This window comes from Notothenia rossii (assembly GCF_949606895.1).
Source record: "Notothenia rossii genome assembly, chromosome: 6".
Lineage (NCBI taxonomy): Eukaryota > Metazoa > Chordata > Actinopteri > Perciformes > Nototheniidae > Notothenia > Notothenia rossii.
This window is the reverse complement of record NC_136909.1, coordinates 60,117,798-60,255,855: the sequence shown is the minus strand read 5'-3', so window position 1 is coordinate 60,255,855 and position 138,058 is coordinate 60,117,798. Positions and strand designations below refer to the sequence as shown.

Genomic DNA, 138,058 nt, shown 5'->3' with positions numbered 1-138,058 from the left:
GTCATCCGAGTACATAGAGACTTGTGCTTTTTCAAGAGCTAATGGAAAATCATTTGTAAAGATTGAGAAGAGTAAAGGACCTAGTGAACTTCCGTGTGGAATTCCACTTGCAACACATCTAGCACTAGAGATACTGCCATTAAAGTATACACTTTGAGTTCTGTTATATAGATAGCTTTCTAGCCATGATATCGCCTTTGGGGCAAAACCATAGCACTCCAATTTGTCAAGTAAAATTCTATGGTCTATCAAATCAAAGGCAGCGCTATAATCTAATAGTACTGCTGCCACCATTTTCTTCACATCAATCTCTTTCATCCATTGATCTGTCATTTGTGCTAGTGCTGTGGCTGTTGAGTGACCCTCTCTATACGCATGTTGATACTGACTCATCAGACTGTTAACAGGAAAATAGCATTGTATTTGATTGAATACAATTTTTTCTAGTAGTTTGTTTAGAACAGGTGACAGGCTTATTGGTCTGCTGTTAGAGCCAGTGAAGGCATTCTTTGCATTTTTAGGGAGTGGAATAACTTTAGCTACTTTCCAGATTTGCGGGCATGTACCTTCCAGACTCATGTTAAAAATATGACAGATGGGTGCAGCAATGAACTTGGCTATATTCTTTAATAGCTGACCGTTTAAGTTATCAATACCTGGTGGTTTATCATTATTGATTGCCAACAATAACTTTTCCACGTCTTCTGTCCTAACTTTACCCAGCTCAAAGGTGCAATTTTTATTTTTCATAATACGTTCTCTAATATTAACATAGGACGACTCACAGCTAGATTTTGGCATTCCCTGCCTTAGCTTCTCCACTTTATCAATGAAATAGTTATTAAAATAATTGGCAATATCTAGTGGTCTAGTGATGTATGCCCCCTCTGATTCTATAAAGGATGGTGTTGAGTTGCTTTTCCTACCCATGATGGTATTCAAGGTATCCCAGAGCTTTTTTCCATCATGTTTTATATCATTTATCATAATCTCATAATACATTTTCTTCTTCTTTCTGTTCAGTTTTGTCACATTATTTCTTATTTTGCAATATAACTGCCACTCAGAATGATTGCCGGAATTTATTGCTGCCCTTTTTGTTCTGTCTCTATCAGCCATACATTTCTTTAGCTCCTCGTCAATCCATGGTGCCTTTACTGTTTTAACAGTTACTTCTTAACAGGTGCATGTTTATCCATTACTGGTAACAACAATTTCATGAAAACATCCAGTGCCACATTTGGGTCACTCTCTTTAAAAACATTAGACCAACATACTCCCTTAACATCCTCCACATATGAATCACAGCAAAACCCTTTATATGATCTCTTCAGCAATATTTTCGGTCCTGCTTTTGGGACTTTGGCTTTCCTACATATTGCTACAAGGTTATGATCGCTGAAGCCAATTGGTACTGATACCGCTTTTGAGCACAGTTCACTTGCGTTTGTGTATATGTGATCAATGCATTTGGATGATGTTATTCCAGAGCTATTGGTAATAACCCTGGTTGGTTGGTTGATTGATTGTCTGATCTAGGTTACATGCACTTGTTACCGTCATCAATTTGTTTTTCAATGAACAGTCTGATGACAGAAAGTCAATATTCACGTCACCCAATAAATATATCTCCCTGTATCCACATGGCTTCTCAATCATTTCACACAATTTATCTAGATAATTACTATCAGAGCTTGGTGGTCTATAGCAACATCCCAGCAACATAGGTTTTAAATGGGGCAGGTGAACCTGCAGCCATACCATCTCTACCTCTTTTAACATCAAATCCTCCCTATACTTCACAGGAATGTGACTTTGTACATAAAAAGCCACTCCTCCCCCATTGCAGTTTCTATCCTTTCTGTAAAAATTGTACCCCTGTATTGATATTGCACCGTCCTCAAACGAGTCATCAAAGTGAGTTTCAGAGATGGCCAAAATATGAATATTATTTGATATCAACATATCCTGAACACACTGAACCTTATTTCTAAGGCTGCATATATTCAAGTGAGGATGGATGAACAATTAGTCTGTCGTACCTGTGACGACCCCTCCATACCACGTGGGGTGCCGTCTGGTTGTGTGTGTGTTTTGTGTGTGATTGCAGGTTCCAACTGCAGCTGTCTGACGAGCTGCAGCACCTGGGGAAAGGATATAGGAGGAGCCCAGCGGTTACCTCTCTCTCACTCCTTTGGGCACTGACCCCGGGCCAGCTTCAGGGACCTGTTGCTGGTACTGTTTGTTACATTGTTTATAAGAGAAATAAACAATTGTTATATTTCTTACCCTTCGTCTCGCCTCACTGCTTTTTGTTGCAGCCCAGGAACCGGGTTGTAACAGATTGGGGCTCGTTGCTTTGGACCTGGGAAGCATGTGCAAACTGGATGTCCGTTGTGGGGACGGATTTCGCGCAGCTGCTGTTGTCACTGTGTGCGGCTGGTTGTTTGGGAGTAGCGTTACGGGGGTGAGTGTTTTGCAGTTCTAATGCACAGAGATGGTGTGGCAGCGAGTACGAGCACAGTATCGTTAGTTACCGTGGTATCTGTCCCTGTTAGATCTAGTACGGTCTCCCTTGGAGGTCGTAGGGGGGGCTGTTAGTGCGGTTTGAAAGTGGTTAGAGCTATTAGCTCGGGAACACGCCGAGGCTGCGGGTGGAGCTGCCGGTTTGCTGGTCGCTTCGCCGAGCTTACGGTTTTAAGTGCATAAGTACCCGCCATAACTAGCACCTGAAGACTAGCGGGGAGTTTAGCTAGTTTCTGTAGGCTGTTAGAGGGACGGGCCACGGTAGCGTGTAGGCTGTGTAGTAGCGTGAGCGTGCACTCAGTGTTGTAGGGTGGAGGAGTTTGTGAGAGCGCCTACAGAGGAGCTACTGGAGGGCTTCTCACGTGAGCAGCTGATCTGTGTTGCTGAACATTTCCGCTTGGATGTTGGGGATAAGAGGATGAAGGAAAACATAATAGGGATTGTTAGAGCAAATCTGTTCGAGGTAGGTGTTTTCAAAGGGGGAACAATTACTGTTGATTCTGGCAGAGACAGTGTCAACGTGTCCGGCTGCCGTGATACAGACCTGACGTTTGAACAGAGAGAGAGACTGTTAATGTTGCAGGTAGAAATTAAAAGGCTTGAGTTAGAGGAGCGGAGGTTGGGTTTACCTGCTGGGGCTGCAGGTCAGGCCTATAATTTCCCTGGTAGAGCTACTCCATTTGACGTTGCCGGTAATCTGCGGGTTGTGCCTCAGTTTAATGAACGAGATCCAGATACATTTTTCTCCTTGTTTGAGCGGGTGGCTGAGAGCAGAGAGTGGTCAGAGGCTAATGGCACCTTATTGCTGCAGTGTGTGCTAACAGGTAGGGCCCAGGAAGCTTATTCTGCTTTTAACGGTGGCGGACAGCAAAGTGGATGGTTAAAACTGCTGTGTTGAAGGCTTACGAGTTGGTCCCTGAGGCCTATCGACAGAGGTTTCGGTCCTGGGAGATGTCTGACAGGCAGACACATGTTGAGTTTGCCAGGGATCTGGTTACCTCTTTCGGTAGGTGGTGTAACTCCTTGAAAGTGGATACGTATGTCGCATTATGTGAGTTGATGGTGTTGGAGTAATTTAAAAATGCTGTGCCCAGCCACATTGCGGTTTACATCAGCGAGCGTAAGGTGAAAACTGCTGCAGAGGCTGCTGCTCTGGCAGATGATTATGTGCTAACGCACAGGGGCGGTCAAGACGTCAGGGTCCAGGATGGAGCTGGTATGTATCGTGCAAGAGGTAGATGGGAAGAGAACGCTAATCCGCACTGGGGTGAGCGTGAGATGTGAGGTCAGCCACAGGGTGATTTGGAATTCTGTCATTTCTGCAGGGAGATAGGGCACTGGAAGGTTGACTGTCCAAAAGCTAAGGCTAAAAGGGGAAACTGTGTAGGCCAGTTTAACTCTGCTGCTTATGCTGTGTCTGTGGTGCCATTACCTGTCATCTCTCCCTGTCAGCAGTTGAATGAGCGATGCGGGTGGAAGGACCCACTGTTTTCTGCCTTTGTGTCAACCGGATACGTGTCATTGGTGGGAAGTGATATCAGCGTGCCGGTAAAGATTTTGAGACACTGCATCGTATGACTCATACATTCTGAGCTCTGTGTTACCATTTTCGGACCAATCTGGAACTGGGGATTTTGTCCGGATGCGAGGTATGGGAATGAATGTTGTGCCTGTTCCTCTGCATTCTGTTGTGCTTAACTCAGGTCTGGTGCAGGGTGAGGTCGCCATGGGGGTCAGTCCTGTAATGCCAATTGGTGGTGTGGATGTTATCCTGGGTAACGGCCTGGCTGGCAGCCGTGTGTGGGCTGAGGGTCCACCGGCTACTATGAAGTCATCTTCACCTACTGTGATTGTTAAGGCAGAGGAGAATGCCAAGTGCACTCCTGCAGTGTTTGTGGCTTGTTCTGTGACATGGGCTGTGAGCCGTGGACGGGAGGAATCTGAGCAGGCTGAAGAGGTCAGTGCGAGAGATTCTGTGGTTATTCCTGACTTGTTGTTGTCGGTATCCCACAGTAAGTTGGTGATGGAGCAGAAAGCGGATGTCTCCCTCAGTCCGTTTTTTGAGGCGGTTCTCTCCACCGAGGGTGGAAATGGTGTCACCAGGGGTTGTCAGCTGCAAGGGGGATTGCTGGTCAGAAAGTGGTGGTCACGTGGGAAAGGCTTCATTGGTGGGCCAGTGTATCAGACTGTGGTTCCTGTCAGGTTTCGTGAGGAGGTCCTCAGAAAAGCGCATGGGCAGTCAGGACATCTGGGTGTCGGTAAAACATGTGGTTACCTGTTGCGGTATTTCTTTTGGCCTGGCTTGAGGAGAGATGTGTCTTGGCATGTTGGATCATGTCACGCGTGTCAGACGGGTGGAGCAGTTCGGCAGCGACCTGGGGGTCAGGCCTTGGGTTTGTTGCCGAGGGCTAGGTTGCGGTTTCTGGAGGGACTTTCCGGGTTCTTCCAGGTGCACGGTCAAGGGACTGGCCAGAGTGGTCTTCTTTCCATGCCGGAATATCAGAGAAGAGCTCCTAGCTATTTGGGTACTTAACGGTGTTCCTAGGGGAACTCCTTTCTTATGGGGGGGAGTGTGACGACCCCTCCACACCACGTGGGGTGCCGTCTGGTTTTGTGTGTGATTGCAGGTTCCAACTGCAGCTGTCTGACGAGCTGGACCTGGGGAAAGGATATAGGAGGAGCCCAGCGGTTACGTCTCTCTCACTCCTTTGGGCACTGACCCCGGGCCAGCTTCAGGGACCTGTTGCTGGTTCTGTTCGTTACATTGTTTATAAGAGAAATAAACAATTGTTATATTTCTTACCCTTCGTCTCGCCTCCCTGCTTTTTGTTGCAGCCCAGGAGCCGGGTTGTAACAGTACCTAATGTAAGCAATGTTCTCTTTGCTCCTTTCGGCCTTCATGGCAGGGATGAGTTCCTTTCTCTTCTGGCGTACCGCTTCAGGATAATCCTCGTTGAGGAAGATGTTCGTTCCTTTCAACCTGTTTCGTCTCCCCATCACAGCCGTCTTGTCCTTGAAACGCAGGAACTTCACAACAATCTGCCTCGGCTTGTCTGCGCCCCTGCCGTTTCCCATTCGATGTGCCCTCTCCACCTCGATCCTCTCCTCATCCATCTGTAGTTATGTTCTGAGCAGCTCCTGGCCCTTGTACTCCGATTCCTCCCAACTCTCCCCTTGAGACTCTGGGATTCCATCAATAATTAAGTTATTGCGTTTCGATTGGCCCTCTAGATAGTCTGATTTTCCACTCATTGTCATAACAGATTCACGCACAGTACTAATGTCTGTGCGTGCTTCTTGGCTCTTCTTCTTCAACTCCTTACAAGTCTATTTTAGTTCATTCACTTCTTTTTGGGAGAACTGTAGACTGTTCTTAAGGTCCTGAGCCTCCCTATTCATATCATCCATTCTCTTGTTGGTGGAATCAACCAAGATTTGGATGAAACTCTTAAAATTGTTTTCTTGCTGCGTTAGTAGCTGCCCGTATACATATAAAGCAGTTTCATTTACCTGCAGCTCCCTCCTGATAACAGGAAATAACACTTAGCACTGCTTTTCTTTTACGCATCATGAAAGGCTTTCCCCAGCATAAGTATTAACTTGGCAATTATTATAATGTATTTAATGGCTTTTAGAATAATTAAACAATCAGATTTTGGATTGGTTTGCTAGAAGCCTGGCTTTCACTGCTTTCACTCAGCATTTCACAACAAAAGCCCTGGACATATACTGTACATGGGATCACTGCCTATCAGAGAGCACTTAGTGGCAAAAAAACTAAATAGCTAGAGGAGCTTATCCCCAAGTAGGCTTCGGATAGTAGCCAGGCAGCTAGCGGTAGCCATGTCGCAAACGATGATTTAGAGTGATCTTCTTGTTTAAATAGAATCAACAGACAGAAAGGATGTTGTTTCTCTTTTGGGCATTTTGTTGATAAAAAAAATGCAGAGCAATATAGATCTGAGGAAAACAGAAAGAAATTCTGAGATATACGAGTTAGGTATTTACTGACATATTTTATGTTGAAGATCAAATGTGAATATCTCTTCTGGCTGTGTTAATCACACAGATATTATTTCCGACATCTAACCACAAAAAAAAAAAAAAAAAATGTTGACTTTGAGAAAAGGGAAACGGAAGTGTTAATTGGCTCACCCATTAACGAGTGTTAGGACTCCTTCCTGCACCACTCTATACTAGCAGGTCAAAGGTATACATTTTGGCTTTCTGTCATAGTAAGTGGACCCTTGACCTGTAGTTTATACATGGAAACATTTTTTACGTATGGTTTGTCACTTTGGAAGTGTCAACACCACACTAGTACTCTAAATGCTGTGAGAGTTATCTCTGTATGGATTAATGTCTTTCCTTTATGAAACAAAGAACAGTAAAAGCTACATTATGGAAGATAAATTGCTACTAAAAGATCAAGCACTCATTGTGTCAATCTTAATGATTGCTCCGGTTAAATGGATGTAAAAGGGGAGACGGATGTTATCACTGGGTGAATCCCAAGGCATCTTTAATTGTCAGTCTGGAACAAAATGAGTCCCTGTCCTAATTTATCTGACTTAATTTATCAACACTCTGCCTTCCTATTCACACGGGAGCTCACTGCAGCAGCCGTTGTATTGCTTTCTGCCTACACACCACTTTTAATGCTAATGCGTATTGAAGTTTGACAAGTTGCTTTTCTCCTGCTACATTTCAGCACTGATCAGAGTAAACCATTATATTGTCCATTGACTTCCAAAAAGCAGATCTAAGGCACGCTGACAAGGGTGCAATCAAACAGTAAAGACGGACAGCGATCAGACAGCTGGCTGCTGTCTCCTACTCACTCTTTTCTACATTCTACCTCATATTTTTTCTTCCTGTCTGAGGCTCCTCTCATCCCATTGCTGCTATCAATTAGCGTAGCAGCCGGAGCTGATGATATTTCGTTTGATGGTGAGCAGTAATTTCATATTTGAAGGAATGCTGGGCTTTTCAAGAGGACAAAGTGAACATTTTCTAATGACAGTGTTTATGCATATCAGCAATGTTTCCATCCAACAACACAAAGTGCTCTCTGGAAATAGCAAAGTAAATGGCATGTTGAAAGTAACTTAATGTTTCAGCCTTACTTTTATGTTTTTTTTTATCTACATTGAATTCAACAGCTCAACCAACACATGAGTTATGCGACACAGATTCAGTATCTCAGTGTGATGACACTGGGCCTACACCCTCAGTATTCTTTTTTGATGAAATTCCCGGGAGGATGTAAAATAAGTCCCGCAAAAAGAATGGAAACCACCTCTCAGAGCTGCATTAAATAATACACACTCAATAAGAGGAAACAGACGTTCAATGGTTGGTTCACCAAAATAAAAAATAAATGTCCCCCCCAGGTGTTTAAGATATTTATCTGGGAGATTTCTGCCCTGTAGTCATTGGAAAATTGTTTTTCTTGAAGAAATGTTGGCATTGAACGTTTGTAAAGTGCTTTTAAATGATGACCATGAATGAAATCCCATTCTCATTCATTCTATAGGATATGTGATAGAATTCCCCTACAGGTACATCTTTTTCTTCATACAGCTGAACGTCCCCAAATTCCCACCCCTATGATAAAGCTAGGGTTTCTGCCCTTACTGGAATGAAGGATTTATTTTCTAGCTTGGTAGATACAGTGTCTTCAATATACACCCAGGAGACAGCAGATACTTTTAGGATGTCTATCTGAAGTTTGTAATTTGTTAAACTAAAATCCAGAAGCAACATTTACATTTTTACAAAGAATAATGAGTTTGACTTTAATTGTCGCATTAACAAACACTAAAGCAATCACTGTACACAACATAAATAAATAACCAAGAGATGTCCCTGCATTGCATACAGGTGATGAATGGTCATTAGCATTAATGCTAACTTAACATTCAAATCCATTATCATGGTATTTTTAGGCAATAGCATAGGTCTCAGATATAAAAAACATGTCTATGAAGTGTTTTGCTCAAAATGCCAAACATATCACCCATTCTAGCCATGCCTCATATCGCTCTATTTCACTTCCTGTTTCAAAAGTGCTGATTTTGGGTAAAAAGCTTTAAAAAAAGAGAAATTGATAAAAAAGAAAAAATGAGGGGGCTACTGTCTAAACTAAATACTGCGGTGATGAAACGCCATATCATGGATTATCAAGGATTATTTCTGAAACCGTATGGAGTTCAAAGGCTTTCTTTCTTGCCGGGAACTCACCACAAGGTGAGTTCTTTTTATTTCCTGCTTCTTCACACACATGCTCTCCAGTACAGGTTAGCAATGCTAATGTAAACACCGACCATGTTACATCCAAAACAGTAGGGCATTGTTTCTGATGGCAACTTTCTGATAGGGCCGTGGGTCCACATTTCTGATATTACGTCATATCGGACATCGTGAATCTGGATCAGCTCCGTTGTTCCCCCGTTTTTAGAGATTTGGGTACGGAGGGAAAGAGAGAGGGTTTCATTTTCTGACGCTGCATGAGTTCCCTGATAAACCGGGGGCACATATTTATGTATAAAATACATCAAAAGGTGCATTTTGCATGAAAAGTCCCATATGTTTTGAATGACTGTTACATCAATTACTCTTGTGCTCCGTAGACTTTTCTAGAAAAAAGGTAATGCAAACCTATATGGACAAACAGTGCCAAACGGTCAATACTTTGCTAACTATCTTAAAGGGGCAGCACATTAGTTGATTAAAAACCATAAACTAATGTGCTAGGTAAAATAGATAAACTTAATGTGCCATGGCAAATTGTTCCCAGGGGTGTTGCAAGACTTACAATTAATTTAAGACCCCAAATTAACCAATCAACAGAGAGCTACATCACCAATTGACCCTTACTGGACCTAGACCTGGGACAGGAACCCCAAACCTGGGGTCGCTTCTCAGTCGGAGGAAAAACCAAAGCACCAAACCACTGGAGTAGGGCTTAAGGATCCCCCAACATGACTTGGGACATGTTCCTGGGGAAGGTAAAAATAGGTACCACTTTTTTTAGCCTGCTTCCAAACATTTTACAGATTATACATAGCAAATTCTGTTGAGTGAAATAGTGTTAATTTTTCAGTGTTAATTATTTAGAGTTGATAGGGTTGATTTGGGCTCTTATTTAAAAAAAAAGTGAGGACTGAGTATATTTAATAATTTAGGCAGTTAATTGTTGTATTAAAAGTATGTGTAAACGTCAGGTAGGGTGAGACTCAAATGTGTTGAAGCTGGTGTGGATGCTAATGCTCATGACTTTGGCTACATCGTGCAAGGTGCTGTGTCATTTGCGTGCAGCAGTGTGACCATAAGCGGGACATCAGGTGGAGATTAGTTGCAGTCCTGTGTTAGCTAATGCTAGCGCAGTGATAACGCTAGCGCAGTGATAACGCTAGCTCTATGCCAATAGAGAGCCGAAGTACCTCACTTTCCGGTGAACCTCCATGGGGCCTTATTTCGGAAAAATTATGTATTGAAGTCAATGGCGAGAGAAAAGTTATCTTTCGATCCCGTTTGAATTGTTCCACGAATTACACATATGATTTTTGTCAATTGAAAAGATAATTTTGCAAGAAAAAAAAAAAGGATTGCCGTAAAACTGTGAAGGAACACTTTTTTTTTGTGAAACCGCTCAAGGAACTACATCTCTGGTCTCGCACAACACACGTGATGTCACCAAGATGGCCGTCACTACTGTCTTGCCAAAAAAAGGATTGACTCACCCTCAATATCACCGCAATGAAACTCGTCCAGAAGAAAGTCATGCAAAGCTGCCCGCCTGCCTGCCTTCCTTCCTTCGGTTCTCCCTGAACTGCCTGATCTTTTTAATGTTCAATGTTAACCATTTGTGCAGATAGCATGAAGTAGAAAAGATCGCCGATGCTAATGTAGCGTTAGCGTTAGCATGTCTCCCCCGGGGGCATTCGGGCTTAAATGGTGTATTAGAGAATGATCACACCGGTGTGACAAAGAGTTCACGAAATATGACTACTACTCTTACTGTTTAACATTTTGGGTTACTTAATGGTACTTCATGTTAAGGCTAATAAAAATAACAAGGCTAAGCCGGCTGTAATGCTAACTAATGTGCTTGCTACTAGCTAGGTAGCTAACTTGAGCCAGCCACTCCTGGTCCTTTCATCAGAAGGGAAGTGAAAGAACGAGCAAGACCCATTGCTGGTATGATTACAACCTGGTACTACAAAGCACACAGGCATCCTTTTAAAGTTATCTTATCTTAGCTATCGCTTATATTTAGTGGAAGAAAACAATTATGACATCAGTTATGACATCACTTACTCTGGGATTTGTAGTCTTTCTAGTTCTTTATTTCTCATAGTCTTATATTTCAACACTTTTACGACAAACTGTGACTTTTTTGACATGGAAATTATTTTTTAAGATTGACAAACATCATATGTGTAATTCATGGCACAATTCAACCAGGAACGAAAGATACGTTTTCTCTCGCCATTGACTTTAATACATAATTTTTCCGAAATAAGGTCCCATATGTTCCACCGGGAAGGGAAGGACTTCCCCTCTCTATGCCCAGTTTGTTAACTAAGGCTAGAGCTGCTGTAAGACTTTTAGAACTTTTAGAATTTTAAAAGCTTATGTAAAAAAGCGTTTAGGTAAGACAATATAGCAAAACTGAAAAAAGGGTAAATTGAGGCAAATGGATAAACTGGTAAATAAAAACACCATCCGTTATTTTAGAAATTACTGTATGTTCTGTATACAGCTTTCAACAATAGTGTAGGCGGTTATGGCACATATTCAAGGTCATTATGTCTGCACACTCGATACGGAAACCATACAACCTATTATATATTTCCTCTGTAACTTCTCAGTTGAAGCATTGAAAACCATTGCAGACACACAATAACGCGGTTTCTTGACTAAAGGCACAATGTGCTTTTCTCGACTTGGATATGTCATTATAAGCTTCGACAATGCTCTGAACATTACAGGCCCTTGACTCCCGGTCTGCAGGCTACACAGTGACAGCTGGAGGTAATTCACTTTGCTTAATTTGCTCGCTGTTAACGGCTCATAGGATGATAACGGCAGCGAGAAAGCTTTAATCATATTCCTCTGCCTTCTAGAGAGATATTGCTTTTTCTCGCAGTTTATAGAATGGTTAGGGGAGGGGGTGTGTGTGACAAAAGGAAAGAGCACAGGGCCTGGTTTAAAGGATGTGTGTGTGTTTGTGTGTGTTTGTGGCTGGTCGGTGTCATGGGCGGACATGTATCATCGATCCACTACTGGGGCTTCCTGTACACGAGGTGGCATTAAAATGATCCATGGCTTCTTTCCCGGGTTAATACCAGTGATATTGAGATATCAGATTGCTGTTTTCTGTTCCTGGCAGCAGGGGGGCACGCACCCACGCCAGCAGAGTTTACACACATACAGGTGGGAGGAGAGGGTTCTTCCACAGGGACTGAGGTGATGATCTAATAGGGACATTTGTTTTTGTCTCCCACTCATTCCTCGCCCAACTCCTCCTCTCTCCTCTTCAAGGCCCAAAACAAAAGCTTGCGTCTAGGGGGGCCCACTATTGCTGCCTGAGTGGCGTATAAATAACAGCCGCATGACAGCAAGACAAGTGAAACACACACCATCTGGCCTTGCACCGGTGTCTGCCTCACGCACAGAGATAGGCAGGAGAAGAGGGGGACAAGGTGGAGGTTAGACGATCAGAATATCCCCCTCTAGTCAAAAGGGACGCCACGTATAAGCCACATTTTTTGTTTGTGCTGTGTAAGGGGCTGAGAGGCAAGGTAGTCTGAAGCATCTACGTTCCTACCAGGTGGCTGGTGAGAGCCACACACCTGGAGCTGATATCCACTTCAAGGGAGCCAAAAGCAAACTGAGCAGTTCAGTGTAATTTTTTTGTTTGACTAAATAAAGCCCTTTTTGACTAGAACATTCACTACGTTTGATTGTTGCACCACCAGGTTTCTCTTTGGTCGGCCGGTTCTGTTAATCAATAAAAAAATGTGATCGCATCAATCACAGTAATAATCTTTGTTTAAATCTAAGTAGTATTTACTTGCTCCTACTGTGTACACTGTGGTGTTGTGATAAAGAAATGCCTGACAAACTGGTAAGAAACATCACGAACACCATCTGTTCCCACATGGTGACCCTTACCGCTAACTCCCACTCTGGTGCAATTTCAAGAAGCTGGAATGGTAAGAAAAAAAATTCTTTCCTCCTAAAGAACAAGTACAGTTGCCATGTGTCATGGATTAGGTGTGCTGTTATACTGAGGTGGTGATGGTTCTTCCTGATGTCCGGCGTTTCCAGTCAGTGCAACACATGAAGCTTGTTCAAATGTCCCCGCTTCCTTTCCCTTTTGAATGCCATGCAATTCATGGTAAACATAGGTAGAGTACCTGTAGGGAGTTTGGGTAAACCTTGTGAAGTTGATTAATTTGTGTTATGTTCTTTTAATCAATTAAAAGGCCCTATTATGCTCATGTTCAGGTTCATATCATTGACTGTAGTTCTTATTTGTATTTTGTGCCTCTGCTGTGACATGTTTACATGCTTCAATGTTAAGAAAGGTCTTTATTTTTCTCACACTGTGCTGCAGGTATGATTGGTCAACCTCTTAGAGAAGTCCTAACCCTTAAACTATCATGTACAATGTGTTGAAGCATTAGCCAATAGAAGCGCGAGTGTTCCATAGTGATGTCACAAGTAAACAAAGGAGTCCAATGGAGGCGTTTTTGGCACGGGAGAGAAACTCCCTCTGGAGGGAACACAGGGATTGTAGCCTTTGCAGACCATTTACATACATAAAAACCACTAGTACACACTACATCATAAGGAATCCAGTTTTCTAGATCATTTGCAAGAGTTTAGGCGTTAACAAATCGACAGACCTAGTTATCATGTACCTAAATATAACAATTTTCTTGAAATGTATCTGACACAAAGAAATATGTCTCACTTATGTGGTAGAGGGTTTGCAGAAGACACAGCATATTACATGCCATATGTATAATCACCTCTGGTTATATCAAATTAGTCACTATAAATTGGTGGGCTGGAAGCAAGCTGCTCACTTACAGTAGATTCCCGTAAATCAAGCGTCTCCGCAGGGTACAGTTGTGTAGATGAACTGCTGTTTAGGCTGAAAATAGCAACTGTTGATGCATGATTCTTTCTTGTCGTGTTATATTCATTACCCCCTTATGATTGCCCTCTAATACATTTCTCTGATATTTTTTCTTCACTTCCATGAACCCCGATCAATTTCTTTGAGCCGAGCATGTTCCATTACCAAGAATTACTCATCCACTGATAGGCGAGAAAGGATATTAATCAATGTAACCTTTGTAATTAACAACCTTGTTATTTTTCCGAAGCCAAACAGAATGAGAATGTGGCTGTGTTTAAAGCTCATTATTTAGAGCGGTGCAGAGTAGACATTATACATTGCTATTGATCATGTTTGAAGTCAGCCGTACACAGTCAATACCCAGAGCCAGTGAGAAATATTCTTTTTTTAAGGAGGCATACTGCAGGGAAAAGCAGTTTGCCTTTATCAGATGTACACAATTCTGGGAACATTTGATCAGAGGTGGAAAGTTACAATGTATATTTTACAAACATGTTTGTACTTTTCACTGTTGCTGGTGCTTTTTTATTTATATTTTTGGCAACTTTATTTTATTACAATGGAAGCCTGTTTGCGCCACAGGAAAATAAATAAAAAAATCCTGTAAGTCATTATAATGACTTAGCTATCTTCATATAGTAGATGGAGAAACGTTTCAAACAGGTCAGCTCAGCATTCTGTGGCGAGCAAAATAATGTGCATTGATACTGTGCTAGAGCAACCCAGTCTCACGGCATTTCGTGTTCACCAACACGATTTTTAATCTATTGATTCGTGTTCACCAACACGATTTCCCCCTTTTTTTCGTGTTGCACAGCACGATTTTAAAAGCAATGTATTTCTATTGGTAGTCTTTCCCCTTTTTTTTCGTGTTGCACAGCACGATTTTAAAAGCAATGTATTTCTGTTGGTAGTCTCACGGCATTACGTTTTATAGGAAGACCGGAAGCTGTGTGGTTCATAAAAACATGTTCTTACTCAATATCAAGCCACGATTATTGCTTTTATTTAAAATCGTATCATTTCCGACTTTTGTTGCTGTCTGTGAGGAAAATAAATAGGGCTAATTTTTCCTTCTAATTTGTTATTCTTTTCAAAATAACACACTGTTATTTAGTCAACAATAACACACAATTATCCTTGTTTTTATTTATTTGTTTAATTCTATAATCTCGGGCTTTTTTGCCGTCCTTCAGGAACTGAATTTCAAAATAAAAATAACCGGAAACAGACCTAGGCCTATAAGGGACATTTCGAGCATCATCGAGTTTAGGATGGCCGAAGACACTACACTACCCATAATCCCCAGCTATCGTTTAGGACTACAGTCCCCGTGATTAAACTTCAAGTCGGGATTGGATGTTGGAGTGGCAGTGCGCCAAGGTTACGGAATCGAAACTGGATCGAACGCCGCCCCCTCCCAACAATTAGAAGTTGCCAGTATTAAACACCAATTATTAACCAATTAAAATGAACCGATTAAACATCTCTCTGACACAGTTTAAACGCATTTCAAGTGGAAAAATTGTTTGTGTCTCCTCTTCGTGTCTCGGGAAGCTGGAAGCTGTATTATTTTCAGAAAAAAAAAATATATATATATATTTTTTAACTATAACGGGTACTTTACACAACATTGAGTCAAACTTATCCGTGTTTTAATCCTTGTTTTATTTATGTTAAATTGTTGTTGTCGGTTAATTTTCCATTTTATTTATTTTGGTTTAAGATATCATTATTTTTTATTTATTATTATCATGTTAGATGTTTAAACTTTTCTGCATTTTATAAGGCAATATATACTTTTTTGTTTTTGTCCGTAGGCTACTTAGGTTATTAAAGAGTTATCGTGTCAAAATATAGGAAATGTATTAATATTTTATTGTATAATCGGTACAGGAAATTACATCATTCAGAGCACCACCTATTGGCCAAAGACGCTGACACCGGCATTGCGATCCATCCTCTGACAAAGTAAATTGGGTCACTAAAGTCTGATACATGTTTTGCTTAGATTTAATAATTGGGGCTTTTTTTTAAGCCTTTACTCGCATGGTTCATCATACATACTGAACTGTTCAAAGTCTGAGAAATGCTTTCGCCATAATCAGCAAAGCAACATCAATGTGAAATTATTCTTGCGGGCGGCTAGCTAGCTAGCTCACGTTCAACATAAGCTTAAACTAGTTTAGCTCCATTTATATCAGCTCATAAGTGGTGTGTGAAAAATATTTGTCTTAATTACGGCTACATACGTCGGTGTTAAAGTGTGAGTTATACGTTATCTTAATCGCTTTTGTTTTACACATGACAGTACTAACGCTGGCCAACATTTTAATATATGTTTGGGGGGAGGGGCATAGTCCACGTCCATGTGCTTGTTACGCGTATGAAACAGGAAACACGTAAATGAAATCAGTCTGTCTAAAGTAGTTAAACCGTCACAATGTGCATTTAAAAAAGCTAGTTTCACTACATAATTCACTTTTTCTGTTCTCTCCTGCAGCTCCCGTACCCACACCACAAACCCATACACTGATCTACACCATCATAAAACCAACGGCACTTTTAAGAGCCAAACTCAACCTATCTCTCTGTCTATCTACCTACCTTTCTTATAGTTATTGTCTCTATCTTTTTCTATCATTCATTATCTATTTCTTCATCTATCCATCCCAATCTTACAATCTGTCTCTCTATCTCTGTTTGTCTCATACAGCAGCTGTTGCATATCTGTTGTGTCTGTCTGTTGTGTCTGTCTGGCTGGCTGGCTGTCTGGCTGGCTGTCTGGCTGGCTGGCTGGCTGGCTGTCTGTCTGTCTGGCTGGCTGGCTGGCTGGCTGGCTGGCTGGCTGGCTGGCTGGCTGGCTGGCTGGCTGGCTGGCTGTGTTGCAATGGCAACAAAACACAACCCAGACCCCAATAATCCCACATCCAATGAAGGGAAACGCATGGCTCTTGAGCTGAAGCATGAACACATGCTAGCTGAAGCTAAGGTTGGTGTTTTAACCCATATGACCTCATTCATTTCCCACTTGAATTTGGCACTATCTGTTATCCAAAAAATGCTGAACAGGCCAAGAGTAACTGGATTTTGGATCAATGTATAGGGCCTTTGCAAAACGGTTCATCATTACAACATGGGGGGCAGAGGCTTACTAAATAAAGCTTGTTCAACTTGTTTTACTTCATTATAGTTGGGTCTAGAACCTCAATTCCGTGACCATTCTTCTGCTAAGATGTTTTGACACTTGATTTGACATCATTGGACCTTTTATAAAAAATATAGACCCAAGGTCCCTCCCAAAAATCCCGGCAATTTTTGCTAGAGGGCCAAATCCAAGATGGCTGCTCGCGCCATCTTAAAAAATTAACTTTTGAACCAGAGCGCCTAGAGTCATGTGTAAATGCACTTTTTGGGGTAAGTCGGCCACAAGGATTCAATTTCTGACATCAGTTTGGTGCGATGACATCGTTCGGACCCACAAATCCAAGATGGCCACCATCCGGTCTAGAAAATATACACGTTTTGAACGGGAACATGCAGGATCACGAGGTACCGGTCACGGCAGTAGAACAAGCACTCACTGTTATAAACTGAAGTATATATATGTACTATATATGGGGGCGGAGCTTCCTACAGGCGATATAGGCGTTTGCCTAGAGCGCCCCCCAGAGGGGGGCGCCACAAATAAAAATGTTTTAAAAAAAAAGTTTGCTTGGCGCAGTTTTGGCTCTATATCTGCAACCATTATTTAAAAAAATAAATAAATAATCTAACATAAGAAATGAGCCAAAAATCTAAAATGGTCGGTCGGTCTAAGAGCCTCAGCTTTAAGTGTTCACAGTCAGAACATGCTAGAGCGCTGTGCATTGATGGGTATCTGTCAAGTGTTTTTAAAATTGAGCGTTGAGGAAAGAAAGACTAACGTTAGAGAACTGTGAAGAGGCAAAAGCCATCGGGGCGCAGTATAAAAACAGAAGAAAAGAAGAAGAAGAGAAACGTGCCAAGTTGAAAGGTAGGCTATGCCATCTAGTCTAGGGCTGATACACGATAAAAATAAATGTGTGTGGTGTTGTAAGACGGAGTCGGCAAAACATCCAGAATCAAAGTTGGTCCTGATTTCGTACGATCATGCATGGGCAGCGTTCAAGAGCCATACGGTGGCTCTGGAAGATGAACTAATGCGCGACAGAATCAACTGTCTGATCAATTATGCAGCTGATCAGCCGTATGCACTTGAGATCAGATATCATCACAAATGCTGGTTTAAATATGTTCGTAACTACCAGAGAATGAGTGAAGATGACAAACTTCCCCACATGCACAATGTCACTCTCCGTGAAGCTCAGACAATTTTCTTTGATAACATCAGAACAGTTATCTTTGATGAACATGAACTAAGGTCACTGCAGAGCCTCCTCAGAGATTACAGCTCTATCGTTTCTCGGTATGGATTCCCAACATCTGGAGTCAAGTCATCCTACATCAAAGATATCCTGACCCGGGAGTTTAAGGACAAGATCGGCTTCCACTCTCGCCCTCAGAGAAACCAGAGCGACCTAGTCTATGACACGTCTGGGAGCGGTTCATATGTCGAAGCAGCGATCTCCTCTATTGGTGTCAGCAGTGAGCAACTGGTGCAAAATGTGGCTGCGCGGCTCAGAGAGGATGTCAAGTCCATCAAACTCGTCCCATGGCCTCCACGAGTCGAGGAGCTAGAGGAGGAGGAGGAACTCCCGCCTCTCGTTTTGCAGTTGCTATCGGCTTTGCAGGGGAAGCATGGGGTAGATCTGTCTCCAAGCACACTTTCTCTCACCTCTCTCATCACACAGTACATTATAAAGCGACCCACCACTACCGCCATCAATGCCACCGTCACCCTTCACGGATTGACTCGTAGCAAGGAGCTTGTTGATTCGTACTACAAGCTGGGCATGGGGATCAGTTACCCGAACGTGCTTCTGCTACGTGATGTTTGGACAATGCATGACCTTGAGCGGTGCTCGGTCTGTCCGGCAGAGATCGCTGAAGGGAAACCAAGCATCAGTATCATCGACAATGACGATTTTCGGAACGATACATTGACAGGAAGAGGTACTTCACACCGCTGTAATTGGATGTTTCTGCAACGCGAAGAACGTCTTGTACATAAGCATGAGGCAAACACCCAGGATGAGCAACCGCGGATCAAACATGCCAAGACTGTCTCGGACGTGCTGACTGAGAAGGCCTCTGAGATGCAAACGGTTATGCCATATAGGACCGTCAAGCGTGGCGAGCCTCCGATCCGTCCTAAGCCTACTACTGTCTCATCGAGTACTGAGCCTCAGCGCCAGCGAAGCATTATTCATGCCCTTGCACGTGCTGATGTGAATGGTGACCGCCCTGTTGCAGCCGAACAGAATATCCCTTCGTACAACGGGTTTCACGCTGGATTGAATATGTGGCAGGACAAAAGCAAGGCTTATTTTCATACATCTTACAATCAACCGCCCGACAAGTCAGTTGTGAAGGACGTCATGGACAAGCTGGTTACCATCATCGCAACTAAGCACATGCCCTTTGCCTTCTTAGTTGGAGATCATCCCGTGTATGTCCTCATCACCCTGCTCAAGGCCGAAAACCCAAGCAAATTCAGTGCCATTGTACCTTTTCTTGGTCCCTTCCATACACAGTGTGTGATGATGAGTGCCATCTACAAGCGGTACAAAGGTAGTGAACTAGGTGAAGTACTTGTCGCGGCTGGAGTTATTGCCGATGGCTCCGTCGATCGTGCACTGAAAGGCAAACATTATAAGAGGGGGCTACGCTGCTTGCGACTCATGTACGAGGCCCTTATGTGTCAGCTGATGAAGGAGAACCTCGGGCCCGACCTGGCTGATGAGACGAGGGAGAACCTTGACATTCTGAGAGATACGAGTCAATCCGAGGAATCCCGCGCTGATGCTCATGTGGCACTAGAGAATGATGCTGACCTCAAGAGCCTTGTCACCAACATGTTCACCCACGTTGAGGCCAGTGACATGGCAAACTACTGGAGGGATTTCCTGTCCATGACAGACGCGCTCATGCAGAATGTACATGCGGTCCATATATGCAACTGGGATGAGTATGTGAGCTCTCTGCGTGCGATGCTGCCATGGATGGTAGCTTACGACAACAATAGATATGGGAAGTGGCTGCCAGACTTTTGGGCGATGTTGACAGCTCTCCCTGCAGATCAGGTTGCGTTCCTTCGTACTGACTTCACCCAGTCCATCACAGGCAACCCCTATTCCAACATGGCCTGGGACATGTGGATCGAATGCACCATGAACAAGGGTAGCAAAATGAAGTCTGGTTGGCTCTCTATCCTACAGAATGAGAAGCAGCTGCTGGTGCACTCCAGAAATGTGAACAATGTGGCCCAGATCCGGGCAGCTCACAATGCCCTTGCAAACCGAAAAAAGACAAAGAGGAAGCACACGGAATGCGGCCCCAAACGGATGTGAGAAGATGAGCAGTGTGTGCAAGACCTGGTTGAATGCATGCATGAGTTTGACACCTTCCCGTTCGATACGGCCTCAACCACCCTCCGTACCTTGCAGTCGGCCATGCCCGCCTCTGATGAGCTCGTTGCAGACTTCAACTCAGCCCATGCCGCAGGGGAGAAGAAATTGACCCACTTTTTGGAAGAACGGGTATTCAATAAGAATACCTCTCTTCATGCACCCGTCCCTCTGTGCAAACGATTGACGTTTGCGAAGGCGTTAAGCAAGGAGAAGCCATCAGATGAACTCAAGGCGAAAGCTGCAGAAATGGAGCGAAGCGCCCTCAAGGCAATGATAAACCTGGTTGAGGGCAGTCAACTTGTGAACCTCCCCGAGTTGCTCGAACATCGTATTGTCGAGGAGTGTGTGCCATTATTTAACTCCAACGGCACCTTCAGAAAGACACATCTGTAGATCTGCAGGAATCATACATCGCTCTTGTGGACATGGGCATGATCTGGAGGATGGCAACTCCATCAGCAGAGGATCGGCGGACGCAAGATGGCAACCCATACAAGTGGTCGGACTATGTCCACAAGCTATCATCTATTATCCTTGCACGCCATCATAATGCTCACCGTATCATATGTGTGAACGACCCGTACGACACAGCATACTCGACGAAGGATGACGAGCGAGACCTGAGGGTACAGGGAAACACACATGTGCCCAACACCTACATGAAATTGGGTGACGCATTCCCCACTGCCAGAATGTTCAAGACGCTGCTGTGTAGCTCCAGCAACAATGGGCGGCTGCAGAAAATGATATGCAGCTACCTGACCGATCTTGCACAGAGTGTTGATGTGGAGATTGTCTACTCTGTCGGCTCCCACTGTACCAACTTATCAACCCAACAACCGATGCAGAACTACAGCTTTGACCAGTCTGAGGCTGACACTATCCTGTTCTCCACCTATGTAGTTTTGCGCGAGTCAGGCTACAGTGGTCCAGTTGTCATCGATGCCACTGATACTGATGTATATGTTGCGGCAGCACTTATCTCACAGCAGCTGCCAGGTATGCTCTGTATCAAGAGGAAGCAGGAAACGTTACGCTGCTGTGACATGACAACTGACATGATGGCCGACTGTATTGTGCAGCTGCATTGTATGACAGGCTGTGATGCAAACTCAGGCTTTTACGGCAAAGGTAAGAAGTCTGTGTATGACCAGGTGGCGAAGAGCCCTGTTGCCCGACAACAGCTCTCGCGATGTGGAGATAACCTTGCCCTGACAGAGGAGGTGCTGGAGCAGCTCTTTGCCTTCACACGTAGCATCATCTACGGTGACAACAAGAGCAAAACCATGGCTGAGGCCCGTGCTGCTAAATGGAGGACTATCAAAAAGAAATCCTTCATCCGTCTCCCTCCGGATGCCGACAGCTTGCGTCAACATTGCCTCCGTGCCAACTACCTGGCGTATCTGGTGCGCCATCCATCGCTAAAGCACCATCCCTCACCAATCGGACATGGTTGGGAGCTGGTTGGTGGTTGCTGTCGCCCTGTACGTCACACGCGACCCGCACTCCCGATGCATCTACCTGCACCAAGGCCAACTGAAGAGGGACAGGAAGATGAGGAAGATGAGAGCGATGATGATGACGAAAATCGAGTTGCTGCTGTCCAGAGAGGCGATTCATCGGAATCGGAGGATTCAGAATGTAGCGAGGCAGGGTGCTCTGATTCAGACTGATACGGACTCTCAGTGTCATATTGATAAATAAAAAAAAAAGCAGAATTGTGTTTCATTTGTGTTATTGTTCAAAACTTGCCATTTCTCGAGGCAGCATTTTTGCGTTATTACATGTTGTTTGAAGTGTTCTCATTTGCTAACTAGTCAAGTTACAGCTAATAAAAGTATTTTATTTGAAGGTTAAGTAGTTGTATATCTTGTCATACATTCTTATTTCATGGTAAAATATTAATATGCAGATTATTTGCTTATAAGTCGATCAGTACTCAAAACGTGTGTAATTTCTCGACCGGGTGGCGGCCATCTTGGATTTGTGGGTCCGAACGATGTCATAGCGCCAAACTGATGTCAGAAATGGAATCCTTGTGGTCGACTTACCCCAAAAAGTGCATTTACACATGACTCTAGGCGCTCTGGTTCAAAAGTTAATTTTTTAAGATGGCGCGAGCAGCCATCTTGGATTTGGCCCTCTAGCAAAAATTGCCGGGATTTTTGGGAGGGACCTTGGGTCTATATTTTTTATAAAAGGTCCAATGATGTCAAATCAAGTGTCAAAACATCTTAGCAGAAGAATGGTCACGGAATTGAGGTTCTAGACCCAACTATTAGTTGTATATGGTAGGAAAAACTTGAAGCAAAAATGTTCTTCAAGTGAAAGAATTTACTTTTATTTGTCCACTGTCATATGGTATCAGTTTATCAGCAACATCAACCTTACATGAGTTGTTACTTGGTCACAGAAAGCAGCTGAGGAGAGGAAACGGGCACGCTCTGTAGGAGACACTTTACAGTCCCCTAAAAGGGGCTGTGTAGGACATGGCAAGCCGAGAGGGAGGCGTGGAGGGCAACGCCAAGGCTCAGCTACAGGTTGAAATCCCAATTATTTTACATTTTTATGAATTTACTAAGTAAATGGTTGGAAAATCGAATTAAAACACAGAAATTGCTTGTTGAGGGTCTACAATAATTGCAATATATAAACGCATAGTGACACTACAGTCGGAGACATTCCCACTGTGGTGTCATAAGAACTACGCTTTATTTAATTTCACAAGCTTTTAAACAATAGGTAGATAATACAAATCATCAGTTATCTGTTGTTAACCCTCTGTGTGATGTTTTACAGTCACATCCCCCCCGACTGAGGGCTTCCAGTCTTCCAGTGTGGAGGTTCTGCGTACTGAACCTTCAGCACAACACGAATTTGGTAAATCACAAAAATGGATTTAAGTTTAAAACTAAAATCAATTTTTAAATAAATTGTGTTAGTGAGAGAAAATAACCTTATACACAACTGACAGTTCAGGACTCGAACGAGGAATGTAATTCAGTAAAGATATTGGCCAGTTCCATACTGAGCAAAGAAATGATCCTTGATTGTTAGTGTTCATCTTAAATATAGTCATTTACAGTTAAAGTTTCCCATTCTGTTCACAGAAAAGAATATGGATAGACTCTCTGACATTCTTTCCTCATGTCCTCCTCCTGAGCCTCAAAAAAGCTCTGCCTCATCCTGGTCTTTTCGGCAGCAGAAAGCCTCAGAGCGCTGGAAAGGAGCGAGACCACACCACCTACAATGCCTTCTAGAAAAAGAGGCTGTTGGTCATCCCCTGTTTGGCCTCTGCCACGAGCCGGCTGTTATTAGGTGAGATAACATTTACCTTTATTTAAATTACTTTACCTAATTGTAATTTTTCAATATTAATGCTCAGTGCCCTGCTATTTCAGCTCACATGCATGACTTTTGGGATGTTAGAAAAATGGATACCTAGAGAAAACCCACATGAAAATGAAAGTAATTCTAGGATATTAGAATAATTTTGTATTTCCTCCCAAGGTGTAGAGAATGTCTCCCCGAGGAGTGGTTCTGTGGAGACTGTGATGTGCTTCATCACAATAACTAGCCACTCCACAACAGGGACAGTTTAATTAATGTTTTTTTAAAACCAATTAGTCCAACAACGTGTGTTGTTAGAGTGGAAGGTGGATATGACACCCATGACCAAGGTATGCTCTCTCAAACTTGCATTTTGATGTTCACATGTCTCTTCGGCCAGCATATAATGGTAATTAGTGCTTTTCTTTTTTTTTTGACAGCTTGCATATTGCCAACTGTGAAGGCACCCAACTGCTCCTGTAAAGGCACAAACTTCACTGTGGTACCAGGCAAACCAGTGATTTTAATTACCATAAATGGTAAACAAATATATATATATATATATATATATATATATATATATATTTCAATAGAAATCCAAATATATATATATATATATTTGGATTTCTATTGAATTGTTGTTATATGTTCACTGTTGTGGGCTGAGGCATTGTGCTTCCACTTGGAGTAAAACCTTCAGGTAATATCTGCATCTTTGACTATTTGTAGATGGAACTGTTGTAAAATGTGTCTTAATTATGTTTATTTACTTGTTCCAAGGGCGTCATGACTTGCATCTGCCACTATATGTCTGTCAAACTTGCCAGCAGCAGTGGACCCCCGACTTGAAAGTCCTCCTTAAGAGTGGATACTGGCCAGCTTCGGTCAGTATTTCCACACTTTACACCTTGGACCTCCTAAGCTCCTTTGAAGAGCTCAAGGTCATCTCTCCGGGATTCTCCAGACAGGCCTTTGCAAAGCTGCTGGAGCATCGCACAAAGTGTGGAGGAAGAGTAAGTGTAAATATTCTTTACCATATTATACATGATAACATTTCCGTAAATAGACAAAATCACAGCAATATATGTAATTATCTTCCAGTCTGGACCTGTCAACGGAGATGCACTGCAGCGCAGCTTTCTGGAGTTCTCCTATGCCTCGTATGAGGAAGACCAGCTCTGATGTGGTGCTCCTTTCATCTGCCCTGCCTGCACGCCGGAGATGTTGGCTGTTTCTGCCGATGGAAACAGGAAGCTGTATCGCTTTCGGCGAAGTGGAAGGTGCTGTTTTTACAATGTTGTTATTTAACTTTTTTGATTACTGTTTATATTTCATGGATATATTTGCTAATCTTTTTTTCCTCAGTTTTGATGGCAGCGCCTTTTTTAATGGGCTCTTTGTAGCAGAAGACAGCGCGGTGGCTGCATTTGTCGACAAAATACAGAGATCACGGAAAAATGCAAGTTTTTATTCGTCATTTTACCTTATAGGTATATCACAAAAATAGCCATGTATATCCGACCCTGACTTTCTTCAAATTCAGCTACTTCTCCTTACCATCTACTCCAAAATCAGATAATTAGAACAAATGGTGTAGATCGTGATTCCATTGCTTTTAACTGATTTGTCATGATGTAATGTGTGTCTTAGACCCAGGGAAGAGGCACATGTGGGGACTCCCAGTGGACAGCAGCGAGGGAGACGTCAAGGAGGGCTTCGAAGCTGGATGAAGAAGGGATGGAGGTGGCTGTATGTCGCCATGGGTTTCTTTTGAAGGCCTTAAATATGTACAGGGGGGAGATATTCGCCTACCCCCTGTATCTTCAAAAGGAACTCATGCCAGCCAAAGCCAAGTTCTTCGCCATGGATGTGGCTTGCAAGTACTGGCCGTACATGGAGAAAGCTGCAAGTGTCCTTCCTGCTCTCCAGGAGCTGACCACCATGAAGCCATTCCTCAGTGTTATGCATGCTCGAGCCCATGCTACCAAATGCGAGGTATGTGAAATATTTTTGTATCACGTACATTTATATTTTTTATATTTATAATACTGAAGTAGTAAATATCTAAGCTATAATGTTTAGTATAGTAGTATGTAGCCTCTTTGCACAACAATTCCAGCAACCTTTTACCATCAGATTATATGGAGTGGGAAGAACCAGGAGGTAGCAGGGATGACCGCTGGGGAAGAGGTGGAGCAGGTCAACAGCTGCTTGTCCCGTTGTGCCCTGACAACAAAATACATGTCCAAAGCAGGTGAGTGGAAGGTTTTGCCCTATTATTGCATACTTTTTTAGATGACACATCATAACCTCATTATTGCTTTCAAAAGCACGACTGGACATGCTCACAGTGCATGCAATGGGATGGAACAGGAAAAAAGGTGACTCCCTTCATCAGGCACTTTCCACAAGATATGTGAAGGTGAGCCTCCTATTAAAGGGGTTGTTGTGTCCTTTGTCATTTGCACATGGCTTGTTGTTAATCATAGCAAGTTTTAATCTTGACAAATGTCCATCGTCTACTGTTTATCAGACTAGTAAGAGGCTCCTGGAAGAGACTGCAAGTCTTGAGGAACTCAAGACGGAGCTACATTGTGTCTCAGATGACATGGTGTCGACGTGGATTTCCGACATGAAGGAATGGGCATCTGGTAAGCACGACGAGATAACACCAGCTACATATCATTGTCCATGACTGTTTGAATTTACAGATTTGATCCTAAAGAGCAGCCAATTTTAAGGCAATAAGGCTGATTTTTCATGCCACGTAATGGGACCCTCACTGGATTTCAGTAGACAGGGACATAATCTTCAAGCAATAGCAAGCCAACTATGTGTCCATGTTTATCTCTGATATGTTCCAGTTTCCATAGTTGTACCATCAATTTGTGTTAAAAGGTGTTAAATATGTTGCACAACTTTGTTTCTCAAAACCGTTACGTGTTGTGTAACAGTACATTTTACTGCCAATATTATTTCTACAGGAACATCAGAAACATCGGGTACTTCTGAAGACATCCTTCAAACAGCACTGCAGCAAAGCATTGAGGGGCTTTACCTAAGTGTGAGGCAGCGGAAGCAATCCCTTTACAGACAGAATGGTATAACAATATAATGTTTTAGTTTGCAGATTCAACCTACTGAATTATATATTTTTTTTGCACTTGCAAATATAGTTTGTCACATATCCCTATCCCACTACTTCATGTATTTTTCAGACATCAGCAAGCTCCGGCATCGACTTCGAAGGAAGCTTGCAGACGACAAAAAGCGCCTTAATCAGGAGGTACTGAAGTACAACCAGCTGGTACACGACTCTGCCAGAGGCATAGATGTTGCTGCGGTGGAGCATTCCCTCTTTGGAGGGAGCATCTTGTCCGTGCTGTGGCCGTGGGAAGTTCATGGCACGGGTCGGTTTTCAGATATTTCATAATAATTGATTTGAAGTTTTGTTATATGAAGGTATACCTTGCTGAGTTAAGCACATTTTCATGTAGAGCAGGGGTCTCAGACTCAATTTACCTGGGGGCCGCTGGACGTAGAGTCTGGGCAAGTCTGGGCCGCTTCAAGTATTCCGCAAAACATTTATTAAAAAATACAACATTAACAGTTCTTCAACATCTTCTTAACATGAACTGTTCTTCACAACATAACTATGTACAGTTGCTCTTTCTTGCCTACTTCTTGCTGGTAGAGACCTGGCAGCGCTTCCTCTCACACAGCTGAGCCACATTTGGTTTGAGGGAGGAAGCAGTTGAAACCCTCAGTATGGCTTGAAGATGTGCATCAGTAAGTCTGGACCTTTACTTTGACTTATTGAAGTTCATGGTGGAGAAGAGCTGTTCACACATATATGTGCTCCCAAAAAGGCACATGGTCCGCTTGAACATCTTGGAAATCTCAGGGAAGGAGGGGGGCAATTCTGTCATGAACTGTCCAAGCTGGTCTGCTTTCCCATTCACTTCCCTGAACTTGGCTTTGAGCTCAGAATTGCACTGCAGGTCGATGAGCTCCATTTGAAGCACACCAGGGGCATTTTCCACATCAAAGAAGAAGGGGTCTGCAAACATTTGGAAAGTGGCTCTGTGTGTCTTGAAGTCTGCAAACCGCTGATCAAATTCCTCCTGTAGCTTCACAATGGCATCAATATACTTCTCACCACTGAATGCTGTGCCCCTGTCCATGAGAGCCTTGCATGCTGGGAAATGGCAGAGGTTTTTCTGAGGGAGCTGGGCTTTCCATAACATCAGTTTTGTAGAGAATGCTCTGACATTGTCATATGCTGCACTAACAAGCTGGCCCTGGCCCTGCAACTTCTTATTCAGAGCATTCAGCTCCTGCGTGATGTCAACAAGAAAAGCTAAGTCCATGAGCCATTTGGGATCACTCATCTCAGGAACAGCCATCCCACCCTTCTCCAGCATGAATACTTTCAGTTCTGTTCTCAACTCAAAAAACCTCTTCAGGACGTTTCCCCTGCTGAGCCAATGTACCTCTGTGAAGTAGAGCACATCCTCATATTCTGACTCAATTTCCTCCAAAAAAGCACGGAACTGGCGGTGCTTTAAGCCCCTGGATCTGATATGGTTGATGCATTTCACAACGATAGACATCACATTGTCAAACTTCAAGCCTTTGCTGCAAAGGGCCTGCTGATGGATAATGCATTGCAGAGCAATAGCCTCTTCCACACCCTCCTCCTCCAGTTTTCTTTGAACAAGTGCCACCAGCCCGTTTTTTCTCCCTGTCATTGATGGCGCTCCGTCCGTCGTAATTCCAACATACCTCTTCCATGGCAGACCGATATCTGCAATGGCATCACACAGTTGCTGAAATATCTCCTGAGCGGTGGTCTGGCCATGCATTGGTTTCACTGTAAGCAACTCCTCTGTCACCTCAAAATTGTCATCAACACCACGGACATACATTGTGAGCTGAGCGGTGTCAGTGATGTCTGTGCTCTCATCAAGAGCCACAGAGTTTGCACGGAAAAGTTTGGCTTTGTCGCACAGCTGATCATATATGTCACTTGATAAGTCAGAAATGCGCTCTGCCACTGTGTTAGCTGACAGGCTGATGTTGTTGAACTGACCCTTCTTTTCCGGACAGACTATACTTGCAGCCTGCAACGTGCATTTTTTTACAAACTCGCCTTCCGTAAACGGCTTTCCCGCCCTAGCAATCATCTCACTCACCACATAGCTAGCTTCGACTGCTAAATCAGCCTCATTGCTTCCTTTCTTGAAGAGATTTTGTTGCTTCCATAGAATTTCTTTTTAGTTCTGTGACTTTTTTCTCTCTCTCATCTCCCAGGTATTTTGCATACTCTGTATGTTTAGTTGAGTAGTGACGTTTGACGTTATACTCCTTGTATACAGCAATTTTCTCTGTGCATATAAGGCACGTTGCATTTCCCCTGTACTCAACAAAAAAATATTCAGTCTCCCACTTCTCCTGAAATGTTCTGTGGTCATCATCGATTTTTCTTTTCCCTGAAAGTTTTGATGAAGACATGGCGATATATTTTGCTTCCACTCTGTGTCACTTTTGGATCACTCTGGATTGATTCCGCTGCGCGCATTTGATTGACGTGTGCCACGTTTGGTCCGCGGGCCTGGAGTCTGAGACACCTGATGTAGAGTGTTAGAACGTTCATTTAGTTTAAGGGTATATCTTAAGTTTTCTTATTGTGTATACATTTGATTATTTTGAAAGTACATGTTTGGAGTTTTAAACATATTGTTATGCTATAATCCCCAGAACTACAAATGTAGTAACTGTGTAGTAACTACACACTATTCTGTGTTTCGCAACATGTTCTATGGCACTTCTCTGCTGGGAATTGTAGTTTTAAAAGACGTTTTCATATTTCCCATAACAAGAAGTTGCCAGTATTAAACTGTGTACATCCCTGGAGGTTTAGGAGATAGGAAACTATAGGTTACTTACGTAACCCCAGTTCTCAGAGTAACATGAAGTGAGATGTCTCACTATGGGATGCGCCTCAACGCATATGCACCAGAAGCATCAATCTCATTACGCCAATCCTGATTGGCTGGTGATCTTGACGCCAACGTCAGGGAATCCACCAACCCTATAAGTAGCTTGCGCCACGACGCAGGCGTCATTCAAAATAAGCACCTCTTCTCGCTTCGCCTCAGCAAGAAGGGCCGTCAGGTGAGACATCTCACTTCATGTTACTCTGAGAACTGGGGTTACGTAAGTAACCTATAGTTCTCATTCATAACACTCCGTTCGATGTCTCACTATGGGATATTGAGACTCCCGCATTGCCAGACATGCTTATCTCGAAAATCACCAACACAAAAACAGAACTTAACAGGTAGAACCCTGTCCCAATACGGGGCCCAGCACTGCGCGGGCCACACTTGGAGCAGAAACATCTAGCCTGTAAAAGCGGACAAAAGTGAGCGGCGAGGACCAGCTCGCTGCTGCACAAATGTCTTGAATGGAAACACCCTTGAACAAAGCCCAGGATGTAGCCAATCCACGAGTAGAATGAGCGCGCAGGCCCGTTGGTGCCTGCAAACCCTGACTCGTATAAGCCAGAGCAATCGTCTCCACAATCCAGTGGGAGAGCCGTTGCCTGGTAACGGGCTTGCCCTTATGAGGGTTAGCCCAAGATACAAAGAGTTGGTCATTGCACCGAAACTCTTTCGACCTGTCCATATAAGTGCGCAAAGCACGAACCGGGCAAAGCAAATTCGGCCGCTGTTCCCCAGAGGAACCTAGCGGTGAAGGAAATGCCTCAAGGTCAATGGGAGTGCATGAGCCAACCACCTTAGGCACGAAGGCCGGGTTGGGCTTCAGCAATACTCTCGTTTGCCCCGGGGCAAACTGAGTACACGAAGGATGCACAGAGAGCGCGTGAATATCACTGACTCGTTTGGCAGATGCCAGAGCCAGTAACAACACTGTCTTCAGTGACAAGTGCTTCATGTCAGCGTCTTCCAGGGGTTCAAATGGAGCTCGAGCGAGCCCATCTAAAACCACCGTCAAGTCCCACAGGGGCACCAATGACCTGGAAACGGGGAGGAGCCGGCGAGCCCCTTTCATAAAACGGCAGACCAAGGGATGTTGACTAGCCGTCTTTCCCCCAAAGCCCACATGGCATGCGGCAATAGCAGCCAGGTACACTTTGATCGTGGAGAAAGCTCTGTGTTTATCAATCAGATCCTGTAGAAATGATAGAATCACACCGACAGGGCATTGAAAAGAGATGTGTTTCTTTTGAAGACACCACTCCTCAAACACCCTCCACTTACAGTCATAGAGAGACCTGGTGGAGGAAGCCCTTGCACTCTGAATAGTGTTTATCACTTTCTGAGGGAGCCCCACTGTACTCAGGTTATACCACTCACGGGCCAGGCCCATAGCGCCAGGTGCTCTGGGTGTGGGTGAAAAATCATTCCCCCCGCCTGAGATAGTATGTCCCTGTGTAGCGGGAGCTGCCACGGCTGTCCGCACAGCAGCTGATATATCTCCGCCAGCCAGTACATTGCAGGCCAGTGTGGAGCTATCAGGATCAGTGTGTGGCGTTGTTCTCTCACTCTGGCCAGAGTTGGAGGAATTAGAGCCAGGGGTGGGAACGCGTATAGAAGGACCGGGGGCCAAACGTGCGCGAGCGCGTCCACGCCTAACGGTGCATTTAGATCGCGCATTGAAAAGAACAGCTGACATTGAGCATTTTCTTTTGATGCGAACAGATCTACCGCGGCCCGGCCGTAACGCACCCACAGCTGACTCACAATCGTTGGATGTAGAGTCCAGTCTGCGTACAGTGGTGCACCTCTGGACAGCAGATCTGCCCCGAGGTTCATCACTCCCGGTACGTGTGTCGCTCTCAGAGAGAGGAGACGTCCGCAGCTCCATAAGATCAGTTTGCGTGCCAGCCTGTGTAACTGTAGAGAACGCAAACCCCCTTGGCGGTTTATATACGATATCGTGGTCGTGTTGTCTGTCCTCACGAGGACATGATGTCCCCTGAGAGAAGGCAGAAAGCGTCTTAGGGTGAGAAACACCGCTAAGAGCTCCAGATAATTTATGTGTGACCGTTGGAGGTCTCTGCTCCAGAGACCCCTCACAGGTCGACCTTCGTATATGCCCCCCCAGCCCGTCAGACATGCGTCCGTGGTGACCACCTTCCGCGATAAGACAGCACCCATAGGCACGCCTCGCACCAGGAAAGTCGGGTGCAGCCAGTGGCGTAGCGCCGTTACGCAGTGCACAGTGACCATCACTCTCCGCGCGCCATGACGCGTGGGGTTTAGTCTGAGGGCAGCTACCCAGCGCTGAAATTCCCTCATGTGTAAGCGGCCCAGACGTACTACTAGGATGGCTGACGCCATGAGCCCCAGTAACCGCAGACACGATCTGAAGAGAACATATTTGCGTGGCTGGAAACGAGCGAGGCAAGCCCTGAAGGCTCTCACTCTCTCCGCTGACAGGCGGGCTGTGAAGGGCACCGAGCTCAGGCGTAAGCCCAGGAAGAGCACCGACTGGGCTGGGGACAACATGCTCTTTTCTGTGTTTATTACAAAACCCAGGTCGAGCAGGTGTTTCATGAGGATATTCGTCTGCATAATAGCCTCCTGCTCCGACTGTGCCAGAAGGAGCCAGTCGTCTAAATAGGTTGCCAGGCGAATCCCCTGTTGTCTTAACGGGGCTATCGCTGCCTCCGTACATCGCACAAACACCCGTGGGCTGAGAGACAGACCGAAGGGAAGCACTCTGTACTCGTAACAGACACCCTGAAAAGCGAACCTCAGATATTTCCTGTGTGGATAATATACTGGGATGTGAAAATACGCGTCTTTCAGGTCGATTGATGTGAACCAATCGTCCTGACGCACGAGACGCAGTAGGGATGTGTGAGTGAGCATCCGGAATTTGTATTTTCTGAGATACCCGTTCAGAGCCCTTAAATCTAGGATGGGGCGAATTCCATTCCCTCCCCGTTTGGGAACGAGGAAATATTTGGAATAGAAGCCGCTCTGACTCCGTTTGGAGGGTACGATGGATATGGCTTTCTTTTCTAGTAGCGAGAGAATCTCCTGCTCTAGAATGTGAGCCGACGCTCCCCGGGCATGTGATTGCACAATGCCCGAGAAGCGAGGGGGGGTGACAGCGAATTGGAGTCTGTAGCCCCGTGATATCGTTTTGAAAACCCAAGCAGAGCATGTGAGCATTTTCCACCTTTCGCTCCTCAGAGCGAGCGGGGATGTCACCATATCTCTGTTGTCTGCACCCTGTGACCGCATTGGTTGTGTTATGGCGCCCTCTAGTGTCTGAACACGGTGGCGCTCTAGGGTGACAACCTCGGTTGACACTGCGCATGCGCGCGGTGATGGTGCGTTCACAGGCCCGGCCACCGTCCGCATTCCGAGAGAGGCGTTCATAGCCACTCTCAGAAGCGGGGCAGTCGCCTGACTGTTTATTGACATTATTATTTGTCTTTTTAATATTTTCGACTGTGCCCTTGGCTTTAAGCCTGGAAGCAACAGTGGCAAACATTTTATTTTTAGACCCTTGTGTGTGTTTGTGTGACTTGAACGACTGGCAGGAACTGTTGCCAGTGCTGTGAAGTCTGCTTCCCTCATGGCGCGAACTGGAGGATGACGTGCAGTCATCACCCGAGGCGGCGGGAAGGCGGGAGCGTGGTTGTCCCCCGGAAACACATGGGTGCTGGATACGTGTGGAACACGATCCAGGGCTGAAAGAGAACAGGAAACCTCCAGCCCTTTCCCCGAGGGGGGGAGGGAAGGCTGTCAGGCTGCCCTCTTCTTCTTCCTCGCCTGGTGACTGAAAGTCTGGGTCGGCGGTGCCTGTGTGGCTGCTGCCGGGACCGGGGACTTTCTTGGCCAATTCGTCCGCGCCTCGCGTCTCGGTGGGAGACCGGGGGCGGGCTGTGGCTTCTGCCATCTCGGGACCTTGAACAGGGCCGAGTGCGGGGTAGCCTGGGGGAAGGTCCGTCGCAGGACCGTTGGGGGCGGCGGCTGGGCTTTCCGAGGGAGGCAAAGCTGGAGAGCTTCATCCTCCTTCTTCTTGGCCTCACACCGCTGTTGCATGGAGGCAAGAGCTGAGCCGAATATGCCCTCAGGGACGATTGGCATGTCCAACACGTCCTCCTTTTCCCGGTCGGGGAGGTTTGTCAGGTTCAGCCATCTGGCTCTCTCCTGCACCACCATCATCCCTAGCGATTTTCCTGTGGCCTGTACTGCACAGCGCTGCACGCGGAGGCAAATATCCGTGATCGCCATGATCTCCTCCCACACGGCCGGTTCAGGCTTCACCGTCATGTCCGCGCACAGCTCCGCTTGGTACGCGGTTAGCATGGAGGAGACATTTAGCGCCCTGGCGGACAAAGCAGCCGCTTTGTAGGCCCGTTCAGTCATTGCGGACTGGAACCGGTCCGCCTTTGTCGGCAGTGTGGGGTTCCTGCTCGGGGCCGCCGACACCCGCGGTTGGAGGTGGGCTGCCACAAGCGGCTCCATAGGAGGCATGCGGAGTAACCCGAGCTTCTCCATGCCCTCACAGTCCAGAGAGGAGGCTCCCTGGATTGGGGCCTTGCTGCTGAAGGGGCGGTCTCTCCAGGAGACCGACACCTCGTCCAGCAGCTCCGGAAATACGGGGAGAAGTTGCCTGGTCAGCCTTGCGGCTTGGGGCAAGTTCTTTCCCTCGTATCTAGACCTGGAGGGCTCTCTGGCCGCTTCAGGCCAGGGGATGTCCAGCTTAGATGCAGCGCGTTGACACACGCCCTGCAGGTCCATGCTGAGGCGGGGGAGCGGTGGCTCGTCCTCGCCCGGGGAGGCAGACATGGCCCCAGGCTTGGCAGCCTGGGCAGACGAGACGAAGATGTCATCTTCGCCTTCGTCTGAGTCGGAAAGAAGAAACTCCGGGGCGTATTCTTCTTCCTCCTCCTCATAGTCCAGCTCCAGGACATCCTCCGCGGGTGAGGCCATGGTGAGGTCCAGTTGGGAGCCCCAGCTTGACACAGCACGGGGCCCCCTTCCCGCGGCTGTCGCCGCCACCGAGTCCCAGCTTGACACAGCGCGGGACCCGGCACCCGTGGTGGTCGCCACCATGCCCTGCTCGCCGGCCGGCGAGTTTACAGGCATGGGGAGGTCTCGGACCGGCATGCTAGCTTGGCGCGCTAGCCGCCGGCGGCGGCTTTTGGCGGTAAAACGGGAACAATGCCCGCACGCGCCGGGGGTGTCGATAGCCTCCTGGGCATGTTGCAGCCCGAGGCAAGACGAGCAGACCTGGTGTGAGTCAGTACTCGATATCTTTAGCCCGCAGCCGCAGAGCCGAGCCTCCGACACTCCGTCTCCTCTGGTGTGAGGGAGGGAAGAGTCCATCTTAGCTAGCCTTGGTGCGGCGTAGAAAGGACAAACGAGCAACAGGCGTGTTACCGTTTGCGGGAAAAAATCCAAAAACCTTACCGTTATCCGTTGGAAAAAAACGGCAGGGTAGATTCTGATATTAACTGGAGTGTTAATAAAGTAAATTCCCGTGCGAAGCAAAAGTAGCTGGCGAGCGCCCGTCGACCGAAGGTTAGCTTCGTATATCAGTCTGTGGACCGTTAAGCTAGCTAGCTACTGATCTTTCTCGAGATGTGCTCCGAAGCGAGAAGAGGTGTTTGAATGACGCCTGCGTCGTGGCGCAAGCTACTTATAGGGTTGGTGGATTCCCTGACGTTGGCGTCAAGATCACCAGCCAATCAGGATTGGCGTAATGAGATTGATGCTTCTGGTGCATATGCGTTGAGGCGCATCCCATAGTGAGACATCGAACGGAGTGTTATGAATGAGAACACTCACATTTAAAACATATAATGAATAAATGGGGGGAAATTGCTTGTGCCCATAATGGGCAGCATTAATAAATAATAAAATAATAAAAAAAAAATATATATATAAATAAATAAATAATAAAGCTCTTCTGACCTTAGCTATCATGTGGGTATGTATATATACCCATATGCCAGCTAGTGTCAGAAGAGCTTTATTTAACAGCTCGTCTTATGTCTGTGACCCCTCCTGTTGTAAATTGATAAGCCTGAAACATGCACTTGTCAAGGTTCAGAGGCAAATTTTGCAAATATGGCAGTAGCCATCGATCATCTTAAGATAAGATATACTTTATTGATCCCAAGTTGGAAACATTTGCGTTACATCAGCATGAGTAACAGTTGTAAATATGCAGTGGTGTTTATTTGTAAATCATTTAGTATAATCACACAAATTCTGTGTTTTATATTTAATAATTCTGTGTTCTTTATTTATTGAATGTTCAATACCTGACAAGGTCGGAGATGAACAACTTGGGTCGCAGGTTCCTCAACAGTGCATTACAAGACATCTATCAATATGTGTGTATACCTCCACCATTAAATTAAAGTCATATTCTGCACATTTCTTATACTATCTACATACATCTTATAAGAGTATAATACATATGTATAATATCAGTTAAAATAAGTGCTTAAACATACAGTAGTTAACATTGCAGGAAAGCAATATATTAGTACTTTGTCAGGCTTAATATTTATACCCCCAAAGCTTTTTTCTTATTCAAAATAAGACCTTAACCTAAAGTATTCTTTAATGTTTAAATAAAGCCTTATTAGTTTGTCTGTCTGTGTCTCCTATTAATATCTAATAATACAAATAATAAATTTCAATAACGTGCTTTAACCACTAGGTGTCCCTTTCTATCAGCTGTGCACCGTTATGGTGTAAATATACCAATATACCGATTGGATCAAATATAAAAGTCAGCCGAATTAGTATTGATACTGCGAGGAGTTGACCGTCCATCAACATGTGACCGGTTGGGAGTGAGAACGTGTTGTGTACAGAGTTATTGCAGTGGGCAGGAATGTTTTCCTGTATCGGTTCCTGTGACAGCGGAGCTGCAGCAGTCTGTTGGAGAAGGAGCTCCTGTCTGTCCAGCTGCAGGTGGAGAGGATGGGTGGGATTACCCATGGTGGAACCAGAATAAGGTTTTTTGGGTTTACACGCCTTTCATCGTAGTGGAAAATGTTGTCATATGCAATATGTTTGGATAGTTTCACCATTGAAATGCGTTTGATAACACTAGGTGCTCTAGTGCCAAAGTTGTGGCCCTAAAAAAATATCAACTATTCATTTGTATGGCATCCAGAGCTTCCACATTTTAGGGAATATGTTTTTTGATTTAAAATATCATCAATGTGATAAGCAATGGTTACATTAAAACCCTCCTATTGTATTCGTTTCCACCCCTTACTTTGGTGTTCGCGGTAAAATTTGAGCAGTCCTGTTTTAACTGCTATTACATTAACACAAAAACCATGAATCATCACCAAATTTCATTCATTTAATCAACATTGTATGTTGAGTTGGCACCTCAGCTCAAAACATACAAAAACACAGAAGAATAGAAAGTTAACCCATTGAAATGATATGAGAGCAATGCTACAAACTACAATTCCCGTTAGATACGCGCCCAACAATCGTTACGAAGTACACAGAGCTGACATATTTGTAGTTCTTCCAATCGGGCGCGTTCCGAAACCAAACCCTGTGTTTAAAAAATATAAAATACAAATTTGCACTTTTGCCTCCTTAGCAACGGCAGTATCGTTTGGGTGGCGGTCTGAGTTCGGGTACCGTATCTGTGACGTGACAAAGGGTCGCCGTGACAACGTGGTGATGAGATGTGGATAACTTTCCAGATAAAGACCATCCTGATACTCGAGTTGTGGTTTTCAATAAGTGAAAAAGAAAATTCAAAGTAATCACTACCATTTTAATATCTCAAGCATTTGTCCCCAAAACCTTTCAAATGTAGTAGCAAAACCAGTGATCCAGATCAGGATCATTTTAATTAGGCCTATAATTAAATGATATAATAATAATACATTTTATTTTTAGAGCGCTTTTCTGAAACCCAAAGACGCTTTATATGCAAGCCTACCTCCAAAGCGTTATACTTCGGAAGTTAAACAAATTAGATAAGGCAGTGGATGGCAAAGTACCAGATTTCACACATGAATTATGTTTAAAATAGGTTATGGTGTTCCTATCACTGACAATGAAATCATGTAGTATTTCAACTGTAATTTCCTAACAAGTCAAATGCATTTTGGTGGAGGTTTTCATCTTATTTCTAATAGAAACATATTAAATATGACTCAAATGGAGCATATAAACAAGAGAACAAACGTGTAAAAACAAAACTGGTGTTCAAATAACAGATTTTATTTTTATGCATTATCCCGGAGAATTCTTCGGCTGCCAGGAATGAGCCCACTCCTTGCCACTGAAAACAGAATGGAATAATGTTAGTTACAGTTACTGGTTTCGTCTTTCCGAAAAGCATAAACCATGTGTGAAGCAAACATCTTATAACTCAATTTATATAAGTAAATGTTTCATTTACCATTTAGAAAAAGTGAACATAGAAATGAAAACAAATGTTCTAACAAACAATAAAAACAAACAAAAACACATACATTAACAACAATGAAGTTAAACAATCATTTGTTCCTACACTACTTCAGCTGCTTCAGAATAACAGCAGTGAAATATATAAGAGGACTGGTGGTAGATTTGGATGTTTTGCATTTGTTAAATATCATGTGTTTGTTCTCCAACATCGGACTACATCAGATGACATGAAGCCAAGTAACTGGAAGATATATACCATACTGGACAGGGCTCCCACTCCACCAACATTTCTGCTTTTCTCTATCAAGAGAAGAAAACAAATCTCTAATTTCGGAAAGACCAAACGCATATTAGCTATTTAGCAAACAATTGTGTTGGAAGTTTGTAAATCATAAAGCACACCCTATGCATTACTTTTATTCCCGTCTAACCTTTCTCATTCTTTCTTTTATTACACTCCTGGGGCCGTATTCACAAAGCATTTTATCTTACCGCTAGGAGTGCTCCTAACTCGCGCTAAAACATTTTACGTAGGAGTTTTTTCTTAAAAGTTATTCACAAAGCCGCTGAGACCTACTCATACTAAGGATAAATCATTAAGAGTGAACTAAGAGTGACGCGCCGTTGCTATGGATTACGTCGATTCTCGTGCATGAGTTTAGAAGCGGTCAGTACGGTGATTGGTTGTTCAGAGCAGGCGGTCTCGGTGAAACTCATCCGCAACATCCCACAAACGAGCCCACTAAATCACCGAAAAACAGGGAAATAGCCTAGGCTAGAAATGTATTCCTATCAAATAGTTATGGACAGTGCAGTTAGCAGAATACACGCATGATGACAAGTTTGTGCAGACCACGATAATGTTGTTGTATATGCACGTTAAAGAGAGAGAGCAAACAATAAAAATACGTAAATTGCATTAAATCAAGGAGGCAATTAAAAGCACCCTGCAAACTATTATCCAATGAGCATATTTCCAGCACTTAAACACTTTCAATAACAGCCCATACCGCCGTTCAAGTCCCCCTATCATGATGAATGTAAACAATCTGCGTGTTGATGGAATGTACTTTCTTTCTATTGACGAACACGTCCTCATCTTTTGATGGCGCAATTATTTTTATGTGCGTCCCGTCAATAGCACCGACCACACCGGGCATACCTGCAATTGCCATGAAGTTGGCTTTGATCCTGTGTAGTTGTTGATTGTCCAAAGGAAACCTGATAAACTGTTGGATGATATGTGGTCTAGAGAGCGCGTTGACGGTTTGGTTTATGGCACGGCTGACTGATGGTTGCGATATTACTAAATCGTCGGCATTGCAAAGTTGCATTTTCCCTGTTGCTAAATATCGTAGTGTTGCCAAACATTTTATTTCCGGACTAATCGGGTTGTTCCTGTTAGTCGGGGATGTTATTGCATCCCGCACTAATTCCACAACAAGTTTGATACCCTCACGATTTAGCCTATATCTCTTGATCAATTCACAGTCTCCAATGGTCTCCAAAACATTTCGTCTCGCAGCCATTTTCAGATTCTTTGTGAATAGGTCTTACTGAGTTAGGAGTCCTCTCGAGGACTTTTAAGCTCTCCTAAGCTTAGGTGCTACTTTTAGGCCTAAAATACTTTGTGAATTGCTCTGAATTAGGAGTCCTAAATTTAAGACTGACACGCCCATTATGTTTAGGAGTTTCTCCTAAATTCGCCAGTTAGGAGCTACTTTTAGCCCTAAGATCCTTTGTGAATACGGCCCCTGATGGGGAAAGTTTCTAGGTGAGTGTGGTAGGAGCAATCTGTGAACATCAAAGCAGGTTCCACATACAGTATTAGTCATATTAGAAATAAAATAAATACAACTATGAACCAGACTTGCACGATGAAAAGTGACCACGCTGTTATCACTGGTCAAAAGTTACTGTATACATCATTGAAATGGAACCAAGCTGCTCTCAGTCCTAACATGGGATGCTTGTTTGAATGGCCATACCACTGCTGAGCCTGAGATGACCAAAGAAAATACTGCACTGCTGCTTCCTTTACTGCCTAGCATTCTCATCACCACCTTATCAACTATGACTGTATGTATTTTAGTCTAATTAGACAATTAAAGCCCTTTGGATATTTGGATAATGTATCAGTTATAGTTATTAGTCACAATATAGCATTGTTAACTAAACTGAAGAAGCATCAATCACTGCGTTTACATGCACTTTGCTAAAGTACATGTCGATAGATTTATTAGAAGACCAATCAATTCGACTCATGCAAATGTTTATAATCAGTCAAAATACTTAATACTGTTAATATACCTGACTTTTTCTTTTTGCGTCTAGGACCAAGTACTGTATCCCTCACGGACCCTGTCCTGACAGCTGTGGGATGAAGAAGAAATATTACTATATACATACAGTACACCAAGTTAAGCTTAAACTCAAGTTTCAAAATACATCCCACAAATGCAGCATCACATGATGCAATAGGTGTTAGGTACAGATATTTTTTTGTTATTGCGATTTAATTGAGGTTGATCTATGAAGTCTAGGTGTTTTGTTGTCTTGCCTATATAATTGACTCCATACTTTATGTGTAAGGAATAGTTTGATAAATATTAACATGTTGTGCTGTAACGTTAAATGAATTTAACTTTGATTCAAAAACCTAAGTTTATTCCTCGTATGTTCATTATGGGACAGTGTCGTATCTAAATGCAGTTCTTGAGTATAAAGTTTAAATATGCTGCATGACGTTGTTGCATGAGTTGCTTCGAAGTTTACCCCTATGGTCAGGGATTGCTTTAGGTAGACCACAATATTAATGATATCAACCTCTCGTACAATATATGGACATGAGCCAAATCATTTTGATGTAATCGACCTACTGCCCAACGCTACAATGTAAGACCCTTTCTGTGTGTAAACAAAATCACATAGGAGTTTTATTTTGTGATTTATCAAATGTAAAGTAAGCCTGCTGTTGCTTTGCATTTTTGTGTGAAAAAGGTATAACCATATAGTAACCACATGTCTGTTCAGGAATGAAAGACTGTATTTTTCTAAACGTTTAATATTTATTTATATCCGAGTACCTAAGGATATACACATACCCAAGTATCCCATTTTCCTTTCATATTTATGAAGTTGTAGGTGAAATTGTTATTTAGATTAAGCTATTGTTGTTATTATTATTTACCTATTGGAACAATCATTATTCCCAAAAATGCAAGAAGTGCAATTAGGTGTTTTGAGATATTGTAGAAGCATGACTTGTCAACAAGTTACCTACAATAATATTTTAGGAAAATACCGGAAAACACTCTTGACTTTTATAAATATAAAAGCTGCAAATCTCAGAGAACAAATGTCACTGTGTGTGCTGTGTGCTCTGCATGTGTGACCATTAAAGAGGGTTTCATCCCTCCGATTCTATCTATCTATTTTATTACCTGGACCCTCCGTGGTGGTAGCCTGTCTCACATCATCCCGCTGGGGCTGCTCCTCCTGCCCCACCTCTATGATGGTGCACTGCTTCACGGGGGGGGGGGTCTTCAGCACCTCCACCTGCACGCTGCTTGTCTCTGGCACCTGGCTCTCTGTGGTCCCTGCCTCCTGCCAGTTGTTTTCTGGTTCAGATGGGTCACAGGGTGTGAGGTTCAGCGTGACTGTCTCTTCCTCAGGATCTTCCGCAACCCCCTGGCCAGTGGAGTCCTGTGTCCAACCTGTGCAAGTTAAACAAATGTTGGTCTTGACTTGCTTAAGACAAAGAGGTTAACTCATATATCTAGAAATAAGAAATACAGCGTGCTTAAGGTATGCTCCCAGACAGGGTCAAAAATATACTCGTCATGTCATAGGACTGTGTGCAGTCAAAGTTAATAGCAGAGAAATAGTGGTATTTATCCAGTCAACCATTTATGGTTTTGTTTTTGCAATATTATTCTTCTGATTTGTGTATACATTCCATGTGATGTGACATGTCAATTTGTCGGTAGACAACATATAGACGTGTGCATGTATGTTCCCTTACATTATTTACATCCACACATTTTGTTCAGAATTTATGAGACTGACGCAAACGTGTTTTGCAAAAGTGCAATCAAATAAGTAGCAAGTCGCTTTGGATAAGAACATAAATGTAATGTAAAGGGACCTCTGGATGCACTGGATAACTGCTTTTGTTTACAACCCGAGAAACATGACCTTAATACAGAACTGCCAAACTGAATATGTGGTCAACTGGGATCGTCTTCATGTATTGTGCTCTTACCATTAACCTCAAAATATTTCTCCCTTTTGGGCTTTGATAAAGGAAACCGTTTAGGAACGGTTTGCTAAAAGGAAATTGCTTAAGGGATGGCTCAAGCCTAAACATACATTTCAGTCATCAAACCTAAATACCTTGACATTAACAACTTTACAACTTTGAATTTGTATACAATGAATGCGCAAGTGGTAGCACAATACCCCAAAATGGTTTTTCAAATTCACGTAAACTTGCCTAACTATTTCCTGATAAATAACAGTTAAATGTCCACAAGTCCCCTCTGCAGAGTAAGCCATGTCTCATTAGGCTACATACTAATGTGTTTAAAAATGTATTTATTGTATGTAGTTTGCTAAAATAATAAACAGTCAAACGTTGTCCATAACCCTAAATATTTTGCAATTACTTTCAACTTTTGTAATACTTCGCAGCTAAAAATAGTGACAGTTAACAGGTAGAAAGGATGTGTGTTAGTTGTCTCACAAAAATATAGTTTGCCAAACCCAAATAAATGGCTCGAATGAGAGCTTTCTGGCTGTATCAAAGGATAAATACTGGATCAAGTTGTTATCCCAAAAGATTTGGATGGATTGAAAACAGTCGTTGTAAGTTGTTGTTAACTTAACTGACTTTATTAAATGAGTTGATCCAAACTCATTCCATATAACTGTGTTGGTAATAAGGAAATGTTAAGCTCTACATTGATACAAACATTTTGTGTACACAATACTGTGAGCTGTGAAGATATAGTGCAAGCATCTCACCTTCACAAAGGTACTCATAAAAAGTGCCTATCTTGTCAAGGTAATCCTGGGCATAGGCGGTCAGTGTACAGCGAGGGGTTAGGATTTCACATTTGACGTCCTTCTTCCTGGTCTCCTTGCCATGAAGCAGCACTGGTTTAAAGCCAATGGCATGGAGTTTCTCAAGCTGTAATGACAAAATAATATATTTACTGTTAAAAGAAATGGAAAGGAAACATCATCAACAACAACAACAACTATATAACTACAACTATAACATTACTGATGACAGCATCTAGTTGTATGCCATTCATAAACCTAGATGCTGAGTTAAGCTTTTGCAGAATCATGTATTTACCAGGAAGGGTTACACAATAGAAGCAGAAAATATTTTATAGACAAACACAAAATACAAATAAATCAGTATCCTGAGTCCCAGTTCAAACCCTGATAATCTTAAAGTTAAAGTACAATAAGATACAAATGTGTGACCACTCAACAATTAACAGTTAACACTTACAATGACTATTGCATAATTAAAAATGTAACACAATCCAAGCATAGCTTGACACTGTTGAAATTGACATTGCGTGCTACGATGTAAAACGTTCCCGTATGTTGTGGCTGCAGTCGTAAGAGTAATATAGAGTAGTAACATACAATTATGTAGTCTTATTAAAGGTGGGGTAGGTAAGTTTGAAAAACCGGCTCGAGATACCCTTTTTGTTATATTCCATGGAATGCTCTTAACATCCCGATAGCAATGAATATCTTAAGTGCTTTGACAAAAAATCCATAAAAAAATGTCATCTGTGGAAGCCGTAATACTGTAAAAAGCACGACCAATCATCTGAGCCGGCCCGGCTAAAGTAACTGGATGGCCTACCTGCCTGTTCTGTTCTTTGGTGTCAGCTTGGTGTGTCCGGGCCTTAACATACAGTAAAAAGTGTACATACCAAGACAATGGCTTCATCCTTGATAGAAGCAATGTTGTGGTTCTTCTTCCGCCCTGACACCCAACCCCCTCGCTTCTCATCAAACCTCTTGAGCTTCTTCTCAAGGCGCGGCTTTTTTGGCTGCTCCTTAAGGCAATGTCCACAGATCTTCTGTGCACAAAATAAAATGTTCTGACAGAAGGGACATGTCTTTTTTGTAGACCCACCTGTCATGATTAACACAGGATTACAAACAAACAGACAGACAGACAGACAGACAGACTGACAAACACAGGAAAGTAGAGAAGTAAACAGCATAGATAGAAGGGTGAATAAAGAAATAGATGATAGATATAAGAGAGCTAGATAGGGAGATAGGGAGATAGGTTGAGTTTGGCTCTTAAAAGTGCCGTTGGTTTTATGATGGTGTAGATCAGTGTATGGGTTTGTGGTGTGGGTACGGGAGCTGCAGGAGAGAACAGAAAAAGTGAATTATGTAGTGAAACTAGCTTTTTTTAAATGCACATTGTGACGGTTTAACTACTTTAGACAGACTGAGTTCATTTACGTGTTTCCTGTTTCATACGCGTAACAAGCACATGGACGTGGACTATGCCCCTCCCCCCAAACATATATTAAAATGTCGGCCAGCGTTAGTACTGTCATGTGTAAAACAAAAGCGATTAAGATAACGTATAACTCACACTTTAACACCGACGTATGTAGCCGTAATTAAGACAAATATTTTTCACACACCACTTATGAGCTGATATAAATGGAGCTAAACTAGTTTAAGCTTATGTCGAACGTGAGCTAGCTAGCTAGCCGCCCGCAAGAATAATTTCACATTAATGTTGCTTTGCTGATTATGGCGAAAGCATTTCTCAGACTTAGAACAGTTCAGTATGTATGATGAACCATGTGAGTAAAGGCTTAAAAAAAAAGCCCCAATTATTAAATCTAAGCAAAACATGTATCAGACTTTAGTGACCCAACTTACTTTGTCAGAGGATGGATCGCAATGCCGGTGTCAGCGTCTTTGGCCAATAGGTGGTGCTCTGAATGATGTAATTTCCTGTACCGATTATACAATAAAATATTAATACATTTCCTATATTTTGACACGATAACTCTTTAATAACCTAAGTAGCCTACGGACAAAAACAAAAAAGTATATATTGCCTTATAAAATGCAGAAAAGTTTAAACATCTAACATGATAATAATAAATAAAAAATAATGATATCTTAAACCAAAATAAATAAAATGGAAAATTAACCGACAACAACAATTTAACATAAATAAAGGAAGGATTAAAACAAGGATAAGTTTGACTCAATGTTGTGTCAAACATTTTTATGGTTAAACATTTTTTTTAATTTTTTTTTTTTGTTGAAAATAATACAGCTTCCAGCTTCCCGAAACACGAAGAGGAGAAACGAACAATTTTTCCACTTGAAATGCGTTTAAACTGTGTCAGAGAGATGTTTAATCGGTTCATTTTAATTGGTTAATAATTGGTGTTTAATATTGGCAACTTCTAATTGTTGGGGGGGGGCGGCGTTCGATCCAGTTTCGATTCCGTAACCTTGGCGCACTGCCACTCCAACATCCAATCCCGACTTGAAGTTTAATCACGGGGACTGTAGTCCTAAACGATAGCTGGGGATTATGGGTAGTGTAGTGTCTTCGGCCATCCTAAACTCGATGATGCTCGAAATGTCCCTTATAGGCCTAGGTCTGTTTCCGGTTATTTTTATTTTGAAATTCAGTTCCTGAAGGACGGCAAAAAAGCCCGAGATTATAGAATTAAACAAATAAATAAAAACAAGGATAATTGTGTGTTATTGTTGACTAAATAACAGTGTGTTATTTTGAAAAGAATAACAAATTAGAAGGAAAAATGATATTATTATAATATTTATTTTCCTCACAGACAGCAACAAAAGTCCGAAATGATACGATTTTAAATAAAAGCAATAATCGTGGCTTGATATTGAGTAAGAACATGTATTTATGAACCACACAGCTTCCGGTCTTTCTATAACACGTAATGCCGTGAGACTACCAACAGAAATACATTGCTTTTAAAATCGTGCTGTGCAACACGAAAAAAAAGGGGAAAGACTACCAATAGAAATACATTGCTTTTAAAATCGTGCTGTGCAACACGAAAAAAAGGGGAAAATCGTGTTGGTGAACACGAATCAATAGATTAAAAATCGTGTTGGTGAACACGAAATGCCGTGAGACTGGGTTGGCTAGAGACATAGGGAGCTCCACCATGGTTATTTAAAACGTGTTCAAGCTTGCAAATGTCCGTTTACCTATCCATAAGCCATAGCCTACGTTAGGTTCTTACTCGTCAATTACATTTATATTATGAGTTCAGATTAAGGCGTTGTAGACTATAGCTATATATAAAGTTGTGAGTTTGTGACACAGCTGCTGCGGGCTCCTGCGTTTCCATGTGCAGTGCTGCCGGAGTGCACCGGGACGATACTACAGGAGATATATTTTCTGAGGAATAACGTTTTAAATTCACATAAACGACCGTACACCCAAGCGTTGTTTGCGTGTTCATTATGTCCACTGTGGATGTACTGTTGGAGATTTGGTGGATGTTTAAAACCAACCTCGTCTCCGCGTGTCGTTTGATAAGCTGGGTAAATTCGTAAAAAGGAAGGGATTAAGAAAACAACAGAATACAAGTTAAACAATAATCTTGCTTTAATGATACAAGGTAACAATACAAATACAAAGGAATCACGAAGCACTCTGCAGAGTACTCCAGGCTCAGGTTCTACCACGTGTGAGACAGGTCTCAGGAACGGCCGGTCAAAAACAAGAGCGCGAACCAAAGGAAAACACAGGCTTTCATACTAAAACACAGGAGGAGGTGTGTGCGTGCTTTCCCCCAGAGGTCATCTTATTGGCAGAGACCAACACATGGCCTGTCGCACTCAATCAGTGCGACACAGCAGAAGAAACCCGGAAACAAAAAGTCTCTTTCAGTTTGACGAAGACCAGACACCTTTTGGTGTCTGGTACGAACCTGCTCTAAACAACAAGTTTCCTTATCTTATTTCACATCTTGCAGCCAGCACACACACATCCCCTTTAGGGCCCTTTGTCCCTGAGTCCATCTTCCCGCCTCAGGCTGCCACACACAAGTTAAAAGTATGTTTTAAGATATAGTTGTTATAGTTGGCTAAATATACGTAATACATGTAAATCACTTTCATATCAATAATAACGAAGAACACATTACCTATGCTCTTAAGCAGTATTAGAGATGCTTTTCAAATAGTCAAACTTCACACAGGCCTAATATAGAGAACACACTCATTTGTCCTGCAGCCCTTCCATTTGTTTGAGCTATTGTTCACATCTTTACTTCAAATAAAAGGTTTCACATTGTATATTTCCAGCTTCCTTTACACATACTGTTATTATTAATACAAAGTAATTAACCACACACATCTATTGAAAACAAGTAGATTTCCCTGATAATTGACATGCTGAAAATGCTCTCTCGTCCCTATCATAAAAGCTGCTTCCATTTCATATAGAGTAATAAAACATGTTTAAGCTAATTTCTCCACAATGTTTGTAGCCATTTAGTACCCACACATGAAAGAATAAGAACAGAGGTCTAGTTGAACAGTAATCATGTAACACATATATTTACTGCAATGAAAACACACATATTTGCCCCAAGCATGTGTAACGCACCCTCTTCTTTTATGAGGGAAACATTCCAGAGTCTTGGAGCTATCCCCAAATTAGGATGTTCCCTGCTTGCATCCCTCTCTAAACACAAAGACTTCACCTCAATATATTGGGGAGGGAAAATATACTTTGTCCCTTCAAATTTAACACACATGAATATATATAAGGTGACATTAAAATGAATATACCAGATTTAACTTTCCTGCCATAACACGTTACTTTAATACTTCAAATAATTCAAATAATCCTTCAATTCCCCCTTTTTGGTCTCGCCTCACGAGACCAACACACATAAGACATTTGAAACAAAACTACTGTCATTCTTTGATACTGTGTCTGTCCCCCTTCATTAAACCTTTGGGAACAGAAAACAACCTCCAATGACAGTGAAGAAACTATCAGTGTGAGACATCGGCAGCCCACATCATGCCACTGTTCTTTGCACTGCTTTGCATTTCATCTCCTCCTTTACAGTCTCTCTGCTGCTTTATGGAGGGCGGATTCTGCTCTCATGTCCCCCACTCTGCTCTTGTGCCAAATCTCGTGGCTCAGCTTCATGCCCTGTCTGAGGGACTGATGAGAGTATTTCTGTATGTCAGCAAGCGGTTTGGTTCTGGATGCCTCAGGTGGAGACGGTTCAGCTCCGGTTCTCTGTCTGTTTGATGGAGAAGGAGGAGCCTCCTGTTGGGTTAGGTCTTTTGTCTGCTTGGAGGGTCGGGGTCGTAGCCTTTCTAACTCAGAGGGCGAGTCCAGGTCCCGGGACGCATTATCCATAAGAAGTCTAGCACACTGAGATTAAATCAATCCAACCCTTTCCACTCTGTCTCTGTCTAATCATACTATCTGTCTTAGTTGCTAAATGCCATCTAAACAACACCATTAATGTCTACTAATGATATTACAAAAACTCCCTCTATAAATTGTTTCATCCATTGTTACATATCTACCCAACCTGACTCTTTCAGGAAACCATTTTCTTCCATAAATTGAAATACCTGTTTCAAGCTTCACATATTTCACACACTACGAAAGAACATCTCCATACTTTCTCCAATATTTTAAATCCCACTGTTACTTAGAACAATAGTAAACCTGCAGAGCACACTGATCAGATCACAGTAATATAATTTGACTCAAGTGTAGGCCCATGTCTACTTTCCATTATACTTATTACTTTTGGTGAATATTTATTTATATTATCTAAATTCCTTGTCTATGATGTGCAAAAAGTTAGAGTATAAAAATGTGTTTTTCTCAATGTATTTACACTCCACGGATTCTTGAGTTTACTCATCTCCTAGTGTTGTCGTTCCTAAAAATGTTAGCAAACACAAAACTCCCAATACAACATTTATAGATAAATTGATCTAGCAAAATGAACTATTTTCTAATTCAAAATGTGACAAAAGAACAATGATTTGTCTTTCAGAAGATGGTGGTCTAACAGAATGACTCTTGACCTCATGGGGTCAACTAGATTTAGCCATGAGGCGGCTGACTTTAAAATGAACTGGGACAAAGAAACCACATGCATGTGGGTACATTATAGTTAAGACAAATACCATGAAATTCACAACGCAATGCAACGGTATCAATCAGTTCTCAAAGACTATATTTAAATAACAGCAAATCATTGTTTATTTATTTCAATATATCTACCACTTCAAATCACACCTTGATCTGTTAATTTTCTATGTATTTCCTTCCAACTTCAGATCACTAGAGAAAAAAGCAAGCAGACACACTCCGGGCTGCTGCTGCTGCTCTCGAGAGGAAAAAGGGTGGGGGGAACTCTCACAGACAAATACTGACACCCCCTTCTCTTTCCCCTGCTGTAGCTCTCAGCCTCCTTTGGAAAAGGGGGGCTTCTTTCAACAATTAACACTTCTGCTATCCTTTTATTCAATTTTTCTGCTTGAACCCACTGTCCTCGTAAGCTCTTAACTCACGCTCCTCTCGTTAAAATTCTCCCTTCATTATGACTTCGTATCTATTCATCTGACTTAGGCTGTTTCATGTTCAATAATATATTCTATTTATTTACAAGAAATATATCCTCCTTACTGTCTGTCCAGCTTTTATTGTCCGATGTTTATTTCAACAAGTTTAGCAAGCCTCTCAGCGCGCTTCAACACCGTCTTTCAACGATGTGACGCTGACATGGAGCCGTAACCCAGGCCTACAGAACTCTTTATCGTGACGTTTGGCTTTATAGATTCAACCCCAACACACCATAGGGAGGATAGGGACTGTTAGGGACTGTTTCTACACGGACCACTATTGCGGTAAGCATGTTGTAACTTCCGGTTGTTGTTGTCATCTCCGGGTATCCCGTGTGCCTGTTCTGTTGCTGATAGCTTGTTATCTTAACTTAATCGATCGTTTTAAAACTCTTGATCACGGCAACTGCCTGACGTTGTAATCACACGTTACTACAGCTTAAGCACTCACAAACTCTCCTTCTCTTAGCGACTGTAACTCCACAGTTGCCTACACTCTTTTCGGGTTTGCTAACGGTAGCTACTTTAGCTTGATAGCTAGCCATGGCTCTTTCCCCACCCTCGGGTGCTATTTCCTGCTCTAACTGTCTCATGTTTGGTTACTCCCCTACCTCCTTTACTGGTACCGATACATGTGTTAAATGTAGTATAGTTGTTAGGTTGGAGGCGGGAATCATAGCCATAGAAGCCCGGCTCCGCATCTTAGAAAATAACTCAGCTACAGTAAAGCCCATGTTAGCCGGTGCGGACCGGCAAAAGGTAGCTCCTCTTAGCCGTCCCCCGGCAACTCCCGAGCAGCAGGGAGAATGGGTGACTGTTCAGAAGGGGCATAACGCGAAACCCGCAGGTCCCCACCAACCCGTTCACGTATCTAACAGATATTCCCCACTCAGCGAGACACCCGCTGAGAAGCCAACTCTGGTTATTGGTAGCTCTATTATGAGACACGTGAATTTAGAGACCGAAGCTTCCACAGTCACATGCATTCCGGGGGCCAGAGCGGGCGACGTTGAGGCGCATCTTAGACTGCTGGCTAAAAATAAACGTAAATACAGTAGGATTGTTATTCACGTCGGTGGTAATGATGTTCGTTTACGCCAATCAGAATGCACCAAACTTAATGTGGCGTCGGTGTGTAGTTATGCTAAAACAATGTCGGACACCGTAATCTTCTCTGGTCCCCTCCCCAATCTGATCAATGATGACATGTATAGCCGCATGTCATCATTTCAGCGCTGGTTGTCTTGGTGGTGCCCAGCAAACAATGTGGGCTTCGTGAATAATTGGACAGCCTTCTGGGGAAAACCTGGTCTGATTAAGAGAGACGGCATTCATCCTACTTTGGAAGGTGCAAATCTCATTTCGGCAAACATTTCAGGGCTCTGTGGACTTAATCCATGACAAACTGGAGTTGAGACCAGGAGGCAGAGTCGCAGTCTTACACGCTTCTCTGCGCTCTCTCCTAGGCAGTCATCCATAGGAATCCCGACCCCAATAAAATACCCAATATTAACGGTGTGTGTGTCTGCCCAAGGACAATTTAAGGTAAAACCTAATAGAGGTGTCATACATAATAACCTAATAAAAGTAAATGTAACAACTACTACAGTGCAACAAAACAGGAAGATTAAATGTGGTCTCTTAAACATAAGATCTCTAGCATCTAAAGCAATACTGGTAAATGATTTAATATCAGATTATAATATTGATATATGCTGTCTCACTGAAACTTGGTTGAGACATGAAGAATATGTCAGCATAAATGAGGCCACTCCACCCAGCCATATCAATACTCATATTGCCCGAGGCACGGGCCGAGGAGGTGGAGTTGCAGCAATCTTTGACTCAAGTTTACTTATCAATACTAAACAAAAATTAAATTATACCTCCTTTGAAAGCCTCATTTTCAGTCTTACGCATCCGACCTGGAAAACTTTGCAGCCAATCTTATTTGTTACAGTGTACCGTGCACCAGGTCCTTATTCAGAATTCTTATCAGAATTCTCTGAGTTTTTATCAGCTTTGGTACTTAAAACAGATAAAGTAATTATCGTAGGTGACTTTAATATTCATGTTGACGATGATAAAAATAGCCTTACTGTTGCATTTAACTCTATATTAGATTCTGTTTGTTTCTGTCAGAGTGTAAATAAACCAACCCACTGCTATAATCACACTCTTGACCTTGTTCTGACTTATGGTATTGAAATTGAGCAACTATTAGTCGAACCGCATAATCCTGCTTTATCCGACCATTTCTTAGTAACTTTTGAAGTACTGTTACTAGACTACAAAGCATTAGCCAAAAGCTCCTGCAGCAGAAACCTATCTGTTAGTGCTATAGCCAAATTTAAGGAAGAGATTCCACCAATACTTAACTCGATAGCATGTCTGCATGTAGGGGAGGAAACTTATACAAAATGTACACCACCCCAAATTGATCATGTTGTTGATAGTGCTACAGATGCGCTGCGAATAAAATTAGACTCTGTTGCTCCTTTGAAAAAGAAGAAAATAAAACAACATAGATTAGCTCCATGGCATAATGCCGAAACCCGCAAAATAAAGCAAAAGTCGAGACAACTTGAAAGGATATGGCGTTCCACTAAACTTGAAGAATCTCGTTTAATTTGGCATATTACTCTCAATGAATATAAGAAAGCACTGCGTAAAGCGAGAGCAGCATACTACTCTTCATTAATAGATAAGAATAAGAATAATGCAAGATTTCTTTTCAGCACTGTAGCCAGGCTGACAGAGAGCCACAGCTCGACTGAGCCTTCTATTCCCATAGCACTCAGTAGTAATGATTTTATGTGCTTTTTTAACGATAAAATTGTTACTCTTAGAAACAAAATCAATGACCTCTTGCCTTTGACCAGTATAGTGTTATCAACAGCTCCCGGAAACGTAAGTTCTAATAATATTACACTAGATAGTAAACTAGAATGCTTTTCAGCCATAAACCTTGAACAATTAAATTCAATGATTCTCTCTTCTAAACCATCAACGTGTATCTTAGACCCGATTCCAACTAAGCTGTTAAAAGAAGTTTTTCCATTAATTAGCACTTCTTTATTAAATATTATGAATATGTCTTTATTATCAGGCTATGTTCCAAAATCATTCAAAGTAGCAGTGATAAAACCGCTTCTTAAAAAGCACAACCTCGATCCAGAGGTTTTAGCCAACTATAGACCTATTTCTAATCTTCCGTTCCTCTCAAAAATTCTTGAGAAAGCAGTCGCAAAACAGCTGTGTGATTACTTAAGAAACTATGATTTATTTGAAGATTTTCAGTCTGGCTTTAGAACACAACATAGCACAGAGACAGCTCTGGTTAAAGTCACAAATGACATTCTAATAGCCTCTGACAAGGGACTTGTCTCTATTCTTGTCTTGCTCGATCTTAGTGCTGCATTTGATACTATCGACCATGATATCCTATTGCAAAGACTAGAGCACTTAGTTGGCATACAGGGAACTGCTTTAGGCTGGTTTAGGTCTTATCTATCTGAACGCTCTCAGTTTGTACGTGTCAACGATGAATCTTCCATGCAAACCAAAGTTAGCCATGGAGTGCCACAGGGCTCAGTGCTTGGACCTATTTTGTTCACCCTATATATGCTTCCGTTAGGCAATATTATAAGGAATCATTCTGTAAACTTTCATTGTTATGCGGATGATACTCAACTATATTTATCAATCAAGCCTGATGAAATTAATCATCTAAATAAAATTCAAGACTGCCTCAAGGACTTAAAAACGTGGATGACCTTAAATTTTTTGATGTTAAACACGACCAAAACTGAAGTTATTGTACTTGGCCCGAAGAATCTACGAAACAAATTATCTAAAGATATATTAACTATGGATGGCATTAATTTGGCCTCCAGTGAGACTGTAAGGAATCTTGGTGTTATATTTGATCAGGATTTATCCTTTAACACCCACATAAAATCCATTTCAAGGACCGCCTACTTCCATCTACGTAACATTGCAAAAATCAGGCATATCTTGCCTCAAAACGATGCAGAGAAACTAGTCCATGCATTTGTTACTTCAAGGCTGGATTATTGTAACTCCTTATTATCAGGGTGTACCAAGAAGTCAGTCAAGTCGCTTCAGCTGATTCAAAATGCTGCAGCTCGTGTACTAACCAGAGTTAGGAAAAGGGACCACATTACTCCTGTTCTGGCTGCCTTACACTGGCTCCCTATAGAACACAGGATAGAATTTAAAATTCTTCTTCTTGCCTACAAAGCCCTTAATGGGCAGGCGCCATCTTACCTTAAAGAACTCATTATACCCTATTGTCCTACTAGGGGATTGCGTTCCAAGAATGCAGGGTTGTTGGTTGTTCCTAGAGTCTCTAAAAGTACAATGGGAGCCAGAGCCTTTTCTTATCAAGCTCCACTTTTGTGGAATCAGCTTCCAGTTTGTGTTCGGACGGCAGACACCCTATCCGTTTTTAAGAGTGCGCTTAAGACCTTCCTTTTTGATAAAGCTTATAGTTAGGGCTGATTAGATTCAGCCCCTAGTTTTGCTGATATAGGCTTAGTTTGTCGGGGGACATCTTACTTCTTCCTTCTCTCTGTCTATACCTGTGTACTCTCATGTTCCGATTAACCCAGCTTCCCCAAATTTCTTTCTTTTTGGTGTCTATATACGCCGGGATCCGGAGTCATGGATGATCCTGCGGTCCTGTGTCATGGATTGCGAGTCCTGGATCTTGAGTCGTGGCTGCGGTCCTGGATCATAAGTCCTGGATGGATATCCTCGTGGATTCATCTTCTTATTATACACACATGCATTTCAAAACATTTGGACTACCTATGTTGCAAATGTATTATCTTTTCAATTTACACACGGCATCTATTGCACGTCTGTCCGTCCTGGGAGAGGGATCCCTCCTCTGTTGCTCTCCCTGAGGTTTCTCCCATTTTTCCCTTTAAACTGTGGGGTTTTCTCTGGAAGTTTTTCCTTGTACGATGTGAGGGTCTAAGGACAGAGGGTGTCGTATTGTCATACTGATATTCTGTACAAACTGTGAAGTCCACTGAGACAAATGTAACATTTGTGATATTGGGCTATATAAATAAACATTGATTGATTGATTGACCAAAGGATATATTGAGGCCCGGTCACTTCAGAATGACTTTCTGAAGTTTGCGTTACTCTCCTTTGGATCACTTATAAAAAATAACTCATCTCCAGCCCCGTCGAGCTGTGGATTCGTTATTTTGAGTCAGTCTTATATGGAGACTTAATACTACCATTTGACTACTCCAGACAGGCTAACTGTGGGGACTCTCTACCTCCACTTTTTAAGCCAGGGACTCCAATACCCTTCCAGCTGTAAGAACTTAATATCCTACCTTTCAACTAAAACACGTATCCGTATTGTTACCAAAAAAACACTGTAAACTTCGTCTGACAACCCTAAAATTTGGAATATGGTCAAATCACAGGTTTCGAATTAAATTGTGTCTGCTCACCTGGTAGCCTATTGTACAGAGCTCTGTTTGTAGTTGTCAGAAGAGGCCGAGATGTTTAGCCCTGGACTATTCCGTCCGCTTGCTGCTGGTGGTCTCTTCCCCGAAAACACCCCACTCAGACACGTCGGGTCACCACTTGTTGGAGATTTGGAGGATGTTTAAAACCAACCTCGTCTCCGCGTGTCGTTTGATAAGCTGGGTAAATTCGTAAAAAGGAAGGGATTAAGAAAACACCAGAATACAAGTTAAACAATAATCTTGCTTTAATGATACAAGGTAACAATACAAATACAAAGGAATCACGAAGCACTCTGCAGAGTACTCCGGGCTCAGGTTCTACCACGTGTGAGACAGGTCTCAGGAACGGCCGGTCAAAAACAAGAGCGTGAACCAAAGGAAAACACAGGCTTTCATACTAAAACACAGGAGGAGGTGTGTGCGTGCTTTCCCCCAGAGGTCATCTTATTGGGAGAGACCAACACATGGCCTGTCGCACCCAATCAGTGCGACACAGCAGAAGAAACCCGGAAACAAAAAGTCTCTTTCAGTTTGACGAAGACCAGACACCTTTTGGTGTCTGGTACGAACCTGTTCTAAACAACAAGTTTCCTTATCTTATTTCACATCTTGCAGCCAGCACACACACATCCCCTTTATGGCCCTTTGTCCCTGAGTCCATCTTCCCGCCTCAGGCTGCCACACACAAGTTAAAAGTATGTTTTAAGATATAGTTGTTATAGTTGGCTAAATATACGTAATACATGTAAATCACTTTCATATCAATAATAACGAAGAACACATTACCTATGCTCTTAAGCAGTATTAGAGATGTTTTTCAAATAGTCAAACTTCACACAGGCCTAATATAGAGAACACACTCATTTGTCCTACAGCCCTTCCATTTGTTTGAGCTATTGTTCACATCTTTACTTCAAATAAAAGGTTTCACATTGTATATTTCCAGCTTCCTTTACACATACTGTTATTATTAATACAAAGTAATTAACCACACACATCTATTGAAAACAAGTAGATTTCCCTGATAATTGACATGCTGAAAATGCTCTCTCGTCCCTATCACAAAAGCTGCTTCCATTTCATATAGAGTAATAAAACATGTTTAAGCTAATTTCTCCACAATGTTTGTAGCCATTTAGTACCCACACATGAAAGAATAAGAACAGAGGTATAGTCAGTGGTGTAGACCAGGGTATACGCAGGTATACGGCGTATACCCACTTATTTTTCAGACAGCATGGCGTATACCCACTTCTCAATCACCGCTGGTGCGCATTATTTAGTAGTGGCTCAATGTCATTTCATAGTACTGTGAAGACTCATGACACAAACCTACTCTGCCTCATATTGGCTAACTCTATGCCTTCGCTGGTTAGATTGGTCAGGTTTTCAGCGCGAGAACTGATGAAAAACCAATCAGAGGCAGAGTAGGGCGGGTCTTAATAAGGGAAAAAAACTGCATATAGACAAATGTTAATTTACTTTCAACTATTTGCCATTACAAAAATGTTATGAACTGTTCAAATGAAGCGAGCCATTCAGACTAAAATGTCCTTTTACAATAAACGTCCTTGTGGAACTACATCGGCCAGCAGCTCAGCTACAGATAGTGAGGCTAGAACACCGGAGCTGTTAGCTGATAGCCCTGTTATCATCATCCCTGACATCAGCCCAACACCTGCGCTCCCTCCGTCCCCCTCATCCGTTGAAGAGGATGCTGACAGGGAAGGAGATGAAGACGACAATAACGGTGGGTCTCACTTCTATATTTTAAGATTTTTGTAACAAATCGTAGCTAGGTAGTCATATATACTAACATAAAAGTAGTAATAGCATTATTTTCGTTAATAGTTGGTTTCAACTTTTAAATTTAGTATTTCTGATTCTAGTGGCGCTAGTTAGCTATTATAGCTTCATGGCAATGAGCACAGCACACCTTAGTGAGACAGAAAGACATTTGGAAAATACATCCATTATTTGCTGCAATCCATATTTATTACTCTGAACTTTATTGTGTCCCTTATGCTAAGTGTCTGCCCCACATTTATTTTCCCGACATTTACATTTATCTTGTACACAAAATCCATCCCCATACACCAGAGATAGCCTGAAGGCTTTTCAAGAGCATAGCTAGGTACCACGCGATCTGAAGAACGTTAGCGCTTAGCTAACGTTAGCTAACATAAAGCTAAGATCATCGTGTGTTTGGTGACGTGACACAGCTATCTGCTTAATTGTAACATTAGCTGTGGCAACTGAAGATTAGTGTTTTGGATTGTCAGCGTTTTCCTGTCAAATGGAGATAAAAAATTAGCTAGCTAGCACTAGCAGCTACATAATTTGAGGTCAAATGTAGCTAGTGCTAATTTATAGGAGACTGCACAATCTGAGGGTAGATGTTGGCTGCCAGTGGTCTCTTCTAATTAAAGACAGCCATTTATCCCGCCGATCTACCTCTTTTAGGATTGAATAAAGTCTTATATCTGTGTTACTTTGGCGACTGTTGTTTCAGCCAACAGCTTAAAAATAGCAAGGGCATTTTGACCTTGTGCGACGCACAGCCAGATTCGGGCATAGCGACGCTACGTGGAATCCACAAATTTGGATACATTATGAAAACGGGTACTTTTATTTTGAAGGCAGGATGCGGTAGGAAGTAAAAGACGTATATGACGGTAAAAGTTTAAAAGTGCGTCTTCCTCACGAAAGGAAACGTGCTGTTGTTTACCAAGGACCTGGTTGAAAAGGGCACAAGGTTTGTCTGTGTTTAGGTCTAATTTGTGTGCAACATTGAGTCACGTCATAACGCCTTTTCTTAGAAGAGTTTTCACACTTTGTATTGACACAGCCATGGATAAAGCTACAGCTAGGCCCTGTGTAATTGACTATTTGACTATTTGGGGGCTAAAATGAAAAAATCTAATAATGCAGATTATGAAGGTGACAACTTTACACTTTTGAATAGGTTATGGTCATTGTTCCCCTTTTATAGCCTATAATTCAATCACTTTTGTTGTTCTTCCCTTAGACATCAATAATGACTGGCCTGACCTGTGGACTGTCAATCAAAAAGAGGATTTTAAATCCAAGAACCCCTGGTTGGGATCCAAAAACAAAAAACTTGGTAAGTTTAGGTATCTTGTTAGTTTAGGTAGCTTCTGAAACAGTGGACACACATTCATATTGTGTGCGCGTGTGTGTGTGTGTGTCCTTTTATGTATATGGGAAAAATAGACCATGCACACATACAGCTGTGGATACAGTAGTTACATTGTATGTTTATGCTTCACAGGATGTCTGGTTTGTAGCAGTGTGAACTCCATTGGGATCAACAAGGAGCAAGGTGTATCACTCTCAAGAGAATGGATGAACTTTGAAATTCAAGTGTCTTCTCAGGGAAGTAGAGAAACAAGTCTGTCAGTCTTGAGAAATAAGATCAGGAAACATGCTTTGTCCAAGGCACACTCTCAGGCTGTGAAGGTGGCAGAACAACAAAAAGAATCGGCCATTGAGAATGCAGTGGAGGTTATGACTGAGTCCTACAAGAAGGAAACTGATGCTGTGTTCCGAACAGCCTACCATTTGGCCAAAAAGAACAGACCCTTTTCTGACCATGAGAGCCTCATTGAGCTGCAGGAACTGAATGGTGTTAAGATGGGCTCAATACTTCATTCACGTTACAGTGCAACACAAATCATATAACATGTTGCCAGTGAGATGCAGAGCAAAATTGTGAGTAACATAATAGCATCATCCACGAAGTTAGCTGTCCTTATTGACGAGGCCTCTTCTTTAAGTCACAAACCTGTCATGACAGTTTCTGTAAAAGCGTCAATTGAAGGAGCAAGCCCTGAGTTCATATTCCTTGATCTAGTTGAATTAGACAATCAGAGAGCAGATGGCATAGAACACGCTTTACTCACCTGTTTAATGAAGGCTGGCTTTACAGAAGAGTGGCTTCTTGAAAACTGGGTAACATTTGTGTCTGATGGAGCCAGTGTCATGCTAGGAAAGAAGTCAGGAGTAGCAACCAGGTTGACCTCGAGATTCCCAAGGCTCTTTGTGTTGCACTGTATGAACCATAGGCTGGAACTAGCTGTGTCAAATGCTGTTGATGAGGTGACGGGTGTCAACCACTTTAAAATATTTATGCAGAAGCTATATTCACTTTATAGTATGTCGAACAAAAATGAGCGTGAACTCAAAGATGCAGCAGCTGAAGTAGGCTCACAACTTCTTCGCATTGGCAGAGTTTTAGATGTACGCTGGGTGGACAGTAGCTTTCGTACTGTTCGTGCTGTGTGGACATCCCTGGGAGGTCTTGTGCAGCACTTTAAGAATGCGTCTTCCGATGAGATGAGGTCCACCAAAGAGAAACAAATGTACAGAGGTTTATTATACCGTCTTCAAAGTCCTGAATTTATCTGTGACCTTGGGCTCATGTATGACACTCTCCATGAACTAAGTGTCCTGTCACTGGAGCTTCAAGCTCATTCTATAACTCTCCTCAGAGCAGAGCATCTGCTGAAACGCTCAATCAGAGTGATACAGTCTTTCAAAGAGAGTCCAGGTGAAAAATACTGTGAGGCTTTAGAGGCAAAAGAGGCTGGGGAGTATCGCTCTATAGCTCTAGTAGGAAATGCAAAACTGAAGTCAATCAATCCAGGCCAGTTCTTACAAAGCCTTGTGAACAATCTTGAGCAACGCTTGTCTTTCAAAGATGCGGTCATCAAGGACTTCAGCATCCTTGATCAGAGTAAATGGCCATCAAACCCCAGCATTCGCCATGGTGAAGACCAGGTTAAGCGACTGTGCAAGTGATTTCACTTGTGCACAGACCAAGCACTGAATGGGATGCGAGACCTACTGGAAGAGCCCAATAGTGAGCCCAAGGACCTAAAACCACTCATGAACTGTATGAAGACATTCCCTGTCAGCACAGCAGAGTGTGAGAGGAACTTTAGCCTTATGAACAATATAAGCTCAGACAAAAGGGCTGTACGACTGATCTCAAACATATCAAACTTGATGATGATTAATATCAGCCCCCCTACTTCTATGTTTGATCCTCAAAAGTATATGAGGACCTGGTTGAAGAGACACCGTGCTGCCACTTCTATGCGTTCAAGGCAATGCGGTGTGAAAACTCCTGCAGAAAGCAAGTCTGTCTGGAAAATACTGTAATATGAGCACTTACTTAGAAACCCAGCACTGGGTTGAGAGAGTCACTTTGGTTTTCATGGACATGTTGTAAAATGTATATATTTTTGTTCATTGTTAACTATATATTGTTGTTTTGTAACATATCGTTTTGAATTTATTGTTGAATTATTTGAATGATGATATTCAATATTTGTGGTGATATTTATTTATATATATATATATATATATATATATATATATACACTATATTGCCAAAAGTATTGGGTCACCTGCCTTGATGTGCATATGAACTTAAGTGACATCCCATTCTTAATCCATAGGGTTTCATATGACGTCGGTCCACCCTTTGCATCTATAACAGCTTCAACTCTTATGGGAAGGCTTTCCACCAGGTTTAGGAGTGTGTTTATGGAAATATTTGACCATTCTTCCAGAAGCGGCAACTGAAGTTGGATGAAGAGACTGGCTCTCAGGCTGTGCTCCTAATTCATCCCAAGGGTGTTCTATTGGTTTGAGGTCAGGACTCTGTGCAGGCCAGTCAAGTTCATCCACACCAAACTCTGTCATCCATGTCTTTATGGACCTTGCTTTGTGCACTGGTGCATGGTCATGTTGGAACATGAAGGGGCCATTCCCAAACTGTTTTCAAAGTTGGGAGTATGGAATTGTCCAAAATCTCTTGGTTAAATTACCTCACAAATGCGCTTCTGGAAGAATGGTCAAAAATTCCCATAAACACACTCCTAAACCTTGTGGAACGCTCTGCTTATTTATATAACAAATAATTCACTCATGAGAAGGAACGACAGATGTCCCGTAATGTAGTGGAGTAAAAGTAAGATATTTTACTTTGAAATGTAGTGGAGTAAAAGTAAAAAGTCCCCCAAAATGGAAATACTTAAGTAAAGTACAGATACTTCAAAAAAGTACTTAAGTACAGTAACGAATTACATTTACTTCGTTACTGTCCACCACTGTGTGTAAGTAATACTGAGTAACTATACTGGGTTCATATTTTTGGGGTGAACTAAATAGAGTATGTCACTATAAAACAGGGCGATAATCCTTTGCACTATGGGCTGCTTAAAAAAAATTGCAAAACTAAGAGTATACCCACTTCTCCAGGGACCACTACACCACTGGGTATAGTTGAACAGTAATCATGTAGCACATATATTTACTGCAATGAAAACACACATATTTGCCCCAAGCATGTGTAACGCACCCTCTTCTTTTATGAGGGAAACATTCCAGAGTCTTGGAGCTATCCCCAAATTAGGATGTCCCCTGCTTGCATCCCTCTCTAAACACAAAGACTTCACCTCAATATATTGGGGAGGGAAAATATACTTTGTCCCTTCAAATTTAACACACATGAATATATATAAGGTGACATTAAAATGAATATACCAGATTTAACTTTCCTGCCATAACACGTTACTTTAATACTTCAAATAATTCAAATAATCCTTCAGTACACACACGTACTACGCCTGTGCCAAGAGTAAAACATAACTTGTTTAAGTCGGAAAGAGGCTATAACTCGCCCTGATGACTGAACCTCTACATAATCATGAAAGCATAATATGAAGTATAACCAAGCATCTGATGTAGAGTTCGGACTGTAGCAGCAACTGTGGTATTTAACATATCTTATGAAGGTAAACAGTGTTTGGCTGTGCGCTCTGCGTCCGTGCGCTCTGCGCGCTGGCGACACTTCTCAGAGGCTGCAGGTTCATCATTGTTTCTGCCTTCAGTTCACATGCTGCAGAGAGTTCATAAAGACATATGAAACCGCTTCTAACACTAGAAAGCAGCCGTATGCACCTAATTATGTAAGAATCCCCCACATATATCAACTTAGACTGTTTACTCACTATCCTGCTGTGCCAATTCTGGTTAAAGAATTGTGTGTTAATTGACAGTTGTTAGGGCCGTTTTTCAAGTCTGTCCCGACTATAGGCCTAACGTGAACTTGTTTCTCATTAGGTCTAAATAAGACATGTCGTGTATATAGCTGTAGTTTCTGAATATAATTATAATGCCATGCCGTGCTCCATCTGCTCTGCTCGAGATAAAAACGTGTTTCGGCAGGAGACATGATGGAAAATGAATCCTATTGGAGAAGCTTTCTCCTTTGGCTTTCAGGTGCTCAAGATTTAGTTTCCCAGCCCATCTGCAATTAGATGGTTTGTGCCTATTGTCCTGTTTTCAGGATTAAAACAGGATGCCATATATGGCAAAGGGAGACTAAATTGTAAAATTAGCAGGTGATGTTTTAAATTGAGTGCTGAATTCCTCCATTCAAAACTATATTTACAGTATGCATACTTCATTAGTTCATTCAACACTATATGACTGCATTATCAAATGTCGGCCTGTACTATTGTTAAAATAGCAAAACCAAATTGGATATACAATGTACCTCATGATTTTACAATACAGAACAATGATGTCACTTGAATCTTTGTATACTTTTCGGTTTACAAAGTAAACACTGTTGGCCCATCCAGGCGCTGTCACAGATTGTAATGCAATAGAGCACTTCATAATAGGGTTTGACTGCAGTTATATACTCTAAAGTAAACATGCCCACTTCCCTTAAAAACTCACTCATTTGTAGCTCAAATGTCTTGTTGTGTATGGTTTATTTTTTATGATAACTACTAACTACTTGTAATGCATACTCACAGGATGGATGCCTTCAGTGACTTCTTGAGGCAGAGAAATGTTCCAGAGGAAACAATAAAGACCTTGGAGAATGAGAAGGTACTTAATTGCATATGCATAACCAGTATATCAGCCAAACTGTTGTCCCTTTCATTGCTTCTTCAAAATATAACATTTTTTAGGTCAAACTTTGTAAAAACCAATCATTCTGAAGTCGTAAAGAATGAGTTTGATAATGGTTCAATAATCAACAAAACATGTTGATATTTTTGTAAAATAATAAACAAAGCACAAAAAGTAAGGAAATGTGATGTTCCTCACAAATGTGGCACCATTTGAAAGGTAAATAAACAGGCTTTCCAACGGTATAAGATGTATTGCCAAGAAGCGTTGTTACAACAAAGAAATAATCTACCAAACACAAATGTCATTACCTTTTTTGCTATGTTTAATAAGTGCTTAACATAACAACAATGTTTTATAACACATCTAGTTACCTTTTGTCAAACATGAAATAATCATTATCAAATCATTTGTAAATGGTGAATAAGTAAGACATGTTATGACCTGTCAGTAAAGTTATTCACAGGCAGGTAAAAAGGAGGGGCCGGAACTCCTTCTTGGTAACTAATGTGGGTCAGAGAAGGCATACCATTGTAGCCTACTTTACTGTAGTACACAATATAAATGGACCATTTGCATATGGACCATATGAAATGAATATGAATATGAAATTGGTCATCAGTTTAGAAGAGGTTTATGTTATTTTTTGGGGAGAAGGTAAAGAAAAATAATCCACATTGCCCAGAAAATGCACATATTATTACCATTATTTATAATTGTATAGATGTGTACTAACACATGGAATAATTTAACAGAAGCTAATTTAAAGTATAAACTATTTTGCATGAACAAAGTCTTAAAGTTAACAATATGTTATGACTTCTGTACTCACATTTTGTAAATAATGTGTAAATGTATTACTGAATCATTTGGAAAGACAGCAAAAAAAAACGTTTAATAACACGTTAATGTGTTACTGTATATATCCTTTTATGTCTTTCTCACCTGTTTCAAACTGCCTACGCCCAATCTAAACTATGCACCATGTACACATACAAGTTTCACTGCTGTTACAAAGGAAAAGCAATTATTAAATGCATCATGCATTATATCATGAACCATGCTTTTGGTAGACCCTGAAAGTTACAAGACATACAAATGTAAACATCACTGATGTGAGCTGGCTTACTTTACAGTAATTGATGAAAAATAAGATAATTTATTCACATTGACAGTCTAGCAACAGGAATAATATGCCTTCCAATATATTCATTAATTTGTCAAATGTGACATACAATTATATTTCTATTTTAGATGGCTTTTTTATTTATTTACATTTAAAATAATGCACATATTCATCAGCTCTTTCAATTTCCCATGTTTTCATGTATTCATATTCATTTGTATATTTATTTACTTAGTTTAGGATTTATTCACGATCTCTTTTAAATGTAGTTCATGTATTTATTATTATATGTATGAATTTAATAAGAAATGACAGACTGTGTAGATATTTGTATGATGAAGCAAAAAAAAAGACAAAAACAGTTAAAATACATTTTAAAAGAATGTCTAAAGAAAGGAAAGTTCATTACCGAATATGGTTGTGGAGGCTTTTTTTTTCTAAATGGTTTATACAGGCGAAGGAACCTAAGAACTATACAGAGTTTCTATTCCATTTGACCTTCTTCCCATTAAATAACACAAACCTCTGCTGATTTGATGTCTAAGTCATTGCATATAGCCCATTTTGTGTGTTTATTATGGTTCACAGGGTACACAACTTATGCGTCCTATGAAACACATGGAATTGCTAGTCTCTTTTTTACCTGCATGTGAGTAACTTCGCTGACTAAATCTTATTTGCATATGATTATTTCATGATTTACTTAAAGTGTGAGATGAGTTACAAAACAATTTTGATATGTTAAGCGCCTAATCATTTACAAACATATTTAAATATTTTGTTGATCATTTGTTTATTATTCAATTAAAGCTTATAAATGACTTCCAGTTGATCGTTATGAAAACATTTTAACCAATGATAAGCCAATAATAAAGATTTCTCTTTTAAAACCATTTTTAGAATGATGCCAGCACCATACAGCTGATGACAGATGAAGACTTAAAGACTTTTCTGCCATCATATGGTGATCGCCTAGCAGTGTTGGGATTTTGTAGGCGAAAGGAATACAGTCACAACAAAACTGGAAAATCAAAGCTTTTTGAGCGCTTGAAAAGTAAATTGTCCAAAAGAAAACCCAATGATGCAGGGGAGAGCAGCAAAAACCAAGGAGACCATTCCCAACCAACAGTGAAAAAAAATGCCATGAAGACGATGCGACAAGTTGAAATAGGATGGTTGCATTACAATGATGAGGCAGAGGTTTTCAAGCAAGTGAGAGCCAAACGAGGAGGGGGAACCAGAAAAGTCACATTTTCCAAAGGATGCTCAGAAAATGGAGTTGATACAGGAAGGAGTTGGCTTGTTATTTCCAAACGGGAGAAACAGGCTAGGGTCATCAACACATTTTAAGTTGGATCTAAAAAATTATCAAGAGCTGACCGTTGATGAGGAACTTACTGTCGGACAATTATACACTGACCCAAAACTTCCTTTTCTAAGGTTTTACTTGACCACACAGAAGAAAGAAAATGATAGTCCACAGTCAAACTGCAGGACTGACCCCACCTTTGGAGAGAGCAGAGAGTGTTTGGATCAGTCTTCTTCTCTTGGTGTTGCCACAGCCATATCTTTTGAAACGATCAGCTCGGATATGGTATTTCTTGAGAGCACAACTGAGGACAACTTTGACTTTTTCTCTTTATCCCTCAGGAAGTGGATATGAGGATGTTTTGGAGAACAGCAACATTGTTTTTATAGGAGACATTGGTGAAAATGAGCACATTAATTTGGATGATACACTACCTCTTTCCCCACCAGCAATGCCATCCAGTGAGCATAAGAGAATACTGGTTGTTCACAGAGGCCAGGTACTGCGAGAGCTCATAGCGCATTTCTGTGATGAAGAACTTCAGGAGGTCGACTTCAAAATCAAGCTTGTGCTGCCGGACGGGAAAGCTGAGATGGCATATGACGATGGAGGAGTCGTCAGAGACTGCCTCTCAGAATTCTAGAAGGAATTCTATGAACAGTGCACCATGGGCAACACATTTAGAGTGCCTTTCCTCAGGCATGATTTTGGAGAGAAGCAGTGGGAAAGTGTCAGCCGTATTATTGCTTTCGGATGGGCAAGGGCAAAATATCTTCCTGTGAAGATCGCGCCCGTCATATTGGATCAAGCTTCCTTAGGGTGTATCAAGAGCGATTTGGTGGAGAACTTCTTACAGTACATGCCAGAATCGGATCGTTCAGTGTTTGAGTCCTGGCGATCCGATTTTGACAGTGTGGACAAGAAGAGCTTTTGTAAGTGCTGGACAACCACAGCTGCAGAAGAAGGCCTACAGCCAGCAATGTAGATGAAATCCTCAAGGAGCTTGCCCAAAAAACTCTTGTCCAAGAGTCTGCATATGTCATTGAACAATGGGCAAAAGTACTAAGCACAGCTGGGCACAGCCTTCAGGACCTGCCATCATTGTATGAAACTCTACAACCAACAGCAAGTAAGGTTGTTAAGTCTCTCACCTTCCCAGAGGCCATCAATGTCCACCAGAAGGACATTCAAAAGTACCTAACCACATACTTAAGGAATGCTGATATGCAGCATCTGTCTTGGCTCCTCAGGTTCTGCACAGGCTCAGATCTATTCCTGGGGAAGGAAATCATAATTGACTTTACCCAGATTCAAGGTTTTCAGCGAAGACCTGTGGCCCATACTTGTGGCTGCGTCCTGGAGCTGTCAATCCATTATGACAGCTTTCCTGACTTCAGCTCTGAGATGAACAAGGTGTTGTAGTCTAATGTGTGGGTAATGGACATAATCTGATCTGTCCAACAGGATCTGTTATTACAGCAACTATTCCAGGCTGATGTCCCAGAAGGTTGTGAGTTCAAGGTACGATGCTTAATCCCAAATCATTCCTGCAGCAAATCATTCCTGCAGCAAATCATTCCTGCAGCAATTTGACATTTAATTAATTTGTTGTGTATAATCAGTGTTTCTCGTGTCTTTTTCATGGATGTGGATACATTGGGTAGGTGCCCAATGGGTGTAGGGGCCCATTAAGCCCTGGGAATTCAAAAAATCGTAAAAATATGTGTGGCTACTTGCCCACTAAAGATGGGTTGTGCCGCGGTGGTCTCTTTTTTTTAGTAATAATTTGTCCATGTCCACTTGTTCTAAAGAAGAACATGGCAGCTGACTGGCCCAAGTAGGTACAAATGTGTGTATTCTCGCCAAGTAGAATGAGGCTTTGTCTGGAAGTATGTGTGAGTTCAGTACACTCTAAATGCTATATGTGGGGATATGTGTAAGATCATTCCAAAATATATTTTGAAGATATCAAAATTCCTGACTCAAATTGTTTTCTTTCTTTATTTGTAATGGCAGTTTACAATGTTGCCAGTTGTTGTGCCTGTTAACATTACAACAGCTTTCATACTGTGCAGTCACATGTTTATTTTGACTAAATAAAAAGTTTGCTGATAATTGAGTATTGTTTGGTATTGCAGTATTGCTACTTTTACTTAGTTATTCGTCCATCGCTATAAATCAACCTTTATTTAAAAAGATTGAGAAATATGAATATGTTTTAAAATTACTGAACACATGAATATTACAGCATGTGCCAAAAAAGGTGCATACATTGATACAAAAGAGTACATTAAATAACATTATTTACATATTGGGAGTAATATGGACATCATTAAACTGATACTCACTACATTGCATGATCTTCTAAAACACCCTTTTGAAGATTACCTATTAATGTACTATTCAGCACCACAGACTATAGAGTTTGCATGCACACTTTGACTGATGCATGCAGTCACTGTCACAATCAAGCCCTTGGACAGAGGACTGGTAACAAGAGCAACTTCGAAGGAGCCCTGCAAACTTTGCAAAGTGTATCTACCTGCAGGCCTACATTTAGGATACAATTAATATTTCAGAGCATATTGGTATACTGGTAGGCCTATTAAGGTTTTTTTTCTCGCAAAGAACAAAACCATACTCTATTCCCCCAGCTCATCAATAATCATTTGTCGAAGTTTTACATAGAGGTCCGTAATTTCATAAACATCCTCTGACATTGCCAGGCTGTGCTCAGACATTAGTTCAATACATAGATGAAACACATCCTCATCACAAGGATAGTCCTTAAAACAACAGTGTTCTCGACATGTTTCAACCTTCATTTGATCGGCTGGCTGCAAGAAACTCTGAGCCCCATATAGGTCGGGAACCGCATATACATTATGGAGGGACGACCATTGGGAGCCCGAGGGTTGTTCTTATGCGATGGTCATTCCAGACAGCAACAATGTGATCAAGCTCCTCCTATATATTGGATAGAAAAATATTAAAAACGTTATATAACACTTTTTCTGTCTTTGCTGATAATAAATAGTTATTTAGGCTACTGTACATGTATGGTATTTTGAAAGCAAAACTGGATCAAGGATTTGTTGAGGAAGCTGCCAACAAAATAGCCATCAGCCTTCATCTGGTCAAAATGGTCCATCCAAAATTGCGCTCATTCACTTCTCAAGGTGCCCCACCAGCGTTCAATCCGCTGATTCCCAGTACTTGGACCTAAAGTGACACACTCCATGCCATTATCATCCTCAATGTTGTGCAAAAACTTTTGCATCTGTGCAACATGGGTATTCTCCGTACCGTGATCTAACCTTACTCTTTGTGGACAGCCATTGTTTTCAGTCACAGAATCTATAAAATAGCCTGCAATAATACGAGGATCATTATTGGTTTTATATGCTTCCAGCCAGATCATTTTCCTTGAGAAGCCATCTATGCAGCCACTTATGCATATGCCATAAGGCTTTAATTTGTCGTATCCATCAATGTGCCACATGTAATTTGGCCCACGACTAACATACATACGCCGTCTCAAACGGTTACGTGCACGTAGGTTCTTTCAGTGTTGAGGTGGGCACCATTAGATTCTGTGTCTTTACGATCATAAACGATGTGTTGGATGTGCAGCTAGGATAAGTAATAAGGGAGCTAGGAGAGGTTTTCGGTGCAGTAATAGGTTAGAATTTTTCGCTCTGGGCTTATTCAGAGGCTCACTGTTAGCATTGTGTGTTTTTTTTGAAAAAAAAAATGAAAAAGATCAGTTAAATGAGTTTTTTCCCGTTATATGGATATAAAATATTCATAGTTTATTAAATATTAAGGTTCCTTAAACGTTGTTTCCTGCAAATGACGCGATTTCCGCCCCGGAACCGGGTCCGTGGGGCTTAAGAGGTTTAAACATATACCATTAAAGCACAACACAATGCTAAAAATTATAGGGTCAGTTCACTTTTTGAACTTTAGCAAACATTTCTTAATACCAGGTGTCTGGAGAAAGAGTATGATTCTGATTACCAAATTGCTAAAGACTTTAGATTGATTTCTTCCATTTCTATCAGTATGAGTCACATTATGTTTCCATAACTTCAATTAATTAATAGCAGATTTATTTTCATATCTATTTTGTAAATGCTTCTTTAATTTTTGTCTTATACAAGCCTTCATAGTCTTGTAGCCACGTCTATACATTTCCTGCAACTGAGTGCAAACACATGTTTATCACCATGGACCAACAGCAATTATTAGAAGGCTTGATGACAGTGTATACAAGCCTTTTATCATACTCATATATACCATTACTACTCCCCTGAGGATACATATTTAGGTACTCCATATCATAATGCAAGATGTATGGGGGGCGTGTGGCGTAGTGGGTTGTCCGTAGGTGTTCGGATCAGGGGGTCACAGATTCAAACCCCACTGCAGACAGCATGTCGTTGTGTCCCTGGGCAAGACACTTCGCCCCAAATTGCTCCTGTGGGGATTGCCCACAATATTGAGTATGTAAGTCTCTTTGGATAAAAGCATCTAACAAGTAGCATGTAATGTAATGTACTAAAAACACAAAGTCAGGGGGCCATGTTTTCAAGTGCTTCCTTACCATAACTCTCAGTGGTCTCTGCTGTTTCTAAATCTCACTGACAGTGCTTTTGAGTTTGTACTTATAATATATTAATGTATATGAATATATCTTATATTGAGGAATATTTAATAAACATGTATACCTGAGTCTGCATGAAGTTTCCTCTCTCTGAACTTCACCATACATTATTGTGTGTTTTGGAACCACTGCAAGCACTGCAAATAGTACATTACATAAGTTACTGTCCAAAGAACAAGATCAGAGTTATGTAATATGTTATGACTAAGTAAAGAGTTGGATGACTGTCATTTTTCTTGCCGTTAAAACACCCATAAACATCAGTTTCCAGTCTTCTTGTTGAGATTTCCAGGAATTATACAATGATTAGCTTAAGGGGACACAACGTGCTCCTTGTATGAACCTTGGTAGTTTTATATCGTGCTTTCAGTGGCTGTGAGGTGGTGTGGTCATCTTTGAATCAGAAGGTTGTGGGTTTGATCCCAGCCTCCGCAGTTAACATGCCGATGTATCCTTGGGCAAAACACTTACCAACATCCAACGGTGTGTGAATGTGTGTAAATGTTAGTGCAGAGTTTTAAAAGACTGGATAACGTGCTAGATAAACATGTCCATTTACCATTGCCTTAAAGAGGCCCTATTATGATTTTTGGGATTTTCCCTTTCCTGTAGTGTGTTCTATAGGTTTCTGTGCATGTAAACGGTCTGCAAAGAATAAAATACCTGTGTTTACTCCTTTTTGAACATTAAAGCATGCAAACATGTCACAGTAGAGACACAACATACAAATATGAACCTGAAAATGAGCATAATATGTCCAATTTAATTGTAGAACCACATATAAGCGACAAACAGCAGAGTTTATGAAGCATCCGGTATGTTAACTCTCCATATCAGATACATTTAGACCCTTTACAGCACTATATTTGATTTTTGTATTACTTACTGTACTAGCAGCGGGAGAAGCTCAAACAGAATCTGGTCTATTTTCAAGAAGCTTCTCACATGAAAGGAATTTACAAATTAAGCAAACACAGGGCACCAATAGCATTCATTTGGAGTCTTTTTGTGGCCCCCATGACAAAAATAAGTCTTCAAATATTTACTCTTCTTTTTTCTCTTTGCTCTCCACCAACTCCTGAGTTTTACTATGTGCTCTTAATGTATTACATTCTACAGTGTGTTTGTCAGACTTTGATGTCCTCGGAACATCTGCCTGCTGAAAGTGAATTTGTTGCAGTCAATAAAACAAAACAGTTAGCTAAAAAATACAGTTTGCTAAAAAAGAAAAGGGTACAATTCTCATGCGCGGATAATGGGAAGTTTGGAGTCTGGTGATAATTCTTTGACAGCTCATCATTACTAGCAAGGCTTTCCCCTTTACATATAATCACATATCCGTAATGTCAAGATAATAATTACAACTGCTTAAGTCTTTGCTGAAGTGATTTCTTTAAATGTCATCCTTTAAGGTTGTTGGACACCAATTATTTAATTTATTTATCTTTCTAAATTATACATTTTTGGATATAGTTATCTGACTCTTTAAATTATTATCCTTGCGAGTGTTTGAGTTTCTAAAGAACCTGAAATAGATTCTGAGTAATGACCTATGAGTAGGGTCAGAAGTTAATGAGCAGTCAGGGCAAGTTCACAATATGCCCCAAAATCAAATGAGGCAAGAAATGCCTTATTAATTGGTAGCAACAAAAAAAAAAAAGTCCTTTTTTTATTTTTGATATTCACACATGCATGTGACTCCTGACCTCTTTGTGGCACATAGTGAGTTTTGGCAAGTTGTGACTGATGCAGTTGTTGCATTGCATATGTGGAGGGGGTAGACATCACTAAAATAAAATGACGGATATATTTAAGCAGATAAATTGTTTTTTTTTGCAACTCTACAAAAAAAACGAAGCTATAAATGTTGTGTTAAAGCGCCACAAAAGCTATTACAGTTAAAACCAACCCGGTATCACGGCAAGACGTGAACATGTGACGATTTACCATGCTGGGAGACGTCAAGATGTCACGATTTCGTCCCTTCAAACGTGACAGTTACTCGGTATTGTTAACCCATGTTAACCAGTGGAGAAATACCCGGAAATGCCAAGCAAATGCTACCACGACGGTCGGTTGTTATTGTCAATATTAATATAATGATTTATTTTGTAATAGTCACACTCGATTACACCGATTTTCTTGTTGCCCCAGCTGGTCGACACCTCTTTTAGAAGAAACAAAGGCTACATTACTGTATTAAATCGATGTTAATCCATGCGTGTGGGTGTGGAATTAACGGACGTGACGTTGTGCGATTGCGTTGCCAGGTAACAGCTTCGGTTCATGTTAATTTACAAACATTTTAGAAGTCCTCACAAAATACTTTAATGTCAATTTAAATTTAAATGTGATGGAATGTATGTATAAGAAAATACATCCATCATAAACTAAACCGGAAACAGACGTAGGCAAGATCCAAAGCTCGATGATTGGATGGTTTAGCCGCAATGCACGCTGGGATTTGGTGTTTATGCGATGTGAAATCTGAAAACATTTAAAAAAAAAAAAAATACTTTATTCCGAGTGTGCTTGCTTTTCTCTTTGAAAGTCATCACATAACAGCATTGTAATACACGGTTCGGCTGCATTAAATATTACATATCTGCCGTAGTTCTCTATTTATAGAGCCCTGATGAGAAGACTTCTAGACAAACAGGAATAACTGCCGCCAAAACTGAAAACTGAAGTATTATTTTAATTATTTGAAGTATTAAAGTAACGTGTTATGGCAGTAAAGTTCAATCTGGTATATTCATTTTTAATGTCACCTTATATAGAATGTGTGTTAAACTTGCAATTTCTGCATTGAGTGACTTCTGCCTAGCAGATACCAAGAAGAGGCCCCTAGGGTCTCTCTGTTAATTATCAATAGTCCTTGCAATCAACAGTGGAATTCCCGGATACATTTTCAGATATAAGGCAGTTAAAGTCTTGTAGAATTAATGTTTATCTCCTACACATCCTGCAGGCCTTGAGACTTGGTTCACCCAGCACTAAACAAGATAAACGTCCTTTTGAGCTTATCAATAAAATGTATTCATTCCTAGTAAGCTGACTTTGGGGTGAAGGGAAGTTCAGGGAAGCCATTAAGCCACAAGAACAATTAACTTATGTTGGTTGACTGATGCGGTGACTGTCATGGGACGATGGCGTTTGGATATTTACAAATATGGCTTTCCTAGAGAAAAACATGTGACTGTTGTGTGATAAGATACATGATAGGATGTGTGTGTTGAAGATGTTTAGGGGGAATGAGTATGTGTCCTGTCAAAGAGTCCTCTGTCATGACTCCAAATCATTGATTGGGGGATCTGCCTAAGGGCAAAGGGACAGAAACACACACACACACACACACACGCACAGAAGCAACATGGAATAAACAACTGCGGACTTAATACTTGGGGTCCCGCCCAGAAGTGAAACCGACCAATGGAATACTGCCAACTCACTGTCTAGCTCGCTCAGAAGTGAACTCTGTGTATAAATGTTGTGATCATTTTGAAGATCGGGGCTCTTGTTTTTGACTTGCCGTTCCTGAGACGTGTCTCACACGGTGGTAGAACCTGAGCCCAGAGTACTCTGCAGAGTGCTTCGTGATTAGGAGATTGGGTGATGTATTTGTATGTTTTTGCCATTAAACCAGATTATTGTTTAACCCTTATCCTGGCTGCTTTGAATTTTTCCTTCTTTTGAGAACCCGCTCTTATAGGAACGGCGCGGAGCAGAGATTCTGCCCCAACAAAACGTGACGTGGATCATAAATATATCAGCAATTAAACAACATCTTACATTTCTTTTCACACAATACGTCTCCTTGCCGTATCAACACTAATTCGGCTGACTTTTATATTTGATCCAATTGGTAGATAGGCTGTATTTACACCATAACGGTGTAGAGCTGATAGAAAGGGACACCTGGTGGTTAAAGCACGTTATTGAATTGTATTATTTGTATTATTAGATATTAATAGGAGGATGTGCAAAACAGACAAACTAATAAGGCTTAATTTAAACATTAAAGAATACTTTAGGTTAAGGTCTTCTTTTGAATAAGAAAAAAGCTTTGGGGGTATAGAAGAAGAATATGGAGGGATGAAACCCTCTTTAATGGTCACACATGCAGAGCACACAGCACACACAGTGACATTTGTATCTATAGATAAATATTAAGCCTGACAAAGTACTAAGCGTCTAATATATTGCTTTCTGCAATGTTAAGTTTAAGCACTTATTTTAACTGATATTATACATATGTATTATACTCTTATAAGATGTATGTAGATAGTATAAGAAATGTGCAGAATGACAGTTTAATGGTGGAGGTATACACACATATTGATAGATTTCTTGTAATGCACTGTTGAGGAACTTGCGACCCAAGTTTTTCACTCATTGCATAACTACACCGTTGTTTATAATATGATATGTCAATAAACCTTAGAAAATCTTGAAATCTTGAAAGGGATGTGCAGAATAGTCATTATATACAGTCTTTAATTAACTATTAGAAGAGAATAACGAGTATCTTATAATAAAATAATATATATATAAATATAAAATAATAACATTCAATAATGATACTGCAAGGAGACGTATCGTGTGAAAAGAAATGTAAGATGTTGTTGAATTGCTTATATATTTATGATCCACGTCACGTTTTCAGTTTTGGCGGCAGTTCTTCATGTTTGTCTAGAAGTCTTCTAAGAAATAGAGGACTACGGCAGATGTTTAATATTTAATGCAGCCGAACCGTGTATTACAATGCCGTTATGTGATGACTTTCAAAAAGAAAAGCAAGCACACTCGGAATAAAGTATTATTTTATTTGAAAAAAATGTTTTCGGATTTCACATCGCATAAACACCAAATCCCAGCGGCTAAACCATCCAATCATCGAGCTGAGGATTTAGCCTACGTCTGTTTCCGGTTTCGTTTATGACAGATGTATTTTGTTATACACACATTCCTTCACATTTAAAAATAACTAACTACAGTTGAAGAGTTTGTAAATTAACATGAACCGAAGCTGTTGTGTGTTACACACACACACACACACACACACACACACACACACACACACACACACACACACACACACACACACACACACACACACACACACACACACACACACACACACACACACACACACACACACACACACACACACACACACACACACACACACACACACACACACACCGAACGCAATCGCACGACGTCACATCCGTTAATTCCATATCCACACGCATGAATTAACATCGATTTAATACATTCATGTAGCCTTTGTTTCTGCTAAAAGAGGTGTCGACCAGCTGGGCAACAAGAAAATCGGCGAAATCGAGTGTGACTATAAAAAAAAAAATCATAATTATATTAATATTGACAATAACAACCGACCGTCGGGGTAGCATTTGCTTGGCATTTCCGGGTATTTCTCCACTGGTTAACATGGGTTAACAATACCGTGTAACTGTCACGTTTGAAAGGACGAAATCGTGACATCTTCACGTCTCCCAGCATGGTAAATCGTCACATGTTCACGTCTTGCCGTGATACCGGGTTGGTTAAAATGGACATATTGTGCTAATTCTTCAGATTCATTCTTTGTATTTATTTTCTGTACTGTGGCATGTCTCCATGCTTTGATGTCCAAAAAGCTCTTTATTGTTCTCATATGCCCCTTTCACACCAACGTGTTTTCAGCAACGGATCGGAGCTGGAGCCTGAAAAGTACCGGTTTTTCCTGTTCACACCGCAGCGGCGCCGCCTCTTAGCCCCGGAATCCGGTTCACTTCCAGCTCCAAAAAATTGTCGGTTTAGAGGCAAGAGCTTCGGAGCTAAGAGGTGCGTCGCTTACGTCGAGGCGTGCAGGAAAGTTAACGTACCTCCCCTGAACATGGGTCGACTGAAGAGTCTCGTCCTGCCTGCCTACAAGCAGTAGTTCTGAGCAAAGTGACTAGAAGGCACCCACACACTTATAAAAAAAAACACACTTTATAAAGTCAGGCAACACTAACCAGGCTTCGTGTGATTCTGTTTATTTACACCTTACTTTGACCATCCGTTTGCTGTTATTCATCATTGTGGAGAGCAGGCAGACGTTTTGTTTTGTATTATAGCAGCTATCGGATGGAATCCATACATGGGCTGTACAGGTTGTCATGTCCGACTATCACAAGTAGAATCATAATGAAAAATACGCCGGTAAAATGTGCCTGTAGAAAACGGCTTATGCCACAATAGGATAGCAATAGCAAGTAGTCAGTTTACCTTCGGTTGCTATGCTAACATCACCCATTTTATACCAGAGACACTTTAATAAAAGCGTTGTGATGCCAAACAGCGTCAATTCAGACTGACACACATTCACTTAAGGGGAACTGGGGATATGTATCAGCTGCTTGTGTGACAGTCAGACCACTGGCGGCACATATCAGACCCGGGCCGGGGGACGGGGCCATATGACCGGGCCCTTTAAACCCAATAAAGCTTGACAAAAATATCGGGAGTCCGGGGTGGTAATCTGACGCTCGTGCGTAAAAAGTCGCTCAGTCAGTAAGATTACAATTTAAAACAATGATTGAAAGAAAAGTAACTAAAGAAAAGGTGTAATATTTAAGATTTCGTTTCTGCAAAGGGTATAGAAACGAAATATATATCAGAGATAATAATGATATAACATGACATAAAGTCCAACAAACCACAAGGAAAAAACGAATACATAGCCTAATAAAATGACTACATTTCTGACACACCATTCACCATGGACAGCCAGCCGCCACCATGAGAGCACAGCAGTGTAAAATTGGCACGGCGGCCCATACATTCACGTACAAGTAGGCTACTGTACAAATTAAATTTGAAGTGTACTCACCACTACTTGAAGGGCACTCGGCGAGCCTTGCGCTCCGCGAACTCGTCCACAATCCGCTGTATGTCCAATTTCTTGGCTCGGTCACTTTCGATGGACAGCAAGGCCAGTCCACTCAGTCTCTCCTGTCCCATCGTGCTCCTCAAATAGTTTTTGATGAGTTTTAATTTGGAGAAAGAGCGCTCGGCGGTTGCCACGGTGACAGGAAGAGTCAGAAATAAGATGAAGGCTGTGCAAACCTCACTGAATGTAGATGTTACTGCTGGGTTGTAAACAATGAGCATTTTTACCAGATCCGCGACAGATTTTAGTTTTTGTATTTGGTCCCTGAAACAGGTTCTGAAAGAAAGCAGCTGGCCAGGGAAGCTGGCGGCGATGTCCCGACCCTAGTGCTCTCTAACCCGCTGGGCAGCTTGGTGTAAATCCTCATCCTTTGCTTGTAGTAGTGTGTTGGGGTGAATTGCCTCAAACATGTTCACAGTTGCATTTAAGATGGTGAATCTTTGGGACAGTTGCTGGATGATTATATCGAGACATGCATTGAAAACGGTCACCCGAAAGTTGCTCTCTGCGTCAGTGAGGCGGCTGTCTTCAGAAAGTTCATCAAAGTGTCTCTTAACTTTCCTGGCACTGGTTGTTTCAAACTGTGTTTGACTTCCCCATTTAGTAGCCAGGGCAAGAGTGGCGGACTTCGCCTCATCAAATTGTCCCCTATACTCCACCAAAACACTGATGGCATTTTGCAGTAGAGTAGATGCTTTGAGAATATCCGCGTCTTCTGCTTGCAGTAAATGTGAAGCACAATTTATGCTTTCCAAAATCTTGGTCTGCATGTTGACCAAAAATAGAAAGCTACATTTGCTTATGGCATTCTTGAGTGCACTTGCTTCATTGCGCTCATCCTTGTTGTCACTGGTAAGGGATATTTTGACGAGGGCTTTTATAATGTCTCCATATCTGTGCCTTAACGCAACAAGTGCATCATGGCGAGATGACCAGCGAGTGGGACATAAGCGTTTTAATGTGATAGTTCTGCTCTCTGGCGTCATTAACTCACTGAGCAATGCCCATCGTTTGATACTGTGACCAACAAAGTTGTAGAGCGTCTCTACAGTGTCGTAGAACTGCTTCACTCCAGGGACATTTTTAACAGAGTCGTTGAGTGCTAGGTTGAGATTATGAGCAGCGCAATGAACATAGTGGGCAAGGGGCTCATTCTCGGCTATTCTTGCTTGCACGCAACTCATATTAGCCGCCCCATCATAGCCCTGTCCGCGGATCTAATCCGTTTTTCTCTATAGAACCAAGGATTTTGTTTTCAAGCTCTGAAACTGATGAACCTTCAGTCACTTCAAAACCCAAAAATACTTAATTGATCTGTATATCTGTTGAAATATCCATGTCGTTCTTAACAACAGTTATGTAGCGGTAAACCTGACTCAACTGGTCTATCTTTGACACATCTTGCGTTGTGTCCATGATGACGGAATAAAATGGGGCTTCGTTTATTTCATCAATGATGTCAGCTTTCACACGTTGAGATAATATGTAAATAATCTCATCTTGAATCTGGTGACTGAGGTATTTCACTGACCCTTCTGGTCGGTTGATTAGCTCTTTCAAAACAGGGTCGTAGTGAGCCAATAATTCTATTATTGACAAAAAGTTGCCAGCTTTTCCCTGACCTAGAACCTCTCGATGGCCCCTGAATGCCAAGTTGCTTGAAGCTAGAGTGAGAGTTACATTAACAATGCGCTCCACGACCTGTCTCCAAAATTAGGCGGCATTACGCACATTCCTCTCCATGTCAGCGTCTATTGTGCCGTTGGTTTTCCACTGCTCATATACTACGCATGCACCAAGGTGTATTTGAGTGGATTCATGCCTTTCAATTTTAGTAGAAAGATGTTTCCAGTCTTTTATTCCGTTTACCCATGCATTGTTGTAGAACGGTGCCTTTCGGTTGGCAAAAAGCCAGCAAGGCTCACAGTAGCAGCAGTCCAATTTTGGGGAATAGCACATCCAGCTACGTGGAAATTTCATCCCAACTTTAGGGGTGGAGGTGTAATAGCTTTCTGAAAAGCAACGGTTATCCTTGTCTTTGGGAAATGGACCTTTGGGTTTGCATGGGCCCATTTTAAGGATATATCTTTTGATATTGGCGTCCTCAATGTTTTCAAAATAGTTTGCCCGATCAGTCGGAAAACGCTCCAGAGGATAATTGCAGGACACATCAGGATCCGTGGTCTGAGTTTCACCCGTAGGAGTAGCGTGAGGAGGAGACCTGTTGCTGTTTTCCTTCCCAGTGTCCGGTACTTCTTCACCTTGCGGCGCAGCAGGTAAGGAGCCGGAGGGGGAGGGGTGCGGCTGGTCAAGCGTCAGGCCTGGCTCTCCTCTATCACTACAGCCGAGAGACAGAAAAGGAAATAAGATAGGCGGCCGAACTACACGAAGTAACAACAACCATGATATCAACATTTACCACAAACTCACATTTTCTTGCTGACAGACGTGTGTGTCCGTGATTGTAGCCTACCTGTAAATCTGGCTAACCCTCACTAACGTTGTTGGCGGGCTGGGGCTCGGGTATGAAACACGGCTGGCAGTGGCAACAACTTCAGGTTCATCTCCCGCAGGAGGAGGAGTAGGGCGAAAAAAATATCCATCTAGCTTGGACAATTTGGCTATTCCTTGGTCCTTTTTATCTTTTTCTTTGCGTTTTGTAGCTCCACTTTTGTGTTTATAACTGCTCATGCTTAGGCAGTGCTCTGTTGAATGACAAGTGATTGATGATGACGTTGACGTTCATTTACGTATGATGTTGATGGACGGCTGTTGATGACGATTTTACCCAAAATACATTTGGAGACAATAGAAGGGATTCACTTGCAATTTTTCATGTTTTAATGTTAAATGTGAGTGTGAAAATAGCAGCACAAGTTCAACTCATATTATAGGCTACAATGCTTTATACCTAATATGACCACGAACGTCAGTGCACTCAGTGGCGCGAGGCAGCAGGGCCCGCCGGCGAATATCTCGGGGGCGGAGCCTGCTGCCTCGGCAACGGGCCCCCATTGGGTCCCGACCGTTCCGGGCCCGGGGAGCCCTGCCCCTACAGCCCCCCCTGAAGCTCCGCCCCTGAGTCAGACAGTGAATACTTTAGAGAGGCCGCTCTAAAGTATTAGCTAACCCGGAGCTAACGGGAGAATAAACTCCAGTGGACGAGCAGCACTGCAGCGGTCGGTAAATGCCGCTGAAACACATTAATAAACAATGAACCACGGCACTCTGGAGAAAAGTATAAGCTTGGAGAAGTCGTTATTTTATTTAATCTGACTTCGTATGATTAAAAGCAACACGATCATCGACCCGACGCAGTCCCCCGGCTTTTGTTGTTGTTGTTGTTGTTGTTGTTGTTGTGAGCGCCGTTGGGGAGCAAATCAGCGATGTAAACGGTGACGTCATGACGCAGCAGCGGCTGCACCAGTAGGGCTCTGGGTGGTGGGAACAGAGCGGGAGCAGAAAAGGGAAACCGGAGCTGAACCAGAAAAGCTCTAGCTCGGAGCTAGAAAGGGAAAAGCGCTGGTGTGAAAGCCCCAATACTGCCTGTGCTATAGCACCTCTTTTCACCCTCTGTCTGAAACCAGAGCCCAGTCTGCTCTGATTGGTTAGATGGCCGCTCTGTTTTGATTGGTCAATCGCTCAGAGATGTGGCGGAAATGTCCCGCCCCTTAGCCTATCACGTACAATGCTTTTTGAGCGCTAGCCAGAAGAGAGATTACGTGTTACTTAGTGATGTCATTATGTTACTGAAGAAAACAAAGGAGTCAATGGAGTTGTTCAATAATTTTAAAATATGATTTATGTAAAAAGCCTTAGCCTTTTGATGTATTTACTTAACTTAATTTTATTACTGTGTTTATTTTATTAATGTGTTGTCAAAAAAAATAAACGTAGGCGTTTCAGGCAGGGGGGGGGGGGGGGGGGGGGCGTCTTAGCCTTTGCAGACCATACATGCAAAAAAACATATTCAAAACACTACAGGAAAAAAAGGATAATAGGTAAAACAATTATTTTCTCAACTTGAGGTCTGTTATGTTAGCATCACATGATTAAACGGTTGCTTAGTTCTGTGGGAGATGACAATATGTGTTGTGGTGATCATGTCAGAACTTAGTGGAATACAAGTGACTTAGATGCATTTTGCCAGGGGTTAAAGATGCAAAGATTTATGTCCAACAGCGGGACAATCAATTACACGCAATACGCCACGGCAGGCACATTCCCATGGGAGTGCATGTTTCTAATTAATACTGCTGTAGTGTCTGTGCTGATGAATGACACTTTCCTGCCCGTCGTCTGTTAATCAAGCCCCGCCCACATCACGTCTAATCCACACACACACACACACACACACACACACACACACACACACACACACACACACACACACACACACACACACACACACACACACACACACACACACACACACACACACACACACACACACACACACACACACACACACACACACACACACACACACACCTAAAGACACACACTTTTTTGTGAGGTATACTAGAGGTTGCAGAGATGTGCAAGTAATTAAGACGTTGGAAGTAAATATCAACACATTTGTTTTGAATGAAGTGTATTATGTAAGACAACAGAAAAATGTAACCCACAGTAAGAAAAGAAGAAACCTGAACATGCTCACATTTTTGTTTAATATAAACAGTAGAATAAGATCACTCATATTTGGGTTCACCGACTGAAATAAAAAGAGAAGACATTTACAAAAAGATTAACAGTAGCATTTGAGACTTGTGTTACAAATGTGCTTCGTAATATATCATTCTATATTTTTTTATTAATTGTAACATTGTAATGCTGCTAGTAATCCCCTTTTATGTACGTGTGCGCAGATTCAAGAGCAAGAACATACAATACACTGAAAATGTCCCACTATGTATGCACTTAAGACACACAGTCGGAAATAACAAAAACACAAACGTATGCGGTATAATCAAATAATGATAATAAAAGCAGTGATAAACTCTAGCTAAATAAGCCATTAAGCTCTATTATGGATAGGCTGGGTGGTTAAGAATTGTCGCACATAAGAGTGTTTGGCCTCTCAAACTCTTATTCCTCTGTCAACATTGTAAACTCAGAAAGTCAAATATTTATCCAGAACTTTGACTTAGTGATATTATAACTGACAGTACATATTTATATTGTCAGTACTATTCAATCATAGGTACACATTTGGACAATTTGATCATAAAACAAAACTGTTATATAACAAAATGTACAATATCCACAGATGAGTAAAAGGGAACAGCATGTACACAAATGAATGAATATAAAGAATAGATCAAAAGAAGCTGAGAATAAAAGTGAGAGGTACCAAATAAACCAAAAATAAATAAGCAAAGGTCAAATCTGTTTAAGTTTGGGTGCATTTCAGATGAGCTCTGCAGGAGCGGTTTGGTTTTTATTCATTCTTTCTGTTTATACACACTCCACACACACATGTCCCCCTGACACTGGCTTAGTTTTACAGTTATTTTTAGGTTGTGCTATCAGCTCACCAGCAGCAGCAGAGATCTGAGAACTGTTGAATATATTTGATTTAACTATTGAAGTTTTGCAGAGCCAAAGTTTGAAAGAGTTGACATTTAGCTACTCAGGTTATAGAGCACATTACATAAATAAACATTGAAAGATTTATTTTTTACCAACTATGTAAATTATGTTGCAGAAATAATGAAAATGTTCTAGTTTATAAAACCGATAAGATCAATAATGCTGATGTTGTCTGTTATTTGTCATGTTTTTCTTTGCAGAACCGCCATTTCTTCCCATTTCAAAAAAGGATGTTTCATAAACTTAAATTAGACTTTGTCATTTATTTCCTTTTTGTATTTTTTTATGAACAAAGGACAGAAAGATTTTCAAATGCCATTTTCACCAACAGATTTATAGATTTGATTGTACTGAAAAACAATAACGCAGTGTTTTCCTGGGTTGTGTCGTGCTGTAAAGGGATTTAATACTTTGAAGAAGACAAAGTTGAATGTGAAAATTGTTGTGGTCACATTTGATTATTTGAATCTTATTATCAATCAACCAATCAATCAAAAATACTTTATTAATCCCAGGGGGAATTTAGGTTTCATGACAGATGCACCATATTAGAACAAAACGGGCCGTTTCTCGATGTCGAGTAAACCTGCAGCAGAGCCACTATTTCAAGTATACTACGTCATCGAGTGGCGCCGAAGGACTGTTTAAATGCATGTTAAATGCCCAGCATTCGGCGCCACCCGATGACGTAGCATACTTGAAATAGTGGCTCTGCAGCATGTGTACTCGACATTGAGAAACTGCCTCAGTGTCTTAGGCACAGGAACGAGGCAGGACGTCCTCCAAAGCACAGGGAACCTCTCTAGACTCCTCGACAACCCAAAGACAAGCCGTCGATGGAAACGTCCCAAAAGTTGATGGAAACGTTGCCAGTCTGTAAGCCATCGATAGGAACGTTGTTGTCAGATATATCCTGGTGCAGCCATGTTTCCGTACTATTTAAGTTATTACTTTTTCTATATCTATCATCAATCAACCCTGTCTACTAGATATTGTATTCATAAATGTGCTGCCTGATTACGTTTATGACTGCTGGTAGCAAACACCAAACAAAATGATGAACAACTGAAATCAAATTAAAGCTAATAAAGGACAGGGGATAAATGTACACACATGGATGTATAATAGATTATATTTGTGTGAAATAAAATAATAACTTTAATTATGTTGCTGCTGACATTGACCCCTCAGAATAGAGAATGATTAACAACACCAAAATATTCAGCGCCGTCTCTCATTGTATACAGCTGATCTTAATGCGTGACAGAAAGGCCTCTCAGGCAGTCATTGTCTATTATGACTTCAATTATAGTGGCTGTATTCTGTGTAAGTGGAATAATGACATATTTTGTGGCCTCTCCTGGGCCGTGGTATCCACGACACGCTGAAATTAAGGTGAGAAGATGGCAAGTAATGGTCATTTCCATCACGTCTGTTTACAAAACATTCACTGCATTGTGCAGAAAACATTTTAAAATTAAACAGCTTCTTAAATAGATGTCCCTTGCTCCCTTTGAATCCATCTTAATCAAATTGCTGTCTAGAGGGATTCAAATCCCCAAAGTCATTTTATTCAGTCAGCTTCTGAATGTAACGCAGGGGAAATGGGCACAGGAAAGACAGAAATAAGTATAGGCCTAACAAATATTAAATACCACTTTAATGTGCTTTGTCGTATAGGCACAGATATGCCGTTTTCTTAGCTGAATTTAAACTTGTTTGGAGTTTATAGTGCTAACCGAGGACTTTATTTTTCCAATTTGCAGAGGACAAGCAGAAACAAGTCACAGCCAAAACACAGTTGAGACTTTGGGTTCGTCCTTTCGTTGGGCTGAACCCTGCTGCCAATTGCAATTTGAGCATATGGCCCATAGAAAAAGGGCTTTTCCAAAGGAAATTACCCAATATTTGGAAATAATCTCAAAGGGGTTCAAATGGGATATTATTTTCACTTGATATCAAGAGAAGGTAAAAGGATCAGACATGTAAGTGGTGCAGGTATTTGCAGTCCATACAGATTACTGCAATAGCATGCTTTAGTAATGATTACATGATCACACTTCTACCTGCTAAACTAATCTTATCTGAAAAGATATATCAAGCGATGGCTTTTGGGGAATGACATGGCAGTTAGTTATGAGTGATTTCAACCAAGGGTTTGAAACCCCTCTTGGTTTCCGTAACAGATGGCATGTAATGACGCAATTATTAAGCATTAGGTTGGAATTACACACAGTGAGTAAAGATAAGCACATCTCTGGACTTCATTACTTTCAATTACAATCAATCAACGGTTAAGATTAGCTTAATCTGTCAATTTCAGGATAAGCAAAGTCTGTAATAAAATAACTGATTCAATTAATCAAGCAAGTCATTTCGGTCCAATTCTCATCAGTTCCAATTCCACGTTGACTGTTTGTCTGATAAAGACAGAAAAGGCTGTGACCAGTGAGAACATTGAATCATATCAGCTAAAAGATGGTTCCTAAAGTTTTACAAAAAAAAAAAGATCTACACAGTGAAATGGTAAATTAAGCTCTCTTAGGAATTATCGTACCACCACACTAAAATGTACTTTTATGATGAATAATACAACCTATCCTCACATAACTTTGTTTCATATCATACTCTAAAGTTGGTTGCGGCCGTGCAAAAATATCACATTGCAATGTTTAGAAAACGATTGAGGTTTGGGTTAGAAAATGTGCTTTTAAAAATCTATCAACAATTATAATAGGTTTGATTAAGAAAAACATTGCATTTTGTATTCAAATAAGTGTTAAAAAATACTTATGTTTAGTCCACCATACTACCAAACTATGTTGTTGTTTTTTAGATAAAATAACTAATAAAAGTAATTAGACAAATAAATCAACGCTTGGTATAAATTACGACGGTTACTCAAGCACAGAAGTTAAGAAAGAAAAAAGTAGAGGTTGAATCGAACTGTGAGGCTTGGGTTAAGGTCCTGCGTTTGATTGGCCAACCATCAGCAGCTGTCAATCATTAATTACTGGGATTTTTGAAACGGAAGGTTCAGAGGGTGAGTCTCTAACCCATCAGCAGCTCCATCCTTAGTGTTGGCAGCCTCTTTTTCAGAATGCCTGCAGGAGCCGGGGAACTTGTTGATTAGAATGTGTGCGCTTGTCGGACTGAGTGTACTTTCCTGCTGTTCTGTTCAAATACAGACGACTACACTATGTGCTGAAACAAAGAAGCCTTCTTAAAGTAACACAATTTAACTGCTGTTAATCTAGTTATAAATGGATCTACCTTTCAGGAGGAGCAGTTTCTTTTCCAGCATAACTGTGGCTCAGCTGTGTAGCAAAACATATTTTTTGGAAGAAGAAAAATAATTGTTTTCTTGAAACGTTAGAGCTTCCCCCTGATAAGTATTAACTGTAAAGATAAAACTTACATGGCGTATCATTTGTGGAGATCCCCTTCAATGAGATGAGCTAAGCAAGGCTCCGCAGTGGATACCAATCTACCAAAACGTCTAGTCAATAAACGCTTAAAGAAATTCAAAAACAAACCAGAGGATAAGCTTAAAAACGACTTGATTCTATTGTTATTGCCCATTCAACCGGAGTTATAGTTGCACAGCCCCACCTAGTGTCAGCAGAAAGTATTACAAATAATGAATACAACAAAATGCAAAATAAAAAAATAAAAAAATGTAAAATATATTTTAAGATCATCTGATTCGTCTGTAAATTGCTGTTTTAGTCTGTGTTCTTCTAATTAGTGTCTACAGTGTGTGCCTATTGAGCTGTTTAGAGCCATGTGGGACACAATCCGATCATGCCCCTCCCTGTCACTGTCTAAGTGAACGGTGACTGTAAAAACTACACTGCGCATGCTCAGAGTATTGTCCTATTTAATGTGTATGGCAAAAAAACAATGACCATAGGGGCAGTGAGCTGCCATCCCCACCATACTTCATCTCCAACCCGGTATCACGGCAAGACGTGAACATGTGACGATTTACCATGCTGGGAGACGTGAAGATGTCACGATTTCGTCCCTTCAAACGTGACAGTTACACGGTATTGTTAACCAATGTTAACCAGTGGAGAAATAACCGGAAATGCCAAGCAAATGCTACCCCGACGTAATGATTTATTTAGTCACACTCGATTACGCCGATTTTCTTGTTGCCCCAGCTGGTCGACACCTCTTTTAGCAGAAAGAAAGGCTACATTAATGTATTAAATTGATGTTAATCCATGCGTGTGGATGTGGAATTAACGGACGTGACGTTGTGCGATTGAGTTGCCAGGCGTAGGCAAGATCCTCAGCTCGATGAATGGATGGTTTAGCCGCAATGCATTCTGGGATTTGGTGTTTATGTGGTGTGAAATCTGAAAACGTTTTTAAAAAATAAAATAATACTTTATTCCGAGTGTGCTTGCTTTTCTCTTTGAAAGTCATCACATAACGGCAATGTAATACACGGTTCGGCTCCATTAAATATTACTTATCTGCCGTAATTCTCTATTTATAGAGCCCTGCCGAGAAGACTTCTAGACAAACAGGAGAACTGCCGCCAAAACTGAAAACGTGACGTGGATCATAAATATATAAGCAATTCAACAATATCTTACATTTCTTTTCACAAGATACGTCTCCTTGCAGTATCAACACTAATTCGGCTGACTTTTATATTTGATCCAATTGGTAGATAGGCTGTATTTACACCATAACGGTGCAGAGCTGATAGAAAGGGACACCTGGTGGTTGAAGAACGTTATTGAATTTTATTATTTTATTATTAGATATTAATAGGATCCCTATAAAGTATATTCATTACTCGTTATTCTCTACTAATAGTTAATTAAAGACTGTATATAATGACTAGTTTGCACATCCCTTTCAAGATTTCAGGATTTTCTAAGCTAAGGTTTTTTGACATATCATAGTATACACAACTACGGTGTAGTTATGCAATGAATGAAAAACTTGGGTCACAGGTTCCTCAACAGTGCATTACAAGAAATCTATCAATATGTGTGTGTACCTCCACCATTAAACTGTCATTCTGCACATTTCTTATACTATCTACATACATATTATAAGAGTATGTATATGCATGTATAATATGAGTTTAATAATAAACAAATAAGTGCTTAAACATAGTTAACATTACAGGAAAGCAATATATTCGACGTTAAGTACTTTGTCAGGCTTAATATTTATCTGTAGATACAAATGTCACTGTGTGTGCTGTGTGCTGTGTGCTCTGCATGTGTGACCATTAAAGAGGGTTTCATCCCTCCATATTCTTCTTCTATACCCCCAAAGCTTTTTTCTTATTCAAAAGAAGACCTTAACCCAAAGTACTCTTTAATGTTTAAATTAAGCCTTATTAGTTTGTCTGTTTTGCACATCCTCCTATTATATCTAATAATAAAATAATACAATCCAATAACGTGCTTTAACCACCAGGTGTCCCTTTCTATCAGCTCTGCACCGTTATGGTGTAAATACAGCCTATCTACCAATTGGATCAAATATAAAAGTCAGCCGAATTAGTGTTGATACGGCAAGGAGACGTATTGTGTGAAAAGAAATGTAAGATGTTGTTTAATTGCTTATGTATTTATGATCCACGTCACGTTTTCAGTTTTGGCGGCAGTTCTTCCTGTTTGTCTAGAAGTCTTCTCATCAGGGCTCTATAAATAGAGAACTACGGCAGATATGTAATATTTAATGCAGCCGAACCATGTATTACAATGCCGTTATGTGATGACTTTCAAAGAGAAAAGCAAGCACTCGGAATAAAGTATTATTTTATTTTTAAAAAACTTTTTCAGATTTCACGTCACATAAACACCAAATCCCAGCATGCATTGCGGCTAAACCATCAGTTTCCGGTTTCGTTTATCACCGATGTATTTGTTTTGATACACACAATCCTTCCCATTTACATTTTAATTTGCATTAAAGTATTTTGTGAGGCCTTCTAACATGTTTTTAAATATAACTACGGTTGTAGTTGAAGAGTTTGTAAATTAACATGAACTGAAGCTGTTGCCTGGCAACTCAATTGCACAACGTCACGTCCGTTAATTCCACATCCACACGCATGGATTAACATCGATTTAATACATTAATGTAGCCTTTTTTTCTGCTAAAAGAGGTGTCGACCAGCTGGAGCAACAAGAAAATCGGCGTAATCGAGTGTGACTATTAAAAAATAAATCATTATTATAATATTGACAATAACAACCGACCGTCGGGGTAGCATTTGCTTGGCATTTCCGGTTATTTCTCCACTGGTTAACACGGGTTAACAATACCGTGTAACTGTCACGTTTGAAGGGACGAAATCGTGACATCTTCACGTCTCCCAGCATGGTAAATCGTCACATGTTCACGTCTTGCCGTGATATCGGGTTGGTCATCTCATATAATTCAGAGCTGATTGGCTGTAAGTACATGTGCCGCGAAAAGTGTTGTGTGTGAAGAGAGGAGACGAGAGACGCGTCCTAAAACCTGGAAGTAAGCTGCGCATGGCTTCCCTCGACAAAAAAGCAATGAGATTTCTCCTTAGGGTTTTAGAAAATAGCTTAAAATAAGATCTGTTGGAAACGTACCTGTTGTACGTTATATTTCACACAGGCTCCGCCCTCTACTGGACTCTATGGGTACTACTCTCTATCATGCTGTGCGTGCTTTCACCTACTGAGTTTACCTAAACGTAGCCGGCCAATCGGGGCGAGCCCACCTGAATGCGCGCGCAGGTCCACAGTATATAAAGGCGGCTACACCCGCCTCCCACTATCCTTTTTTCTCTTCAGACGAGCTGACAACCGAAGAGTTAAACGAACGAAGATTAGAAGATTAGAAGAAACGAAAAATGGACTCAACATTACTGGAGGCTCGGCCATGCCCGACCTGCCCTGGTTTGATCGCGGGCGCCGATCTCCACCACCTCTCTGCTTAGAGTGTTTGGGGGACCAGGATACGGCCGAGGCGGTGCCATTCGCGTTCGCCATTCGCGTTCGCCATTCGCGTTCGCCATTCCAGCGGGGCAGATGGCTCCGTTTTGCCGTTGTCGGGCACTTCCGGGTCTGGTCCATGGAGGTCCACCGCCCTAGGTGATGACCATGGTGGCGGAGCGCAGCTGATCCCAGCGGGCAGCAGGCTGGGCAGGGAGCTGAAAAGAGCTCTGCCCTGCTACCGCGAGGCAGGGCGACTGCAAATAAACACGGGTGTGTTGGGCATCTCGTTCATTGCTGGAGATGCCCCCACCTCACCAGATCAGAGCGATTATTTGTAGCTTGATCACACACACACACACACACACACACACACACACACACACACACACACACACACACACACACACACACACACACACACACACACACACACACACACACACACACACACACACACACACACACACACACACACACACACACACACACACACACACACACACACACACACACACACACACACACACAAGATGTGTGTCCCCCGTATACCAGTAGTCTGATACAATATTTACAGTTTGAAAGGGTGTTAAATGAAATTTGGTGATGATTAATGTTTTTTGTCTTAATGTAATAGCAGTTGAAACAGGACCGGTCAAATTTGACCGTGAACACCAAAGTAAGGGGGGGAAAACAAAGACAATAGGAGGGTTAAGTGTAATGGGCTTTTTTTTAAATTTAGTTTTTTTCATTGAGTATACTTTTTACAAAATTGTTGCTCCCCTAATTTCACACAAAAAATTAAAAATAACTAAATAGAATAAACACCATTTTATAATAGATGATTTGCTGATTTATGGTTAAAATAAAAAGTAGGTCAACAACAAGAATGAAAAGGGTTGAGGAAGCCATTATACCATACTCTATTTGAATAATCAGTGCCATTGTGTTTACACTGGTTATATGCCAGGAGTCAAAGTGTGTGACTCCTGTGGCCGAATGTTAGTAAAAAAACAGCCTGCTCGGCAAACACTCCCTGAAAGTAACAAAGAAGATTTCTCAAGGGTAATGGCTGAAATAAGCTCATCACTGTTGTAAAAGAAGGAGCTCCCATTATTAGGTCTATCTCCGCTTCCTGCCTAATGTAGTGTGGAAAAGGCCCATGAAAATGCAGTGTAAATCCAGTTACTGGCATAGTGCCTTCAATCCTGGCACTCCTTTCTTACTGCTGCTTTACTCTGCTGCTGCAGATTCCACCAGACGAGAGCTCTATATAAATAGATGGAGAAAAGTATTATAATACGTCAAACTGTTGGATGTGGTTAACTTCTCTGTGGGATTTGCCCTTGCACTGTCTTTACTAAGTAAACAAACAGTGGTTTAACCTGTAGGAAATTAATCTCAGCGTGGAATTATTGATGCCTCTTTGATGTGAACACCCTTCTCTGAGGGAGTTAAAGATTGTTTTGGGGATTTAGCCAGAGATATTTCCTTTGCACCTCAACTGAAATTGAGTGTAATTATCAGGCTATACGCACTTCTAACAGGAGGTAAGATAAACAACGTCGGAATCAAGGATGCAGTTTGCCTGCAGCCCTTCGCCCTGTGATCTTAGGACCACTCCGTAGCGCACACACACACACACACACACACACACACACACACACACACACACACACACACACACACACACACACACACACACACACACACACACACACACACACACACACACACACACACACACACACACACACACACACACACACACACACACACACACACACACACACACACACACACACACACACACACACACACACACACACACACACACAGGTATCCTCAGACCCGCCGTCTTGTTAGAGAGTCCGCTGCATTACTGATGCAGGCTGGGCTTGAGACCTTGACTGACCACGAATACTCCATCCACTAGGAAGCACACATCATTAAATCTTCAAAATATATGAATTATTCACAGCTACAAATAAGCCTTAGTAGCATGTCAATGTTATTTTATGTGTATCTATATGCTGTGTGGGCTTCTGCATTTAGGAGGCACTTATGCATTCTCAATAAAAATGATGTTTCAGAGAGAAATGATGGAGGGATGTACTTTTACTTTTTTTATTTTCACTCTGCATCTAAAACTACCATGCTGAGACTGTGTGCTCCATAAAAACTGTTTAAAACATAGCATATTCTTGTTAGGGTGAGTGAAGCAGGCAGGACCCAAATGCAGAATAAACCGAAAAAAATACCTTTATTTTAATGTTTAAGGAACAAACAGAACACTACCTCGTGAACACAGTCAACGACAAACACAAGGAACTAACAATGACAGACAGAAAAACCAGAACTTAAATACACACAAGACTAATCACATAAACAAGACACAGGTGAGGAGGGAGGAGAAAACACAGGGGCACCAGGTGAACACAATCGGGTAATCAGGTAGGAGGGAAAACATACAGAAAGCAACAGGCAAGACAGGGGGTGAACACTTTTCAAAATAAAACATGAAACCAAAGACAGAAAAAGACAAAACACAACACAGACAGATCGTGACAAGTAAACAGCAATCACTGTTGAAGTTTAACAAAAAAAGTACCTCTTTATTTCATAAACCAGATCTTCTCATTTAACTGTAATTTGTAATGGTTTTACAATGAAAGACATTGTAAGGGGTTAAACACGACAAAGTTGTTATCTACTTTAAATTACTTGACACAAGTCCAACCAGAGCAGAGTAAAATAAAGTTGCTGAAAATAATGTTTTTTTCGGTAATTGTTTTTCCAAGCCCTCATGCTCCCTGGAAACTATTATATTGCTCTTTGTCACCTCAATGTTGACTTTCTTCAGGTCACACATCACTGAAAGTTCTGAAAGCAAAAATAATGCTCTAAAGTTTCTAGTGTGTGATTATTCCTTTGACTTTATTCAGCGTTTCCCTCCTATGCAGCAGATGGTAATGAATCTAGTCTCCGGAAAGCAGAGTGGATAGTTGTGCTTCTCACAGGTTTAGTTGTGTTGGTCAATAAGCCTGGTTTTGTAAGAAGCAGATTGCAGCAGGCTATCACTACCGGGAGGTTGAAATCCTATTCAGTAGCTCACGATTTAATGGCAGCAACAAACTTTATACAATAAAAAAAACATTAAGATTAGCTTTAAAACAGAGTTAAAAGAAGAAATGCGCTAAAATATCCCTGTGGTGGCCATCTCAGGTACATTGATGATAAAAAAAGACAACACCTTTGTCTCTAAAAACAAAGATCAATTGATCCAAGCAAAAATGCTTCTCATCAACTGGCTTTCACTAACAATATAGTTGTGCAGTCATAATGTAATAATGTAGGGTGACGCAGAAGTTAGCAAGTTGCGCTACCACAGCTATGCTAAAGGCGGCTAATGTTACACATGATGACGTTAGGTAGTCTCATCCAGGCCCGGACTGGCCATCGGGAGGACCGGGAGGTTTCCCGATGGCCTGGCCTTTTTTTTATGTATTGTGAACGCAACACTGCGCAAATGTGGGTCTGCATCAGACTGTCTACACATGATGTGGCCTGCCAACATGGCCACTGTCATACAGATCATACATCAAAGCCCTCGATTGGTCTCTGTGTGTTATTCAAGCTCAGGAGGGTGTGTGAATGTGTGGCGCGAGCGAGGGATAGAGAGAGAGCGCGCACCGGTTACTTGTATTGTTGTTGTTAGCATCTAGTGCTAGCTAGCTGCTCTAACGGATATAAGGAGCTGTTTCAACAACAAGGTTGAAGGAGGGTCCTCTCCTTTCAGACTGAGAGGCTGATAACCTCAGCTCAGGTGAGGTTAAGGACTCTCTTGCGGCTTTCCAACCAGCGCTTTTCCCTTTCTAGCTCCGAGCTAGAGCTTTTCTGGTTCAGCTCCGGTTTCCCTTTTCTGCTCCTGCTTTGTTCACACCGCTCAGAGCCCGACTGGTGCAGCCGCTGCTGAGTCATGACGTCACCGTTTACATCGCTGATTTGCTCCCCAACGGCGTTACGGCGCTCACAACAACAATGGGGGACTGCGTCGGGTCGATGATCGTGTTGCTTTTAATCACACGAAGCCAGATTAAATTAAAGAACGACTTCTCCAACCTTATGCTTTTCTCCAGAGTGACGTGGTTAATTGTTTATTAATGTGTTTCAGCAGGGCTACCAACATTTGAGTTCAGCTTGGAGTGAGATTTTTTTTTTGGTGAACCGAAAAAAGAAGCGTTCATGTGTACAGTGTTACAAATGTATTGAACATACAAACTAGGGTTTCCCATTAATGTACCGGGCGCTACAGTGGAATACGCACATACACAGTGTACTCTTACAATGAAGGCTCGATAATCAGCTCACAGCATATAAAATGGCATATAGGTGTAAGCAGAGGTAAAGTGCTATTTTATAAGTGGGGGGGGGGGGTCCTCACCTCCTCCAGGGGGGTCCGGGGGCATGCTCCCCCAGGAAGAATCTTTTTTAAATATTGAAGTTAAATGCATCAACCTGGTGCATTTTGAGAGCAAAATGAATTTATGGATACATTTCTCAACACCCATATGAAACAGAACTGTAAACAGATTTTCTTCTTCTTTATGGATATTTTACAAATCACTCACCTTTTAAACTATATTCTTGTTTTACTGTCATATAGTATTTCATAACTGTTTTTCATTTATTCTCATAAATGGCGACCAAAACGTTTGAGACCCACTGAGATAACTAGACTACAGTTAACTATCTAAACAGAGAGTCCCTTACCTCACTGAGCTGTAGTTATCTCTCTCAGTCTGACAGGACAGAGCTCTCCCTTTCCTTGTTTTAGAAATATGGGTTGATTGTGTGACTCTCACACTCAATGCGTGAGTGTTGGCAGCCCTGGTTTCAGCGGCATTTACCAACCGCTGCAGTGCTGGGCCTGGCATGACGAGACTCTTGAGTCGACCCATGTTCAGGGGAGGTGGGTTTAGTTTCCTGCATGCCTCGGCGTAAGAAAGACGTAAGCGACACCACCTCTTAGCTCCGAAGCTCTTGCCTAGACCGACAATTTTTTGGAGCTGGAAGTGAACCGGATTCCGGAGCTAAGAGGTCGCGCCGCTGCGGTGTGAACAGGAAAAAACGGTACTTTTCAGGCTCCAGCTCCGAGCCGGAGCTGAAAACGCCTTGGTGGGAAAGGGGCATCAGAGTGTTTAGATAGATAACTTAGTCTAAGTTCTCAGTGGGTCTCAAACGGTTTGGTCACCATTTATGTTCACACATATTTCCATTTGAGGGGGTAGTGATTAGTAAAATATGCATGAATAAAAAGAAAATGTTTTAACTAGGTGAAAAAAGGCAAGATACACTTTTAAAACTTGTTGAGAGCTAAAACTAGTCTTTGCTGCTGCCTCAAAGAGGAGAAGGGAGGAGAGGAGGGAGACAGGAGAGGCTGATTCAGGGGCCCAGACACACACAACTATAAATGAACCAAAAAAATAAACAAGTTTCAATGTTTTTTCATGTTGGATATGGGATGTTATTGGTTATGGCCATGTTCTTATGATTTTATGATTATTGAAATGTATACAGTTCTGTTTCATATGGGTGTTTCCATAGATCTAGTCTCTTTATTATGGTCTCTGTGGGCTCAGAACAGTCTCATAATAGACCCATGCACACAGAAGGATTCACACTTGTATTTCATCATCCACACTTGTGTTTTTCAATGCACACACAAATGTGTTCCGTTTCATATACATGTAAATAAAATCCAAATACAGAAAAAAGTTTTAAATGTGTATTTTTGATCCACACATATTTGTTTTCCGTTTAAAACCTCTGAACCTGCAAACACAAACCGCTTTCTGTGCACGGATCGCTGTGCATTCGTGTGTGGGTCTTTTGAGACTCCCCTGACGGTCAGCCGATTCGTACTTGTAATTTTTTCTATCTATAGCCAAACAGATGTCTCCTCAATTCTAAGCCAATCACGTGAGCGCGCCCCCACGAGGGTAGATTTCTTGCGTTCATGACGTAGCGCTTCATGTAGGCCTACGAATTTTGCGCAGTCCGGAGCTGACAGGTCCATGGAGCCTGCCTGCAGGCGCTAATCTCAGGACACCTCCACTCTCAGTTTCCGAACAGGAAATGCACGCAAATACAAGCCTTTATATTATTAAGGTACAGCGCCACTTTCCGAACCATTGATGAATGCTTGTGTGTACACAAAAACTGCAGGCAAAACCGTTTTAAATGTGTGTTTCCTGTATGGCTGCTTTATTTATGTCTTTATGAAGTTGTTGTGAGTGTGGAGGGAGCAGCTACAGGTTAGCTTAGCCCAGGGGTTCCCAAAGTGCGGGAAGGTGAGCCTCCCCTCAGAGAACATAATCACAGCCGCGCCCCCCCTCCCAATTATTATTATTATTATTATTATTATTGCTGTTGTTGCTATAATGCAGGGGTATTCAATTGCATTTGAAAGAGGTCCAGTAAGAGAAAATTTCATAAAATGCTCTGTTTTCGCTACCTTTCTCTTTTTTGATTGGCTGAGCGTCACCTCCTTAAAACATTAAACAATAGCTTTTTTAAACCTCTTTATCTTTATGTTTTAAACATGTTGAGGTTAAGGATGGCAGCTTCCTCATACGTTGCACTCGGAGAGAAATAGTTGAGACAGAATTGTCTTTAGCAGCAGGGAGGAGTAACGTTTCACCAATGTTGTGAGGTTTACCTGCCTTAGCTATCGGTAACGCCACTCGGTATGATGCTTCGGTTGTCTTTGTATTCACAGTGCTAAATGTGTCAATGACATTTTTCTGTGACTGCTATTCCTTGAACTTCCAGTCAAAAAACTCTTGTGGCTTGCTCATCAAACATGGGTGTTTCGCCTCAATATGACGCCGGGGTTTACATGGTCTCATACTGTCATTAGCTAGCACCTCGTTGCAGATAACACACTGTGGAAGTGGAGTGTCATCAGGACCGGTCCATGAAAATCCTAGCTTCAAATAATCATTGTCATACTTCCTCCGTTTTCTGACAGACGCTGTCTCCTCTCTCACTTTAGGTAACTTCACTACAAATCTATATATATTTTGCCGCTCACATACATTTAACTGAAGTTAAATAGCTAGATTTCAGTGTTTCTCTTTATTTTTTTCTGGCGGCTGCACCCCCCTTGAAGCTCTCTGGCGCCCCCCAGGGGAGGCACGCCTCACACTTTGGGAACCCCTGGCTTAGCCTAATCGATCAGTGCACTACGAACCGGACATGAAGTGTCATGAACGCAATAAATCCTACCCTCGTGGGGGTGCGCTCATGTGATTGGCTTAGACTGGAAGAGACATCTGATTGGCTATAGATGACAGAAATTACAAGTACGAATCTGGTGAGCGTCAGGGGAGTCTCAAAAAACCCACACATGAATGCACAGCGATCCATGCACAGAAAGCGGTTTGTGTTCGCAGGTTCAGGGGATTTAAACGGAAAACAAATATGTGTGGATCAAAAATACATATGTAAAACTTTTTTCTGTATTTGGATTTTATTTACATGTATATGAAACGGAACACATTTGTGTGTGCATTGAAAAACACAAGTGTGGATCATGAAATACAAGTGTGAATCCTTTTGCGGATAATGAAATACAAGTGTGAATCCTTCTGTGTGTATGTGTGTATTATGAGACTGTTCTGAGCCAATACTTTATTTCCCCCTCAAAATGCATCAGATTGATGCATTTAACTCCAAAATTAAAAACAAATCTTACTGGGGGAGCATGCCCACGGACCCCCCTAGAGGATTTGAGGTCCACCTCCACTTAAAACATATTCACATGGATAGGTTCCGAAATACATTTGCAACATTTTTTTAAAATAGTAACCCATGTCCATATGTTTATTCTGGGGTCGTAGATTTAAAGTATAGGGCTATCACTACGGGCAGCAACGCTGTAAATACTCCCAAATAAATCCAGCAAAATGGCACCTGACTTATTGTCCCAGTCCGGCCCTGGTTTCTTCTAGTCACTTGCTTTGGACATTCACAAGTGGGGTATTTACTGTTGTATTTTATGTCATAGAAAACACATTGAAAATATCTTAAGCTTGTGTTAACCACATACTGTATCTAACTAATATCCGGTTTTGAGGAATGGATCATGCACCACTCTACACAGACATTACAAACAGACATAATGTTAAATAACAGCTGTTTAGACATTTTCCCTTCAATGCAACTTCCATTTTTCAAACCTTTAACCGGACAGGGTTTCCTGAGCGTGTATGCTCTTTACCAGAAACTTAAATATTAAAAAGCAAGGGAGAGGAGTAGATGATTAACTTGGAGCTGTTAGGGCCTCACTCTGCTCTTCTCTGTCTGGGAGACAAACCCATTTCCCAGCCTTCTTTTCCCTGGATCACAGAGCACCATTTATTTTTAATGTAGAGCCTTCAAAAGGAAAACAAATCACAACAGCTTTTCTCTCCTCCCTTCTCCTCTGTTTTCCCGTGCCAGGCCACAGAGAAATGGGAATGTATGAATACATTAGCTGGAAGATTAGATTTTCTTCGGGAAGAGGAATAAGAAAAACTTGAATGCATTGAACTTTTTTGTTTAGGCAGATTCACCGAGCTACGGAGGGCCAGATGCTTGGTCCAAAGGACAATATCAGCAAATATGTCTGTGATGAGCAGCATGAGATGCATTATGTTTTACAATAACAGTGTTTGGCCTGAAAGCTCGGAAGATTTGACAATCAATTTGTGAGTTGCATTGAGGGTGTTATAAAGATTATAATTCTGACTGAAGACATCTTGCCTAATGTTGATAACAGCAACTCACATTGAGGACAATGTCTTCTCCTAATGTGTTGTTTTTAAAGTGGAGCTCTAAAATCATTCCCGTTCATAACAATACATTAATTTCCCTTGGCTTCATATTATGATAAAGCTTATTTCCACTGGATAATGGTAGGAGTGTCTTTTCTTTCTGTTGCAATCAATCAATCAATGTTTATTTATATAGCCCAATATCACAATGTTACATTTGTCTCAGTGGACTTCACAGAATATCAGTATGACAATACGACACCCTCTGTCCTTTGACCCTCACATCGTACAAGGAAAAACTTCCAGAGAAAACCCACAGTTTAAAGGGGAACATGGGAGAAGCCTCAGGGAGAGCTACAGAGGAGGGATCCTTCTCCCAGGATGGACAGACGTGCAATAGATGCCGTGTGTAAATCGAAAAGATAATACATTTTACAGCATAGGTAGACCAAATGTTTGGAAAGACCAAATGTTTGGAAATGCATGTGTCTATAATAAGATGATGAATCCACAAGGATGTCAGCAATCTTGTGGGAGCCATCAGGGAAGTAGTATGGTGAGAGTCAGGCAGGACCGCAGAGACTGGTTCAGCCACGACTCGAAGTCCAGGACTCAGGATCCATGACACACGACCACAGCAAAAAGAGATTTGGGGGAAGCTGGGTTAATCGGAACATGAGAGTACACAGGTACAGACAGACAGAAGGAAGAAGTAAGGTGCCCCCCCAACAGTCCAAGCCTATAGCAGCTAGACTATCTACATACATGCATGGCCATATCTACCATTGAGGTCACCGAGGTCCGGACCTCGGTAATATTTTCCGAGTTGTGTATAACAAAATTTGTGAAATAATTGCACTAAACGGGGTTCTTTGTAGCACTTCCACTTACTGCCGATGGGGGCGCTGCATAACTACGTAGCCTCGATTAAAGCAAGCAGAAGGGCTTCCGGTTACGTAATGCCAAGAGCAGACGCTTGATTTCCCAGCTCCGTCAGACCCGTGATTAAAATAGCCAAAACCCAAGAGATATCCGACAAATGTACACTAGACTGAATGATAGAATCCCCAACTCAATGAACCAGGGCACGAGAGAAACCAAGAAGAACGCTAAAACAGGAAAACAGGAGGAAATGAAAGCTAGCCAAAAGCAGCTAATACTAACGGACAGCATGCGTAGCATGAGCAGCGAACCAACAGTTTGTGAATCAGAGATGCTAGCGGAGTTGAGAAAACTCAGACAAGAAAACAGTGAGTCCTTTAAGGACACTAAGCTGTCACTTAACAGACTGGAATCGTCCATGACTGAGATAAAACAGCAAATAGTGCAACTGGATGAAAGAATAACAACGGCAGAGAATAGAGTGAGCGCCACGGAAGACAGAAGCATACGTCAAGAAAGGGCTGTGGGCTACTTACTCAGGAGAGAGGCTAGTTTAGCAGCAAAATGCGATGAAATGGAAAACCGACTTCGGCGCAATAATATCAGGATGTACAGAATAAGAGAGGGAGCTGAGAAGGACGACATGATGTCGTTCATAACCGCTCTCTTACACACTAAGCTAATGGTACTGGGAGATACGGAAATTAAACTCGAAAGAGCGCACAGAGCCCTTGCTCCTAAGCCAAAAGAGACATCAGCACCGCCGAGATCCATCATTGTGCGATTCCTGGATTTCAGTGTCAAACAAATAATACTGCAACAGGCATGGAAACAACGAGACATTGAATTTGAGGGCCAGAGGGTGTACTTTGATCAGGATTACTCCCCGGACTTGCAAGGAAAAAGAAAGAGAGTACGAGGGGTGATTAAACAACTGAAGGAGAAGAATATCAAGGCTCAGTCACCATACCCTGCACAGCTGAAGCTTTTCTTGGCCACGGGAGTGAGGGTGTTCCCAGTCCCTGGTAGAGGCACAATCGACTCTGAAAGAGCTTGGAGTCGACGCAAGAGTTGAGGAACGAGACATACTGGAGAGGGAGTTGACGCAGGACTAGTGGTCGACCCAGGAGAATCGGAGGAGGAACCAGATGCATTTGAACCCCACAGACGTGAGAGCTGTCATCCGCGGAGACAACGGAATGAATGACTGAAGGGTCGTGAGTAAAGTGATAATTCGCGAATACAGGGGATATAACATAGACTGTGGGGTTGATTGACTCATGATAATAATTTGTCGGACATGGATAATTTGATTAAAAAGTGAAGATGGCCAGGATAATATTGCCATAATATACCACTGCCACCGACCCTACGTCAGTGGCTACTGATGGTGTTCTCAATGGAAAAAATAACACCAATACTCCGGATGAAGTCGGATGTGTTTGTAAATAGATGGACTCCTGTAATTGATGATTTTGGGCTACAATTGTGAAAAGGTGCTGTAACGATATAAGGTTGGACTTGAACAAAACTAAGTCTAGTTTATTTTAATTTATTTGTGTGTTGCCGATTCAATATTCTCTCATTCCTCTTTGTTTGGATGTAACTTTTAAGATACCATGATGTATAATTATCTGTGTTTGCCGAACTGTAAGTAATTGTTTGTTTGTTTTTCTATCTCAACAATGTAAAATTGATCTGCATGGTTGAATAAACATTTTGTTAATGTTGACAGAGTCACATGTATAGCAATAAACTGGTCATGATGACGAGGTATTCTTTAGCCTTAACTGGCATGGTTTATTTTCATATGTGCATTGCACCACTTGACCTGCTCTCCATGAGAGCTAGAGAGAGAGAGATAGAAGGGGAGGGAACAATCCCTTATATCTGATAACTGACGTCAGCTACAATAGCTGCGCCTCCTTACACCTATAGCGCCCTCTTACTGTGGAACAGTTATAGTGCAGTTACATGCAGACATATTAATACTTACACTTAACACTCCCACTTATGAATGACGTGTATACTGTACAACTTTTCCAAGAAAAATAACAATTCAAAACATCAAAAGAACATGGCAGTCAATATTACATAGTAGGCAATATTTTACACACCGAACATGACCCCTGCACATTTTTTCAATTTCAGTTTGGAGACAGGCTTGGTCATAGCGTCTGCAACCATGTCATCTGTAGGACAGTAAACCAGTGTCATCTTTCCTTCTCTGATGACAGATCTTATGAAGTGATATTTTATATCCACATGTTTACACCTCTGTCGGCACACAGGGTTTCTGTATGAAGTGGTCTTCAATTAGACATGTATGAATCATCTCGTTCCAATTTCGCCCAGACTGTTTCAGGCCGTAAATTGATTTTTCTAGCTTGCACACTAGCTTCTCTCCTTTCTTCTCGTAACCTTCAGGTTGTTCCATATATATGTCCCTATCAATGGGTGCGTGCAGGTAGGCTGTCTTCACATCCATCTGGTGTAAAATCAAGTCGTCTTCGGCTGCCTTCTGCATAACTACCCGTACAATGGTCAGATTAGCTGTAGGGGAGAATGTCTCACCGTAGGCTATTCCTTCCCTCTGACTGTAGCCTTTAGCTACAAACCTGGCCTTGTACCTGTCGTGCCCTTCAATACCCTCCTTGATTGAGGACACCCACTTGCCTCCCACTTGCCTCCCACTGTCTGTCTACCCTCGGGTAATTTTGTTAGAGTAAAAGTATGATTGTCCTCCAGGGACCTCATCTCCTCATCCATCGCTCTCTCCCATTTTCCTGATTCAGGGGATATCATGGCCTCTTTAAAGGTCTGAGGCACACAACTCACTACTCTGTAGCAGTAATCTATGCTGGTAAGTGTACAGTCATCTTCGTCACTTTCTCTCTGGGCATAGTCTTTCAGATACTTTGGGGGTTTATGTTCCCGGGGGGGATATCTCCCACTGCATGAGGCACGTGACGTCACCCTAGGGTGCTTCTCGCCATCATCCTCCGGTGTCTGTTGACCGTCTGTCTCCATGTCTGTGCTCAGTACACTAGGCTGTGTCGTCTCTCTTTTCTCACACCCTACTCTGGAGTCCAGCTCTGGCTCATGTGTCTGTGTCTCGTTCTCACATGTTGTCTTTGTGACAAACTTTACTAACCTGTGCTTTTGCATTTTCCCTTTACCGGGATAATAGACTAGAAAAGCGGGGCTGCCCTTGTCATGCCCTACAAAAAGTCCTTTCTCACACTTGGACTCGAGTTTTCCTCTGTCCGGTTGGTAAGCATAACACACTGACCCAAACTTGTGCATCCTGGCTAGATCACACCTTTTTCCTGTCAGTTCTGCATATGGGGTGGTGCCTGTGTGCTTGTTAAAACACCGATTTCTGGTGTAAGCTGCTTCTTGCACCGCGTAATGCCATAGACTCTTAGGTAAGTTACAGTCTATTAGCTTACACCTAGCCATTTCGAAAAGAGTGCGCCCTTCCCTCTCAGCTATCCAGTTCTGGTGCGGGGAGTAAGGACAGGACGTTTCGTGTCTGATCTTGTTCCTTCTCAGCAGTGACTGAAACTCTCTATTTGTAAATTCTTTTCCGTTGTCGGACCTCAGGCATTTTAGGCTGCCATACGGAGCTACATCTGCAAGGAATTTCTCTGTGGCCTGAAGTGCGTCACTCTTTGCTTTGAGAAAGTAAAAAACACTGCCCCTGTACACACATCTGGGAAAGACTGCATATGTTTAAAGCCACCTATGGAGTCATTAGTTACTGGACCGGCTAGATCTGTGTTAACTAGCTCAAGTGGTGTCTTTACTTTTTCTGTGGGACCTCTGTTCCTTGTTTGAGTGAACTTTCCCTTTATACACACATCACATTCTTTGTTAGGTCTTTGCTTTTCACCGTTAATGTGCATGCCTACTGTTACCGCCTGCAGCTTCAGTATATTCCCGTAATTACAATGACCCATGATCTCATGCCATGTCTGAATATCATGACTGACATTACACACATCATTTTCATTACATTCTGTTTGTAGATAATACATTCTCTTGTACACCTCAATGTTAAATCTCGTTCCGTTAGGCTCCACAATAACATCGTTACCTTCATTGAAGAACAACTTGGCACCATTTGGAGTAGCAGATTTTACAGAAAATAGTTCTTGGGGGAACGAGGGTATGTAGAGGGCGTTCTTCAACGTCACTGTACACCGGCGCCCCTCACTGTCTATGAGGCATACCTGTGCGTCTCCTCTCCCGTGCGCCAACCCGAAAGTGCGCTTCCCGTCTGCCAGCTCCATGCTCTGTCTCTCCGGCTCGAAGGTGCTGTCAAAGATCTTGAATCGGTTCCTGTCGTTGATAATGTGGGACGACGCACCTGTGTCCACGATCAGTCCCTTACTTTGGGCCTGCTGCTGCTGCGCTGACCAGCTGGCATATGCTGTCTGCCCCCGAAGGTGAAGTCCTCTCTTCCCGCTACTCTCCGGGCGTCGTCTCGACTCGCCTCACGTCCACCGTTGCCGCCATCTTGTCCACAGCCGCCATCTTGCACGCGCGCGTACCGAGCGCTCTGTTCGCGCTTCTTTCTACACAGTCTGTCTGAGTGTCCCGAATATTTACAGAAACTACACCAAACAGTTTTTGTGCAATTATCTTTTCGGTGACCCTTTTCTCCACATCGCCAACACGCCATCTCCGTCGGGGGTCCGGTCTTTTTCTTTGGCGCTGCCCGGGCCTTCATTACCCTTTCTCCCGCCTCCTCTGCGACCAGGTCTGAGTCTTCTGAGGCCTCGTAGTTCCGCAACTTGGCCTTGAACTCCCCCAGCAACATGTCTGCTGAACCGTGCGTCACCAGCAGTGTGAACGGTTTATACATCTCCGGTAGTCCCCTCATAACCATCGCCATCATTAATCCATCGCTCGGTGCTTCTCCTGCACTTTTGAGCGCCGTGATGATCTGCTCCGCCCTGATGATGTATTCAGTCACCGTCTCTGTGTTAGCTTTCTTCAGCGCGGTCAATGTTATATACAGGGACACAATCCGGGGCCTACCTCTGCCGATGTAGTGTTCTCTTAACACTTTTAGACCTTTTTCCTTTGTGTCCCGGAATATCAGCCCCAAGCTCGTGTTGTCTAGGAGTGGTGCTAGCTCGCAGTATGCGTCGGCGTTCAGCTTAGTATCCAGGGCTCGCGCGGCCTCCATTATTTCTCCCGTAAGGCCCGTCAAAATTGTCTCTTTCAGCCACACTCCGTGCATACAGCACAACCTCCGCTCTTCCCAGAGCTCGTATTCTTCTGCCCTTCCGTCAAACGTGGGCCACTTGCTTCTGCCTCTGGTCGCCATCTTTTGATTGTAGCTTAGCTTAGCTGCCCGTTAGCTTATCTTTAGCACACTGAGGGAAACACATTAATAACTTACCTGGACATTGATAAAATAAAAACCAAGTCATTGTTTGTTCAAAACAGATTTATTGGAAGTCTTTTACAAGTAACCTGCTTACCCTCTCCTTCAAGGTTGTGAAGGCCAAACAGAGCAACAGAAAGAAGCAGCCTTAAGTAGAGGCTCAATCAGTGGGCATACCTGTGGTGTTCTGTGCTCAATTGGAGCATACCATGTAGTGCATGGGCACGGGTGGCACTTTTCTTGCAAGTGTAAAAATGTTATTGTTTGGGGCTTCTGTTGTCAGAAAGATATAATATGTTGACCTATTTTGATTTGTTGTGTTTGGGTAATTTGTCTTGCATTGGGAATGTGTTTGTAGATTAGAATGACATTGGTTAGGGGTATAAATAGTGGATTGTCCTATGGGGAGGGCCTTAACATGTATAAAACCCTGGCCAGAAGTGTTTTGGAGGAGTCCGACTGTGGCTGTAGAGCAGAGAGGTACCAGTTATATGTCCTCGACCTGTATGTATATATGAGGTTTTTGTTTTCTTCCTGTAAAATCCTTGTTACTTTGTGTTTTTTCAGCATGTTGGCTGTCAATAAAAGCACCTAAGGATACATTTTTTGTGACTCTAGCCATCTTATTTAGTTCCTAGTTTTTTCCTCTAACCTTTTTTTAACACCATCCATCTATCTATAACAATAGTCTTCATTTACAATAGGCATAATTTTTAAACAACCTACATCTATTGCAGTTATGATGTCATAATAACATACAATTGTATAAAACACAATTTGCTTACATCTTTGTTCTCTTTTGAGAATCAAACGAAACAGATTCAAATACAAAAAAGAATGCAAACAAACAAGTGAAATGAACTAAATTGCTGAATTCCTTTTAATTCACTGGCAGGAGCGACAAGTGAGGAGGAGCAAAAAGTGAACAAGGAGGGAGAGATTGAACAAAGAGAGAGTAATGAACAGGAAGAAGACGGAGAGACTCAAGAAGATGGAAGAGAGGCTGCAGGTTATGGAAAGGAGAGAGACATGGAAAATGACTGTTGACAATGTTGTGATCATTTTAGCCTCCTCTGTATGTCCAGATCTTTAATAGTAATAATCAACTGATTCTTATGCATTTACACAAATAATTTATGCTGCAGCCCACTGACATGGTTTGAAATTAATATATTATCCAATGTGTGACCCCCCACAGGACTTAAAAAGCACCTAACTAGATCATGAAAATCCCCAAAATCTCGGGGGGGTATCCCCCGAACCCATAGCACGTTTGGACCTCGGTATTTAGGAAATCCTGGATACGGCCCTGCATACATGCACTCCCTTAGGATAGGTTGAGGGAAAAGGGTAGCAAGTAGGAAACAGGTGGAGAGGCACACACAGGGAAAAGGTCCCCACTGGAACCTTAACTGGAATTGGTTAGAGGTAAGGAGTAGGTCTGTGACTACGTTCCACACTCCCCGGCCGGGCTAGGCCTTCTCTGCAGCCTGTCACCCTCTAGTAAAAACTTGAGAGGTCTGTGAGACAGCAACCCTTTAGCGATTGGATTTTCAGGGAAAGAATCGAACACGAGAGGAGGTAGAATTGCAAACCATGGTGACTTTATTCCCCAAAACACCACAAGAGAACAGTCGCCAGCATGTAGGTGTTCACCCAAGCCTGTCCTCCTACAAAAAACGGCCAAATAGGTAGATTGTTTAAGCAGCTTAGATTACGACCCATAGCCACGTTTTAAAGTGTAGCACCTCTAGTGGTCGTGTAAGAAACAAAATGCTCCAGTTTATTCGTTTATTCACAAATAACCCTCTCTGGAAAATCCTAAATTGTAGAATAGTTTGGCCATTAAAATGCTTTTTGATTACATTTCTAGCGAGAAGTGTATATTGTTCTTTTAGAATCCACGTCCAGTGGAGGTGTAGGATCTATAGTTTGATAGATATTTACGAAGATGATCTGAGGTCTCGTCAGGATAACGTGTATGCAGCTTCCATGTAAAGTTAGCGTGGGTGAAAACAGTTTTTCGGGTCTCGAAATTTTCATAAACTTAAACCGGACATATTCCCCTCACTGTCAAATGATTACACAGTGATATCTGCATTACTCATCCACTAAAAACATCAGTTTATCCCAACCCAGTCTCACAAAAAAACATGTAATAACTACGTTGGTCCACAACGTAGGACGTAGTATTTCTACAAAAACGCCTCTGAAATTGTAGGATCCCTAAGTTTTTTTTCACCTTTTATTCCAATGGCTGGCGTCTATGTCACGTGATCTTCAAATGTCTCCCTGCAGAAAAAAAAAACATGGCCGAACTTCGTTTTATTCTCGGTGGAAAATGCCTATTTTAAAGTTAGTTTGGCCATTAAAATGCGTTTTGATGTCATTTGATGTGAGAAATATGAGTTGTTATTTCAGATTATGTATGCAGTGGATGTACATGATCTTTAGTTTGCTAGTTATTATGAAGATTACTTCAGGACATTGTGTCCATACAACGTTTTCATTGTTACCAAGGTGGTTGCTAGGGACGCTGCTATCGATATTATTTATGTTATGTTGTGTAATTGTTTAATGCTGTTAAATTCAATTTCTATCCATCCATCCATCTTCTCCCGCTTATCTGTGGTCGGGTCGCGGAGGTAGCAGTTCCAGCAGAGAGCCCCAAACTTTCTTTTCCCTGGCCACATCAACCAGTTCTGACTGGGGGATCCCAAGGCGCTCCCAGGCCAGCGAAGAGATATAATCCCTCCACCTGGTCCTAGGTCTACCCCTTGGTCTCTTCCCAGCTGGACGTGCCTGGAACACCTCCCTAGGGAGGCGCCCAGGTGGCATCCTAACTAGGTGCCCGAACCACCTCAACTGGCTCCTTTCGACGCGAAGGAGGAGCGGTTCAACTCCGAGTCCCTCCCGGATGACCGAACTTCTCACCTTATCCCTAAGGGAGACACCCAGCCACCCTGCGGAGAAAACCCATCTCGGCCGCTTGTACCCGCGATCTCGTTCTTTCGGTCATGACCCATCCTTCATGACCATCGGTGAGGGTAGGAACGAAAATGGCGTGGTAGACAGAGAGCTTTGCCTTCTGGCTCAGCTCCCTTTTCGTCACAACGGTGCGGTAAAGTGACTGCAGTACCGCTCCCGCTGCTCCGATTCTCCGACCCATCTCACGATCCATCGTTCCCTCACTCGAGAACAAGACCCCGAGATACTTGAACTCCTTCACTTGGGGTAAGGACTCATTCCCTACTTGGAGTGGACAGTCCATCGGTTTCCTGCTGAGAACCCTGGCCTCAGATTTGGAGGTGCTGATCCTCATCCCAGCCGCTTCACACTCGGTTGCGAACCGATCCAGTGAGTGCTGAAGGTCGCAGACCGATGAAGCCATCAGAACCACATCATGTGCATAAAGCAGTGGTGCAATCCTTAGTCCACCGAACTGCAGACCCCCTCCCCCACGACTACACCTCGAAATCCAATCCATGTATATTACAAACAGGATTGGTGACAAAGCGCACATCGGTGAGGCCAACCCTCACCTGAAATGGGTCCGACTTACTGCCGAGGACCCGGACACAGCTCTCGCTTTGGGAGTACAGAGATTGGATGGCCCTGAGTAGAGACCCCCTCACCCCATAGTCCCGCAGCACCTCCCACAGTGACTCCCTGGGAACCCGTTCATACAACTTCTCCAAGTCTACAAAACACATGTAGACTGGATGAGCGTACTCCCAGGCCCCCTCCAGGATCCTTGCGAGAGTATCAATCAATCAATCAATCAATGTTTATTTATATTGCCCAATATCACAAATGTTACATTTGTCTCAGTGAACTTCACAGTTTGTACAGAATATCAGTATGACACCCTCTTTCCTTAGACCCTCACATCGTACAAGGAAAAACCTCAGGGAGAGCAACCGAGGAGGGATCCCTCTCCCAGGACGGACAGACGTGCAATAGATGCCGTGTGTAAATTGAAAAGATAATAAATTTGCAACATAGGTAGTCCAAATGTTTGGAAATGCATGTGTGTATAATAGGAAGATGAATCCACGAGGATATCCATCCAGGACTTATGATCCAGGACCACAGCCACGACTCAAGACCCAGGACTCGCGATCCATGACACAGGACCGCAGGATCATCCATGACTCCGGATCCCGGCGTATATAGACACCAAAAAGAAATACATTTGGGGAAGCTGGGTTAATCGGAACATGAGAGTACACAGGTATAGACAGAGAGAAGGAAGAAGTAAGATGTCCCCCGACAAACTAAGCTTATATCAGCAAAACTAGGAGCCGAATCTAATCAGCCCTAACTATAAGCTTTATCAAAAAGCAAGGTCTTAAGCGCACTCTTAAAAACGGATAGGGTGTCTGCCGCCCGAACACAAACTGGAAGCTGATTCCACAAAAGTGGAGCTTGATAAGAAAAGGCTCTGGCTCCCATTGTACTTTTAGAGACTCTAGGAACAACCAACAACCCTGCATTCTTGGAACGCAATGCCCTAGTAGGACAGTAGGGTATAATGAGTTGTTTAAGGTAAGATGGCACCTGCCCATTAAGGGCTTTGTAGGCGAGAAGAAGAATTTTAAATTCTATCCTGTGTTCTATAGGGAGCCAGTGTAAGGCAGCCAGAACAGGAGTAATGTGGTCCCTTTTCCTAACTCTGGTTAGTACACGAGCTGCAGCATTTTGAATCAGCTGAAGCGACTTGACTGACTTCTTGGTACACCCTGATAATAAGGAGTTACAATAATCCAGCCTTGAAGTAACAAATGCATGGACTAGTTTCTCTGCATCGTTTGGAGGCAAGATATGCCTGATTTTTGCAATGTTACGTAGATGGAAGTAGGCGGTCCTTGAAATTGATTTTATGTGGGTGTTAAAGGATAAATCCTGATCAAATATAACACCAAGATTCCTTACAGTCTCAATGGAGGCCAAATTAATGCCATCCATAGTTAGTATATCTTTAGATAATTTGTTTCGTAGATTCTTCGGGCCAAGTACAATAACTTCAGTTTTGGTCGTGTTTAACATAAAAAAATGTAAGGTCATCCACGTTTTCAAGTCCTTGAGGCAGTCTTGAATTTTATTTAGATGATTAATTTCATCAGGCTTGATTGATAAATATAGTTGAGTATCATCCGCATAACAATGAAAGTGTACAGAATGATTCCTTATAATATTGCCTAACGGAAGCATATATAGTGTGAACAAAATAGGTCCAAGCACTGAGCCCTGTGGCACTCCATGGCTAACTTTGGTTTGCATGGAAGATTCATCGTTGACACGTACAAACTGAGAGCGTTCAGATAGATAGGACCTAAACCAGCCCAAAGCAGTTCTCTGTATGCCAACTAAGTGCTCTAGTCTTTGCCATAGGATATCATGGTCGATAGTATCAAATGCAAAACTAAGATCGAGCAAGGCAAGAATAGAGACAAGTCTCTTGTCAGAGGCTATTAGAATGTCATTTGTGACTTTAACCAGAGCTGTCTCTGTGCTATGTTGTGTTCTAAAGCCAGACTGAAAATCTTCAAATAAATCATAGTTTTTTAAGTAATCACACAGCTGTTTTGCGACTGCTTTCTCAAGAATTTTTGAGAGGAACGGAAGATTAGAAATAGGTCTATAGTTGGCTAAAACCTCTGGATCGAGGTTGTGCTTTTTAAGAAGTGGTTTTATCACTGCTACTTTGAATGATTGTGGAACATATCCTGATAATAAAGACATATTCATAATATTTAATAAAGAAGTGCTAATTAATGGAAAAACTTCTTTTAACAGCTTAGTTTGAATCGGGTCTAAGATACACGTTGATGGTTCAGAAGAGAGAATCATTGAATTTAATTGTTCAAGGTTTATGGCTGAAAAGCATTCTAGTTTATTATCTAGTGTAATATTAGAACTTACGTTTCCGGGAGCTGTTGATAATACTATACTGGTCAAAGGCAAGAGGTCATTGATTTTGTTTCTAAGAGTAACAATTTTATCGTTAAAAAAGCACATAAAATCATTACTACTGAGTGCTATGGGAATAGAAGGCTCAATTCAGCTGTGGCTCTCTGTCAGCCTGGCTACAGTGCTGAAAAGAAATCTTGCATTATTCTTATTCTCATCTATTAATGAAGAGTAGTAGGCTGCTCTCGCTTTACGCAGTGCTTTCTTATATTCATTGAGAGTAATATGCCAAATTAAACGAGATTCTTCAAGTTTAGTGGAACGCCATATCCTTTCAAGTTGTCTCAACTTTTGCTTTATTTTGCGGGTTTCGGCATTATGCCATGGAGCTAATCTATGTTGTTTTATTTTCTTCTTTTTCAAACGAGCAACAGAGTCTAATTTTATTTGCAGCGCATCTGTAGCACTATCAACAACATGATCAATTTGGGGTGGTGTACATTTTGTATAAGTTTCCTCCCCTACATGCAGACATGCTATCGAGTTAAGTATTGGTGGAATCTCTTCCTTACATTTGGCTATAGCACTAACAGATAGGTTTCTGCTGCAGGAGCTTTTGACTAATGCTTTGTAGTCTAGTAACAGTACTTCAAAAGTTACTAAGAAATGGTCGGATAAAGCAGGATTATGCGGTTCGACTAATAGTTGCTCAATTTCAATACCATAAGTCAGAACAAGGTCGAGTGTGATTATAGCAGTGGGTTGGTTTATTTACACTCTGACAGAAACCAACAGAATCTAATATAGAGTTAAATGCAACAGTAAGGCTATTTTTATCATCGTCAACATGAATATTAAAGTCACCTACGATAATTACTTTATCTGTTTTAAGTACCAAAGTTGATAAAAACTCAGAGAATTCTGATAAGAATTCTGAATAAGGACCTGGTGCACGGTACACTGTAACAAATAAGATTGGCTGCAAAGTTTTCCAGGTCGGATGTGTAAGACTAAATATGAGTCATATGAGTATATGAGTATTGATATGGCTGGGTGGAGTGGCCTCATTTATGCTGACATATTCTTCATGTCTCAACCAAGTTTCAGTGAGACAGCATATATCAATATTATAATCTGATATTAAATAATTTACCAATATTGCTTTAGATGCTAAAGATGTTATGTTTAAGAGACCACATTTAATCTTCCTGTTTTGTTGCACTGTAGTAGTTGTTACATTTACTTTTATTAGGTTATTATGTATGACACCTCTATTAGGTTTTACCTTAAATTGTCCTTGGGCAGACACACACACCGTTAATATTGGGTATTTTATTGGGTTCGGGATTCCACTGTAAAACCCAATGTTGCTCTTTAGTTATCATGACTCATTTTTACTTGTCAATACAACACAGATTTGTGCAAAAAGTCATTTTAACTTAAAATAATTAATTGATAACGTCTCAACCACATGGAAGTTGACTCAATTAAGACCCTTTGTTATGTTAACAAGATAAATCAAGTTGAGTCTAGTTGAGTTGACAAATGCACAAAAGTTATAGACTTGTGCGTCATCACGCTGTACGCTGTGTAGCACGTTTTGCGTCCTTCCCTGCTAAGCGCGCGCATTGTTCGGTGGATGGAACAACGCCAGAGACTGAATATACATCGTATTTTAACAAGGTGAGTGTAAATGTTATATTGATAGCTTACAAGTAATATTTAAGACATGTTTTACGTTTTTTAATTGGTTACATTATCGTCCGTGTTGCCCGTTTATTGAAAACGGAACAGCAAAACTTTTGGTGAAATTCACAGTGGGAATAGCTAACAGCTTAGCAGCCCGAGTTAGCTAGCTGCTAGCAAACAGCGCAGCCATTCCCTCCTGTTTGACTTGTTGATTAGTTTGTTTCCCAGACTTTTTAATTTAAATTACCCCCTGCCCAGTTTGGTGTGCGTATTGAGAATGTCTTTTTTATTTCATTAAAAAATTGTGTTCTTCAAACTTTTAATTGCTATAGTTAAAATGAGTTGCACGTGCACTAAATAGGCTATGAGTAAACCATGGTGGAGAATTTTTCGGACAACAGTTAATAGGATGCGTTTAATTTTTACTTATTATATACATATATATATACACATATATTTGTGTGTGTAGTTTTTTTCACATGCTGTTGCAATTGGTTGCAACAACTAGTAACGTTAGAAAAACTACAACACCACACCGGATCTAGCTAGACTGGAAACAAGACAATAGGCACGCCGTTTGGCAGCCGGCCAATAGTAGTAGGCTAACGTTACGGTTCGAGTGAGTGGCGAGCGCGATACGACGAAATGGATGATAAAAAGATTCAGAGAAATGGCCCGCCTTGCACGCAAGTACTTAGCAGCACCGGCAACATCACTACCTTCTGAGAGGTTGTTTTCAGTGTCTGGGCATGTTGTGCAAAAGAAGCGAGCTTCACTGTTGTCTGAAAATGTCAACAGGTTTGTCTGTTTGAGTAGCTGGCTGAAAGCAAAGAAGTTGTAGGCTTACCTGTAACTTCTTTGCTTTCAGCTTTCAGTTTTATTGGTTACCTAACTGTTACCGTTCATTGTTTCTGAAATACGTTTTCTGACTGCTATGTTCACAGCAAACTTTAGAAAAAGGAAATATTAAGCCATGGTTTAACTTTATAATTGTATTTTGTACTGCCCTGTTTGCATGTTGCTTCTAATAAAAGAAACATGTGCATAAAGCAAGCCAATCCACTTTTCCATGTTCATAAGAGCATTGAAATGAAAAAAAATAATGGGACAAAAATAAATCAAGGGACATTTAGAATAGATAAAATTGTGTGATTAATTGCGATTAATTGTGAGTTAACTATGACATTCATGCGATTAATCGCGATTAAATATTTTAATCGTTTGACAGCACTAATATATATAGCTTTGAGGAAAATATAACATGCTTATTAAACTACCATGTAATATCTCTGTCCTAATTCTTTCTTACTTTTCTTTTTCCAGGTGTACATGATCAAGATCCAAACGTGAATGCGGTGGATTTGTAAGTTTTGTACCTATTACTCAGGAAATCGCAAAAGAATAATTGAACATTATAGAGCCATTCTTGGACATCATGGAAGAAATTGCCCTTTGCCCTGTATCTACAGTGACTGTCCGCTAGTTTTCCGATCACAGGAATCCCTTAATAAGCATTTAAGAGAACATGGACTTTCACATCATGGACCTGTTGGAGGGTTAAACCTTAAAATTAACTGTCAATTGTGTTACTTCAATTATCCAGTGACTATAAAACAGTACTTTGGTCATCTTGGGAAACATCTTAGAAACAAAGAGACAGTTACCTGCCCTTTTAATCACTGTTCTCACGAAACAAGAAATTACACTACCTTTACTTCGCATAAAAGTCGTTTTCACAACAATGCCACACTACAAGACTTGAAATCTGAGCTTATTACTCAAACACATTTAGGCGTGGAACTTGTGGCTGATCAAGTGGTTTCAGATGTCAGTGATGCAGAATGTTCTGAGGATGAGATTGTAAATGAGCAGGAGGATACCTCTGATAAAGTTCAAGCAAGACTTGCGTCTTTACTTCTGCGATTGGAAACTGTTTTACATGTCTCAAAGACTGCAGTTCAGCAAATAGTTACAGAATTTAGGGATATTGGTGTTTTATTGAGTGAGGTAAACAAAAATACTCTTGATAAAGCATTAAGGCAGAATGGATGTACCATTGATGAAAACACTATACATTTAGTAAAGGATACCTTGTGCCAGGCAAATCATTTTAGCTGTCTTTCAGAGGGTGGGTCTTTGTCAACTGACAAAAGGAGGTCATCTTTTTTCAAAGAAAACTTCAGTTTAATCAACCCAGTTGAATATGTTTTAGATTTTTCATCAAAAAAAACATTTGTTTATGTGCCAATCTTGCGTGTTCTTCAAGCGTTATTGAATAGGGGTGATGTAATTGACAGAGTTTTGGAAGAAAACCGAAAATCACCATCTGGCCAGTATAAGTCTTTTTTTGATGCATCGTACTGTAAAGAAAATCCACTTGTTAATGGTGAAGATCTAAGTATTTCTTTGGGCTTGTATATTGATGACTTTGAGATCTGTAACCCTTTAGGCACCTCAAGAAAGAAACATAAGCTGTGTGCAATCTATTGGATAATTGGCAATTTGCCTGTAAGAGACAGATCATCATTGTCTACTATATATCTGGCTGCCCTATGCAAAAGTCAAGATATTAAAACATTTGGTTATGGTCCAATTGTTCAACCACTGCTGAGAGACCTACAGTTGCTTGAAAAGGAAGGAATTTACATCGACAGGTTAGGAACCAGTGTCAGAGGCACAGTGCTATACATTTCATCAGATAATTTGGGGGCACATTCATTTGCTGGCTTTCAGGAGTCCTTTAATGTGGACAAGCTTTGCAGATTTTGCCTTGCAAGTCGAAAAGATATTCAAACTTGTTCTGTAAGAAGTGGGTCATTTGTATTGAGAACGATAGAGTCACATAACCTGAACCTGTCTGAGCTTAAAGAAAACACAAATTTGAAAAGTGTAAATGGTGTAAAACGTGAATGTGTTCTAAATGAACTACAATACTTTCATTGTATAACAGGGTTTCCACCTGACTTTTTGCACGACCTATTTGAAGGCATTGTACCCTTTGAGCTGTGTTTGTGTTTGAAAAAATTCATTGACAGGAAATATTTCACATTAGATAATTTAAATACTGCCATACAGTACTTCCCTTATAAGTACTCTGACAAAACCAATTGTCCTCAAAAAAATTCTGTAAATTTTCATTTGTCTGGAACCATAGGAGGAAATGGCCACGAGAATTGGACTCTGTTAAGGTTGTTGCCATTAATTATTGGTGATGATGTCCCTGAAAATGATGATGCATGGTCTCTGATTCTGGAACTGAAAGACATTGTTGAAATCTTGGCATCGTCCGCTTTTACAGATGAAAGCATCTGTTACCTAGAAGCAAAGATCTTTGAACATAGGAAACTTTTAACAGATGTATTTCCTGATGTGAAACTCAAACCCAAACATCATTTTCTAGAGCATTATCCCCATCTGATTCGTTGCTTTGGACCTGTGGTTGACTTCTGGACATTTCGCTTCGAAGCAAAACACAGTTTTTTCAAGAAAGCTGTTCGTGATATTAATAACTTCAAGAACATTGTGTTGTCTCTGGCCAACAGACACCAGCTTATGTTGGCATACCATTTTGACATGCCTTGCCTGTTCAAGCCAGCAGTAGAAGTAGAGAGGACAACACACAATTCCCTTGAAAATGTGCCCCTCCCAGTCAAACTAGCTATTCAGCACAAATTCAGTCATCTGACCACTATATCACTTGCCACAACAGCCTTAATACATGGAAAAAAATATGTAAAGGGGATGTTTGTATCATTTGGAAGCACAAGTGGACTCCCTGATTTCTGCCAAGTCCTGTACATTGTGATAGTGGACAACAAGGCATTCGTTGTTCTTCAACCTTTCTCTGGTTGTTACCTGGACCACTATAGATGTTATGAAGTTTGCAGTGCTGAGGATTCCCAACTGGTTGTGGTCGACCCTGCAGAGCTGAACCACTACGTCCCCCTGACAGCCTACGTGGTGCAAGGCAGACTCCTGATTTCTCCCAAGGCATTCCTGCTTATTTTCAGGATAATTTAAGTAATAATAATTGTCTTATAGGCCTTAGTTTCATTAACAACTCTACCTTATGTTCTATACTTTTATATAGTTCATTATTTTACTACCATTGTTTTTAAATAATAAAAAATAACCTTCTTTACATCTTAACAGGGTTTAAACAAAATCTTAAATTGATAGTCTACGGCAAGGCCACAACGCCTTGCATTGCACTCTCCTACAGCAAAACCCCATACTTAGTTGACTGAAGCCCCGTCCTTTTCCCATCTACACTAAATATCTTCACCGAAAATAGCAGATCTACAAGCTCACAACATGTCAGACATAGTGAGCTTGTAGATCTGTAATTTACACAGAATGTTCCCAATATTGGGATATAGGCCTCATGTGGTTAAATTACTTACTAGGTCGGGGTTCTACTATGACATGTGATCATTACTTTGCCTTGTTTATAAGAAAATGTATATTTGTTTTGTTCTTTTTAGATTCACCATGTTGCTGCGTGTCATCCTAACCGAAGAGGACATTCGGAGGGTCACCATTGAGAACATGCCCGACACGGTTGATGACCTGCACTTGATCCTCAAAAACAAGCTTGGATTGGAAGGAGTTTTGAGGGTACAATTTCAAGATCCAATGTTCAATAACGAGCTTTGCAACTTGAGTAACATGTCAGATCTCCCTAAAGATAAAGTGACTTTAAAAGTGTACAGTCATCCTCTTGAAGAACTCCAAGTTCATACAGAAGAACTTTATTATCATACAGACTCAACGTTGGACACTGCGAGCTTAACCACAACCCCTGAGTCGAGCCCCAGTCGAGTCCAGTCCACCTGCAGTCGTCACCTGCCTCAGTCATTTCAGATCCCTACTTTTGCGTTTGATACAGAGCTAAGGTTAAGGGAAGGAAATGAAGCCTTCCAGAAGGATGGAACCCTTCTTGATATCTCCAAATGCATGAAATCAGACATTTTGGAAAAAATAGCAGAAGCGGTTTATGCCTATAGCCCATACCCACAACATGAGGAATATGCTTTGGTGGCGCAAGCGCTCATCAAAAAACATCCATGTCTGAGGGAACCAGGGTCTGTCGCTGGATGGCACTGTTGGACGTTTAGTTTAAAGTTTAAAATGGGTAACTTCAGACAAAAGCTCCGAGAGGCTGGATGCCCAGAGCTCAAGATCAACTCACTCAACTCACGGTCATCCAGCACATCTGGGAAAAGAACTCTTAAGAGGGCTAGAAAATCAGAAGTCAACTTCTTGCCAGACATCCCGGAAGGAAAAACAAAACACTCCCTTGACGAAGAAAGGACAGCAATGCTCACAGAAATGAAGAAGAGGAAGGTTGATTGGAAGCAAATTCAAGCGATGATGACCAGCACCTTCTCTTTGCGGAGAAAGGAAATCTTAGAGGAGGAGCCACCTGTGGCTGACATCAAAGATAAATGGCCAGCACTGTTCTCTGAACGTCAGGTAAAGTACTTCTCTATTTCAAATGTGATTGAGGAAGATCAGATTGGAGGCTGATTAAGAATAGAAAGATATGTTGTACACAATGGCTAATGTCTGCTGTCATGAAGATTATACAGTTATATACATACAGTATATCAGTGATATTGAATTTACAGCCAATCCCTCGGCTTGTTCTTTGCTTCTTTTATGCCTACTAGATTGAAGCAGAGTTTGCTCGCCTCACCACTGTTGACCTGAAAGGCTGCCTCTTCGCTGGTCTTGACAAGTATCTGCAGAGGTTCATTGATATCTACAAAGCCAAGCCTGGTGTGGTGGAGCTGAAGAAGCTGTTGTCAACACTCAGTGATGTACAGGACTGTCTCAGAAAATTAGAATATTGTGATAAAGTTCTTTATTTTCTGTAATGCAATTAAAAAAACAAAAATGTCATACATTCTGGATTCATTACAAATCAACTGAAATATTGCAAGCCTTTTATTATTTTAATATTGCTGATTATGGCATACAGCTTAAGAAAACTCAAAAATCCTATCTCAAAAAATTAGAATAGTTCCTCAGACCAAGTAAAAAAAAAAGATTTATAACAGCAAAACACAATCAAACATTTGAAAATGTCCATTAATGCACTCAGTACTTGGTTGGGAATCCTTTTGCACGGATTACTGCATCAATGCGGCGTGGCATGGAGGCAATCAGCCTGTGGCATTGCTGAGGTGTTATGGATGCCCAGGATGCTTCAATAGCGGCCTTTAGCTCATTAGCATTGTTGGGTCTGGTGTCTTTCAGCTTCTTCTTCACAATACCCCACATATTCTCTATGGGGTTCAGGTCAGGGGAATTTGCAGGCCAATCGAGGACAGTAATGCCATGGTCAGTACACCAGTTACTGGTGGTTTTGGCACTGTGGGCAGGTGCCAGATCATGCTGGAAAATGAATTCCTCATCTCCATAGAGCTTTTCAGCAGACGGAAGCATGTAGTGCTCTAAAATCTCTTGGTACACAGCTGCATTTACTCTGGGCTTGATGAAACACAGTGGACCAACACCAGCAGCTGACATGGCTCCCCAAACCATCGCTGACTGTGGGAACTTCACACTGGATTTCAAGCAACTTGGATTTTGCTCCTCTCCAGCCTTTCTCCAGACTCTGGCGCCTTGACTTCCAAATGAAATACAAAACTTGCTTTCGTCTGAAAAGAGGACTTTGGACCACTGTGCAACTGTCCAGTGCTTCTTTTCCTTAGCCCAAGTCAGACGCCTCTTCCGTTGTCTTGAGTTCAGAAGTGGCTTGACCATGGGAATACGGCTATTGTAGCCCATTTCCCGGACACGTCTGTGAACAGTGACTTTTGATACCTGGACTCCAGCTTCAGTCCACTGTCTTTGAAGCTCCCCCAAATTCTGGAAGCGACTCTTCTTCACAATGCTGTTAAGGCTTCGGTCATCTCTCTTGGTTGTGCAGCGTTTCCTGCCACATTTCCCCCTTCCAACAGACTTTTTGTGGATGTGCTTTGAAACTGCACTCTGTGAACAGCTTGCTCTTTGAGAAATTTCTTTTTGTGTCTTACCCTCCTGATGGAGGGTGTCAATGACGGTCCTCTGGACAGCAGTCAGATCAGCAGTCTTCCCCATACTTGTGATTTAGTTTACTGAACCAAGCTGAGTGTTTTTCAAGGCTCAGGAAACCCTTGCAGGTGTTTCGAGTTAATTAGACGATTCAAGTGATTCGTTGAACACCCTACTAGTATACTTTTTCATGATATTCTAATATTTAGAGATAGGATATTTGAGTTTTCTTAAGCTGTATGCCATAATCAGCAATATTAAAATAATAAAAGGCTTGCAATATTTCAGTTGATTTGTAATGAATCCAGAATGTATGACATTTTTGTTTTTTTAATTGCATTACAGAAAATAAAGAACTTTATCACAATATTCTAATTTTCTGAGACAGTCCTGTAAGTATGCTTACGTGATATTTTACACTGTTTTTCTGTTAAAAAAAGTTCTTATAGTAAATGTTACTATAGCGTTGGTTCAGTAACAGGCTTCTCCCAGTCCCTGTCTCTCCAGCTCTTTATAAACAGCAAATGTACTTTCACACGGGTCAATGGTGTCATCCAATTAGGAGAAAGAACCGCTTTATCAGCTTCAATTTGATAGTTTTTACAATTTTGTCTGCAGCTCTCACTCACACTCACACACACTTATCATTTATTTACTGTTAAATACTCTATTCTGATGTTATCTGACTGAAGCTGTTCCATTGGTTGTGTATTGTCTATTATTTTTAGTGTTCCAACCAATGGAAAAGGACCGTTGTGTTGATGGGGATCCCCCACTACCTCAAAGAGGTTTCGTCCAACTTTTACAAGAAAGTTCAGGTATATTTTATTTTATATTTATATTTTCCGTCAGTGCAGATCAGGCCCCCATTCTTACCCTTACTTGTACGTATCCTGCATTTTAGGACCTAAACAGTGGGTTGGGACCAATCATGAGTAAAAGGCCCTTTCTTTGTTTCCAATTTTCCTCAAAATATTTACTTCATTTTTGAGCGCTAACCGATCCAACATGTGGCTTTGTGTGTATGTCCGTACCAGCATGGCCTCGATGGCAGTGTCCAAGCTTAGGAGTATAAATGAACTCATCGAAAGCACCGCTCATTTCACACTGGGTGGGATTCTTTTTTTTTTTTTTTTAATAAAGCCCTTAAAAAATTAGGTTTTTAAGTACTCAACAGCTCATACTCTTTTTTTTTTTTTTTTTTGTGAAGTGTTGTGAGATTGTAGGTCAGCTATTTTCATTAGTTTGGGTCCCCGGGAGTGTGTCTTAAGATAAAAAGTTTAGGAACCACTGGTGTGTTTCATGCTTAATGCTGTTGTGGCCACAACAACAGAATCAATAAAGGTTTATTTTATCACGTTTTCCACTTTGTTTAGGCCACAGATGCTGAGGAGGACATGACAAGAGGAATGATGCTGGGCATCCTCATAGTGGCAGACGGGGATGATACTGTCAGTTTCGCAGTGGTCATCGAGGAAGAAATCATCTTTCCATCAGTCAGTGATTTTCCAACAGCTGTGTCACTGCTGATGGGTCTGCTCTACGCACTCAACATCGACTATCCCAAAGGCATAAGGTACACATTTGAAGTCATTCAGAAGGTGCTCATGGACATTGGTGGAGGCCATTGCACTGCTTTGGTTCATGGCTTGAGAAACAAACTCTTGAGGAAGACCATGTAAGCTTAAAGCAGAGTTTAAGCATTGACCCTGAACTTGATGGACATTGGAGGAGTCATGGACTGAGAAATGGACTCCCATTTAAGTTTGATTGTTGGAGAACTGCACACAGCAATATTGTGTATTGTTACATGGCTTGAGATACAGACTCTTGAGGAAGCCCGTGTAAGCTTAAGGCAGAGTGTAAATATTGATACTCAAGTAGAAAATGCAAGTTCAACTGAACAAACAAAATGTGAACTTGGTATGAGAAATGGACTCTATATTTTGTTATTTTGGTTAGACATCCTGTAGATTGTGTACTGCATTTGACAATTTAATGACTTGTGCAGGTTTACATGCCACTTTGGAAGGGCACACACTGTGGATTTGTTGGGATATTTACACTGTGGATTTTGGGTATAGCGACACAGTGTATTTGGAACACAGTAACACACAGTGTATTTGGGACACATAACACACGGTGTGGATTTATTTGGGGGACACAGTAACACACACGGTGTGTATTTATTTGGGGGGGACAGTAACACACACGGTGTGTATTTATTTGGGGGACAGTAACACACACAGTGTGGATTTGTTGCACTGAGGTTTTATCCACACTGTGTGAAACTTCAGTGTTTACTTAATCTTATTTGCGATGCATTATTTAGAATTGCACATGTTTTGATGCATTTTTTTTATTCTTTAGTTAATTGCTCTATTTGTAACTGGCTGCACATTGTTGAATGCCAACACGTTTGTTTAAGATGTCATCAAAATGAAAACTTAAATGTCGACTTAAATTTCTATAACTTGCAATGCAAAATATATTTGAGTATTGATGATTGCCTAAATAGGATGCATTAAATAATAGATAACACATCAAGTATTATGGTAGTATGATTAACTGCCCACAGTGAGATGGTAAGAAAGAACAAGGCAAGGCTATTAAAAAAAGCTTTCTGGTACAAATGTTCCATTTTGATGACATCATGTGTTGGTACTGTCTTAAAGGAGTAGTTCACCCAAAAAAGGGACTTATTTTCTATCAGTTACACACCCCATGAAGCCTTGAATTCATGGAGATTTATTTTTACTTTTGTTGGATTGGATCGTTGGATGGTTGGATTGTTGGATGATTGTCTTCTGATGCATTATTCTTGTTCCCAAAATTGTTTTTATTGAGACTCATCTGTTTTTATTAAAGGTGCTTGAGTTGGATCTCAGTGTTTTTGGTTCATAAAGTTGTATCTTCAATAAAACAAGAAACATATTGGGCAGTATTTGTTGTTAAATTGTATTAGATGTCTGGGGTGAAAACTGCATTACATTTAAGCAGATAAACTCATTAGCATTGCAGTTAAATCAACCAAAAACTAAAGTAGTATTGACTTAAGGTTAAGTTATATCAACTAAAGGTATCAAGTTATATCAACTGAAGTTATCAAGTTATATCAACTAAAGCTATCAATTAGTGAAGTTATATCAACTTAAGTTATCAAGTTATATCAACTAAAGGTATCAAGTGCTGAAGTTAAATTAACTAAAGTTATCAAGTTATATCAACTAAAGCTATCAAGTTAGACAAACTAAAGTTGGAGTTGAGTCCAATAGCAATATTTATTTGAGTTAACTCAATTGTCTTTGTTGTCTTGACGTAAAATTCTTTCGCAGCATGGATACGCAAATATTTAAGTTGAAACAACAAGTTGGGTCTTACAGTGTATGGATGACTGCCTAGGAGAGAGCGCAGAGAAGCGTGTAAGACTGCGACTCTGCCTCCTGGTCTCAACTCCAGTTAGTCATGGATTAAGTCCACAAAGCCCTGAAATGTTTGCCGAAATGAGATTTGCACCTTCCAAAGTAGGATGAATGCCGTCTCTCTTAATCAGACCAGGTTTTCCCCAGAAGGCTGTCCAATTATTTACGAAGCCCACATTGTTTGCTGGGCACCACCAATACAACCAGCGCTGAAATGATGACATGCGGCTATACATGTCATCATTGATCAGATTGGGGAGGGGACCAGAGAAGATTACGGTGTCCGACATTGTTTTAGCATAACTACACACCGACGCCACATTAAGTTTGGTGCATTCTGATTGACGTAAACGAACATCATTACCACCGACGTGAATAACAATCCTACTGTATTTACGTTTATTTTTAGCCAGTAGTTTAAGATGCGCCTCAACGCCGCCCGCTCTGGCCCCCGGAATGCATGTGACTGTGGAAGCTTCGGTCTCTAAATTCACGTGTCTCATAATAGAGCTACCAATAACCAGAGTTGGCTTCTCAGCGGGTGTCTCGCTGAGTGGGGAATATCTGTTAGATACGTGAACGGGTTGGTGGGGACCTGCAGGTTTCGCGTTATGCCCCTTCTGAACAGTCACCCAATCTCCCTGCTGCTCGGGAGTTGCCGGGGGACGGCTAAGAGGAGCTACCTTTTGCATTTCTGGGCGGAACTCATCCACCCCCGGGGCTTTGCCACCGTGAAGTTGTTTGACGACCTCAGTGACCTCCCCCCGGGAGATTGGTGTCGATCCCCCGTCATACTCCAGCTCTGCCTCTAACATAGAGGGCGGAGTTGTCGGGTTCAGGAGTTCCTCAAAGTGGTCCTTCCAACGCCCTAACACTCCATCAGTTGAGGTCAACAACGTCTCATCCTTACTGTACACAGCTTGGATGGTTCCCTGCTTCCCCCTCCTGAGGTGTCGGACAGTTTTCCAGAACAACTTTGGTGCTGCCCGAAAGTCCTTTTTCAATGTCTTCTCCGAACTTTTCCCACACCCGCTGCTTTGCCTTGGCCACGGCTGAGACTGCTGCCCTTCGGGCCTGTCGGTACCTTGCAACTGCCTCGGGAGTCCCCCGAAATAACAAATCCCTGAAGGCCTCCTTCTTCAGTCGGACAGCTTCCCTGACCACCGGTGTCCACCAGGGGGTTCGAGGGTTACCGCCCCTTGAGGCACCTAGGACCTTGAGACCACAGCTCCCCGCCGCGGCTTCGGCAATAGAGGCTTTGAACACTGACCACTCTGGTTCAATGTCCCCAACCTCCACAGGAATGCCCGAAAAGCTCCGCCGGAGGTGTGAGTTGAAGGCCTCCTGAACTTGGGCCTCCTCCAGACGTTCCCAGTTCACCCAAACTACACGTTTGGGCTTACCAGGTCTATCCAGAGGCTTCCCCCGCCACTCGACCCAACTCACCACCAGTTGGTGATCAGTTGACAACTCCGCACCTCTCTTTACCCGAGTGTCCAAAACATACGGCCTCAGGTCCGATGATACGATAACGAAATCGATCATGGACCTTCTGCCTAGGGTGCTCTGGTACCACGTACACTTATGAGCATCCTTATGTTCGAACATGGTGTTTTTTATGGCCAATCCATGACTAGCACAGAAGTCCAGTAACAAACCACCACTCAGGTTCAGATCAGGGGGGCCGTTCCTCCCAATCACTCCCCTCCAAGTTTCTCCATCATTGCCCACATGTGCGTTGAAGTCTCCCAGCAAGATTAAAGAGTCCCCTTCCAGGGATCCAAGAAGGCTGTATACTCTGAACTGCTGTTGGGTGCATAAGCACACACAACAGTCAGAGTTTTCCCCCCCATAACCCGCAGGGGTAGGGAGGCGACCCTCTCGTGCACTGGGGTAAACTCCAACAATGAAGCACCCAACCGGGGACTTGTGAGTATCCCCACACCCGCCCGGCGCCTCACACCTTGAGCAACTCCGGAGAAGAATAGAGTCCAACCCCTATCCAGAAGTAAGGTTCCAGAGCCGACGCTGTGCGTAGAGGTGAGCCCAACCAGATCCAACTGGTAACACTCCACCTCCCGCACAAGCTCCGACTCCTTCCCCCCCAGAGAGGTGACATTCCACGTCCCCAAAGCCAGCTTCTGTCGCCCGGGTCTGGTCCGTCGAGACCCTCTGCCTTCACTGCCACCCTTCTGGCAGCGCACCCGACCCCATCGCTGTTTCTCGTAGGTGGTGGGCCCGCGGGACGGAGAAGCGGAGGTGTTGCCCACGTTGCCTTTTCGGGCTGTGCCGGGCCGGGCTCCGTGGCAAGCCCGGCCACCAGACGCTCGCCGACGAGTCCTCCTTCTGGGCCTGGCTCCAGAAGGGGATCCCGGGCTTCCTCCGGGCCGGGTATCCTCACTTCTTTGTTGTTCTTTCATGAGGTCTTGTTAACCAATCTTAGTCTTGCCACTTGCCTGAGACCAATTTGCCATGGGAGACCCTACCAGGAACACAAGGTTCCAGACAACACAGCCCCCAGGTTCATCAGGGAACACAAACCTCTCTACCACGGTAAGGTGCTGTCTTCAGAGAAGAATTGTTTAATGCTGTTAAATTCAATTTCTAAACAAACAAAAATCACAGTGCATTGTCAGTGTTGCATTTCTCTTCTTTTTTTTCACAGATTTAACACATCTCTTGGCTTCACTATGCGGCCTGATCTTGTGATCTTATTGTAAACAATGTGTGATTGCTCTCTGGGGCCTGTTTGTTTCTTGGATCACCTGTCTCAGCACTGAGAGCTGCTCATCTTTGGCTGTAGCGGCTCTGATCTCTGCCATTTTGCGGTCGCTTACCAGAGCGTTGCTGATCACAGTGTGTATTTGGTAGTCCATGCCCTCACTCATGGAGCGGTCGTAACACTCAAGTGGCTTTCTGGACAGAGTGTCTGCGACGGGGATTTGTTTTCCTGGTTTGTGCTCGATAGTGATGTCATATCTCTGTAGCTGCAGTATCATGCGTTGCAGACGCGGTGGTGCAGCTGCTAAGGGCTTACGCATGATTGACTCAAGTGGCTTATGAACTGACTCGACGATCACCTGTCATCCGTACAGGTATTGGTGAAACTGCCTACATCCAAAGAGCACTGCGTATAACTCCTTTTCGATCTGAGCATAGTTCTCTTCAGTTTCAGTCAGTGTCTTTGATGCGTATGCGACTAGTTTCTCTTCCTGGAGCAGGACAGTTCCTAAGCCGTGTTTGGAAGCATTGACCTGTAACTTCACATCCTTTGTGTTAACATTCAGGTAAATGTGTTACCAATTTGTGTTATTTGTTGTGCATGACCGGAAGCCAATAGCGTAACAGGTTAAAGGTCATGATGGGTATAAATAAAGCCACGCCTCCAATGGGAGAGTCCGTTGAATTAAATGCCACTGTCTCTGATGTTTCGTTATTCCTCCGCTTATTTGGATGCTAAACAGCAATGATGCTTACTCTGCTAACAGGTTATGGGCCCATAGACACCCAAATAAGTATTTCCGGCGTTTGTCCACCGATGGAAAGTCGCAACGTAGCACGTGTAGTGGATTAGCAAGCTAAGCTAACACCATGAGCAGGTTGGGCGCAGGTTCCAGTAGCCGCTGGTCTCGGCTAATGTTTGACGGGGACGAAAATAACTATGAACTGTGGGAGATGAAATTCTTGGGCCATCTTCGCTTTCGAGGACTGAAGAATACTATTTTAAGGAGTCCTACGGACATAATTGAGGAAGATGAAGAGGCTTATGCAGAGCTTATCCAATTTCTTGATGACAAAAGTTTGTCCCTTGTAATGAGGGAGGTGGCGGATAATGGTCGGCAGGCATTGAAGCTTTTAAGAGACTATTATGCTGGCACAGGTAAACCACATATTATCAGCCTATATACTGAACTGACATCACTCCTAAAGTCAAGCAGTGAAAGTGTGAAGGAGTATATAACATGCAGAGACCGCCATCACCGCTTTGAGAAACACGGAGGAGAAATTAAGTGATGGGCTTCTTGTTGCAATGGTTTTGACGGGACTGCCAGAAGCATTTAAACCATTCGCCATACACATCATGCAAATTGACCAGACAATAAGTTTTGCTGAATTTAAGACTAAGCTCCGCAGCTATGAGGATACTGAGCGAATGCGCACACCTCCACCAGAGGACAACGTCATGAGGGCGTGGGAGCAGTTGAGAGCGAAACGACCCTCTGTACCAAGAGCATGGGATAAAGGAACCAAGTGTGCGGACATTGTTTGTTACAGATGCAGCCTGAGTGAACACAAGGCCGGAATGTTCCAACGTAAGCTGTGGTGCAGTCATTGTAAAAGCAACACGCATCGGGATGCGGCCTGCAGGTGGAAGAAGCGACGGGAGGGCGACGCGCGGAAAGCTTCAGATTAAACGACTGGTGAGGAATATGCTTTCCGAGTCAACGACGTGGACAACAATGTTCAGCCAGGGCACAGCATCACCGAGAGAGGACTGATGGTAGACACAGGGGCGATTTCACATATTGTCACGGATGTAACAAAGTTCAAGAGGTTTGATGATGACTTCCAGGCTGAATCCCACTGTGTGGAATTAGCCGATGGTACCCGGTGCAATGGTGTAGCAGAAGGAAGAGGGGACGCTGTTGTTATTATGGTGGACAGCATGGGGAAAAGACACAAAACAACTCTGAATAAGGCGTTGTACATCCCATCATACCCCCAAGACATTTTTTCTGTGAAAGCAGCTACTACCAAAGGAGCAACGGTAACCTTCAAGCAGGGCAAAGACGTCCTGCAACACAAAGACGGTACAAATGTTCACATTTATGAATTGAACATACTTTATTTCTTGAACACAGTAAATGATGAATGTGATGACCAATGCAACAGGTGTTATGATTTACAGACATGGCATGAGATCCTGGGACACTGTAATTATGATGATATTCAGAAGTTACAGAATGTTGTTAATGGCATGTCAGTTAAGGGTAAGGTAAACAAACCTCCACATTGTGATGTATGCACTAAAGGGAAGTTTACCCAAACCAGGAACAGGGAGCCTGATGTAAGAGCCAAAGCAGCTCTAGAGTTGGTGCACACAGATATAGCAGGACCAGTAGATCCGCAATCCAGAGAAGGCTTTAAGTATGCTTTATCATTCACAGATGATTACTCCAGTGCAGTGTTTGTGTATTTCCTTAAAAACAATGTGCAAGCAACAGAGAGATTTCTGGCCGATACTGGCCCATACGGGAAAGTAAAATGTATCAGGTCCAGAGGTTGCGCTAGACTTTTTCGCTGCCCATCATTTTGACGGACAGGATCGTAAAACTTCCGTCAAAATACAGAATTACCCGTCGGCCTTTACACAACTCTGACGAGGGGGGGACATTACCAAGCATTACTATGCAGTAATAAGATTAGACATGAAAAGTCAGCACCGTATTCCCCACATCAAAATGGCACTGCTGAGAGGAATTGGCACACACTTTTTGACATGGCCAGGTGCATGCTTATAGAAAATGAGATGCCAACAAATGTGGACCTATGCAGTACAGACAGCAGCTGTAGTAAGGAATAGATGCTTTAACAACCACACAAAATAGACAGGTAGACGGCCTAACCTGTCCAGAATGCACAAGTTTGGGTCAGTGTGCTATGCCTATAAGCAAGACAAAAAGAAACTGGACTCAAGGTGTGAGGAGGGAATTTTTGTCGGATATAACAAAAATAGTCCAGCCTACATGGTCTATTTCCCTTACAGTGGAAAAGTGCAAAAATCTAGACTTGTGAAGTTTATGACCAAGACCAATTCAGAAATAGAAACACAAACAGAAACCGTCTCTGATGATGACTTTGAGGTACAGAACAAATCTGGCAAAATCAAGCGTGATTCTAACGTTAGTCCAGTTAGTCCAGTATCTATACGTGCATGACCTGAAGCCAATAGCGTAACAGGTTAAAGGTCATGATGGGTATAAATAAAGCCACGCCTCCAATTGGAGATTCCGTTGAATGAAATGCCACTGTCTCTGATGTTTCGTTATTCCTCCGCTTATTTGGATGCTAAACAGCAATGATGCTTACTCTGCTAACACTTTGTGTGATCGAAGTAGGTGAGTACTGGCCCAGGCTCCTGTGTTAGGATGTCTTTTACTCGTTGGAAGGCTGCATTATGATTTGAGTCCCACACAAAGTCACTGTTTTCCTTTAACAGCTGCCGGAGTGGAGCTGTTGCCTCTGACATTCTCGTGGTGAACCTGGAAAGGTAAGTGACCATGCCCAGTATGCTCTCCAACTCTGCCTTGCTTTGTGGGTTAGGCATTTCTTTGATGGCCTTAATCTTGTTCGGGTTGTGACGTCATCTAGAGTAGGGAGTGGATAGTGCAGTCTTTGGATAGCTTTGTTCAGGGCGCGGGGGTCTAGGCATATTCTCAGCCTATTTGTTTTCGGCTTTTCCAACACTACTAGTGCATTAACCCATTCAGTTGGCTCTGTGACTTTTTGGATAATGTCCAGTTTTTTCATGTTGTCAAACTCATCCTTGAGCCGGTCACGCAGAGCATATGGGATGCATCGAGGTGGACATACCACTGGTGGTACAGAGGGTTTGAGCTGGAAACTGCATTCTCCAGGAAACAGTCCGATGCCTTTAAACACATCAACAAACTCTTCCATCATGGTTGTGTGTGTTATCGGCTTTGCATCAACTACATGTATCATTTTGACTAGGTTTGAATATAGACATGCTCTTAAGCTTAACAGAGGTGGAGCATTTGTATGGACTATGTCAAAACCTACCATGGCTGTTTTCTCACCGTGTTTACATGTCAGTCTACATGTTCCTTCTGCTTCTATCCTGTGGCCACCATAATCTGAGAGTTTGCTTGATGGGGGGCCAAGTATTACACTTCCATATATCTTGCGGAATGTGTCTGCTGGTATAATACTAGTCTGAGCACCAGTGTCCATTTTAAACTTCAGTTTGGGCCTCGCTTTTCCTATTTCTACTTCTGCATATGCCTGTTCTCTATCTGTGTTTTCATGCTCTTTTATGAAAGCATCAATATAGAGTTCTTCTAGTGACTGTAGACTGTTTGAGATGGTATGCAATTTTCTGGGATTATATCTCGTCTGTGGCTGCTGTGTTTGTGACCTACACACTTTAGCAAAGTGGTTGGGCTTCTTGCCTTTGCTGCATTGGCGACCCTTTGCTGGACATTCCTCAGTGTGACTGTGCTCCTTCCCACATGCTCCACATTCCTTGCTCCTCACGGCACTGTTATGATCATTCCATGTCGTCTTGTGCCCACGGGATGCTTGGTCTGCTCTAAAAAGTTTTCTGCTAACTGCGTGAGCAGAACGACTGTTGTGGCTAGCAGCGGGGGTTAGCATTGTCTTTAGCTGCTGCTGTGATAGCTCATGTGAACGTGCAATGTCAATGGCTTTCTCTAGCGTCAAGTCTGGACCGTGACATAGCAGTTTTTCGCGCACTCTTTGTGAGTTTGTAGCAAAGACAATCCTGTCTCTAATCATTTACTCACTGTTTGGGTAGTTGCAGTCTTTACTTAGCAATTTCAGCTCCGTTACAAACTGGTTGAAACTCTCACTGTCTCCTTGGATTATTTCATGAAATGTATAGCGCGCAAATATGGGATTTGCTTTCGGAGTTACATAAGCTTTAAAACCGTCATAGTATGTTTTTAGTACCTTACTTTGGTCTTCTGTGAGAGTCCATGTGTAAAAAACATCTCTGCCTTTTCCCCCAATCCATAGGAGTAGATAGCTACATTTTTCCTCCTCGTCTTTAGCATGTAGTGGGCCTGAAAACATTAGCTGCACATGCTGCCGAAACTTTCTCCATGCATCCGGCAGATTAGACGAGTCCCAGTCCATTCGTGGTGTTGGAACGCCTGTGTTCTCCATCTTCCGTCGTCAGGTCGATGATAAATGAACTAACTCTGACACCATGTAATATTCTGTTCTATGGACATGTAAGTGTCTACATAAACAGATGAAGCGGACTACTTCTCTCATTCCGAGTGTCCATCTTTTTTCCACTGGTGCATAACATGCACACATACATTACCTCATCCACGTGATCTCTGTAATCAAAGATCTTGTATTTACCAAGATGTTACAACTATTAACTTTATTGTGAAATGATAACAGAATGGTAAAGAAAAATAGAGTTTCAGTCTCTCAATTTGAAGCTTATGTATTGTACCATGAACCTGTATAGACCTGTAACAGTCAACTGCATGAGGGGTTGGAAAGGTAATGAATGAATGAATTAATTAAAATGTCAAACTCGGACTTCATTTTAAGGACATTTCGGCCAGGGGTGTAGAGCTATATTTGTTTAACCACCGGATTGGCAAAACAGGAGAGTGTGTGCACCAGTCTGATCTATGTATTCATTTCTGTGACACTCACAGTATCTGCTGCCCACAGCTGTTTTATAGAAGGAAAACCTCCTTCACTTCATGAAATCTCTGCAGCACCAGGAGGCAGCGGGAGGGTTAACTTTCAAACACCGCCTTTCACACACCGCCTTCACTGTGTTTACCTTCAGAATCATTAGAAAGGCTAAGAGCGACCGCAGGCTGATGTGTTTTAACTAGGGCCGGGACTTTAACGCGTTAATTAAGATTAATTAATTACACAAAAATGAACGCGTTAAAAAAATTAACGCATTTTAATCGCACTTATTTTTGTACCGCGGAACGTTTCTCACTGGATGAGTTTCAGGGGTACCGATTATACTGGAGCTGAGCACCAACTAACGTTCATGACTTCAGACAACAACAAACCACAGTGAACAATAGTCGAACGAAGAAGCTGATGAGACCGCTTTGGTTGGCCCCGTGGATGGGACATTTTGTTTTAAAAAACGGACGGATGGAAGCGTCAATAAGAGCACAGTTGTTTGCAAATTATGCAAAAAGGAATTTGCATATCACCGCAGCACATCAAGCCTCAAGTATCACCTCAATGCAAAACCTATAGCAGCTAGCGTGGAAGCTAGCGTGGACGTTAGCCCGACTAGGAGTACAAGGACCCACACCCAATTCGCGTTGATCAAACAGTGGCCTATGCAACAGAGAGATTTTATTTTTCATCAGGATATTGGAAGAATAGGAGAGATTGAGGTCAATCACTGGCACTTTTTTATTTTATTTTAAATGGTACAGTACACTTTATGTTGAACTATTTATTATGTTGTTGGTGCAACTGGCACTTTATGTTGAACTGTTTATTGTTTTGGCCAAGGTTATTGAGAGAGTTGGACTGAAATGTATTAGATTTTTTAAATCAACTGTTGGTAAATCAACAAAGTCTGTTATGGCCTCTGAAGCAACAGAGAGATGTTTTCTAATAGTCAGGGTTTCCAATGTTCTGAATGTACTTGAAAGTATTTTGTTTTATTTAAAAAACAAAGTGTTATAGTTTACAGAAGGTCTACCTACCTATAGGCTACCTGAATCTCTGAAATGTACTATATTCCTAAATATGCTATTGCTACACTTTATGGCCAGTGTACCACCTTGAAAAAAATAAACAATGTTTTGTTGCTTAAGCTTATGTATTCAGTCATTATTCAATGGCATACTAAAATCCATGTGAAAAAAATTGCTTCTCACTGTTCTCAGGTCAAATATTTCTATGTGATTCAAAATGCGATTAATTGCGATTAATTAATTACAAAGCCTGTAATTAATTAGATTAATTTTTTTAACCGAGTCCCGGCCCTAGTTTTTAACCACACCCACCTCTACACACACACACACACACACACACACACACACACACACACACACACACACACACACACACACACACACACACACACACACACACACACACACACACACACACACACACACACACACACACACACACACACACACACACAATTTAAACAATTTAAATGCAGACTTCTGTTCCTCCATGTTTCGTTGTTATCGTTTCACTGAGGGGACCCACCCCTTTTTTCCCAAACGCTTCCTTTTTTGGTCCATCTGCGGCGGTAATAGGTTTTGTCCGCTGTGATGATTTGGCTGTATCTTTTAGTAATGAATATTAAATGTTCATTTGATCATTGGTTTTATTATGAAAACGTCAAGACCGGAAATTTACATGTAGGCTTCCGCATACCTCAAATCATCTTCGTAATATCTATCAAACTATAGATCCTACATATCGACTGGACGTGGATTCTAAAAGTACAATATACACTTCTCGATAGAAATCTAATCAAAAAGCATTTTAATGGCCAAACTATCCTACAATTTAGGATTTTACAGAGAGGGTTATTTGTGAATAAACGACCATCTGTAACGTTTGCAGTCAACAGGAGCACTAGAGGGCGAAAACTATCAAACGTAATTATAGGACGTATTAAGCGCTTGAACAAACGACATATTTGGTCGTAATAATTGGGCCTGAATAATCGGCATATTTGGTCGTATGTAGTGATGGCAGTTTGACACTGAAGCTTCGAACGGAGCTTCAACCCTGGACTTCCAATTCCATAGAAGCAGTGCTTCGAAGCTTGCTTCAAATCACGTGACAAGTGACGTCCGAAGCAGCAACTGCTTCATTTCCTGAATGAATCAACTCACTGGTTCGCCATCCAATCAGGTGATTCAATGCACTGCCTCGTCTCGATTCTGACTGGTTGAAACTGTTTGAATTTGAGCGTCACTTAGTAAGTGACACTTTATAACCGCTCAAAAAAATGCACAATTTGGCAATCTGTGGGATTGTCGTCGTAGTTTGCCTTGTTGCTGTTGAGTTGTTAGTATTGCGTTTGGATCATTATGGAGCCAGCCAGGAAGAGAGGTCGTTCTGAGATGTGGGATCACTTCAATCTGATTGCGCATGATAAGGTTGGACAACTACAGTATTATAGCTATGGTTTATCTCAAATCTATATTAAGTAGCATTAAAGTACAATTATGTATATGATCAATGTAGCCATTAGGCTATAGCTTTATAGACTGAAATTGCATTTTTATTTACAAATGCCTTTCTCTACAGGTTCAGTGCTTGGTGTGTTCAACTGAACTGAAGTATCATGGGAATACTTCCTCCATAATTAGGCACTTCAGTGCCAAACATGGAACTGCTGTGAACCTGGGGAACATACATGGTATGTATTATATTATTTTTAACTAGTAACACTAACACAATATGCTATGACTGTATTCCATGACTCACAAGCATAGACTGCTCACAAGTCTGCTTCCTTTGAGTGCAATTTCACATAAATTCTTATTTGCTTTTTTTGGTTTTGTTTTTATTCTTTATGTCTTTATTTATTTGTTTTAGTGGACCGGAAGCGAGAGCTGGATGGGGCTCTTGTGAATATGGTGGTGAAAGACTCGCAGCCTTTTTCCATCGTGGATGACTGTGGCTTCAAGGAGCTTGTGGCCTTGCTTGATCCTAGATACACTCTTCCATCCAGACGGGTTCTAAAGGAGATGGTGGTCAAGCGCTATGAGGAGGAGAAGACGAAGGCCAAGGCTGTCATGCAGAGGGTAGAGGCTGTGAGCCTGACTGCTGATTATGTGGACCTCCATTAATATGGACGCATATCTAGCAGTGACGTGCCATTATGTGGATGACTCTGCAAAGCTGGCCACAGTGCTTTTGGGAGTGCTGCCTTTCCCTGAAGCTCATACAGCGGTTAACATCACTGCTGCAATGAGGTCTCTCATGGAGGAATGGGGCACTGAAGGCAAAGTGACCTCAATTGTGACGGATGCAGGAGCAAATATGGTTGCCTCTGTCAGCAGTTTAAATCGAAGACATGCACTTTGCTTTGCTCATTCACTAAATTTAGTGGTGAAGAAATCTCTGGATGCAACTCCTGGCCTACAAGACCTACGCACAAGGACTAGAAAAGTAGTCACGTTCTTTAAAACCAGCACAACAGCAAAAGAGAAGCTCAGAGAAGTGCAGGAGCAGATGAATCGCCCTGTGCTGAAGCTTATTCAGAAAGTGGACACCCGCTGGAACGGCACCTACCTAATGCTACAACGCCTTTTCAAAGAGAGGCAGTCAGTGGGAGCAGCTCTTGCGACGCTGAAAACAGATGTGAGACCTCGGTCCTCTGAGGACTATGAAACAGCAGATGCATGCCTGCAATTGCTCTCCCCCTTTTTCCATGCAACAGTGGAACTCTCCGAGGAGAAGAGAGTCTCAGGGTCAAAGATCATCTCAATGACGAAAATGTTAATGCTATACTTGTACGACACAATTGGAAAAAAAAGCCATTACACAGCAAAACTACTGGGACAGAACATGGTGTCAAATATGCAAAACAAGTTTGACACCACAGAGAGCCAAACTGCATTGACCCTGTCAACACTGCTGGATCCTAGATTCAAAACTATTGGATTCTACAATCAAGTACAGGCAGCGGCATCAGTTAAACGACTGACAGCATTTTGCACACAACTGAGGAAAAACGCACGACCTGACACACCTACAGAAGAACAGCCCTCCACATCAGCTCAACCGGCACCAGCAAATGTTGACAATCCATCATCCACAGGTAATGTTATAAATAGTTAATTGATAAAATGCAGGACAAAATAAGTACAAGTAAAAAAGGATACACATTGAAACCTTTCAGTACTGATGATTACAGTCATGTTTGTCTTTCAGGTCTTAACCTTTGGGAAACTCTGGACAGAGATGCTTCTGAAGCGAGGAAGGCAAGGAATGCCACAGCATATGCTACAGTGGAGGTGCAGCGGTACATGACTGATCCACCGCTGGAAAGATCGAAAGACCCACTGGCATACTGGGTGGACCATCAAAATGTGTATCCCAATCTGTTCAAACTGGTGAAACAATTTTTATGCATGCCAGCATCATCGGTTCCATCTGAGCGAGTGTTTTCAAAATGTGGGGAAATTGTAAGCAAGAAAAGAAATCGGCTCAATCCAAAAACTGTTGAAAAAATAATGTTCCTGAATAAAAATCTTTGAGTGTTCCCCATCCCACATGAACACCCCCTGCCAAAGTTACACAAGCACACCATAACCTATGCCATATTTTGCCAGAACCCTCTCCTCAATAACACAACACACGCATTCATCCATCTTTATTTGTAAATGATATTCATGATACATACAGTTTATATATTTATATATATATATATATATATACATATTTATATTTATTTATAGTTCTATATACATATATTTATATTTATTTATAGTTATATATATATATACATATTTATATTTATTTATAGTTATATATATATATATATACACATTTATATTTATGTATAGTTCTATATATATATACACATATTTATATGTATTTATAGTTCTATATATATATATACACATTTATATTTATTTATAGTTATATATATATATATATATATACATATTTATATTTATTTATAGTTCTACATATATATACACATATTTATATTTATTTATTTACATATTTATTTATACCTATTTCCGACACAATTGTCCAAGTGGTTCGACTGCTTCAAATCACGTGACATGTGACGGTCGAAACAGCAATTGCTTCATTTCCTGAATGAATCACTTGACTGGTTCGCGGTCCAATCTCGCGATTCAATGCACTGCCTCGTCTCGATTCTGACAGGTGACAGGTTGAAACAGTTTCAAATTTGAGCGCTTCAACACTTTATAACCGCTCTAAGCAATGTGTGGGTTGTTGTCGTAGTTTGCGTTGTTGCTGTTGAATTGTTGTTGTTGGCATTGCATTTGAATTGGATAATTATACAGCAAGCCAGGAAGAAAAATAGGTCGTTCTGGCTCGTGAAACACTTCGAAATGTGGAGAAGTTCTGAACAAAAAGAAAATCAGTAATATAAAAACACTTCAATGGTCTAAGGAATAGATAGTCCAATGGATAGGGCCGGCGGCCAGGATGCAGCGATGTCCTCTGCGCAGCTGGATCAAAGCCTGGAAGAGTTAAACTTTTAATCATTGCTTTTCAACTTTAATACTTTAATGACTGATAAAAGGCCCTCTCCACCCAAAAAAAATTCTAGCACTCTCTAGTCTCTTCTCAATAACCCAATACACACAATTATCAATCTTTAATTGCAAATAGAACATGATATTCATTGTGCTGCGTGCATCGAATAATTTTCAAGGCAGAGATACGTTAAACCCACTACAGCCTTGCACTTCGCCAGGAGAGGTCGCTGTAACTGAAGCTTCGAGAAATGAACCTATTTCCGACACAATTGTCCAAGTGGTTCGACGCTTCATTCAAAGCTTCATTTTGCCATCACTAGTCGTATGAGTTGGAGGACTTGTTGGTTCACCCCTCTCTGGTTCACCGCCCTCCTCTGACTGAAGACTGGCTCTTTTTATAGAGGTTCTTCAGAGGATTTGATTGGGAGAAACCATACACAGGTATACTTAATAAATACATGTGTCATTATTATTATTATTATAAAGAAGATCCACAATATCATTTACATAGCATTATTAGTTATCCATAGCCATCTGTTAATTGAACACAAGAACAACATTATAACTGTCCACAATAAATATAACTACATTCCCAACTAAGACAGAAACCCCTATGCCTATCTCGCCACTTGGTTCGTCCCGGAACCTTCTTTGTCAGTGTTTGTTCCCCCCGAGGACCTTTTGGCCAAACACACTGGAGCGGACACAGGACGAAACAACATGGCTGAGTGATAGATGTAAACTTTACAGTGTCCACTTATACATAGGGATGGGTATCGTTAAGGTTTTAACGGTACTACTACTTTTATCGATACCGCTTATCGGTCCAGTCTTTTAACGGTACTCTTATCGGTTCTTTTGGAGAAAAAAACAAGGTAAACTAACTAAACAAACTGTGAACAAAATGAAATTGCTTTTTATTTAAATAAAATAAATAATATTTCACCTCAAAAGAAACAACAATGCTTTAACAAATCGTATTAAATAATGTGATGACAGAATAGCTGAAACTTTAACAAAATAAATAACTCAGTTACCTTTTATCATTAACCCATGTTTGTATAATGTAGTTAACTCTGTGTGTTGCTGCAAGCATACATAACACCTAACGTGGAAACATTACTCGTGGATGGGGGGGCTACAGAGCTACTAGAAAGACAGTCGAACCCGGT

At 41.8% G+C, this 138,058-nt stretch overlaps 5 protein-coding genes and 1 long non-coding RNA gene across 11 annotated transcripts; 5 read left to right on the top strand and 1 right to left on the bottom strand.

The window, feature by feature from the left end:
- Positions 1-16,554: 16,554 nt before the first annotated feature.
- On the top strand, positions 16,555-24,747 carry LOC307044628 (uncharacterized protein; the record flags this gene model as incomplete). Its single annotated transcript, XM_079689939.1, has 6 exons — positions 16,555-16,676; positions 22,649-22,775; positions 23,035-23,115; positions 23,346-23,553; positions 24,488-24,578; positions 24,667-24,747. Exons 1-6 carry the CDS (start codon positions 16,575-16,577, stop codon positions 24,745-24,747), a joined length of 690 nt encoding a protein of 229 aa, XP_079546065.1. The 5' UTR covers positions 16,555-16,574.
- Positions 24,334-27,291, top strand: LOC307044627 (uncharacterized protein; the record flags this gene model as incomplete). Its single annotated transcript, XM_079689938.1, has 9 exons — positions 24,334-24,578; positions 24,667-24,845; positions 25,216-25,560; positions 25,702-25,819; positions 25,896-25,987; positions 26,099-26,216; positions 26,550-26,666; positions 26,784-26,975; positions 27,260-27,291. Exons 2-9 carry the CDS (start codon positions 24,747-24,749, stop codon positions 27,289-27,291), a joined length of 1,113 nt encoding a protein of 370 aa, XP_079546064.1. The 5' UTR covers positions 24,334-24,578; positions 24,667-24,746.
- Positions 27,292-37,015: 9,724 nt separating this feature from the next.
- On the bottom strand, positions 37,016-79,524 carry LOC307043990 (uncharacterized protein). Of its 5 annotated transcripts, XM_079688970.1 has the most exons (9): positions 77,142-79,524; positions 55,187-55,381; positions 44,958-45,032; positions 43,979-44,423; positions 43,044-43,209; positions 41,462-41,734; positions 40,329-40,391; positions 38,275-38,318; positions 37,016-37,890 (listed from the first exon to the last, which is right to left on the bottom strand). In XM_079688970.1, exons 4-9 carry the CDS (start codon positions 44,273-44,275, stop codon positions 37,738-37,740), a joined length of 996 nt encoding a protein of 331 aa, XP_079545096.1. In that variant the 5' UTR covers positions 44,276-44,423; positions 44,958-45,032; positions 55,187-55,381; positions 77,142-79,524; the 3' UTR covers positions 37,016-37,737. The 5 variants fall into 5 exon arrangements, with proteins under 5 accessions (XP_079545096.1, XP_079545097.1, XP_079545098.1 ...); XM_079688971.1 differs by lacking the exon at positions 55,187-55,381; XM_079688972.1 differs by having other exon boundaries at positions 37,809-38,318; positions 77,142-79,522.
- Positions 56,408-60,406, top strand: LOC307045161 (E3 SUMO-protein ligase KIAA1586-like). Its single transcript, XM_079690690.1, has 3 exons — positions 56,408-56,954; positions 58,233-58,328; positions 58,497-60,406. The coding sequence occupies exons 1-3, from the start codon at positions 56,729-56,731 to the stop codon at positions 58,904-58,906; spliced, it is 732 nt and encodes a 243-aa protein (XP_079546816.1). The 5' UTR covers positions 56,408-56,728; the 3' UTR covers positions 58,907-60,406.
- A 32,580-nt stretch (positions 79,525-112,104) lies between the features above and the next one.
- On the top strand, positions 112,105-116,680 carry LOC307042258. The gene is made up of 3 exons (XR_013809055.1): positions 112,105-112,432; positions 113,762-113,801; positions 116,308-116,680. It is a non-coding gene; the product is annotated as an uncharacterized lncRNA (long non-coding RNA).
- A 105-nt stretch (positions 116,681-116,785) lies between these two features.
- Positions 116,786-122,328, top strand: LOC307042257 (uncharacterized protein). 2 transcript variants are annotated; one of them, XM_079686050.1, is made up of 3 exons: positions 116,786-117,055; positions 120,208-120,297; positions 120,856-122,328. In XM_079686050.1, the coding sequence occupies exons 1-3, from the start codon at positions 116,897-116,899 to the stop codon at positions 121,159-121,161; spliced, it is 555 nt and encodes a 184-aa protein (XP_079542176.1). In that variant the 5' UTR covers positions 116,786-116,896; the 3' UTR covers positions 121,162-122,328. The 2 variants fall into 2 exon arrangements, with proteins under 2 accessions (XP_079542176.1, XP_079542177.1); XM_079686051.1 differs by lacking the exon at positions 116,786-117,055 and adding an exon at positions 119,853-119,871.
- Positions 122,329-138,058: the final 15,730 nt, after the last annotated feature.

Bases quoted from the DNA above. Each gene is read 5' to 3' on its own strand.
- LOC307043990 (XM_079688970.1), bottom strand. From the start codon at position 44,275: ATGCTGTTTACTTCTCTACTTTCCTGTGTTTGTCAGTCTGTCTGTCTG. The intron at 40,392-41,461 runs GTAATAAAATAG...TTCATCCCACAG, and splicing joins TACCACCACGGAGGGTCCAG to CTGTCAGGACAGGGTCCGTG. The intron at 38,319-40,328 runs GTATATTAACAG...TTCTCTTGATAG, and splicing joins ACGCAAAAAGAAAAAGTCAG to AGAAAAGCAGAAATGTTGGT.
- LOC307045161 (XM_079690690.1), top strand. From the start codon at position 56,729: ATGAAGCGAGCCATTCAGACTAAAATGTCCTTTTACAATAAACGTCCT. The intron at 56,955-58,232 runs GTGGGTCTCACT...TTCTTCCCTTAG, and splicing joins AGATGAAGACGACAATAACG to ACATCAATAATGACTGGCCT. The intron at 58,329-58,496 runs GTAAGTTTAGGT...TATGCTTCACAG, and splicing joins ATCCAAAAACAAAAAACTTG to GATGTCTGGTTTGTAGCAGT.
- LOC307042257 (XM_079686050.1), top strand. From the start codon at position 116,897: ATGTATATTTGTTTTGTTCTTTTTAGATTCACCATGTTGCTGCGTGTC. The intron at 117,056-120,207 runs GTACAATTTCAA...TATTATTTTTAG, and splicing joins GATTGGAAGGAGTTTTGAGG to TGTTCCAACCAATGGAAAAG. The intron at 120,298-120,855 runs GTATATTTTATT...CACTTTGTTTAG, and splicing joins ACTTTTACAAGAAAGTTCAG to GCCACAGATGCTGAGGAGGA.